Source organism: Rissa tridactyla, chromosome 12 (assembly GCF_028500815.1).
Source record: "Rissa tridactyla isolate bRisTri1 chromosome 12, bRisTri1.patW.cur.20221130, whole genome shotgun sequence".
Classification (NCBI taxonomy): domain Eukaryota; kingdom Metazoa; phylum Chordata; class Aves; order Charadriiformes; family Laridae; genus Rissa; species Rissa tridactyla.
In genome coordinates, this window is record NC_071477.1 from 2,873,438 (window position 1) to 2,978,032 (window position 104,595).

Consider the following 104,595-nt stretch of genomic DNA (forward strand, 5'->3'; position numbering starts at 1 on the left):
CGTTCCCAAAACGACCGATGAATGTGCACTTGTAATATTGACCAGGACCTTCCTGAAGGTGGGGGGGAGTGGATTTTGGGTGGGTGTATGTCTGGCTTCCCTCTCAGCCCAGCCCAGGCGAGGGTAGTGCTCAGTCTGTGTTTGCACAGCCGCCGATCCGGGTACAGCTCCGGGGCAGGGCTTGGCCGGCCCCTGGAGTCCTACACTGTAGAAACCGCGCTCACGGGGACGGGACCTACATTGCTGAGCTGCAAAACTGGTGCTTCTTTTGTGCCAGACGCTACTTAGGATTACTTTGTAGATGTTTTTTGTATATTTGGTGTATTTATGCTTCCATAAGCGGACGCGGGATGGGCATTGTTTCCTTCGTTAGCAAAGGACCAACTCCCAGAGCAGAGGCAAAGCCGTTCGGCGGCGCTGGGAGCGTGGTCGATCTTCAGGTCAATCTTCAGGTTGATGGTGGTCAAGAAAGCAGCTTCTTCCACTCGCAGATCCCCTTCCACCAAAGCCAGGTAGTGACGTTCCCACTTCCAAAGCCCTTGTTTTCCCAGCCACTGTTGAGTGCTGGGAGAGACTCAAGCATCTCCAGTAACTGCTGGAAAAACTAGAAGTGCTGAGGGTGAGATGGAGGATGGCTTTTGGCTGCTTGAACATGGGCAGCTGGTGCAGCTTCGCTTGGGCACAGCATGCAGGGGAGCCCTGTTTTCCCAGGGAGGCAGGATTAGACCCACGGATGCAGGAGTTAACCCCGTCACCACCCAAACCAAAGGTTTCTGCACAACCTCCACCTGGGTTTGGAGCCACCTGCAGACATGAGCCTGTCTCCAAGCCTTGCCCAGCGCTTGCCCTTCCCAACTTACAGACACTTGGGGTGCAAGCTGGGATCTTAGAAGGGGGGAAAATGCATGAATGTATTTTGGGAACATATTTTATGTATGATGTATTTATGAAAGGTAGAAGTTTTTCTTAATATATATATATATGGATATTGCGATGCAATTCTAGCGTTTATAAAATGAGCTTTATCTGAGTGAGCAAAAGAAAAGTTCATGGATTCTGGGCATTTTTTGTGTTGGTGTGGGGCTCGTAAGTCACGGATTGAAGTAAGCAGCAGCAAGGCATTCCTGTTCCATAAACAGGTTATGTAGGTGTACCGGCAACTTAAAAGATTTGAAAGTATGTTTCTCAGTCCCATATGAAGTATTATATTGCTATAAAAGCTTAGAAATATAATCAGTATTTCACAGGTACTTGTGTGCGTGTTTTTCATCGGTCGTCCCCCTTTCCCAGTGGCTGTCCCTGGCAGTGGTGGGCTGGATCCGTGCCGTGCGTCCTGCAGAGCCTCCTGCTGACAGGGTCAGGGCCACCCTGTGGGGGTCCAGGCTTCGCTGCAGGTCATCGTGGTGTCCTCAAGGGTCTGCGAATCCACCCAAGGTGAGAGTTTGGATTTAGGTTTGTGCTTAAATCATCGTGTTGATAAAGTCCCTCATGGGTACCCGAGCTGCAGGCAGCATCGTCTGACTGGTGGGACAGCAGGTGACATGGAGACCCTGCGGGTTGCTGTCTCCTACTGACTGACCCTCTCCTCCTGAGATAGGGGATAATTGCTTTTGAAGGCAAAATGAGGTTTTTATTTGCTGAGGAAGATGAATGAGGAAGGCAAGGTAGTACCTTCGCTGCCCTCCTTCATCCGCAGACCAACCCCGTTAAAGCCATAGAGCTGCTCCAGGCCTACACTACGTAAACGAGGTCAAAGTCCCGTGTCATCTGTGGTTTGCTTAAGGCGTGATTCCCGCTGTTAAAGAACACAAACAAACAGTGGTTGGTAGTGAGGAAAAGCCACAGGGAAGTGAAACAAATGAGCACCCAGAAGGGAGTCCAAGCAGGAAGAACTGAACGTTATTTACGGTAGACAAAAAACCCAGGCAGTCAATGAGCCGTTTTCAGTGAAGAGTTTGTTTGGAAGCTTCCTGGAGATTTTAAAATTACAGCAAATATAAGCTTTGAATGTGATACGCAGATGATTTTGTAGATGGATCTCTGCTCCACCCAGGCGTGCAGAAGAGCCCCAACGCCTCCCCGTCCCGGCTCCCGGGCTCCCTCCCCTGCAGCCCAGGAGTAAATACTGGTAACCCACTTTTTATACTTGGAATAATATAATTCAGGAAGAAAAAAAAAAAAACAAAAAAACCAAAACAACAACAACAACTGTTTGGCGTGTTTTGATTGCATCAAAAGAAGGAAAAAAAAAATCGTCTTTTTTTCAGGGCAGACCTTTTTCCTGAGCGCAGCCATCGCTGTGGGGCGCGGGTGGGGACGGTGGCCCCGGTGCCACTAGATGGCAATGGAGACGGCGGCGTTGGCGAGCGGGGCCGGGCCCAGCGTCTCCCTGCGCTGGGTGGGAGCGGGGGCTCCGCGCTTTACGGAACGGACGAAAGAGGACCCGTGCGCTGGTTCCGGATTTGCACCAGCAAAATTGCAAATATAATTTTATAATATCCGAATAAGGCCCAAGGGAATCTTTCAGCATCTAGAAACAGATCTTTCCAGGCCATTTGTAATCGGAAAGTGATGCAGCGGGTGAGGGTCCAAGCAGACCAGCTGCATTGTTTTTACAAAAGTTGATAAACTCTTATTTGAAGCCTTCCCTTCCCAAGCAGGGATGGAGAGCTCTGAGCTGTCACTCAAAAGACAGATTCTCTCTATATATTTGCCCTTCTTGGTTTTCTTCTTCCCCTAAATGTGATAGTTGCGATCACTATTAGCCTGAGCCTGTCGCGAGCCTTTCGCTCCGAGCGACGTGAAGATCCAGGGACCAGGGATGGCACCATCCCTGCTCTGTGCTGCCGTCCGGACTCGCCTTTGCATTTAACCCTAGAAGATTATCTACCCGTGTTTGGAGGGTAACCCACACTCAGCCCCCTTTACTCCCACGCCGCTGTTGCTGTGTTGTCACTAAGCTGGGGAGGGACGCTGGGTCAGGGAGGGGAGCCATGGGACGAGGGGGAATGGGTTTAAACTGAAAGAGGGGAGATTTAGATGAGATATCAGGAGGAAATTTTTCACTCTGAGGGTGGTGAGCCCCTGGCCCAGGTTGCCCAGAGAAGCTGGGGCTGCCCCATCCCTGGAGGGGTTCAAGGCCAGGTTGGACGGGGCTTGGAGCAACCTGGGCTGGTGGGAGGTGTCCCTGCCCAGGGCAGGGGGTGGGACTAGAAGGCCTTTAAGGTCCCTTCCAACCCCAACCATTCTATGATTCTATGAAACGTGAGGAGGGTTTGTGGGGTGCAGAGCTGGCTAAGGGGGTACCAGCCCCCCTGGCTCTCGGCCATGCCCTGGGTGTGGGGCTGGAGCTGTGCAGCTCCTTCTCTATCACTGGTAAAGCTTTGGGCACTGGAGCTGCTGGGTTTTTTGGAGAACACGACTTGTGAAGAGGTGATAGCTGAGCGTGAGGGGGAGCGGGGGCCGTGAGAGGGGAGCAGTGACGCTGCCTCTGCCTTGGCACAGCCTGGCAGGGGGCTGTGTGGCAGCACCAGCCCGATCTGAGCGATGCAAAGGGGGATTCACGGGGGATTCCCTGGCTGCTTCTCCCCGTAGCAGAATTTCCCCTTGGCTAGCCAAGACCAAGCGACGTTATTCTGTCCACACAGTATTAAACTTCTCGGGTCTGACTCTCCTTTTGCTTAGGACAGAAATTGAATCGACTGAAGTCGACTAAGCGACACAGAGTGAGGAACAGAAGTGAAAAAATAATTCCACTACAGGACGACGAAATCTTTACATCCCCACGGGAAATCCTTGTTTGTATTTGTTGCGCAGAAAAGCCTACCTGCCGTTTCCTGCGGATGCAAAGAACACTTTATTGGAGCACAGCAATAACCCCAGGGTGCTCTGGTCCAGCTGAACCCACTGGAACACCCTTTACTGAGCCCAGAGGGCTCTGGATCGGGTTCATGATTAATAACTTCTCTGGCTTGCTTTAAAACCAGAGTGTGATAAAGAAGGGTGGCAGGTTAGAGGAAATGTGTGTGTTTTACCAGCCTGGGCAGACTCAACCCAGCAAAGGCGGTGATGGCCAGGAGGTGTGGGGGGCGGCTGCGGCTCGGGTGGGGAACGCCACGGGATTTCTATCGGACAGTTCGAGGGGATTCGAGGAAGCAGAATGTGCTGGCCTTTTCTGTGGCCAAAATTATTTCCTCTGGAACAGAATAAATGCCAATTTTTTCTTATGTTCCCCGCAAGTTTTCATATTGACCTGCACAAAGCAATTTTAGGAGATGAACATGAGACCATTCTGCTCCTTCGAATGAGGCGCTGCATTTCTTCTCCAGCTGGAGACCCTCCGTCCAATTTCCTCGAGGCTCATAGAAGACTAAATCTCACATTAAATTAGAATTTTCAGTTGTGTTGCATCTTGCCTACTTCATTACCAAGTAACACTGTCACTTAATAGAGGGTCCTGAGAAACCTCCTAAAAAGTATATCCAATGGGATGGGTCCACCAAAAACTCTATTACAGACCTACCCTTCTAGTAGGGGGGAAGCAAAGCTACTATAAAATTAATATCGCAGTAGTTCAGTGAAACACTAATGCACTAGTGACTATAGAAACTGTAGCTCTAGACATGAATGTTCAACATACTAATGTCCCCTGGCTCAAACGAATAAGACATACGTGATCTCTTACTATTTTAGCTGTCTGGTTTAAAGATACAAAATATGTTCCAAGTGGAGCAACGCTTTGAAAGTTGATGAAATCACAGATAAAGCCTTCCACTCAGCAGGGGTAAGAATTAAAAATCATGAGCTATCCGAGCCTTTATGGCGTTACAGATAAAATCTGGCTGGTAGTTGTCACCTAAGCAATATCTATGAAAAATGCTTTTAACGGGAAAAGTAAGCTACCCAACATCCTTGCATGCCTTCATTCCCAAGGATGGATTGGCCGTGGATTTACCCGGGGAGACACAGACATTAAGTTTTGTTTTACTCCAGGGTAAAAAAAAGCAATAGGGTTGAGTTCCGTGCACCAAAAAAGGATGGATTTGTGCTGTTATCTTTGATACAGAGCCCCTGGCCCTCCGTTAATAGCAATTAAGTTCCTTCCTTGAGCAGCGAGCCCGCAGCCGCCTCCCCGCCTGCACCGCGGGCTGAGGGCAGCAGCCAACGAGTCCGGCAAACTCTGCCCTTGCATGGAAACGCGGCGAATTATGCTGAAACACTTCGACTCGGAGCAAAAGGTTGTTGGCAGCGCTAATTTTATGCTTTTTCTCCATCAGTCAGGATCATTAGGGGCTGCCCGTCTAACTCTCTTCTTAAAGACTCACTGCACTCCGTGCAGAAATGTGGCTTCTCCTAAAAACAGCCCAAGTTGCTGAAGAAACCCAATTTGGGGCTTTCTGATGTGTGGTTAATCTTTCTTTAATGATACGTTAAAACTTTATTTTCTTCCTTTTTTTTTTTTTTTTTTAAATTTAGACAATAATCTGCAATTCCCAACCAGCAAGCTGGGAAGGTTCTTTGGTTTCGTGCAATCCTTGTAACACTTCGTTTGGATCTGCTCTAAGAATATTCTCTCGCTAAACCCTTGCGGTGGATTTCTTTTGTTTTCTCTCCGTGCTGAGGCGCCGGGCGCTGAGCAGCGTGTTACCTGCACCTGCGTATATCAGAGAACCAGGAAGAAAATTGATGAAGAATTGGGAGGGTTTATCGGTGGTTTTCAGGGATGCCACACTTTGTAGGTCAGTATTATTCCCGACTTGTGAGCGTTTCTGGCACCTTATCTGCTTCTTGTCTCGCTCTGAGTCAAATGATGCTCTTCTCTTAGAGATAAGCTTCGTCTAGTTTTTTCATAGCCCTGTTGTTATCGTTATCGCAGAGATCCGGGTAGCTCTGCATGGGATGGCTCACGGGAATGCCCCATTGGGTTTGACATTCCGTGTGAATCCTGCGGATGCTGGAGAGGCCGGAGAGCATCTGGTCCTCCCCGAGATCCACCTACACAACGTGCTCCAGCTCTGTGGGTGCTGGGGCTCGGGGGGGTCCCTTCGGCAACCCAGAACAGCCCGGTGAGATGCTAAACCTCTGCTTTCAGCCTCAAAAATTTAAAAGCTGTAGGGAGAATGAGAAATCTTCCCACATCAGTCCCACAGTGCCATCCTGCCCGTCCCCAGGGTGGGCGCAGGGAGGGGTGTGGGTACAGGCACGACCCAGCTGCTCTCAGCCCTGGGGGTGCCTGGGGAAATACCTCCCTCCGGAGCATCCCGGAGCATCCAGATGGGGTAGCTCCTTGGGAGACACAAGCTGGAGAGCTGAAAGGATAAAAAAAAAAAACAAAACAACCAAAAAAAAAGTGGCTGTACTCATGTTTTGCTAATCTAATTAGGCAAAAGAAACATCATTAATGCTCTGCATGTCTAATTGATTAACATTCCCACTAAGCACAAGGTTGCTCTCATTAGCGGAGCTTCGGAGCTGCGAATGCCTCTTTGCCTGAAGTCGCAAATACGTTGTGTGTCTAGAAGGCGCATCTCATTTCTGTCTTTGTAAAATGCTTAGCATTTTTATATGATTATTAGCGATGAGGGCAACGGGAGGAGAGAAGAGAAAAACCCGAAGTACAGAATAAACAGAGTGTCTTGGAAAGTGAGGGTTTGTTATTTTTCCTGCCTCATTAGCAATAAAAGGGAACAAGATTTAATTTTTTTTCCTATCCTGTAACAATTGCAAATATTTTCCATTCTGCATGGGAAAAAAGTACTAATCTTTGGGGCTTCAGTGAGCCAAAAACCTGTAAACACACAACTCATTTTCATCAAAATGAGGTTTCTAAATTTGCATTTTGCTTTCTCTTTTTTCCAGTTTCATAAATATTTAAAAGAAAATTTGTTTAGTGCCTAGACCAGGAATTTGCAGCTCCTAGAGGGGTAAGTGTGAGGAGGTTTAAATCTCTTGCTGAAGCCCAAGACACAGGCGCCTGCCCTCCTCCCTGCTGGCAGAGCAGTGGCTATTCCCGGGACACGACTCGGCCAAAGCTCTGAGTCAAAGTGAATTTCTGCCGTAGGATGAGATGACCAGAATTCTAGGAATGCCCTTTTTTTTTTTTTTTTGCTGACTATGGAGATGACGATAGGACAGAGATAGAGATGAGATAGGACGAGAGGAAAAGGGTTCAAGTTATGTCAGGGGAGGTTTAGATTGGATATTAGGAAATATTTTTTCACTGAAAGGGTTATTAAACATTGGAATAGGCTGCCCAGGGAGGTGGTGGATTCACCATCCCTGGAGGTGTTTAAAAAAAGGGTAGATGGGGCACTTAGGGACATGGTTTAGAAGTGGCTTTTGTCAGGGTAGGTTAAAGGTTGGACTTGATGATCTTAAAGGTCCCTTCCAACCTCAGCAATTCTATGATTCTATGGTTCTATGACTGGTTCACATGCAGATTTTGACATCACAGAGATCGACTTTTGATCTGAAATAATTCCAGCCATTTCACGGTGTCATTGGGTGCCTTTTTCTGCCTTGGAATGGAGAGCACTGATCCTATACCATCCCATCCCATCCCATGGTTTATTCGGAGTCTGTGCCAGCAGACGGCAGAAGCAGCCGCAGCCATCCCTGTTTTGCACATCTCCTTGTCCCAGACAACAGCTGAGCCCTTCTAGCCGGGCACACTGTTACTAGACAGCAGATTAACCACTCCGACACCATCGCTGTTTGATAACAACCCCAGCTTTTCCTCCTCGATGTCTTTCCCACCGTCATTTCCATGGACACCAAATGCAGAGGCAATGAGGGAATTTGCAGGAGGTTTCCTGACGCTCCCCGTTACCACCAGCGGGCTCTGTCCCGCCTGTCCCGGGGCTGCATTATCCCGGGAAGCCGTTCCCGCAGCCCAGCTGCCCCTTGCAGGGACTGACAGGCACCGGCCAGAGCGGTTTCCCAGGCTTCAGCAGCTCCTCTTGGTGTCGGAATATAAATGTCATCAAATTATTCCTTTTACAAGTGACAAAATGCAAATTCTGGTCTCATGTTCCCTTTTTCTCATCCTACCAGCTGGATGAGAGAGGTTATTATAAAAATATTAAGAGCTGCAGACTTTCTTAGGGAACTTGCCTATAAATAAGTTTAATATTAGAAGGGTCTAAACTTGCAGGCAAGCAGCTTGAGAGGGTGTTGTTTTTTCTGCTTGCGTTGCCCTGTTCCCCAGAGCACTGTAGCTGCATCTGCCTGGTCCAGTTTGCCTCAGTAGCAGAAAACAGCCCACAAGCCACACATGGCCCATCTGAGCCCAGGCAGGGCTAATGAAAGCCCAGAGCAGGGCCGGCAACACAAAGCCCTCCGTAACCGTGGCCCGGGCATTGCCTTCCCTGCCCGCCCCTGGTCCCGTCCCCGGGAACGGTGACAGATCCCGTGTGACTCTGGGTCACGCAGGGACGGTGACAAATGAGCGGCACAGACTGGGTGTGCTTCAGCTTTCGCTCGCAGCCAGCCCCTCGCCCGGTTGTGGAAAATGGTTTTATTCTTTATTCGCCCGTTAAAAAACAATAACTTGCAAAGCAGAGTAATGCAACCGACTCAGTTTTATGCTCACTTCCTACAGGATCGTTGTTGCATTTCGTTTCTGTTTCTTTGACGGGGGGAAAAATAAAGTTACTTCTAAGAAGCATTTTCAAATAGTTGTATTTACAGAATTAGTGTTGCGTTCACGGGCTCTCAGGGGAAGCGGTGGGAAAGGCACCAGGGCTGGGTACGCTGTGATCTGACTCACAGATAAGCTGCTCAATGGATCCACTTCCCGGGCTGCTGCTATTCTAGTTTGCCATTTGTTTATTTATTTTTTTTCCTCCTTTCATTTCGCACGTTTCCCCTTCAACGCCCTCCTCCCCAGCATGGCCCCGTTTTTCATTTCTGCGGGACAGAGAAACCAAAGGCTCAAGGGGTTAAAGAAAGATCCCGCTGCAAACGCTGCCCCGTGCCGGGAGGCAGCTGCGTGATATTGAAGTTTATTCTTTCTTTTCTCTGGCTCCTCATTCCCAAAGTGATGGAACTCACCGCAGTGAAACCCAGAGCTGGGAAAACAGTTTTCCTACCCGGATGAGGAGTGTAGTCAGTGCATTAGGAGACGGGGACAGACGGGTTTCAAGCAGCAGCTTTGGGAGGTGCTTTATTAACCCTCCTCTTCCGAGCCGCTATTCCTGGGGGTCTCTCCCATCCCTGTCCCCTCCTGTCACCTCTCCACGGCCGCGAGGCTCAGCCTGCGACGGAGCAAACCCCGACGCTGTATTCAAACGGATAAATTCCCTTTATGTCTTTGCAACTCAGCAAAAAGCACCCATCCCAGATCTGGAATCCCAGGGTTTTTTAAAACACATCTTTTTGGGTAGTTTCAGCCTAAAAGAGAACTTCTGTGGATTTGGGGGTTCCCGCCTGCATCTACGCCAGCTTTGGGTTTTAAAGAAACACCGTCTTAGCTTATCCCGCCCAGGATCACAGCAAATCCTCTACCTCTTGAGAGCTTTAGTTACCAGCTTTCATGGAATTCTTATACAAATCCCGTCGGTAGATTAAATCCGGGTCTGAGCTGCTTATAACCCCCCCAACACAGGGCCAGCGTCCCTGGTCCCCGCGTGCAGAGCATCCCCCGTGCAGCCCGACGCAGGGACGACCCTCCCTGGTCATCTGCCCATCTGACACCCCAAAGGAGACCACTAGCTCTCACCTTCCCCTTCCCCAAATCCCTGAAAGAAAGAAGACAGACGGGAGGGTTTCGTCGTCCCCTGGATTTGCTCAACACGAGGAGTAATTGCCACGACAACGTGATTTTCCGTGTGCTCTATTAAGCCAGCCTTGGGGGCCACGGTTCCCACGAGGACTTGGGTGTCCCAAAGGTTTCTGTCACATCTTCCAGCCCTTCTGGGGATGCCTCACATACCCCTGGGGGGGTGAAAGCAGCACACGGTGTATGTTCAGGCACCTGAATCCTTCCTCAAATGTCAGCCTCCGCCAGAAATTCCACTGTGCAAAAATCCACCTCGCTTTCCCTCTGGCATTAGGTTTTTGCCTTATATTGTGTATTGCGAGAGCCGTGAGCAGGAATAAACATACGTACGACGTACAGAGGAAGAAAGGAACTCTTTAAATGAAAGATCAAGTTATGAATTAAAGATAAAGGAAATGTAATTACTGTAGAAACCAACTGAGAGCATGCAAATGCTGAAGTGGATTAAGGAGGAAGCACTCCCCTGGCATTGCCACATTTGCTTCCGTAATATCCTGTTGATGGAGATAAATCTAAACACAATACGTAGTTTCAAGGGAGCGACATTTAACCTCCCCCACGCCAGGCGTTTTGATTTAGGCTTCTCTGAATGTGCCAGGTGTAATTAAAACTCCTAAACAGCTGTTAGAAGTGGTGAAAACGAATCCTTCCCTACCTGCAGCCGATCGAAGGGTATAATTAAAAGCAGACAATTAGGAAGACAGTGGAGGGGGATCACTCATGTTAACCTTTTCTCTCTGCGCTGCTCTGACAACACTAGTTACGGGCTTTCCTCACCTTCGTCTGCTTTGCAGCGTTCCCCGTCTCGCTGCCTGAAGCTGTTTTCCTTTAACACCCACAATGGCACGAAATTCCGTCAGCGCCGGCGGGTGGCTCTGGGTGACGCCTCTGGGGCAGCCCCGTCGAAGCAGAGCCATTGGCAAGAGGAAGAGCCTGAAACTGCATCCTCCTGCTATCCCGCCGGCTAATTAGATGTCAAAAGCCTGGACCACGACATTAAATGGACCCAGACTGGAAGTCACCTTGGAAAAGATGGGAGTGAGATCAAGGCTGAGGTTTGTCGCGGTATGACATGAAGACCGGGTGGATTAAGTTAAAACTGTATCAGACCCAAACGCTGCCAAACCTTGACAGGTCCAGTTCTGAATTCAGATTAGATAATGCAAACATGCGTGCGTTTGCCTAATTTTAGGAGCGTTAGGTCTGACATAAAACACGAGGAGGGGTGGGTCTTACACCTCCGCGGGGTGTGGGTCTCAGTGCTCAGGCCACTTCTGACCACCCCCGATTTACAGCGTCTGCACAAATCTCCTGGGAAATGAAACATTTGCCGTGTGTTTTTAAAAGTTCACGTGAGAGAGACAGAGTTAACACAAGTCATTGTCCCCCAGGCCAATTGCATGTATTTGGAAAATGGGCTTCATTTCACTGCCTTGGGTTTTTTAAGCACTCCTCCTGCTGAGGAAGATGCCAGAAACCAGAAAACACGTGGTGAAACCAGTAGCTGAGAGAGAAATGCTCTTGTCTCATTCTTACTCATTCATACCCTTAAGTTCCTATTGATTCAATGCTCATCAGCTGCTTTTCGCCTAATTAATCCCCTTTGGTGAGTAAACCTTCCTCCCGCTGCCTTCCCTACGCGGGGTCCTCAGAGGTGCTCTGAATTCTAAGTTGTGTTTAGATAACGGTCCACAAAGAGTAAAGAAACAAAGAATAAAATACTTCGGGGATCCCGTAGCTGCAGGTAACAGAGGAGATTCCCCAAAATCCCACCTGTTTCGTCCTTCTGGCTGTGACAGCACTTTACCAGTTCTTGGTGGCACTTGTCTCACTGCCATCGCACCTGATCCTGCAAAGGTTTTCCCGTGTGTTTGCCTGCGGTGTTGTGAGCTTTCTCAGCGGCTAATTTGGGTGATATCATCACTGTAATTAGACAGGGGGAAAAAAAAACAAAACACAGAGAGAAAAGCAAGCCTGGGGTGTGCAGGGAAAATGATGAGGCTTGTTTGTGATTTCTCATTGTTTTCTTGATCCGATCGGTGGTTGCACTAAATAAACACACACGTACATAAACTCGCATAGTCTAGCTTTTCCCGAAGCACACTCTCCACAGACAGGATATAAAAGCCATCATCATTTGATACTATAAGTGGCATAAAACTACTTGACATTTTTCATTGTGAATATCAAGATTGTTTTCTTGTCACTGCAAATCCCCGAGGACACATCGTGCCTGGTTATCTCCATTCAACACATTTTACGGGGGGGCTTGTTATAAGAGAGGCAAGATTGACAAAATCAAAAATTCACTTGAATGTGGAAGGCAAATCTATTTCTTGTTTGGCAGGCGCTGGCGACTAGTACCTAAGCAGCTCTTCATGCGATTCAGAGACACACGCGGCGCGCAGGCTGAGGAAATCACCTCCTTCCAGGCTGGAGGGGAACCAGGTGCTTTGCGTTACCCGGCTGATGGTGGATCATCAGAGCTGAAGTTGCGCAAGAGCTGCTGGAGTGCATTTCAGTCCGGGGAATTCAGAGCTGCCGTTGTGAACCGGCTACACAGTTCGTATCGAAGCGAGTTGATTTAAATACCCCACCCTTGGTGGGCTCAAATACCCCGCTGCCCGGGTTGTAGGGGGAGTGAGATGTGGTGGAGTTCCCACTAGTTCAGCCAGGAAAAGCCAATGTATATTTTTGCACCATTTCTGGGCAGAATCACTGTCTTCTTCCACCACACATGGGAGCTGGGAGAGCTGAAACCTGCTGTAGGACTTAAAATATTTCAAATTATCTCACCCAGTGCTTCATTCTGGTGGAGTCGTGCCTTAAGCATAGAATCATAGAATCATAGAATTGTCAGGGTTGGAAGGGACCTTAAAGATCATCCAGTTCCAACCCCCCTGCCATGGGCAGGGACACCTCCCACTAGATCAGGTTGCTCAGAGCCCCGTCCAGCCTGGCCTTAAAAACTTCCAGGGATGGGGCTTCCACCACCTCTCTGGGCAACCTGTGCCAGTGTCTCACCACCCTCATGGTGAAGAACTTCCTCCTAACATCCAGTAGGAATTGATCCATCTCTAGTTTTAATCCACTCCCTCTAGTCCTACCATTACCCGACATCCTAAAAGCAGAAAAGGCAAAACTAATAAAAGCTGGGTAAGAGGAAATAGGCTGGATGCTTCCAGGGGGGCTGGTGGGCTTTCATCTTCATATTCTGCCTGGGGACTTCATCGGTCACTTCACCGCCTGAGCTGGCTGCGATGCTCGGCGCTGCGGGAGCCGGGGCGATGGTTGGGGTCCCCTCACCCATCAGCTCAAAGGCAGCGGAACGTCCCCGGCGGGGACAGCTACAGACACTCACCAAGCCACATCCAAACTTATGGAAAATGGGCAGCAGACCTGGCTGACTCCCCTGGGTCCCAACGCTTTGCACCGAGTGAATCACAGGAACGGAGCGCCCTTCATTAGAAGACCTCATAAGTTATTAATTATTATTTAGACTTAATACCAGACAGCAAAATTTAATCACCCGGCATTGTGAAATAGCAGTGAGGGAAAACTCCAGCGAGCAGCTACAAATTACCAGAGGCACTATGAAACTGTCCCTGTGGCTTTGACTACTCGCCTTGCCATGTTCGTTAGCAGTCCTGCTCTGCCTGTTTTGTTTCGGCCAAGGGGAGGCTGTAAACACCGCTCCTCCCCACCATCCCCCCGTGGCAGCGGGAAGGGCTCCTCACCGACCTGCTGTGCCTCTGGCCAGGACTTCGTGGCTGAGACCTCCTGGTTGGTGGCACGTAGGGAGGAGAAGAGAAACCGAGACTTTTTGGTGGAGGATGTATGGACCACATTGTGTTCACCCACAAAGCCAGCTTACCTGGTTCTTGGACGTTTAAAAAGAGAGTAACTTTCAACGTCACCTGCCCCAAAACACCATTACATGGATTGTAACACAAGAAGAATATTCCCAGTGCTTCCTCCTTTTGATCATCCCAGTTCAAACTGGCAGCAGAACGTGACCGCCATGAAGAAGGTGTAGTTTTCCCCTCTTTCCATTTTTATTCTGTTTGTGTTTCTAGTCTGTTAACCTGTTCTCAAGGCTTCGTTGACTTGACAATAACGTTGTTGGATTAAGATCGTCATTCACAGTTCCTCAGTTTTTTTCCTTTTCCTCGTGGCTGCTGTCATGGGTGAATGAGACAGTCCTTTAAAGTGAAATGGGGATAATTATCACCGGTGCTGAGAGATGCTGAATTTCCCAGCCGTAACTTCACGGCTAATTCGTTTTGTGAGAACGGCAGAAAGGACCACCGCGCTCCTCTCACTTGCGTTTGGAGGGTGACCTTTTAATTAAAGTTAAAGGCACTAAAAGAGGATTACCCCCCCGGAGACACCAGCTCTGAGGAGGGCGCGCAGCAGATGTACAGGCAGGGGGATAAAGAGAAGATCGCTGCTAAGCTGGCGGCAGAGAGCAGGGAGAACCGAGGGCTCTGCAGGGAGGGAGCACCCAACCTGCTTGGCCAGGGGAAGATCTCCAGCCAGACATTGCTTGCTGAAAACCTTACTCGAGCAAAACTAGGAGAAATCATGGGATAAACTCAGCTTCTGGATCTCCCATGGAGCTGATGGGGGCTGCAATAGCTTGGGAAAAGCTTGTCCTCTCCGACGCGTTCAGCCAAAGTGGAGCTCTGAGAGATGTGCTCGAACTTCCCGTGCTATTCATGCAAATGGAACTCGTCACTGGTGCTGCCCGGACTCATCTGAATCCCCACCGAGAAGGAAAAGGAAAATGTTCTACTAATTGCTTTTACTGCCTTGTGGCTATTCAGAGCACTCTCTGAGGCAGCACACGGTGTCTGGCAGCTTTGTGATCCTTTATCTGAGTCCTCTCCGGTTAAAATTGGAGATATTCCTTTCTCATTTGTCTGATCTCCTGGGCAGACTCAAACCCATATACTTTTTAATACCTGTTGGTAATCCTGATAACAAAAGTCCCAAGCCCCCCAAAAGTCTGTTATTTTCATTTGTCTTTTTAAAATGGAGGGACACATTAATTACTCCCAGGACTCAGGAGAAGCTTCTTGCACACAGTCGCAATATCCATGTCAAACCACGTTGGATCTCTGCGATATAAGGTAAAGGAGGGTAGTAAATCCCCCAGCGCCTGAAATGCTAATGCATTAGGCTTATTGCCTCCCCCACCCTCACTAACACCATAATCTGGTGGAATTAGGAGAGATGGCCCCAAAACCAGGAGAGTGGAATTTTTCCCTCCAAAGCCATAGGTACCTGTGAACCTCTACTGCACATCTCCACCTTTGCTGAGGATCTTGCGTGAGAACCGCTGCTACCATATCCGAGCAGATGTATAGGAGCAGAGCCATATGTTTTAATGGGTTATGCTTCCCAGGGGGGGCCACTGCAATCCCTGTCCTATAGACAGCAGCCCTTGCGAGGAACAATAACATGGAGGCAAAGCACGTGCCTCGACAGGCGATGATTTCGCAGTTGTCAGAACGGAGTGTTTAAGGTCTCTGTGACTGCCTGGAAGAGGTGCCAGGGTTTTCTCACCGGCTTGGCCCCCCTTCCTTTCTCCTTTCAGCACTTGGAGGGGCTCCATCCCGCAGCTTCATCTGCTTGGCTTCGTTCAGCGAGAGCTCGGCGCTCGTTCGCAGCCAGCCTTCTGCTCTGCTCGCTGCTAAGTCACACAGCTTCTCTGCCAGCCACCTGCTGCCTTTGATAAAAGAGGAGTAAACTTCGAACTCTTCTCGTTTCGTTTCTAAGGATAAAAATTGGCAACTTTTCTCATGTGTAGAGTCGTGAATACATAGGAAATTCAGAGACCCCATCAAATGCCTGATCCTAACTTAAACCTGACCCTCAAAGAAAGACATACCTGCTCAGAAATTATTTCTCCTGGGTCTTAACTATTGTGCAGTCCGCGCCCCCTCCTGTGATCTTTACCAAGTCCTTAAGTTCTCACTAAAAGGATTAAATCATACGTGTTAATGCAAGTTGGGTAGGGCACCCTGTACAAAATGGGGGAGAGATTTTGTGACTTTTGAGAATTTGGCCAAGGCCAAGCGGCGGAATAATGAAAAGTCACAAAGTCCATACTGTTTCAAGCAGGAGGTGATGGAAAGCAGGCGTGAGAGGCTCTGCTGGTCGCTGGGCTTGTGTTGCAGCGAGGGAGTGCTGGAGCTCTGCATACCTCGAGGGGCCATCTGCGATGGGACGGTCCTGGGGGGAAAGAAGTGATGGAGAAAGGAGCTGAATCACCCCGTCCACCAGCACGCAGAGGCAGTCTGTACGTACCACGGGTTCATGCATGTTCATGTTTAAATCCCATGCGTCTTGTGTTATTCATGGCTTGAAGTTACAGCCATTTGGCTGAAGAAAAGATTGTGGATGGATCCTGATTTGCTTCACACCCTGCTGATAGTGATGATGCTCCGTTGTCGTCACCTAAGTAAGAGAGATCTGAAAGTGGCCGATGTGTTTTGCACTGGAGCGACAATACGCATATGCTGATGGAGACTGTCAAAGGACACAGAGTGATGGAATTGGGAAATTATAAAGGCACTGGAGAAACATTAGATGATATTATGTCTCCAGGGCCATGGCGCTCTTACAGCACTATCCCAAGCCATGATAGTACTGATTGTGCTTTGTTATTCATTGGCTTTTGGGGAAAATATTATGCTTAAAAACCTGCAGGGCATCTTGAACCACAAGGGCTTGCATTAACATATGGAGGACTTCCAATATTGTCATAGCCTTTCTTCTTCCCCGTTTCAGGAGCTTCTTCAGAGTCTAAGATGGTATTTGTAAGTCTAGTTGGAATCCAGAAACTAATGAACAAAGAAGAAGAAACCAAAAGGAAATTAGCTGTGAACCTCATTACATGCACACACGTACTCAGGCCAGCCCTTTCAGCAAGCTGCGTGGAGAAAGCCGATGTGCACAGATTAATTAGACTTGATCTTCTGGTTGCCAAAGAAATATAAATTTGCCATGCCATAAATTTGCCACTCTTTCTTTCTTTTTTTTCTCTTGTTTTGTATTTCCATTTGCATTTAACAGAGTTTTAAATACTGATTCCAATGTAATGTGCTTCTTAAGTAGCATTAGTGCTGGGTCTAAACCAGACATTATCTGATTAAATCTTGACCCAAATGAGTTTGTCTACTTTCTGTGCTTCTAAATACATATTTACCATATGTTGCCTCATATGCTGCTTTTCTTTTTCACCGATACTTTGGTCCAAATGTTGTAGTAATCATATGTTGCTTTTAGTCATGAGTCAAAGTTTCAAGTTTGTAACCGCTTTTACAAGCCTGAAAATTAAATAGCATCAACATCGCCATCAATCCAGGTGTTGTCGCCTCTTCCCATCTCCAGAAAATGTGGACAAAGCTTTGGTGGACACGTGTCTTTCCCTGTGCCGAGTCTTCCCAAGAGCACAGCACCGCGCACCCGCCCCAGGACCCCTTTCATGCTGCAATGCCACAGATCCCTTAAATTCATCTAATTCTCAAATAAAAAGCAGTCTGTGGCTCCAAACAGTGCTTGCTGCCCTGCACAGGGTCTAGCTGAGCCGTTCATCCTTCGCAGAAGGTGAGTGTTCAGGTGGACCAGGTCCCTGAGCTGGGTGATGGAGCCGCCACCACGGCCACCAGAGGTGGGGAGCCGGAGTCACTGAAATCAGGGGACAAACACACCTTTGCTTTCTTGGAGTTATCGCACACACCTGCCCCAGGCTGGGCATGGCGCCTGCTCCTGCCCCGGCTCTCTCCTCCCGTGGTTTCATCTCCTTTCAGCCACGGGGAGGGCAGGGGGAAAGCCCAGCAGCTCCTGGGGGCTGCAGCCCACAGGTCAGGAGGCCCCCACGGGCTCCCAGCACCCTCCAGCTCGGCAGCCGCAGCAGCACAAGCCTTTTAGCAGCTGCCGTGCCTCCAGCCCTCGGTCACACTTGAATTCTCAAATGAATCAACAGAGAAACATGACGGATTGGAGCAAGGGCTTCGGTTAAACACGAACAGCCTGGCCGGTCCTGGGCTCATCTTCTCCAGCCTCCTGCAAGGAAAACGTGGCTCATCTGCTGGGGAAGGCTGTGTTCTCCCACCGCTGCTTCATCACAGGTTATGCCCCCTGCACCTCCCCATGCAGCTTCTCATCACCGGGCACCAAACTCAGCCTCTGCCTCAGAACCTGGCCGTTGTCCTCCTGCCCGTGTGCAGGAGGCGATGCCCAACAGCAAGGGGCAGCCGAGGTGGCAGTGGGCAGCCGGGAAAGCCTGGCCAGGTGCTGGAACGGGGCTGGAGAGGTCCCAAATGCGAAGCTGCAGTAGCTGCATTTCCACCGGTGCCCACCGATCCCAGCCATCCAGGCTACCGGGCAGATGGGCTGAAGCATCCCAGAGGCTCCATCAGCCCCCCGGAGCTGCAGAAGCAAGAAGACAACCCAGTGCCATTCTCCTGGGTGCTGGGACCGGCCCTGGCTGCGCGTCGGGCCCGGAGCAGGGCAGGAACGGGCACGGGGAGGTGTTTTGCAGGCAGTCGTCGAGCCGATCCCCTCACTTGCTCAGCCATTCCCTCTGTTCTCCTCTTCAAGGCTGGTTATAAAATCTTCACGTTAGCTTCGAATAAGTGTCAGTCGGCAGACACAGCAGCAAAGCAAGAGATTTTTTGAGCCTGGGGGTATTTTTATTCATTTACGAATGGCAAGCGGAGGGACACCATCTGTTATGCAGATTTATTTTTTTTCCCCTTCCTACCAATTGTTTCTGTGTTTGCAGCACAGACAGTCCCATGAGTCTGTCTTACTATTGTTCATCAATTTTATAAAAAAGCCTTATAACATCAGAAGGATGGAAGCAGTGGCCTTCACTGCGTTACCTGCGTCTTCCTGAGCAATAAGTCTCAGTGATCTGTGGGTCTGGATGTGGCACGTTTCTTCCCAACTTTGTCGTTATGTACCTGAGATGCACAGAAGGAGAGTTTATTTCATAGAATCACAGAATGGTTTGGGTTGGAAGGGACCTTAAAGACCACCTAGTTCCAACCCCCCCGCCATTTCAACGGTTCAGATGTTATTGGTGGTGTAATGAGAGTAAATCGACACACAGAGAAGTGGTGATGTTAGAGGTCAAGTTTCCAGGTTAAAGAAAAATACTTTGGGTTTCCAGCTCTGTTTTAATTTACACCAGATCTGCGCGTCTGTGGCTGAGGCTGTATCTCCTCATTTTAAGCCGTCTGTGCTCCTACATAAAGATTTTCAGGTTCTTTTTAATTCCCAAAGCAAAATCTCTGTCCCACAGCCAAATTCTTGGCATGGGCATGGAGTTGTCACAGCCCGCGCATCGGTCAGCTCAAGTCCTTCCTGAGGGTCTGGGGAACCTCTGCTTTGTTCAAATTTCCAGAGCAAACATGAGAAGGTTGTGTGGATCCTCTTTGCAGTCTGCTGCTTAAAAATGTCTTGCTTTTTAGGTTGGGCACAAGGCTTACTAAGATGCACGTGCATACATAACACGCAAACCTGTTCATCACCTTCAATCAAATTTGGCAGTGCCTACAAAACCTTTGAGCATCTAGAAAATCTAAATCTTTCTTAATGTGCTTAAGTATTTGGCCTGCCGAAGTGAAAGTGAACATAAATGCAAATTTAATATTTATCCTGGTTTGTTCATGGATTTTGTCTTCAGGATTCTCTGTTCTGTGAGGGTAACATAAATGTAAGTTGATGGTGATAAATATTCACACTTAATTCCTCTCTCCTGGCCCCCTTTATGCTCACACTAGTTGCTTTTGCTTGAGCTTTTCCTTTTTTTCCCCTATTTCCCAGCAAATTGTAGTTACAGGTGAAGTATTTTCTAGTTCAAGCCTATTTCTAGAATTATTCAAGCATTTCATTTAACAGGAAGCCTGTAATTAGAGCAAAGTACTTTGGAAAATTGTAATCCCTCTACCATGAAGCTGCCTTGGAGTTTCTGGGAATGGATGCACGTCCCCTCACCGCAGGCTGAGCTGGGACCCCGGCACGAGACCAGGGGGCTCACAGGCTTCGGCTTCAGCTCCGCGGTCGTGTCGTAGCAGACTCAGCATCGCTTTTGGCTCCTACGAGGATGATCCCAACACACACACCTACGAAAGAGCATCCCCAGGGAGCGGGTTCCTGTCCGAACAGCAGAAGTTGCTGCGTTTAGCTTCAACGTTTAACATTTAACATCCACTCACCCCACGCTCAGAGCTTATTATAAATGTAGGGATTTATATCTTCTTTCTGCAGAAGAAAATCTTCAGCGGGCAGAGATGGGGAGGGAAAATAAAGGCTACAGCTCCTCTCATGGACCCAAATTCACATGTGCTGGCCAAACCATGTTATGCATAGTATTTACATATAATTTGCATATAATCTAGAATTATATGCCTTATTGCACTGCTGGTGCTGAGCCTGCCTCCGGTAACAGCGGCTCTGAGCAGTGATAGCAGGTTACCTGTGGTTTTACTGCAAGCTGAGCTGCCAGCTCGCTCCTTCCTTTATTCCAAGGCAAGGGCATTTCTTTGCATACGGTCACACAAAATTCACTTGTGTGTGCCAGGGTAGAAATTGCACTCTGGAATGGGGGTTGCTCTTGGAGCCACAGGAAAGCCGGGATAAATCACTTCACGCCATTTAAATCATATAGGACCCAAGACGATGACAGCAAACCCAAGGGCTGCAGGAACCCGACCATTTCACGGGTGGTTGTGTTTGAGGTGGTTGCTCAAAGCCAAAACCAAGTGTGAGGATTCGCAGCTATTTTCTAGTTTGGCAAAAAACACATAAACACAAGCTGTAATCATTAGCTGGAGACAGTAAGATCTAAGTACATTGAGTTAGAGGAAGGGGATGGCTTTCGGCCCTGCTATTTCTCCGCTCATGTTGATTTAGGTGGTAACATGGGAAGGTTGAAACGCATTGGTGGTGATATGCGAACACAGCCTGTTAGTTAGCTCCCGGAGTCAGCTGGGAGGTGGCAAAAACCAGAAATTCCTCATTTCTGGAGGAGGTCTGGGCAGTCGGAGGCAGCATGGGGCTCACCTGTGGAGCCCGCCCACCGACCCTGGGTACATCAGAGACAAATCACTCAATGAGGCTGTCTCCATCCCCTCTCCACGAACTGGCAATATTTGAACCTAATTTGCCTTGTGATGAGTTTCATGCAATCTCTTTCGGGAACAACAGCAAAACTTGTGATTTCCCGAAGAGAAAATCAAAGATGCTCGCAGGGGGTTCCTGTCATTGCTGCGTTTGGGGGCTCTGTCTGCATTATAAGGAGAATGATGACGATTATTGTCGTCATTAGCAGTTCCTCTCCAGCACAATCTAATGAGGATCAATAGCAGTGTTTCTGGACACCTGGTGAGCCCAGTCCAGCCCATCCACTGGGATGGAAGGACAAGTCGTTGCAGCAGGTCTGGATCTGCTCCTCCCTTCTCCTCCCGGTGAGACGCAGCAGGGGCGAAACACTGCACATGGCTGTGCATTGATTTTGCGTTGTTGTGCATTGATTTTGGCAGAGAGAGGAGGACAGGAGTGCTGTATACACCAGATGCTGGAAGGAAGTCCTCATTTTGGGCGAATGCCCTCCTGATCCAGCTGGAGCTGGCTAAGGCAAGGGGGGACACTTCTGCTCAAGTGGAAAACTTCATCTCCATAACCCAGAACCACCAGTTCACATCACCCTGCATGTCCTAGACAGTGGATCTCCAGGAATTTAGGGGCGCATTTCTTTGTTTCCAGCTTTATGAGCTCCTCGGAGCCAGCAGGAACATTCCCCAGGACTCTCTGGTGTGGAAGCAGGTGAAGCCCCATCCGTGAGGATACCCTGGAAGCACCAAGGGCCGGAGGGGACATCTCCATCAGCAACCGCTGCTTGCTATGGAGCTGAGCAGACCAGCTCCCTACTAGGCAGGAGAAGAAAAAAAAGACTGTCTCTGTGAAATAGGTGGTCCCCAGAGGAGTTATAATTATAGGCTATCACACGGTGAGGCTGGTGGGAAGGTGGGCAGAGGCTTGTCAGTGAAGAGTGATTCACTGGATAACTGTTTTACAGGAGAACTCGCAGCACTAATCACAACTTCTCAGTTGCTAATGGCTTAAAAAAGTTAAATGAAGAGTGAAAATAGCTTCTTGCCTTCCGAGTCCTCCATGAGCATCACAGTTGCGAGGAAGTTGGCAATTAGGCAAATTAAGAATCTATAGAGGAATCTTCCTTCAACCTCCCCAGTTGACTTTCAGTGCTAGAAGAAAATCAACCTGCCAGTGACTGAACATGAGACTACAGCCCCTCTCCTGGATTAGGAACATCACTGTCTCCCAAATCCTTTCTGATTAAATTCAGAAGCCACAGAACAGGATTAGGATTCATCCCTCAGGTGAAAGTGGCCACCTGGACTCCCCATCTTTAGCTCTTCTTCTTGTACCATTCTTCACGGTGTGACAAAGCCAAGATAAAGCTGCAGGAGCTAAAGCAGAGTTATGTGCTAAACGTCTTGGATGAGTTCTCATCCTGGGCAGCAGGAGGGAAGGGACCAGCTGTGACAGGACCCCTGCAGCTGGGTTTGTGGAGGGATGATTGGTTGGTGAGGGTGGGATTTGCACACCTGCTGTCTCTATCTGCCGTCCAAAATCTGTTCTGAATCTGAAATATGCAAAATTGTCTCTTAACATAATCCCTTTTAAATCTTGAAGTAAGCATGCATTTGATCAAAATGTTTCTTTTCATACCACTTAGAGCTCAGCCCGAGACACGTCACGCGGCTAACTCAATACCTACAAATGCCCTTTTATTCCAATAAAAGATGAATGGATAAAGAGGTCTGCTCATATTGCGACAGGATGTGTATTTTATTTCTCATAAGTCTGCCCTTTTTCAAGCGTATTCTCAAATCTCTTTATATGGTGAACTATCAATTTCTTATTCTACCTGGTCTATTAGGCTCGTAAGCAAATGGGTTCGCATTCTTATCAAGGAAAGCAGACAGCCTGGCAGAGGGCAGGGGCATATTTCTAAGCTCTTTGGAGGGGCTTCTGGAAAGTGAAGGTCTCCATTAAGGTGTAGACATGAGCAAGTGGGAAGCACAGAGCTTCCTAATGCTTTGGAATGTAAGTCCTCACAAAGATGCCTTTAGGACTCGCTGCTTGCTCAGCTCATTTGCCAGTTGTTCCAGAGGCTCACGAAATGCTGATAGTTCAAGTTGTTTTCTCAGTTGTGATCCACCATTGAAACACCTCAGGGGCCTCTCTTTCTCCAGCGAGACACCCAAATGAGACAAGCTGTTTGGAGACAGCAAATGAAGAACTCCTAAAAATCTTTATTAGTAGCTCCTGACATTTATGGTTAGGTGCCGCACATTATTATACGCCCCAGACACTGGAGAAGCATTTCCAAGCATTTCCAAATTAAACTGTAGAGGTGAAAGAAGGTGTTGTATGGGTACTTCTGGCCTCCAAAATTATAACTTGCACAAACAAAATGGGCACGGATTCTGCCACTGTGACTTCAGAATGGGTTTTGGATTTTAATTCTTGAATTTCATAGGTTCTGTTTCTCCTCGTTCCTCGCCGGCAGAGGAACATTGATCCTTGCACTGAGGTCAAGCCAGTCGTCTTGTCGGCGTAGCTCCAGGAGAGGCAAAGACTGTAAGAGTTTCTCCGCACCGTCTCCTTACACAACGTCTGTGCCAAGCTGACTGGCGGCTGCAAAATTTGCTGAAGGATTGGCTGAAGAACCTGAGCAAATTCTGGAGAATCAAATCATTTAGGGAAGTCTTTTTGCTAATTGAGCTCTGTTCAGCTCTCTGCCAGTTCGTCTCGCAGCTGCTTGTGTGGCAGCTATCATCGTGGTTCCTTCTGCGTTTGCCACGTGGTGAAATATGACCTTCTTTGGTGAAATGATCATTACTGAGCAAGAAGGACTCCACCTAATTTTTCTAACCTATTTTGCTTCCCTGTCATCAGTGTGGCCTTGCTGCCATTTAGCAATTTCTTGTATGAATGCACGCTTCCGCCCAAATCATTTTCTAGACTTTCTCCTCCAGTATTCAGCCCTGGTTCAAGGCTGGGTGGGCAGCTTTTTCTGTTTTGCTGTGAAGTCGTGTACTGCCCTAAAAGAGAAGTGATTTTGGTTTCAATACCCATATACAGGCTTTTCAGTGGTACTAGGCTACGTGAAACCACGGGTTGGATAAGGCTCCTCATGAAGACTCCTTAAATGCTGTAAAATCTAAGCTAGAAGCAAATTGTTATTTTAAATGTCCTTTGCACCAGTAAAGGACTCCTTATTTCAAGCCAAGAGGTGGACTGTCTTCTTTAGAAGGTATTCTAGAAGAGCCTGAGATGAAGCTTGTACCATGGTTTCTTCGCACCGTTTGCTACAGGCTTCCACCAGAGAAGCTTCTCCTCATCTCACAGCTACAGCCACGTCCCCTGAGGAGCAAGTGATCAGTTGTAGCAAAGACACTGTGGGACCATCCCTTTGCTTTGCCATTGGGTTTTGAAAAGATAATTGCAGTTTAGATAGGACAAGCAAAAGGGGGAACTCTCCAGAAGCAAAAAGGAGCACACGCCGCAAGAGCAGACATTGTTTTCTGTAAGAGGCAAAATTCATTTCTTTTTTAACAATGAAACAGTTGGAAATACTTGTCCTTGGAGTGAGAACAGTTTGTGATTTATGAGAAAGTTTAGAAAGATAGTTATTGTCCAGAGAGTTCCCCTTCTCGGTAAACATTTTTCCACAAAATCAACCAAAGATTTATTTCACGCAAGCTGGGCTTTTCTTTCCCCAAAATTTCTTTAGTATCTGCAGTTCCCCAAACAGCTCTGATCAGGCTTACAAAAAAATCTCAGCCACTGAATGCAACTACAATGCAGCCCCAGTATCACGCCGAAAAGCAGGGAATGAGCTCCCTCTCTAATGCAGGCTGAACTGAATTATCCTCCCTGACCATTTCTTACAGATATTTTTTTACTTTTTTCATCTCCTGCCTCCTCCGGCTGTTTTCTTACGACTTAATTTAGAGCAGCCCCAGGGCATTGCAGCCTGGGACAGGGGCTGTTCCCCGGGCGTGGGAGCCGTTTCCCTTGGGGTGGCTGCAACAACCACTGAGCCACAACACAAGAAGGAAGAGAAAATCCCCCTCCGGGGACCCTCTGCCCACTCTAAGAGGGTTAAAACTATTTTTGTCATCTCTGGGCCAAGATGCTCCAACTGAGAAAGCATCTGGGTAAGTCTGGCCAAGACGGAGGAAGAAAATTGGCAGCGTTTGAGGTGTGAGGTTGTGTTTTGGGGATGTTAGGCTGGGCCGGCGTGCATGGGGCTGGGAGCCGTGCTGGGGTCTGTGGGACAACCCGGGGAGTGCCTTAGGAAAGGAATGGCCCCAGGAGAGTCCATGGAGAAGCATTCCCGCCAGTTCCCTGGCCACAGGGGTGTGAATAAACCCTTCCTCGCAAGCTCACGTTCTCCATCGGAGCAGCAGGTCCTGCAGAAACATTGCAGAGGGAGCAGCAGGACAGAAATGGGACTTTTCCTGTCTGTGCCCAGGCGTCTGCGCGGTGCCTTTGCCTGTACGGGCAGGGATGGAGCTCAGGAGCCTCTGCAGCCTCTCGTTCCTCCTCCTGGTGATGGTCTGGAGGAACCTTCTCATCACTCGCCGAGGCTGCAGACCAGTGTTAGCACCCTCTCCTCGCACAGCCAGAGGGGTGCCAGCGTGGGGTCAGGAGGAGGCAAATCCAGGGTGCTGGGGCTGCGAAAAATGGGAGGATGTGGGCTCTTAAAGGGAAGAATAGCAGGAACGAGCCAGATTGCAGAGTACAAATAATATGTGTTTACAGCAGGTCACAGTGTGCTTTGGAAGACACGAAGTGCCAAGTTTTTAAGTTTGCTGAAGTGGCCCAGAGTGACTGTAAGCCAGTCTAGGGCATCCCAGGAAAATTTCCACTGGGAACCTCTCTGGGGCTGACCCTGCTGCCTCCTGCAGCCCCGCTCTCCCCAGAGTAAGGAAAGGGCTTTCCTGGGTGTAAGGGACCAAGGCAGAGAGGGGTGTCTGAACAAATGTCATGTTGTTGGGTGACATATGCCCAAAGACAAAGCCCTACCAGCCCGTGGTATTTCCAGCATCTGATAAAAAGTCTCACCCTAGGAAAGAGCCAGAAGCACATCCTGTGCTTCACGTGTTTCCTGAAATCCAAGGCATTTAATAAGGACTTGGGAGCATTTCAAAAGTATGGGAAGGCCACTGAGAAAAAAGACAGTAAAGCGTGTTTGGCTGCGGGGCTTTTTACTGTGCTGCGTTTTCATTTGCATTTTAAAATTGCCGGGCACGCTGAAACCTCGAAAAACAACAGGAATTATTTGGGGGCGGCGGGAGGCGGGGGGGGGGAAGGGAGAGAAAAGGGGATTAATCCGTGCCTCCTGAGATTTCCTGAAGAATGTCGGTGGGGTGCAGGGGAGAAGGGCCGGTGCCGAGCCGGGAGCCGGGGCCGGAGCGGGACGGTGCCCCGGCAGCGCGGGCTGTGCTCCGAGCCGGCACCGCTGAGCGGAGCTCTTGGAAGAGCCGCTGGCAAAAGCCGCTGAGGCTCTGGAGAGCCAGGGCTGCAAAAGCAGATTAAATCCTTCGGGAATCGAGGAAGGGCCCGTCTGCGGGGGCGCTCGGGGGGGTGCGGCAGCGTGGGGCTGCGGGGGAGGCTCCCGGCTGCAGCAAATGCAAGATCTCCCCCTGGACACCCCTGTCCCTTTTCTTTGTATTTGTTCCTGGAATAAAACGGAGGGTTTCCAAAGGGAAACCCTGTGCACAGTGTGTGAGCACGACTGCCTATGTGTTGAACGCTTATATTGCACATATTGAACACTTACAGGGCACATATGAAGACAAAATGCATTTATCGCCACGAGGAATCTGATTTGGGCTTGTTGCAGTAACAGCTCAGGGGACCCAAAAACTACTTTATCTCTAAACCAAAGCAGCTGCTATCTCCCGTGTGTGTCCAGTTAATCTACCAGCCTCTGTCTGTTTGAGACAAATATTCCAGGCTCTGTCAGCCAGTACATCCGTTAACTTTAACGGAGTTTTGTCAAAGCAAAGGACTGGATTTGACCACGCAGCACACAGAACCAGTGAAAGGTGACCGAACGCCTCATTTCCCAGCTGTCTCCTCTCAGAGACTCATCCTTCTTCAGAGTAACTCCCTTACCGATATCATCATACACATCCTGGTGTGTTTGGCTTTTTGGGTTGCCTTTTTTTTTTATTTATTTTTAAACCCGCCCAGGGACACGGGTGCTGGAGTGTGTGATCATTCCCTGCCTTGGGCATGGTCTGGCCACTTTGCCAGCCCACACGGCAAGTGCTCTGCTGTGAAAACCAGAGGCAAGAAATATCCCGTGCATCAGCTGTTTTGATTTAAAACACTCTCTTGAAATCAGTTCAGCTAAAGGCAGTAAATAACATGCAGCCGTTGGGAATTTTTATTGCTCATCCAAACCAGCAATACTTTATTTTGCAATATGTTGAGTGTAAGAAGGGATGCATCTCCATGCCTGCAAGTAATGATACAGTCAATATTGTCGTCAACAAAGCCGATAAATGTCCCTTTCTCCCTCACTTACTTGTTTTTCAAGCTCAGCGTCTTTAAAAAAGCCCTGTATATCCCAGGATTTTACCTTCCTAACCCACCTGAGGCACTCCTTACTTTTAGGGAGACCCTGTCTATAGTGAGTCCACTGGGAATTGATTTTAAAGGCTTGAATCAGCCCAGTGTTACCTGACTTGGGAACATCCTCTAACAGGTATTTGGGGCTGGGTGCTCAGACTTCAATGGGATAAAGGCTGATGGTGTCTCTTGGCACCCAGCTCTTGCAGAGCTTTCTCTCTGCTGCTTTCCGTGCCCTTCAGAAAAATCCCACGCGGCGAAATCAGATGGGAACCGGATTAATAGGAAAAATTCCTAGTGGTCCCTGGTTGCACCTGGAAAAAGCAAAGATGAAAAACACTTGGGTCAACATAGAAGGGGGTGAGGAAACCTGTGGGCCTCGCACCTCGGGCACTGTGGGACCCTCAGCTCAAAGTCCAGGCAGTTTTAATAGAGGAGGTCTTTGGGTGACATTTTCCTGCAAGATTTTAAGTAAATGCCTCGCTGTAACATTTGAGACCAGGCGCCTCTCGGTTTCCATGATTCTTTTCCTTTTTAAGCCACAGACACACACATACAAAATACATTAAAACGAGCCCAGCTTAGCTAAAAGGTCGGCTCGTTCAGAGACAAACAGCAGGGATTTAGGTCGGAGACTTCGGCACGCAAGAAGAGAGCGGTGCATCTCCGGCTCTGCTTTTGCTGGAAGGGGAATATGGATTAAAACCTTGCAGGGAGCAGAAGCGAAGGCGAGAAGAGATACTTTTGTCATTCATTTCATTACCTCACACCAGGAAAGGGAGTTCACACATCCCCCAGGCCACGCAGTAGCAATGGGGAGAGTAAAGGGGTGCTGGGCAGCGAGGCAGGAATGGGGTCCACGTCCTCCTCTGGCAGCACAGAACCTCCTCCTGCTCCCAGGGTTTGCAGGGGGTGGGCTCTGGACCAGCAGCGGGTGTCCAGCTCTGTAAAAGAGATGTCGGGACAGAAGGTGGAACCTGCCCGGACAAAAAGCTTTCTAAAAAGAGAGGGGAGAGGTTGACCCCTTCCCATCTGGAGAGAGACGAGACTTTCTTTTATTTTCTCCCTTACAAGAAGTGAGGGGGAATGGGGTCTGCATGGGGAATGGCTCGTCCCGGAAGATGAGCTCTTTGCTCAAACCCAGGTCTATGAGAAAAAGAACAGAGCAGAGCGAGAATGCTTCACGCGCGGCTGAGACAAGCTTGCCAAGGAATTAATGGAATTTATTAAATTAGCACACAGAAATATGCTGCTGAAGCCTTTAATGATGGGAGCACCCAGCCCATTCGTTGGGCGGCCGGTACCCGCCTAATGCACTGTTATGGAAGGAGACACTTGGCTGGTACAAGGTGCGCCAGCCTGGTAAAGGTGTGGATTGTAAATCAACAGCCGCATTGATCCCGGGTAGCTGCTATTTCAGGGTGTAAATAGAATTATTTTTTAACTCTGTCTCCTGATATTCCCTGCCAGTACTTGGCAGGGAGGGAAAGCGGAGGAGGCGGCACACGGAGGCCTCGGGAACAGCTGCTGGGACGGAGCAGGGAGGTGCGATACCCTCCCTGTTAGCAGCCGTGCTCGCGCGTTGCCTGTGTGCAGAAACACGCGGCAACAGCAGCCAAAACAGAGCGCTTCTAGAGACAGCTATTGATACAAACGCGCACACCCACACTGCAGAATTAGACCAGCAGATGGGTATCTTGTTTGTGGGATAGCAATTGCTTTCTACAAGGCGAAAATGAAGTTACAGGACCAGGAAGGGACAATAACTCTTCATTATAGACAAGGATCCCAATGGAACTCACTTGCTGCCTCTGTGGGGCAAGTGCTTTAGTCCAGGAGCATGGGTCTGTGCTTGGACCATGGGGCCATAAGCTCCCCCCAACTTGGGGGCTGCAGAATAGGGACACCAGGCACCCCAGAGAATGCTTCACCCCACCTGCTGCTCTCCTTCAGTAAGTACGACTCACCATTTGTTCCACATTCCACTTCCCTTCTTCAGGATAAATATTCTGGATCCATCCCAAGAACCCGTCCAAGGACCGGGAACCACAGGTGAGACCAGGCTGGGAACATCAACCCTGACCAATTCCTCTCGGCTAATAGAAATTTCCTCACAGAAGCTTTTAAAGGCAAGGAACATTGGTGTTAAGAGATTATTAGTCATTCTTTAAACTAGTGTGGGCTGAGTGCTGGAAAACATTTCTCTCCAAATTTGCATGAATAATATGACTAAATAAATCTGATTTTGGTTAGTCTTCCATGGAGATCCTATTGGATGGACTTAAGAGGAGGAAAGCCTGGGGGAATATTGGCTCTTGGTGAATGGCTTGGTGGAAAGTTCACTGTTTGCACGCAGAGATGATTTGATCAACGTGTTCTTGCATCAAATAGATAAGCAGTTTGCGGGGGCCTCAGCACACACAGAGCCCACTGGCTGTTGGCAACCAGGTACCCAACACCCGCTAATGAATAAATGGGATAAACCATGGCTGTCTTTGGGCAAATCAGTGATTTCCTGAATGAGATTTTCCTAGATCTCCTCTATGCATTTGTAAAGAGGTTTATCATGAAGACAACGGAGTGGACCAACAGCCTGCTGGAGTTTCACAGGGCAGCTCAGCGCCCCGGGGCTGAGAGGGTAACCCCGCCACAGAACGCTCATCCCCAGGGGGGCCTTTCATGTGGGCCATCCCCTTGTCACCCTCAGCATCACTGTGCCACCCCCACAGCCCCCGCAACAGGACAGCTGAGAGAGGACCCCAAATCTGAGGCTATGTGCGTAAGAGAAAAGTCACTGGTGGGGACCAAAGCAAAGCAGGTCGCTGCTGTCACTGCTGTGCCATGGTGCCGAGGGGGTCCCAGGCACACCAGGGCGGGGGTAGATGTTTTTAAGTGTTTTTTTTTCCCCTCCTTTAAATGCATTTCTCCTGGCAGCAGCAGGTGGGTGGGTATTTGGGGACCAGCAGGACATACGGACGTCCAAGGGTAATGGAGCATCCCTGGTGCCACTCCTCTCCCCAGGGCAGACCCCCTGCCAGCCCTCTGCGTCTCACTTTGCAAGGGATGGAGACGGGGGGGAGTCCTAACAGGGAAGCGGGGGGGCTGCAGCCCAGCCGGGGCCGTGCTCCCGCCCTCCACACACCCCCCGGCTCCGCCTTGGGGATCGAGCTGGGGTTGCAACAGCCACCTGGGCGGCGGGGAGTGGGGAGGGGGCCCGAGCCGAGGGGCCGTCCCCGTCCCCCCACCCCGCGGTGCGCAGAGCCGGCGGGGGGTGCGCGGTGGCCGGCGGTGCGGCGTCTGCCGGCGCGGGGGTGCGGGGCGGGTGTGTGTGTGTGTGTGTGTGTGTGTGTCTGCGTGCGGGTGCGGCGGTGCGTGCGGGTGCGTGTGTGCAGGTCTCTGTGTGTGTGCGGGTGTGTGTGTGTGTGTGTGGCGGGGGGTGCGGGTCTGTGTCCGAGTGTCTGTGTGCGAGCGGCTGCGTGTGTGCAGGTCTGTGTGTGTGGGGGGGTGCGGATCGGTGTGCAGGGGGGTGTGTGTGTGTGCGGGTGCGTGTGTGCAGGTCCGTGTGTGTGTGGGGGTGCGGATCGGTGTGCAGGGGGGGGTGTGTGTGCGGGTGCGTGTGTGCAGGTCTGTGTGTGTGTGTGCGTGTGTGCGGGGGGCTGTGTCTGTGTGCGGAGGGGGGGTGCAGGGAGCCTCCTGCCCCGCCAGGGCACATCTGGGCGCCGGGGAGCTGCAGGGAGGAGAGAGCCGGCGCTGCGGGCTGACAGCCCCGGCTGCTCTCGGGGGTGGGTGTGTGTGTGTGTGTGTGTGTGTGTGTGTGTGTCTCGCACACGCTCGGCAGCGGCAGGCGCCTCCTCCCCGCCGCATTAAAACCAGCCAAGTTTCGCGGCCGGCGGCAGCGGCACGTCGGGGCGCGGCGGGGGGTGCTGCGGCCCCGGGATGCACCCCAACGCCACGGCCCCGGCCCTGCCGGGCGGCCCCCTCCACCCCAACGCCTCCAACCGCTCCGACCTGCTCCCCAAAGGGCCCGACGAGGAGGACCTGGACGTCAACACCGACATCTACTCCAAAGTGATGGTGACCGTCATCTACCTGGCTCTTTTCTTGGTGGGCACCGTGGGTAACTCCATCACGGCGTACACGCTGGTGCGCAAGAAGTCGCTGCAGAACCTGCAGAGCACCGTGCACTACCACCTGGCCAGCCTCGCCTTCTCCGACCTCCTCATCTTCCTCCTCTGCATGCCCATCGAGCTCTACAACTTCATCTGGGTCCATCACCCCTGGGCTTTCGGGGGGGCCGTCTGCAAGGGCTACTACTTCCTCCGGGACGCCTGCACCTACGCCACGGCTCTCAACATCGCCAGCCTCAGCGTGGAGCGCTACATGGCCATCTGCCACCCCTTCAAAGCCAAGAGCATCATGTCCCGCAGCCGCACCAAGAAGTTCATCAGCTGCATCTGGATCGCCTCCTTCCTCCTCGCCATCCCCATGATCTTCACCATGGGGGAGATCTACGTCAAGGACCAGGATCCCGACTCCCTCATCTGCACCACCATCGTGGACGCCTCCACCCTGAAGACGGTCATCCAGGTGAGGATCCCGGTGACCGGGACGCCCCGAGCCGCCGGGGCCGGGCAGCCGCCTCCCACCCCGGGCTCGGATGCCCGAACTTTGCGGAGACGGGCGGGGCCGGAGGGGGGGACCGGCTGCGGCAGGGGGGTGTCCCGGGCAGCCCTGACGGGGCGGACGGGCCGGGGTGCGGGCAGGCGGGGTTTGAGGGGGGAGCTCTCGGCTCACGCACCCCCTCCTGCCCCGCAGCGCCGGGCTGAGACCCTGCACCGCGGTTAATCCGGCTCCGGGCCGGTGCAAGCCCCCCCCGCCTCCCCGGAGCTCCCCTCCCGGTGCCCGCAGCCCACGCTGTGGCACCGGGACCCCCATGTGCCGCAGAGCGGGGCCGGGGATGCTCGGATTCTCCCCAAACGCGGCACTTCATCGCCAGAAAACCCACAAACCTCCACCCTATCTCTGCATCTTCTGCATCTCTTTCCCTTCTGCCGGAAAGCGGCCAGCAAGATCGCGGGAAATAAAACGTCTCTCCTCCTCTCCTGGGTTGATCCAGAGCCCGTTTCCTCTGCGTGGTGACAGGTCCTAATTTCAGAAAGTTTTGGGAACAAGGTGCAGCACAGGCATCCCGAAAAGGAATCGCATCTTCAGAGCCAGAGGCTGGTGTTTTTGCCGGTTTGGGGGGGGAAATGCATAGCTGCTTTAACTAGCAGACCCCTCCTGGCTTCAGAAAGGCTTTGCTGGTCTCCACACACCGCTTCATCTAGCGCCCATGCGCGGAAAGGGTTTCGGCAGCAACACTTGCTGCGCTCCAGCGCTCTGAGGGGTTGAGGCGTTTGTTTACTGGAGCATTAGGCTTGAAAAATGTAAGAGTCATGGAAGGAGAGCCAGAAAGAGCAAGACACCAGTCTCCACAGTCCCTTTGCTGCCAGGCTCGCGTGTGATAGCTTCTCAATCTTTTATTGTGAGCACGCATTTCAGGTGGGTTTAATCAGCGGCCAATTAGAATTTAAAAAGGCATGTGTACTGAAGCCTTTGAGATGTTCCCACAGTTAGAGAGAGGGAAATTAAGCGGAAACAAATCAGAATCGTGTCTTGATACCTAACTTTCATCTTGAGGTGGTGGGGGCTGTATTTCTTCTGTAAGTGCGTGGCAGATTTTGTCAGCGGTAGCCCACTGTACTTAACCCCGATTCTCTACTCTCTGAGGAGACGTGAGCCATCTGATTTGAGAACAATGTGGCTGAAATGCATTATTTCCAGTCATCTTCCTTTTAGGATTAAACTGATGCTCAGTGTTACCATGATAGGGCTAAAAAGAGAGGATTATTTCTTAGCTATGCCTTGGGAGATTACAGTTTAAACACTCTCAACCTATTTTACGGTCTTGCTATTATTCAGGCTATACTTTATCCCGTTAGCCAAGTAAGAAGTAGGCAGGCGTGAATGCACAGTATGTGAAGTCCACCTGCGGGCTCTTCCTCATGTATTTTTTTTTTTATTATTATTTCACTTGTGAATTAATTTAAAAGTAAAAAAGAAAGAGGCAGTTGCTGGGGGGGGGGGGGGGGGAAGCCAAACCCCTACCATACTGTTCCTTCTCAGGGGATGTGGCTACAAAAGTAGATTTTCTAGGAGGGGAAGGTGTTTTTAATGGCTTGGCTGCGTTGCTCCGAGCCCAGGGAAGCAGCGCACAACGTGATGCAGGGCCCTGGACCCGGCAAGGCTCCGGAGTGAATAAGCAAAGCAGCTGCAAGTCAGGTTTGAAGTGCATTAATGGAAAGCATCGCACAGCGTGTGAGCGGGCATTCTCACGTCGTAAGCTGCGCGGGGGTTTAAAGAAAAAAGACAAATAATGGAAGACCTGTGAAAGAAAGGGCAATGGTAATGTGGGAGAGTGACGCGCGGAGGTCTGGCTGGTCGGAAATCTGGAGCCCTCGTCTGCCGCAGCGGATTCGAGCGGCTTTAGAGCAGGTCTTTGCATCTCTTTGCCTTCATTTTCTGTCTTTAAATTAATCAGAGCGATGATGCACTTGCTGGAGCTGGCAAATCACTTGTAATAAATCACTGAACATATTTCACTCCTCTTCCTGTTTGGCAAACTGTCTAAAGCAAACCGGGGTTTTTTTTGGAAGCCATTAGTTCTCCAAGAGGTTTTATTTGTTGACTGATTGAAAGCCAGTCCCAGAACTGAGCAATTGTAACCATTTATAGACGCCGAGCCCAGCGTGAGCTACGGTTCTGCTGGGACCGTTGCGGGAGAACGCTCTTCCCTGGGCTGGCACAAGCTTCCCAGGATGAATATTTGAGTGTATTAATTTAGCATCTCTCTTTTTGCAAAAGTCCCTCGCTATTTGCTTTGAATATTTAAGTTTTAGTGGGCATTTCCGAGTGAAACTAGGCTGTGTGTGAACAGTCACGTTTCCTTAGGGAAAAAAAAAAGTATTCAAACAACACTCGGCGTATTCGCTTCTTGCTCATATTACTTACCTTGGGCCACTTCAGCTCCACAACAACTGTAAGAAGTAATTACTGATATTCTTCTAGTAATTACAGATTGCTCAGCGCGGCAAATACTGATAAGCGGGAAGAGCAGTAAGGGAGACGCTCTGCAGGGTGTCCCCAGGTGCCACCGCCATCAGCGCGGCCGGGCACTGCGCGTCTCACCTCCTGCCGTCCAGGCGTGGGCTCTGTGTGGCCGCTGATACTTAATTCTTTAGAACAGTGCAATTTCCCAGCTTTATCACTATCCTCGCAGCTGCTTAAATCCACCTGTGACTCTGGTTTATTACATATTCTTCCTCGCCTGTTGCCTCTGTCAGTCAGGGACGTCTGCTTTGAATATTGGCATCAGCGTGGGATCTGGTAGCAGGAGTAAGACCGTTATAGCCACGTTATTTAGGTCTAGTTAACACTTTAGCTGGCAGACATCCTCTAAAACACCCTGCAGCCAATTTTATGGGTTTTTTTCACATATATGAAACATCTCTTAAAGCCATCCCCACATGAGTAAATTCACGTTTTCGTGCCACTTCAGCTGGAGGAGGCTTTAAAAGCTGCTCGTCGTGGCAGCAGCAGAAAAGAGAGCTCCGAGGCGGAGTGAGATGTTTCCCCTGTTCACTTGCAGGTTGGTACCTGTGGCTTTGGTGCCTTCACAGCCTTGGTGCCGGCTCTGGGACCAGCTTCCCCGGTCAGTAGCCCCTGAGTGTCCCGTCCCACCTGCGTGCCGTTAGCATCATATACTCTCAGCCCTGATTTTCACAAAGCTCTGGATTTTAATGGCCAGATGCCTGTGCAAAGTGATTTTCCTTTATTGCTTCTTACTTTCTTCCCTTCGTACCTCTTTTCTGGAGAGGTTCCTTAGCGGACTTGGGGAAAGAGGGGAAGTTGAAAGAAATACCTACAATCCTGGTGCACCGTCAGTCCCAGCACACAGAGTCAGGCAACTCCTCAACCTAAAATCCCAGGATTTTAACTGAGCCTGGATGGGGCACACATGCGATGGGAGCCTGGGTGGGGGTATCTCTCTGGCACCCCGTAATTCATGGGAAAGGAGTGTGTTTTCCCGCTGGCGTGGCACAGTCTGCGCTTGGAGGGCTCTGCCGCAAAATGTCCCCAAAGTTACGGCAAGTGCCTGGGTAGACAGAGTCTGACACATGCCAATGTTTTGTTTGCACGGACAGCTGGTGTGAACCCGTTTATTAAAACACATGGCAGCAGGCCCTGCGCCTCCATAAACTGCCACAGCTCCATCAGCTCCCAGTTGCTCATTTGGTAGAGCAACTCCTTGGGAAGCACACTGGGAAGTTCTCTGGACCTCTGGGTTTGCGTGGCAGCAGTTTGGCCGCAGGTCTGCCCTGCACCAGCCCACCCTCGCGCGGCTGCAGCTCGCCTCTCCCTCCACGTCCTTTCTTTAGTGTGTTTTATCAAGGCCGCCCATAGTTCAGATGATTCGTAAATAACTCTGCTCATGAAACAACGGCTCGCCCACGGAGGTCCTCTGCTTTATTTCTTCTGACATTTCTTCTTGCGATGCCTTCAGAGGAGCGTGCCAAAGAGCCGGGGATGGGAAGGAAGGACCAGGACTTGGAGCTGGGAGATGCAAGGTACAGCCTGGCCTCTCAGCATCCATTACCACGCTCCCTTCCACACACTCTTCCGAGGACATCTGTTCAATTCCCATTTGGCTGAGAGGCCCATAAAGTCCTTCATTCCATGCACGATGTTGCAAACACTCCCTTACACTTTCCTCCGGTGAGGAGCACTTCGGTGGGGTGGTGTGAGGAGCTTTTTCTGCGATGACACGTGGTTGGTGCTGTGGATGGCAGGGCTTTGCCCATCAGCAGGTCCGCAGTGCCATGTTAAACGTCACAAGCATCTCTTCGTAGTACGTGAAAATAGCAACCCATAAAACCAAACTGCTGAATTGTCTCCAGGTTTGCTGGCAAATCGTACCCAGGATTAGTCAGTGGCTTTGGTTCAGGAATCAGGCATTTATAGTGATGTTGACTGGAGGAATTGAAGTTGGTTTCTTTTCCTTAGGTCACAGCCAAATTCCTACTATGGCTTTTCATAACAGCACTGTTTTAAATCGCTGCCTACAGCGATAATCCCACCCATTGGGCCTGGCTGAGAAAACTATTTTGGCTACGCACGCAGGATCTCTGCCCACCGGAGAAGCCCGTGCCTGGGTGCCGCTAACCCTTCCAGCAGCACAGCAAATCCGCACCTTTGTGGCAGGGCTGTGTCCCACGGAAGGCGTCCCACCAGGTCACGGTGCTGCCAGCCCCTGGCAGCCCCCAGGTAGACAAGAAAATGAAGACATTGGTGTTTAAATGTGTCTGGATCCGTCCCCGCAGGGATGGGGAGAGACACCCGCCCCGGTGGGGATGCCCATCTGTGGCGGTGGGAGCATCCCTAAAAAGCTGGTTTTTTTCCACGGACTATGCAGGGAACCCAGGGCTTTAATTCAGCGTACGCACAACGGCAGCCCCGCCTGCCCAACCCCAGCCCGTTTACACCGCGGTCCATCTTGCAGCTTGATTTAAATTAAATAAGCTCTTGTGTTCATTGCTTTATATAACCACTTGGCCTGCTGTGTTTTGCCAGTTCTTACATAATTTCTTCTTCCTCCCCCCCCCAATTGATTTTAATTCACTTGATTTCTTTTTCCCTCCCCCTTCCCGAGATGTCAGCTGCAGAATGAGGAAATGTGGCCCATCAATTTAGCTCTTAACGTTTTCCTCTTAGCGGTTTGTAAAGGCAGAAGAGACAAAGGTAATCTCTACCCAGAGGAAAAAAAAAAAGGCAAAAAAAACCGAACCACAAAAACCCAAAACCCGCAGCTGCCTTTAATCTTCTTCCAGATCCTTTAAAACAGCTATTTAATTGTCTTCTCCCTACCTCCCCCGTCCTTCCCCTCAAAGGCTTTTGCTATCGTCTCTGTGCAGCATCTGCTTGAGACTCGCAGATGGCACTTTCGCTTCCTGATGTTTAGAAACGCTTCTGTGTCCTGCCCGAGGCACGCGTGATGGGCAGCATCCCACCGCGGGACGCCTGGGGGCCTGGCACAGAGCGGGCTTTGGGCTTCCACGGTGGCACCGTCGCGTTTTCCTTACTGTGAAGCTACCCCTCGCCAAGGGACATGGGCTGGGGGGTGAGCAAAGGTTTCTGGAGAGGCTGGGGAGCGTGGTGGGGTCTGGGGCTGACAAGGTGGGGAAGTCTGAGGGTTGTGGCCATCTCGCCCTAATAGCATTAGATGCCAGAAGTCCCAGTGCTGGCATCCCCCCTTTCCCTCGCGTTCGGTGGATGAGGCTGGGTTGTTACATCCCCAGTCTGTCTGGTTGCTCTCCAGTACAAACCACTGGCACTGCGTGAACCTGGAGATGCTTCCGAAGCCCATCCTCCCTGTATCTCCATTCCCCACGTCCCTCTCACAGGTGTCAGCACCTTCAGTCTGGCACGGGACAGAAAAGCGGATTATAAATTCTGAGCTTTCCCTGCCTTTTCCCTACTTCTGTGCACACACGAACACCCTGAAGTTGCTCGTCTGGTGTGACCACCTGAGACCAGCCCGGTCCCAGCTGCTGGCCCCCATCACCCCCTGTAAGGACACGTCTGAGCAGGAGACTTGGCCAAGCCAGCCTCCTGGATTCGTGAAGCGCTGCCTTTCTCCAAGTGATAAAATATGCTGCCTTTATTGTGGAATTTGAATTGATATTTTTAAAAGTCCCTTACAAAATGGCAAGTGTCCTGGCTAGTCCCAGACCTCTTTGAAATGCACGTGGCATCACAATTAATGCTGGTCTGGTACGGTGATAGCTGGTGCCCCGGCAGCTCCCCTCCCCACGAGCCGGGCTGGGCATCGCTCCCACCTCGCGTCCCAGGCTGGGCATAGCTCCCACCTCGCTTCCCGGGCTGCGGATGGCACCGAGCGCCGGGGCTGCTCTTGGGCAGTGAATGAAGAGTGAGTGCCACAGGGCTGCAGCCGGGAGGTCGGCAGGACGGGCCATGGAGGGCGAGGGACAGAACAACCGCGCTTGCACGAGCCCTGCCGTGGAAAGGGACCCAAGCGAGACACGGGGCCACACGCTGCTCCACCGCCTGGCTGCGGGCACCGAGCCCCCGTGCCGTCCCCTGCCCAGGCTGGGCTGAATAGCTCCATTCTGTAATTTTGTGTGAAGGTGTGATCCCTTGGAAAGCTTTAGGTTTTTTTTTCCCTTAAATGAAACTCTCGGGGGAGAGGGGCAACTAACTCGTCATGCTCTGGTAACATCAGCCCCCACGTTTTGCCTCCCATGGATGCCATTTCTTCTATCCAATTTCAAAACATCTTAGGTGTGGGATTAAAGAAAAACCAAAAAAGCTGGTGATAAATCAGTTGAGCTGATGAGTTATTCGGGAAACAAGTGCTGGTTTAGAAGAAGTGGTGGTGATGGAGTACTAACCCTGACAGGGCAGCAGAAATTTCTGAGCTGCCGGTTCATTCCCGGTGTTTTCCTGCATGCAAAGTATCGGCCGTTAAGTTTTCCATGGATGGGAGGGAAATAGCAGTGAGACCATTTTATATCCCCGTACCCTGGGGCAGTGGCTTCCTGGTGCATCTGTGCATGGAGATCCATCCTCCTCCTCCCTCCCCGGGGTACCAGAAGCCTGTCACCACCCCAGCTGCTGCCGGGAGGGAGGATGCTGTGGGACAGGGCTGTACCTCGCCGGGGGGGTACGGAGATGAGAGAAGATGCGTCTGACGGGCTGGAGGAGCTGGACACCCGCAGGTGGTTGGAGCTTGTGAGATTTGCTTCTCATCTCCTGTGGCTTTTTCACTTCTATAATTCTCAGCGCGGAGAGTGCGCTGCCGGGCACGGCTTCATGGTGGCTTTTTTTCTCTCACGGAAAAAAAAAAGTAACAGTATGAGCAAGGTCTTTTTAACTGAACTTTTTTTTCCGAGAGAGAAAGTTCAATGAGGTTTCTTTGAAGCTTTTAGGTTCTCGGGGACTAGAGACAATTGTCAGTTGAAGACAGAAATCAAAGAGATGAGATTTTCCTAGTGTAAATGAAAGAAGAAAAAAAAAAAAAGGGAAAAAATATAAACTTTCACAAAGTCTTCACTATTTGAAAGGGGTGAAAACACACCTCTCTTATGCACAGTGCTCATGAAAAATCTGGGAGTCCCGCTAAACTGTAAAGCCACACACGAAGCGAAAAGCATATTCAGTATCAGTAAATCAGAGAGGCAGCGGAGTGACAGGGGAGCCGGAGGACGTGCCCAGGGTTTGGTGGCATTGCTCCTGGCCCCCCGCAGGTCCTGCCTGCCCGCCGGCTCCCGCCGTGACTTACACCCAGCCTGCGGATCGACGTCTCCCCAGATGCTGAACCCTCCGCCATGAATATCCCTTTATAAAACCTTCCAGGTGTCTCTTTCCCAAGCGAATTCCTAAATATATAAAAAAAGAACACTCAGCCTGGACAGGACTGTGTATATAGCCTGATTTCAGCACTTTCCCTTCTCTTTGAATATACCTGCTGGTACTTTCCTGCCAATTATTACTCCCTCTAGGTAATAAAGAATAAGTTTAGGGCCACTGCTGTTACAGACACCTTGCACTCCTGAGGCGGGTGGTTTACCTTGCTTCAAGAGATTAGTTCCTCCTCCAGAGGAAACGAAGATTAGCAAACACTCCCTTCGCATGTGTTTTGCCCATCAAGAGACTCCTGGGATCCTGGAAGCTGTCTGAGGACCTGCATTTCAGGCACTCAGGGTGGATCTGGTTTAATCTTTCCATGCCTTCCCACTTGCTGAATGACCCCAGGAGAGATCACACTACAGTGCGACGCTTCGGATGTGCCAGCAAGCCCTGCCTCCCGCCACCACCAGGTGCGTTTGGAACGCTCAGATGGTAAAATATCACAAGTTGTCCAGGTTCTGTTTCTTTGGGGCCAGTGAAAACCTGCTGTCCCTTCGCCTGGAGCACTTGCCTGACCTTTGGAGCCTGCAGGATGGTTTCCATTGCAAGAGAAAGGGCTAACACAAGGGTGGCTTCTCTGGTAGACCCTGGCTCACAGAGCCAGCGCACGGACCTCTGTTTTCCAAGCAGGTAGTGGGACTCCAGGAGAAAGTTACATCCCTTTTACCCAGCTTTCTGCCATGCAGTGGATGTGCTGGTTGTCTTCTCTTCCAGGGCAGCTCAGCCCTGCTGGTGGGTCCTCTCCTGCCCTCACAGGCTCCTGACCAACGTTCACCTTGCCTCTGCTGCTCAAGGCTTTGCGTGGTGTTCAGAGCAGCAGAAGGAGCAATCTCATCCCCTGACCCTCTCATTTTCTTCCTCCTTTAAGCTTTAAGAAAGGGATCTACCAACTCATCAGCTTCACCCGGACAGGCAGAGCAAAGTCGGGCTGTGTATCAGCTACGAACGCTTTGAGGCAGGGTGGCATTTAGCTCAGCAGACCCCTATTTTTGATCAGGACTCCAAGCAGCTAATTAATACAGTCATTGCAATGGCACATCTTATTAACTGTAATTAAGGACAGTGCAGGTCTGCAGTGCTGAAACAAATAAATGTGGTCTCAGTACTTGGTAGGATTGTCATTTCACCTTGTCTCCTCAGAGAACTTGTTGAATAAGCCCATAACTATTTGAGTATATTCAATAGCAAATTAACCTGCTTTTCCTTGCTATTCTGTGATTTTTTAAAAACCATCTTATAAAAATGCAACTCACAGCCACTGGGAAAGTTTAGCTCACTGCTCGCATCACTCTATTGATTCCTTCTGCAAAGAACTTACATTTTATCCCCACGGGGACAATTTATACGTTTTAATATACTAATTTCATTCAAAAGAGAAACTCAGAGGATTGAGTTTCCCTCCCCAAAGCCCACGTTTCGCTTTTTAAATCACTGTCAGTCATGGGCTTATGACACTGTCGTACTTACTTGTTCCTTAACTGCACGTGTGTGAAGTGTGATAAAGCACTGCGGGAGGAAGGGGAAATATAGGTTCAGGCTAATAAATAGGTATTTTGCCTGAAGATAGCGTGATGGAGTGGTGTGTATGCCCCAAACACTTAACACACTGCAGTCACTGACCCAAGGGACAAACTCTGCCCTGAGCTTGGTCACCTTCACATCGCTTTGGTGCTTCCCAGCCAGGGCAGGAGAGCTCAGGGTTGGAAAATCCATCAAAAGGGTAAAAAAAGGTATGCAGGAATATGGTGGGGAAGCATATCACAGTGCAGCAGCCCAGCGGAGCAGGGCACACGTCCAGGCTGGCAGCCCTGGTCCAGCCCAGAGACCGAGCTGTGCCGGGAAACAAATCCTGTAATACCCGCGGCTCCGAGAGCAGAGAGGAGCTGCAGCAGGGAAAGACACTGGGAAAAAGCAGCAGTGGAGACAGTAACCAATAAGTTCACTGCCCCTTTGGGACGTGCTTTCTTGTCTCCCCTGAAAGCCCAGTTGAATTCCCTTTGCCCCGTCCCCAGCCGTACAGAGGCGGTACAGGCACAGCCTCCTGCCTGCGGGGTCGTCGGGAAGGGAATCCACAAGTAGAGCCCGGGGAGGGGGAGAGGAAAGCAAAGGGATGGGGGGTTGTGTTTTTGTAGCAGGTTGGCCAAGAATAAGGCCCTGGAAGCTGCGCAGGGGTTTAGAGATGGGTTAGTGGGCAGGGACGCGCCAGGAGAGCACAGAAGCGTGGTGTGACGGTGCATTGATGGTGTGCCTTCCTACAAACGTCTGCGGTCTAACGCCCTGGGGCGGAGGAGGAGGTGGCAGAAGCCGAGCCCCTGTGTCCCCCTGCTTGTGTCCTCCTGCTCCTCGGAGCCCAGCCACAGGCGAGGTGTCCCGGGGAGAGAGCGAGGAGCTCGGCCCCAGAGCTCTTCCCCAAAGGGCTTGTGCGGGAGGACTCACCGTCCCTCCACCGGAACACCCTGTGGCTGCTCCAGGGATTTTAACTGTCATAACCAAAAGCTTCAGCTCTTCGGCTTCCATCCAGCTGAACCCCTCTATCACTTCAGACACTCCGAAGAAGCAGTTTTCTTCAGTTATTTGCGTAAAATACGTGATGAATTAATCTCAGTTTAACACAAACTTTTTTTTTCCTTACTGCCAGAAGAGCAAGGCCGACTCTGTTGCTATAAATAAGATGTTTATATATCGGATGAAACGAACAATGCACTTGATGTATTTTGCTGAATATCAGCTCCAGCAAACCTGTACTCGTTTCTGCCCAAGTGTCCCCAGTACAGCCAGCACTGCTGGAGTTGGGGCCGACGCCACAAACCCACTGAGGGGTTTAATTGCTCCACAAAATGAGTTTCTCAGGGCACCAGGGATGGAACTTGCCACCGCCATTCCCTCCAGCAAGTCAGGCAGCCGACCAAATCTGTGCCCTCCGCTGCGAACCGCTCTCACGCTTGAGCCTGCAGTCAACAGTGCGACAGTGTTTGACTTAAGTATAACCTTTAATTTATTTATAACTGCACATCCAGCACTCAGTATCATATTTAATGCAAATAACATTCAAGTGAAATCCCCACTGAGAGGCACATTATGAAGATTAACAGCCTGGCTTTTCCATTGCTCCAGTTTATGCGGTGCTGATTTGTGCTTGGTGCTTTATAGGCAAGTGTTACGAATATTTAAATCAAAAAATCTATATCTAAGGCTGCCATATTGCAAAAATCAGTGCCTGAAAGCCCGCTTGTGGCTCTACAGCCAAAGGAAAGGGCTGGAGGCATAAAAAAATCTGGGAAATGCTGACATCCAGGTAGGCAAGAGCCTCAAAAGGTAATCGCTGGTCTCCCCATAGGCCATCTGCGAGGGTTTTGTTTCTTTTAATTATATAGTCCTCTTTCCTTTTAAACAAGCTGTCGGGAAAATTAATCTCACTAAGTTTAAGATGACAGTGAACGTATTCTCATGCCGTGCAATTATTTGGAGCTGGTTTATTCCTTTTTGTCTTCGCGTGATGAATTTGTCAGGTGCAATGCCATGGGCCCCGCACCTCATTATGGACTTTATTAATAGGTTTGGGTCTGATCTTCTGTCTGGGTCCTTCTCCATCCTTCCCGCCCTCTGGAAAACGGAATGCCCTGCCCAGGTCACTGCCCGAGTTCAATTTTCATGGAGAAGGTGCAGTTCTTCTCTAGGGGGCTCCCCACTGCGTGAGGGGAAGGCTGGGGGCAAAGGAGTGGCTGGAGGCAAGAGGGGTGTTTTGGGTCACAGGCGTTAATAGGGCTTTAGGACGGAGTGGCCGAGCTGCGTCAGAGGGAGCTACTCCGCTCCTATGTAGGAAGGAACAGGCATCTGTTTCACTGGTGACATTAATGCTGGGGGCTCTCTCGGGGAGGAGAAGGAAGATGAAGCATGGCAGGAGCTATTTATTTTGAGAATGAGATGCCAGGTGCATCCAGTGTAGGGCAACAAAGACGATTGAGGGATTGGAGCATCTCCCTTATGAGGAAAGGCTGAGAGAGCTGGGACTCTCTAGCCTGGAGAAGAGAACACATTTACAAGTATCTAAAGGGTGGGTTTAAGGAGGATGGAGCCAGACTCTTTTCAGTGGTTCCCAGTAACAGGACGAGGGGTAACGGGCACAAGCTGGAACATAGGAAGCTCCGATCAAATATGAGAAAAAAACTTCTTTAGGGTGAGGGTGACAGAGCCCCGGAACAGGCTGCCCAGGGAGGGTGTGGAGTCCCCTTCTCTGGAGACTTTCAAGCCCCGCCTGGATGCAGCCCTGAGTGATGTGCTCTGGGCAATCCTGCTCTACAGGGGAGTTGGACTAGATGATCTCTAGAGGTCCCTTCCAACTCTGAAATTCCGTGATTCCGTGATTACTGCTCGCCAGCTCCATCTCTTCCATCAAATGAGGTCTCCCACCCCTGTCACTCCCCGCCTGAGCTCCTCCAAAAAGGGCCAGAGAGACGTGGTCTGCAGGGAATGGCGGCGGCGCAGGGAGACGATGCAGAAGGTCTTCCACTTTCATGGATGCCTCTCTTTTCCCTCTTCCCACCTGCCCGTTTATCAAAGGAGATGTTTCAGGAAAGACTACCACATATATAGTGATGTTACAGCCAGAAATACAGCTGGCTGGTGTCTTCATTCCTTTGTTTGGGAAAGGGAAAATTGCAGGGCATACTCCAGGGGCTTTCTTATATCGTGTGGTGCTGTGCTAAATTCCATCCCTTATTATTGCCCGGGCAAAAGTTGCTTTTAAGGTCCCTCGGGGGCTGCCCCCCTCATTGGGAGGTTGTGTCTCCTTGCTCTTGCACAAAGCAAGTTCAAATAGTGTTTCGGTTTTCTGCTCTGAAGGTTGCTGGTTTCTTCCCCGTGAAATAATGAAAAACTTCACTAAGTTTTAGGGAGAAACATAATTTACTCAGTTTCAATTAAAACAAAAAAACCCAAAGCGATAAAAAACCCACTGGCAGCCTGCAAAAAGTAGAAGCAAAGAGACAAGGGCAGAAACAGGGCAAGAAATGACAGTTTTATAAACCTCCTGCTGGGTAGTGATAGAAGAGGCCTTTGTGCCTGCAAAACAAAACTGCTTTTCTGCTAAAGCAACTATTGACTCAGACCCTCCGATTGCAGCTGTGGCTTTGCACAGGAGCCGCCCGCCAGCGAACAGACCGACTTCCTCGCATCTGCTGGCCCCCGCTCAGCCGGTGCCCCCCGCACAAAAAAAAATAAAAAAATAATAAAAAAAAAATCAGGTGATTTTTCAGGGGAAGGAGCTGGTTTGGGTGGTTTGCATGACTTTTCTTCCGTTTCCCAGTTTTACGGGGCTGTGGGTGCACTGTGGGTGAGTCCTTCCTGAGCAACCCTCAGGAGGGCAGAGGGTTTTTAAGGTCACGGGTTTCCATACGGCTGTAGGGGTTATTTTGTCCTGCGCCCGGTGGGTACTGCTGATACAAAACTGAAGCACGGTTGAAAAATCTTATGGTTGGACTCGATGACCTGCAAGGTCCCTTCCAACCTAGGCGATTCTATGATTCGATGATCTTTTGGGCGTTAATTCCTTTTCAGCAGTGGGCTTGCGTTCCTCTCTGGGAGGGCGGTCCACACCCCAGTGCCGTACACTAAAGGAAAACAATATTTAGCAGATTCCCCTCTATTTCTGTCCTACAAATCTTGTTTGCTAAACCTGCTTGCGCCGCGTGGACACATTGCATCGACCAACTGGCTACTCCTCTTCGGAGCCGGCGTCCCCCAAGGATCGGTACTGCTCTTCTGCCAAGAGCCAGCTCGTGTCTGGGGCCTTTCAGGTCAGTGTCTCGGCGGTGGGCAACCACTCAGGTGGAGAATGGGTCCTTCTGCCTGGCTGCCTCCACTTATAAACAGGCACCGGTCCCCAACGCAGGGTTGGTGTTGCAGCAGGGGGAAGCTGGTTTCCATCCTCGGAGCTGGGTGAGCCCAGTGCTCCCAGCGCCAACCCTGTATCAGCCTGCCGAGCTGCTTTTATGGTGCACGTGTGTTAGACCAACATATCTATTGGCATAAATCACGGTGAATCGACGGGGAGATTCCTGGGAATCCCCCAGGAACGGGGTTGGCAATCAAAGACCTCTCCAGTGGTGGTGGGGGACAGTGCCCGGTGTCCCGGGAGGCTGATGGGGAGAAATTCCCCCACCCTTTCTGTGAATGCACCTGATGAAAATTATTACCAGCAAACACCAAGGAAGAAGCCATGAAAAATGAAAAATGACTTTCCAGGCTGGGACAGTGGTTGTTTTGACAGAGTTTTCATACCTTCGTTCGATATTCCATTGAAGCTTTGCTGGAGATAAGTGATCTCATAGAAAACAGGGCTTTTGTGTCCAGTCACAAAGAAAGAATTGCAAAGACTGCTGAGGAAAGCAGAGTTATTATCCAGGGAGACAAGAAATTTAGCTGAAAATAAGCGTGGCTTTTTCATTTCCCATTCTAGCTGCAACTTGTCAGAAATCTGGCTCCGGCCAAGGTGATTGGGCTGGACACGGGGCAAAAATCAGCGATGAAATGTGCATTGGTCACCCCTAAGAAACCAGCTTGTTCCAAGACTTACTCGCAGAAGGCTTCCAGCTTCTCCTCCTGCTCACAATGTAGCATTCAACAAAAACGGGATGGTTTTGAGGAGCACATGTTGAAGGCAGTAACGTAGATGTGCCCTGCCAGCCTCTCCCAGCTGCTGGGTGAAGTTCTGGGTTTTCATTGTTTTAAGGTGGATGAGACGAGCTTGCCTGGAGCACCAGCATCAATCCCATAGCAAAAACGGCCTGGTTAAATACAGAGATTTCCCTGTTATTAGTGCTGTTTAGATAACTTTGAAATGCTTATTATTCAAAGTAAATGGATCGCATAGCCTTTTTCCCTATTTTTGGCTCAAGGAAGAGTCAGTGAATTTCCTTTTGCAGAGTAGAACATTTGTGCTTTTTACCGTGATTCAGGGAGCGGTTTTGTACTCTGAAACCGGTGAGCGCGTGATTCACGGTGACATATTTTTGTGTTGGCAACGGGCCTCATCTCGAAAGCCTCGATGCTCTGGGCTGGGCCTCTCCAAAATTTGGGCTTGTGGCTGCCTGGGCAAACCGGCCACGAAGGGCTTGATCCCTGGATGACACCAGAGTGCAAGTTAACATCAGAGCTGACTAGAGCAGTCTTTCCTTACCTTTTTTAGTTAGACTACATCCTTGTATTTGTGCAAACTTTCATGGGTCACGTCACTTCCAGTTTTTCCCTTCTTTTTCTCATTTTTTTTTCCAGCTTCATACATGCAGTAACTTGTTTGCGTAGCCCTGGGCAGTGATGAGGGCGACCGTCTCCGAGCCGTGGGTCCCCACTGCTGCTCTCTCTCCTCTTCCCCATTCCCTGGCCAGGGACACGAGCCACATTGGCAAAGTGACCCGGCTCCTCTTCTCATCACCGTTGGCTCCGTGTCAGGCCGCGTCCCTGCAGATTGGCATCACGGTTTACGTCCTGTAACGCTTTGGGGGCATCCTCTGGTTTGGAGCTGTGGGGCTTTTTTTTTTTTTTTTTTTCTTCTTTTTTAATGCAAGACGGGTAATGTGTCAGGTAGGGTCGGGGTGTGGGCTGGGCCCGCTCCCCGGAAGGCTGCACTGGAAGGAAAGTCATTTCCCATCCCAGTTGTTCCTGGTTTCTGTCACTCTAGGTGAGAAGAAACAGAGATGTGTTGTGGAAACTGTGCTGTTTAACTCTCCTTTCAGTGCGTTATCTATCAAAGTAATTACACGTGGCTCGGGAACCTGAGACTGCTGCAACAATATCATTCTCCTGTACCTTCTCTATTTCCATCTAATTAAAACGTTATTGTTTCATTCACGTTAGTTTGCATTTTAAAGAAGGAGATAGGGGCAGAGTGTCTGATTGGTAACTTATTCTCTGCGTGGGTAAAGATAAGCATTAATCACCCTGTCATACTCATGCTTTCTCTTTCCTTATGCATCTCAGACATCAAATTGCAAATAAAGGGGAGAGCGAGCCTGGGTCTCGATGACACTGGGTATGTGTCCTGCGTTGGGTCTCAGGGAGGGCTGGGAACGTGGCCGCTGGGGCAGTCGCTGCCTGCACGTGAGCTTCATTTTAAGGAACGAGGGAATTTTCATCCCAAAGTGAAGCTCTGCTTTGTAATTTGATGTGCTTCCATCTCCCGTTCCCTTTAATTTTCGTGACATGTTGTATCACTGCCGTGCACCTGCCTCTTTGGTGTGTCAAGGCAGGGGCGGGAGACTGGGCACGTATGCAAACATCCCTATTGGAAACATAACCTGACATAATCTCCATAAACACTGTGCCTTTCTCCCCTCCTGTGCCACGATTTGCTCCCGACAGGGCAGCAGCACACATCCGCACGACCCTTGGGAGGCTCGGCAGCCTTCCCCGCTCCCTGGAGGCAAAGCACATCAGCCGCGGTGCAGGCGATGGATGGAGATCTGGGCACGTTAAAGGGGAGCAGAGGCGCAGTGCTCAACGCGGCTGGGTTTTGGGGTGGGGAGCTGGAATCTGAACATTTAAAATCTCCCCTGCGCCAGGTGTTTCTGTAGCCCTGAAGCACGTGTGCTTTTGTAGGGTATTTTTAGCAAACTTAAGTTTACCGAAGGTCGCAGAGAAGTAGAGCATCAGCATCTGGAAGAGCTGTCATCCCACTTCCAGTCTAGCAGGAGTAACACATTGACTTATTTATGAGAGCAGTCAGCTCCCTTCTCTCTGTGTGTAACAATCTGCTTTACTTCTCCCAGCACAGAGAAATAATTTTATTGTCAACATTTCTGTGCCCTTAATAAAATCTTAAAGCAAGTTAAGCAAGATTTGAGGGAAATGGAAATGTTCCCGGATTTTTTTTTTTTTTTTTCATTCTTTCCAAAATATCCCGCTCTTTCACTGTCTAAACCAACGAACAGCAATCACTACTCTGGCCCGAAGGAGAGGGAGGAAATTATTTTTCAAGGCGTGAAGACTGCGGAATAAACCCTCGTCCCCAGCAATTCCCAGTGGCTGTGCAAGCCTTTGGGTGTTAATTCCACACTCACGTTTGCAGATTTTTTCCTGTTTTGGATCTAGCTCCATCTTCCTCCTCGGGAGAGGGACTGTCAGGAGGGCCACCAACACCAGCAATTCCCAGTTAGCTTTCCTTCCACCTCTCCTGAGCTGCACCAACAGCAAACTTCAAGCAATTCATTAAATCTTGCAAGACAACATCCATACACTTTGCATCTAGTAGGAGAAGCTTAATTTGTTAGCTGGAAGATGCCCGTGTCAAGAATGACGAATCTCAGGCCAGATGATACCTGGAAAACGAAGATATTTGATGGTCCCTGCGGGGAAGGATCCATCAAAATGGCAAGAGTCATTTTATGTTGGGAGCTACAGGGGCTGCCCATCCAGCTGCAGCACAGACCAGTCCTGACAGCTGGTTTGAGCCTGGTTGGGTGTAGGTGTCCCGCTCTCACCCACTCATTTCTCATGTCCACCAAATCAGATGAAATTCCCCAATAAATTATAATGTAGAAAAGGTTTTGTAATGATCTGTAAAATGTTAATACATCACTGGGAAATGCTAAAGTAACATGATATGAGATCGTTTAAAGTAACACATAGCTGACGTGGCGGCATAATGATCCTTAGTTTTATTCTGTATAAACTGTGAGGCTTAATACAGTCCAGGATCTTCAGGGCCCCTCTCCAAGACAGACTGTTTCCTCCTCCTTTGTTTCAGTCCAGAGGAACTTTCTTCCTTTCTTGATCTTCCGTATGATGTTAGGAGCCTGGTGAGATGTTGGATAAGCTCTAGATGTTGGCTCTAGGTGGTTCTAGAATGAGATCAGAGTAGATGGAAGACTCTCAATGGCACGTTGCATAGAAAGAAGGCACGAGAAGCTGGAGGGGAGTGAATGTATGGGCCCGTGAAGACCTGCAACATCCACCCGTAAAGTCCAATGAAGTTCTGAAGTCTGATGGTGGGGTTTCTGCCTGACGTGGGCACTGTGTTTGTGTTTATGGGGATGCCAGCCTGATTTCATTGATTAGATTTTGATGGTACATCAAACAACTCTTGCCATGAGTATGAACGGTCCAGAGCTGATTAGTCAGGGTAATGTAGTTAGGACTGTCAACATCAAAACGGGTTTGGCTGAAAGCCTGGAGACTCTGAGATACGATGTCCTTGTGCTTCATCGATATAATTATTTTCATGAAAAATGCCAGTTCTTATTAAACAATTGCCTGTCATAATTGTCTCTAAAGCTGTCATTACCAAGGAGTCAGCTGTCACTTGTGTAGATGTGCTCCTGGAGATGTTTCTCTCCAATTCTAATGAAGTTGCCCAGCAGAGCATTGCTACAGACACAGAGATAGCCCTGGGGCACAGAGGAGGGTGATATGTCTCTGCCCTGGCTCTCCCCAGACGCTGGTGTGGTCTCTGCGGGATGCTGCGGCAGAAGAAGCTGATCCTCCCTGCTGTTCTTATCGATTCTTTAGTGCTTGTCACAGGAAAACTGAGGTGGAAGATCGTGGAGATACATCTGCCCGTGGCAAGAGCTGCATTCCTGCTTCCAGTGCTCATGGGCTGGAGACACTCTTTCTTCTTCATCCTCTCTTTTCACTGGAGACGTTCCTCCTGCGCTTGGGAGAACACCGGGGCTTGCGTTTTCGTAGTGAAATAATTAATTTTCAAAGAAAAAAGTATGATGGGGTCAAAACAAGAGGAACGAATTAAGAAATTTACCAGGGATGAGGTAAACAAAGCAACTAATTTGGGGCTGACCTACAGCACTTTGTTTGCAAATGAAACGTAGTCTGAGGTGAGGTAAATCACCGTGCTTCACTTTTGGCTTATAAACCATCTTTTTCTTCCTTCTTTTTTAGCTTAGGACAATTCTGAAATAAAACAGAAGTTCCGCATGTTTTTTTTATTTAATAGTTAGAAATGAAATGTGTTGGTGTTTCCAAAGAGAAGACGAGTGTTTATTTGAAAACACTGAAATAGTTCAACATTTCCCGCCCCCCCCCCTTTTTTTTTTGTTGATACTGTTTATTGAATTTAACAGGAACCCTCAAGTAGCTTTTGATTTCCTTCCAAAAATTCGTTTTTCATCAAACCCACCATTCTCAGAAGAAGATCAGCTGTCTATAACTGCTGTGGACTTAAGCAGGGGCAGGATCCTGTACCTCCGGGCTTGTACCTCCCCGTCCTTTCGTGTCATCCCTTTGCGTTGGTCACAACCTGGGTGGCTTGTGTGAACCAGGGACCTCCAGAAGCAAGAGCAGAGCGTGATACCACTTGCATTAGCGGCTTCATTGTGTGGCAGGGGGCCTTTTGCAGCAAGGCAGCTCCTCCCAGGTAACAACACAGGTAGCGCAGCCCTCAAGGGGCACGAGATTTGCTCTTTCACTTCGCCATGGCAATTAGGACTATTTCATTTATTAGAAACTCCTTACAGGACAAAGACATTTTTTCGATTGTTTTTGTAACTTGTGTTCCTGCATCTCCTCAGTCCCTGTACTTTTCATTACCTTACGTGTGGGTGTAATATATCCTTAAATGCACAAAGCTTTCAGGTTCTCCTAACACATCTTTCAGGTTCTATTTTTCCTACAGCTTTCACAGTCTCTGTGTGATGAGCCAAAGCATGCCTGATTTAGCGTTATCAACGCTGACCCAGGTTCCACTTCTTTTAAGCATTTTAATTAATGCACAATAAATAAGTAAACACAGACATGAATTGTCCCCTAAAAGTTAGGCGCAGGCTTCTTGGCATTCTTTCTAGATTCATTTTGTTTAAAATATCTGTCTTCCAGTGTGTCTTTTTTTTTCAGTCTGCTCATGTTCCTTCACTGCTAAAGATCAAATGTTTTTCCGCGCCTGTGGCAAGTATATGCCAGGGAGATGCTGGAGGAAGAGTATTTAACAAGGTCTCTAATAGGCTCTAAATACAATAATCCAAACAGCACTCAAACGGCTGGTGCCTCTCCCTCTTTGTGTTTGGTTCAGGCTCTTAATTTTTGTTCTGAGCTTGTGAGGCTGACTGTATCATTAAAGATCAGACAAATCCCCTTTTTTCATCTACATGATCCCGGCGTTACCAGCGGCTGTGCAGCAGAGCAGAACTTCTGAATGCCTTTTCGACAAGCCCCAGACAGGTCCTCGCCCGTGAAGCGTTTTGACGCACTCGAATTAGGTTTGAACTCGACCTTTAGAATTAAAGCCGGTGCTGGTATCACATGCGTTTATACAAAAAGCCGTTTCTCCGTGCAAAAGGAGAAAAGATCAGGGAAGGTGGTTTCACCATTACCCTGGAAGAAGCTTTTGCGGAGCCGCCGGCCTCGGCTGCTTGTGGCAACTGCAGCCGCGGGGACCTGGGTGCTCTGCCCAGGGTTTGGGGTGAGGGAGGGGAGACCTGCGCGTCTCAGCTCCCTCCTATGAGCCGCGAACCTGACAAAGCGGTCAAAGTTGGCATAACCCTGTCGTGGTAGCTATGCTTTTCCAAATTAAGTAGTGCAGGAAATGGAACGGTTGTTGATTGTAAACAACAGCCCAGCAGGGAATTGAGTCTTGAGAATGTTTAATTTCTGTCTTAAACAAAATCAAGTGATGCCTCCCTGAGCTGGTAATTCAACACAAGCTAAATGGAGGGAATGACTCACGTTGGTGCTTCCCATTCCCCCCAGCTTTACCTGCAGTGCTTTTCCTTTACCAGCTCCATTTAACTGCAGCAGACACGAAGGAAGCGTTTACATCGTTGCTTACACCTATTTTTGAAGCCATTTAAGAGAGGAGAGAAAAACAAAAGGAAAACGTGCTACCGTGCTTCTTGCTTTGCCCACGATGCCGCCCTTGCTGAGCTCCACTCACCCAAGACATCATGACCCATCGCTTCTCGAGAGAGATCAGAGTTCGGTGTAAAACAAGCCCTCGCTTTCCTTCTTGCACACCCTGCTTTGATATCTCTCCTCCTCCTCCAGCACTTTCAGTGCCAGTGGAATAATTGAGGACATGGATGTTTTAATTTCCAAGACTTGGTTTCAGGGTTAGCAACGTACGGCGATTAAAAGAGTCACTTCTCCAAGGTACCGCAAATTCCTTTAACCAACCATGAACACCATTAGCGGGCCAAATTCTCTCCGCATTGCTGAAGTGGCATGCTTTTTTTCATGAAATCTAAATTTTGCTTTATTCATTTATAATATCCATGCACTCAGTCTGCCAGCCTGGTATTTCAGCTCCCCTGTGGATGTTTTTATTGCCTTTAGTCAAAGCAATATTACACGGGAGTTAGATTGAGGTATGGAAAGTCGGACTTCCCGGGGTCACTTGAAAGCTTCGTTTAAAAATAAACCTTGCTAGGAAACAGAAAGTAATTGTGAAAATGCTTGTGAAAAAGAGGTTTAGATCATATCTAGTTTTTTTCTGCCTCCATTTATTTACCTGAAAAACAGGAATAATAATTTTCTTGTACCCAGAAGGGAATGGACAGTTTTGCTTAATGTCTTTGTCTATAAAATGCTGAATAAATTCAATGTATTTCTACCATTTCAGCGCGATGTATGCTGTCCTCTCTCCCTGAAAAGTCATTGCAGTACCTGAATACTGAGCGCTAATGAGAATTCTCTGCACTTAAAAGGCTGAAATTAAAATATCGCAATTACCCAAGTATCTTCCATTAGGTGGAATTATTTATGAGAACTTGTCACTTAAAAGACTCTCAGTTTTTACTGAATCAGAAATCAAGACGTTTCAGGCTGTTGTCATTTTTTTTTTCTGCCAGAGTGACACAGGAGCATCTCTTCCTACATTGCAATGAGCAATCTGGGAGAACAGAGTCCGAGATTTCTTACGTGTCTTCTCTAACCATTGTGACTCAAGTGGAGTCTCAAAATAATTCAGAGCTGAAGAGCTTCCTCTTCACCAATTTTGACGCTCATCCTTCTCATGACTGGTCCTCCATGGAAAGTGGGTCTGGAAGGATTATCAATTTGTTGTCCTGGCATTCAATTTAGTCCTAGGTGTTGACCATAGAGAACATCACCCCACCAGAATATTACATTTTTAAGTCTTTTTGGCAGAGTAGGGGCTTATGCTTAAAATACATTCCTTGGTTTAAGGGTAGGAGGGGTCACTGTGAATCTTGGGGTTTTATTAGCCTTTTGAAAATAGAAATGTTTTGAGAAGTGAATAGTAATACAGGTGGTTTTCCTTCCATGCCTTATTGCTGAAGGGAGAAAAAAAGCTGGAGAAATTAATTGCATTTGAAAGGTGTCCGACGTAAAAAAAATGAAGAAGTCATCAGTCACTGAAATGAGGAGACCGTTCCACTAGAAAGCCGGTTTGCCCTTTATTGAGACTGACGTGGGCAGGTACTTGCCTGGCAGGATCCATCGGCGTCGGGCGGCGAGGCTCTGAGCAGAGCCAGCCCTCTGCTCGGTATATGGGCTGGTCCTGTCCCTCTTCCCACCCCGCATCCACCCACGTTGTCAGGAGATCCTGGAGGAAAAATGGAGTATCTTTAAAACATTTTGAGATGGAAATCGGCTGCCAGGGAGACCCACGCCAACAAGGGCTGGAGCATCTCACCTCTCCTCCTTCCCACCTGGGCTTCTGCCAGCAGCCGAACCTCTGTGCAGGGAGGATGGATGGGGTTTGGCACATCACCCCTGGGAGGCTGCCAGGCCCACTGTGAACCAACACGGCTTTCCCCTTGGTCACGGAAATGGTGCCAGAGAGACCGAGTGAATGGGGTGGCTGGAGAAGAACGGCAAGAGCACACCTCGCTGTGACTGCCGGGCGGTAGGGGGCTCCTTCCTTACCCCCCAGCCTGAACGGTTTAACTGGGATATCTGTGGGCAACACACTTTGGCTGACAGATTGTCACCCCAGGCACAAGCTCGGGGTGGGGAAGGGTCGGTACATACAAGTGAGCTCACAGGCTCACCGAAAACACCACCAAAACTGGAAAAAAACCAAACAAAACCAAACAGAAAGGAGAGCTCAAAAAAAAAAACCAAACAAACCCAACCCCAAACATGATTGGAAAATCCTTGGAAGAACCATTGCATTTTGTTGGAGAGAGGTCAAGAAAAAAAAATGGAGGGGGTGAAGGGGTGGAGTAAAAAAAAATTAAAAAATCAAGAGGCCTTTCTTTCCTTATGTGGCGACAAGCAAGTGCGAGAAAGCGTTCGTTGGGGTTTTGTTCAGTTTTTGGTCTTTTGCACATCTGCGTCTGGCCAAGACAAGGGGCTTTGAGGTTTTTCTGCAGCACGTGAGCATCTGCGGGCTCTATCCTCTTGTAGTAGCTTTTCTTCATCTCACTGATCTCTCCATGCACAGGCTAAAAGCCAGAAAGTACCAAAAAGGCATTTTTTCCCAAATCCCCGGGCATCTTTTTCCAGCAGGCATCTCGCCCGTGCCCAGCTGGGGTTTGTGTGCACAGGGACGGCAGCCGGGGCACGTCAAGCATCTCCTGTTTGTGTAACTGCGGAAGCCTAAATGCTCTGCCCGCCCCAGAGGAGAGACCAGGCACGGCGATGCCCGGAGATCTGCTCTCCCGGTTTGCGCTGACCTTGCCTCGTTTCATGCAGTAACAGACATGACATACGCAAAAACAACGGCACGCTCTCCAGTAACTTCTACGTAAAAGTAGCTTTTCGCAAATAGAAGTAAAGAAAACGGTCAAAGGATGATGTCACCCTCGCATTTTTTGGTGTATGGGATGTTCAACAGCAGCGTCAAACAGGAACGTAATGTGTCGGTTGAGTGTTGGGGTAGCAAAGCCAGACGCTCCCAGGGCTCCATATAAAAGGTGCTTCATTTCTCTGCGCCTGTTCTGAAGCCAGCTTTCAGTAGTGAATTAAAAATTAAAAAAATTAAAGACTAAATACTCAATTCTTGGCCATGAATATTTATGACAATATTGGACTTGCAAATCTAAGGTAATTTAAATGTCAAAACTGGTGTAAAGTCTTTCCTTTAGAGGATAAGTCAGAGAAAATTAATCTCGATTACAAGTCATAACATTGGGAAATTAGCATCTTAGGGCATCAGTGATAAACACTTCTGTACTATCCCCTTTTTAAGCCATGTATTTTACAAGATGAGAATTAATTTTAATAAAAAAATGGCCCCTTAATTAACCAGTGAGGTAATTAACAGGGAAATCCTGGTTGCATTCGTGACACTGTGATTATTTCATCTTGCTAAATCACCTCCTCTTCTGCAAGGACTCTGCCTCCATAACTGTTTGGAGAGGAATGGTTTCCGTCTGAGACTGACTCTTGTGTCCGGGAAGCCTGCCTTAGGCATCAAAGCAGTGATTTTTGCACTGAAATTCTCGTGCTTGAGAAGGAAATTATTTTAGTTAACGCATGGCAAAGGCCAGCGTAAGCAAGTGCCGGCAACATCAGCTGCAACTTCTCTGTGAGCAGAGGATGATGTTGTCAGCAACCACGCTCAGATCCTTGAGCAGGACCAAGAGTTGCTGGGTATCTGCAGAGATTTAGCTCCCGATGCTTGCATTGCAGAAGCCAGGACACTGGAAGCCGATTTCTGCTCCAGCTTCTAGGTCAATGTTTTCAGCCATTCTTCCACAGACCCTTGTGGTTTTGAGAAAGGTAAATCTGAAAAACAACCATACTGTTAACAGGCTGCAGATTGCTATACAGGAGTGTGAACTGCCATGAGGAAATAGCTAGAGATTTTTCTAAACCTGCAATCAGAATCTTAATTTAAGGAACAGCCATTTATATCTTTGCAGGCAGCCCTGGCTCCATATGGTATCCAAGGAGTTAATTAACCCAGCACCTCAGACTTGCTTCATCCATCGGAGTTTTAGCCGATCTCAAGTGCTGGCTACAGCCAGATGCTTTGGGGAAAGGTCCAAAGAAATTTATAACAGAAAAGAAACCAACTCACAGGCAAAGCATCTTCCTCGTGCCAGTCTTCTGGTTGCTGCATTATGCCTTAAAACTGTGTGGGTTGCATAAAGACTGTACTCAGTAATGGCTCCTCAGCAGCTACACCAGAAACAAATCTGACGCTTGGCCTATCAGTCTCATTTGCAGTCTTATCCCATAGCGTTTGGCCCCACATGTTCACTTTGCACTTTACTTTCAAAAAAAAAGAAAATCCATTTTGAGAAACGGAAATGCAGTCAAGACTTGTCTTTGGTATGGTTTGCAGTAGAGACCCATAACCTTCTTGATATGTTTTACCTTGGGATCATTTTCTAAAAGACTGTGCAGGTTTGGGGTTACAGTGGCCCTCCAGCTGTCCAATTAGGCTTTGGACCTGCAGCTCATTGGGACCTGACCTGTTCAATGTGGTGGGTTTTAATTAGCCAACAGAGACGTTGTCACCAGGAAAGGGCAGCTCTCATACCGTCTTTCCTCTCTAGCTACGCTAGATTTAGGATTTCTCTCTCTGCTACCACCTTTCCTTGCTCACCACTTGAGCCGACACACACTTCCATACTCTCCCTCCCGTATGTGCATTTACCTGCTCATTTACCTTCATGGTTTTGTGAGGCGGCAGGTCAGCGCTCTGAAACCTGTAGCTCCTCTGTGCTCCTTGGAGAGGCCAGGTCTCTCTGCAGACCCTCTGTTTGTCTCATCTCCCTGGCAAAATGACTTTTCTCCAAAAACATGCTCCCCCCCTACACCTCCTCAGGTTGACACCTGTAATTCTACAGTAAGAGCAGCAGAGTGCATAGTATTACTGTAAAAATAATAAATAGGCCCTTTTAAGTAGTCTGGAAGTCTGTGCATGAGTAACCACCCCGGTTTCTCTTAGGGAGCTCATGGTTTCCCATGCAATAATGTTTGGAGACCCAAGGTGATGTCTCCACAGCATCCCGGAGCACCCATCACAGCACGGGTAGACCCATCTCAGCCAGCTTTAATAGCCCTACTTGTGAAAGCTGGTGTTGGCTGTGGATGGAGATGTCCAGGATGACCGTGTCCACCTGGGAACCTCTTGCAGCAGATGCTGTTTTCCCGAGAGCCCCACTATTGCAGCGCTGAGCCAGCCAAGCCAACGCTCACCGTTGTCTTTCATGCCCCACTACAGCTCCAGTTCCCGGCTGGTTCAACCCTTGCATCCACCTGGCACGGAGAGCAGCCTATCTCAAAGCTCTAGGCATGGAAATTGCTCACTCAAAAGTAAATGCACAATCGCACCCAGCTCTCGAGCTTCCTTTGAAAAAAAAATAGCTCCGAGCATCTCCAGCTACCATGCTTTCATTTTTGTCCCTTTCTGCATTTATCCGAGCCATTTGTATTTCATCCTTACAACAGAGAAAAGAAAAAAAAAAAGTGATAGACATATCGACTGAGCGTGAATGGGCTTTTTTTTCCACCCTCTGGACACATTTCTTCCCTTTCCTCCTCCAGCACTTCACATCCTCAGCTCTCTGTCTCTCTCTTGCTGTAAATATCCTTAGCAATGCATGGGCTCAGCAAATGTACTGGGGAACACACGGAGCTGCAGAGAAACCAACAGCCACAGTCAGGTTGCGCAGGCTGGGCTGAGAAAGCACCGAAAAATTATGCAGATTATTAAAGGGCCTTTCCAAAATGAGAAGCTGTGGAGGATGGAGGCTGGTTTGCATGCGGTGACGATGTCCTTTGCCGCTGATGCTGGGGCAGGAGGAGGAGGAAGCAGCAGCCACCGTCCTGGGTAGGAGCTGTGGGAGGCGAAGGGGACACGGCTTCCTTCTGACCTCCCAGCTCTCCCCCAGGAACCGCCCCTGGGTTTGAAGACGGTGACTACGATGTGACTACGATTCAATAACCCTAGAGGAAAAGGACCTTATTTCAGCTGCTCCCAAAGTCGGCAGGGACAGACCTGAAAAACTGGACTGTAACATAACAATATAACGACACGTCTGGCAATTAAAGCTGCCCAACAAAGGCAGACGTACCAACGCGCTCCCATTCACGCCAGGAGCGCGGGAGGCCCAAGTCGCTCCCAATCGACACTGTATTCCTATTTTTGTCCCGCTGGCATTCAGATTATGAATCGGGGGATGAAATGTAATTAATGGAGGACACGCAGCTAGTGTGTGATAAAGGGAGAAAGACAAATCTGGTTTTGTGTTAGATTTATGCCTTGCCCACAGCAAGAGTGAAAAAAAACCAAAAGGATTTGGCCAGCATAAAAGAGGTGCTCTGTGAAATACAAATGCGCTTTCCTCCTTCGAAAATAGAAGACTGCAGGGAAGTGACTGAAATTTTCTCGGGTTTAGTAAGATCATAAAGAACCCGAGACCTTCACGAAGAGTCCCATGATGATAAATCAGTGAAACAAGTCCATAAACAAAAATGTGCTTCTTGGTTTGCCTTGGTCTCTTGGAGATAATTTTAGTCTTCCTCAAGACACTCCCTGGTCGAGACTTCTCCTTGGTAGCTCATCCAGTCACCCTGATGAAGAGATGCGTAGCCGGGTCTCTCAGAGCAGCAGGAGGGGGGTGTAGGGGAGCGGAGCGCACGCTCAGCCCTACTTGACCTTGCTTGTTGTCAAGAGGTCAGCTCCATTTCCGAAGCAGGAGAACATCTTGAAGGAGAGATGGAGATCTCTCCAGCCCACTTCAAAGCCTGATGAGAAGAGGGACAGGTACCGCCTCCTGGGAAGGACCGTCATGGAAATAGGGACTTCAAGAGGGTCTTTCAGCATTAACTCACTCGAGAGAAAGCTAAAACCTCACGCCGCTAAATGTCCGAGGTTTTTGTGTCGATCAGATGTTAGACCGGGATGGGTGCTGGTGGCCGCCCCTGGCCATGAGGCACTGCTCTAGGCTCCAATGGATTTGGGGAAACTGGAAAAAAAAATAAAGACAAAAGATCCGCACTGCCACAGCTTAATAATGCAACTCGGGGAGGAACTGTAGCGTTTTCTCTGTCAATTGAGGAGTGTTCCAAACTTCAGCTTTAAAGTTCAGACCCCCAGAGAGATTGTTAGATTTTAATTGCTACCTTAATCAACATTTATTAGTGCTAACCAAAGCTCCTCATGGATTTAAAATTCAGCCCGTTTGTCAACTACTAATTATTTTAAGCAGACAAGCTGTTATTTTACCAGTTATATTAATGTGACTTTTCAGCATATGTGAAATATTACAAATAGCTTCAGAAAATTTGATCCTGAAACATAATTTGGCAGATAAATCATTCTTTGCCGTGATCTCACTTGTCTCTCGGACACCTGTAGCACCTCTTACCCTGATCCACCTCCACCTCTCCACCTGGAGAACGTGCAAAACCGGGTCCAGGACCAATGTGGTTTTCAGTAGGAGAATGATTTGTTCTTTCCCTTTGTTGTTTTTTTTTTTTTTTTTCTAAATTAACTCTCCTCTAAATACTTCTGTAGTGTGAGTGCTGCGTGCATCAGGCTGAAAGCTTCGGTGGCTGGCTTGGTTTATAGCGAAGTCTCTAAAATGTTCAGTATCGTCCTGGGGGTTGGAGCTGATTTATTAATTAGCCTGCGCCCTCGCTCTAATGAGTGTGTGCTTGCCTGTCATCCAGCTGCTGGCTGCATCCCGCTTTGTCCCCCACGGAGGGCAGGAGAGGGGGGTCAGGGCTGCCCTGCACACCCAGGCTCTGGCCCCGACGTGGGACCCCCTGCCCGACCCAGAGGGGACCCCGTCACCCGGCTCCTCGCGGCTGCGGAGCTGCCACGAGCCGAGCATAAAGCTGAATTTTAACAGTCGCTGTGTGAGCAGAGCAGACCCACATCTTTCTCTGTCATGAGCCGTCTACCAAGGGAGTGTGGGAAGAAAGAAAGCAAACACCGCTGGATTTAACTCTTTACTGCTCTTCGCAGTTAGAAATCTTTGCTTATTAGACTTCCATGCTTACACCTTTCGCTTTATTTTACTCACAAAACACCGAGTAGAAATCCCCAGGCTGCCCTGCTCCCTGCAAGTGACTTCATGCCGATGTAGGCGCAAGCCGTCCGTTTTGATTATCAGGCCTGAAATGACTCAATATTCCCAGAACAAGAAAAGCTGAGGGAATAATTGACTGTCTCCGTGGTTTGATTCTTTTTTTGAGATGCTCTGTGAGAGAACATCCATGCAGAATAGAATCACAGAATCACAGAATCACAGAATGGTTCGGGCTGGAAGGGACCTTAAAGATCATCTAGTCCACCCCCTGCCCTGGGCAGGGACACCTCCCACCAGCTCAGGAATAGTCTCAGTCGTATGAGGAGAGACTGAGGGAGCTGGGCATGTTTAGCTTGGAGAAGAGGAGGCTGAGGGGAGACCTCATTGCCCTCTACAACTCCCTGAAAGGAGGGTGTAGAGCGGTGGGTGTTGGCCTCTTCTCCCAGGTGAATAATGACAGGACCAGAGGAAATGGTCTGAAGCTGCGGCGGGGGAGGTTTAGGTTAGATATTAGGAAGAATTACTTTACTGAAAGAGTGGTCAGGCACTGAACAGCCTGCCCAGGGAGGGGGTTGAGTCACCATCCCTAGAGGTGTTTAAGAAACGTCTAGATTTGGCACTTCAGGCCATGCACTAGTGGTAGAGATTGTAGGTTGGTTGTGTTTGTTTGGGGTTTTTGGTTGTTTTTTTTTTGTTTTTTTGTTTTGGTTTGGGTTTGGGGTTTTTTTTGGTATGTGTATGGTTGGACTCGATGATCTCAAAGGTCCCTTCCAACCCTGAAGACTCTATGATTCTATGACAACAACTACCCCAAGCATGAACTGACGAAGTATGGAATAACAAGCAGATGTTAGAGACGCGAGGATCCGGGTATCGGCTCGTGAAATCAGCTGCTGTGATGTGTTTGCACATGGGGATACAGCCCTAAGACACACGTGTAGTCTTGCCCTCTCGTTAAGGCTGCAGTGGCTGCCACCCCTCACCCGTCCCAGGCTGCAGAACCCACCCATCAGGAGCATCGATGTGCTGAGCGCTTGCAGTTGTGGCTAACGGGATAGGAAAGAGGATGATTTTCTTGGTTTTAACAAGGACGGCATTAGCTACCCCCAACAGACAGCATCGGCCCGCACCAGGGGAAGCACCAAGCCATGGAGGCACTTTCTTTGGATGAACATCCACCACGTGAGCCCCCACGGCTTGTGCAGTGCCCTGTGGAAAAGGAGATAGACACAAAATAACTGCGAAATCTGGATTAGGATTACTCAGACGTCAGGAGCTTTAGGCACTGTATGAGCATTTATTAAATTATTTAGAGGGCTGACAAGCAGCAGAACTGGAGAAAAATGAAATATTTTGTGATAGGCGATGGGCAATATCCCTTTGGCAAAAACAAGTAGGAACCAAAATACCAGCAGATAGCGAGAAATGAAATCCAACTGCACTGGTAAATTATTTAAAGCATATTTCCAACCTGTCATTTGAAGCTGAAATATTATTTCCCCTTCAGTAGAATATAGCTGCTGGGGAGGGTGAGGGTGAAATGGTAACAAAGACCTGCCTGTTCAAAAGGGAAAATCAGGAATATTATTCAGTGAGTTTTTGTTCAGCCAAAAATATTGCCCTAAATAGTGTTATGGATAACTAGGTCTGAGGAACAAAGCTCAGGCCAGTCAACTGACAGCACATAAATTGACTTTATTCTTTTTTGCAAGCAAAATTGGGTAAATTTAATTAATTTACCTTGTAGTTCAATGTACCCAGTCTCAGGAAATTAAGAAGGAGGATTTCCTAAAGGAGGAAGGAGGGAAGAGTTGAAGCTTTCAGGTTAATGATGACATGATGGAGGACCATCACTGTTACTCTGTCACTTCTTCCTCCCTCCCTCACCAGGTATGGGGACTCAACAGCCATCCTGGGCCAGAACCCTTCCATTTAACCTTCCAGATATCCCTCTTAAATCAGTGGGAGGAGGCCTAGATTAACTGAAGTGAGATGTACAAGTCCCCCAAACCCATCTTCACCATCTTCATGAAGCGTAATCCTAGTGAGGATTTGGGGTTTTCTTGTTTGGGGTTGGGATTTTTATTTTTTTTACATTTTGTTTTACATTTTTCTAAATAAACATTCTTTTATCCTTTAGTTTTATCGAGTGATAAAGCTGGATATCCATGATGTACAACAAGGCATTCTGCAACACACAGTGGCAAGCCTTAAAACCTTCCTATTTGCCCATTCTCCAGTCCATTATTTCCAGGATTTCCTGAATTTCACAGCTTTTCTCTCTCTTTGGGAGCTGGAACCAGAAGAACCATTCAGGTTTGAGACCGGTGTCCCAAAGACCGGGAGAGGAGGATGTTTTCTCTTATGAATAGTTATAATGAAGGTGGTTTTCTGGCATTTAGCAAGGTAATGAAGAGCTCTGGGATCCCCAGGGAGTTTGATACTTAGGTATTACCCTTGTGTACAATTAGGAATGATAAGCTTTATATCAAACGCTTATATATGAATCATACCTTTTTGCTATTACTTATGAGAAATCTGGAAATACTTTAGGGCAGAGGATTGTAACTATGCATAGAAATGAGGTTAAATGATCTCTTCGGGTACCCAGTCGGGCTCAGGAATGCCACCATCACTCAGTGCTCTGACATCTTTGCCAACCCATCAAGAGCAAGAGACCCATTTAAGTTGTTCTGCATCAGATATTGTTTTTTATGAACAAATGATTTCTCCATGGAGGGAGATTTATGAATGGGAATGCTGGTGGAATGTTTTTGCCATAGAGATATGATGGATTTTTTTTGTCAGTATGCAATTTATTTCCATCTGTTCTGTATCTGATTAACTCCTGCAGAGTATGTGATTAACTTAACTTCTCAAGATCATTAGCGGCTCTGCATATCCATTATAGTTCATCAGTGTGGGACCGCACACAGGATTGAAAATGCTGCACGTTGGTTATTCTTAATATCTTAATCCCTGCTGACTGGTCAGTCTCTCGTGATGGCCATGGATCTAAAGAGAGAAAGCATGTTACCAGGAGAACATCGCAACTCTGGAGCAAACACAAAACACTAATGAAAACGGTTTTTAAGCAGATCCTCCTCCTAATCGCAATGCTAGAGCTAAATTAAGCCCTTTGGAAGGGTTCGTGTCTGGTGCCAGCCAGTTGGAGACAACACGGGAGGCATCCAGCCAGCACGGAGAGAGGAGGACCGTTAGCCTGCCAGTGGTTCCTGTGCATCACCATGTTGTACCAAACAAGTCCTGTTTTGCAGTAGGTTGCAGGTACTTGCACCTTGCAGATCCCAAAGCACAGCGCAGACTGCAAGCAGTGCGTGTTGTCACCGTAAGCCTTGTAGCAACACGCATTTTCTTCTGATATAAATGTCTACCGAATACAAAACCTGAAATGTCTTAATAGAAGCAAGCAGCCAGGGCTCACGCACAGGTCTTTTGCGTTGTCCTCTGAGTTGTCTTTCCATGGGTTTTCCTGTAGTGAGTAAGGATAAATGTAAACGGATGTGTCAGCAGCAGAGACTCACATGTCCTTGCTATGCAATTAATTATCAGTCTTATTAACTCTAATGGGGGCAGGGCAGTAGCATCATGGGGACAGGACCTGGTCCGGTGTCTTGGGACCATCCATCAGATCCATCTGATAGTTTATCTTCAGACCTGTGTGCTCTCTTTCTTCACCTGAGCAACAGCACTGCAGTCCCCTATTCCCAGACCCCGTCCAAAACACGTAGAAAATTCCTGTCGGGCTCTAAAATACAGGGTTTGGCCAATTCAAGCTCCTGTGGGTGATGCCGCTGTCACAGCTGAGTTATTGAATCAGAGGTGGATTGGGCAAGATGCGCCTGTGTTTGAGGCTCTTCTTTTTTTTCTTTTTCCCCAAATGACACGCCTTTGATGTCCCGCTCCTCTCTGTGTTTAGGTGGGGCTCACACCCGCGTCACTGCCCCGACTCCCAGAGGTTTAGCTGCTTGTGACTGCCGTCCGTCGTCCCCTGTGTCCTAGCTTCAAGGTTTGCTTCTGTAATTCGTAGCTGATCGTAACATTTTGACATCAGACACCTGTGCCTGTGAGCGATGTTCCACATCACCGTAACCTTTATGTGAAATGTCTGGGTTTGATATTTAACGCTTTTGAGAAGGCCTGGCTGGGGCAGGGGCAAGGTGCTCCTCAATCTCTGCTCTGCACTTCCCGCTCCCGGGGACGGACAGGGGAGCTCCTGGGGAGGAGGTGAGAGCAATTCACGCCACCACCCTCGGTTACCTTGGATAAGATGTATGGCATCCATACTCACCTATAGCTGGGTAGAAGAGGTACAGGGTTTATGGTATGATAACAACCAGAGGCTTTTGTGGCCATTTCTCAGCATGTTTTACAAAGAAAATAGTAGTTGGATTTTGATATCTTGTCTTTGGCCATTCAAGTTAATGATGGGATATAATGTCCCATCCCCTGGATCTCTATCAGATATTCACATGTTGTTCCTGGTGACAAGGCAAGAGGAGGGACATTTCTCCCAAGGCAGCGTGGTTTGTGTCGCGCTGTCGGGCGGTTGCGAGGGGACCTGGCAGGGATGCAGGATCCGACCATACGCGCGTGCAGCCACCAAGCGAGCCTGCCCAGGGCGCCCAGCGCTACCCGTCCGGGTCACCGGACAGCCTCCGCCCGAGGGTGACGGCCACGTCACACCGCGTCGCGCTGTCAGGGCTGCTTGGGACAGCAGCCACAGAAATAAAACGTGACAGGCAAACCTGCCGGAGTTAAAACCGGCAACGTGTAAAGACCGAGCTGCTGCTCAAGTACGCTGTTAGAGCTCCAGCTCGACGCACAGGCTTCAGCGCCTGGCCCTATTCCTACTTATCCAGGATTTGTGTTCCCACACCAGGTTGCCCTCACCCGAGATAAGGCCTGGCACCCCTATCCTGCAGTACAGGTGCCCCGTAGTGCTGGATACCCACTCCAGCATTTCACATTCCTCAGTTTATTCTCTCACTTACATACTCTTTTTAAGCCTCCTCCTTGAATCTGCAAATTTAGATATTTACTAAATAAATGATCAGAGAGGGGAAAGATTAGACAGATTTTCTTCTAAAATCTAATTCTAATACACTCTGAAATTAATAAAATTCCTCAAAAATTTCCACAAGAGCTGAATTTCCTTCCTAGGCTGCAGTTTTTTGGCTTCCACATTCCTCCCCGTACCAGATACTGGCTACAAAGGCCATTGTTGTTTTCTTCCATCGCTCACAAACGCAGACCTCTCCTGCCCTGTTGCATCTCAGGAATGGCATTCAGCGGATAACCGCGAGATACTTGGCATGGAAATTTGGAAAGCTATGCAAAGATGGGGTTTAATTAGATGGTAAATTTTTTTTTTACGGGGGAAAAAAACCTTTGGATTTTTCGTCAGATGCATCCTGTGAACATCAAACACGAGTGCCATTGCCAAATGCTCCTTTTGGCATGCCAACGCCATGTGCCTTTCCCCTTGCTGCTTTGTCTTCCACAGGTTGCCGTGTCCAGGAATGCGGCACTGTGCATATTAAAGGCTGAAATTATCCACTGGGTGGTTAAAAAAAAGCTAATTCCGGCCACTGAGTGAGATAACTGGTAATTTTGTAAAGTACATTTAGTCAAATAAGATTTTTTGGCAGCCGAATGTTGATGTAGCAGAATGTGCTTTTCTGATTGACATATGCTAACAATACTGCCTCCACAGTCAGGGGGAGGATAATTTACTTTTCATTTCCATTGGAAATGAGGTGAAGCAGAATGTGGTAGATTGTTAAATCCCAGCTATGTGGTTTAATTGATTTGCTCAAAGCCACGAATCAAACGATACCCTGCATCCCCGGTCCTCTCCATCATCGCTTCCAGGGAACCAGCAGAGACAAATCTCCTCCTGAGATAGTTTACAGCCCCTTTTGGGTTTCTCAGCCATCTCCCCAGGCATGCCCTCAAGGGGTGGCTGGACCGGAGGAGGGTCTCTGCGGTGAGAAATCCTCCCCAGCAGCAAACGGGGAGGCTGACAGCCGTTTCATAGCATCTCCCAGCCGGCAGGCAGGCGTGCCGCGGGGAAATGAAGTATGAGAGAAGCTTAGTCACTCCAGGTGAGGATTTACCAGCTCACCATCATCCACATTTCTCCTCTCCATTTTAATTGTCCTTCTCACATCCCCAAGGCGGAAGGGGGGAGAATGGCTCTGAGCATCCCAGCCCACTGCTGGAAGGGGCCGTGACTCCAGAGACGTGGCACTGACAGAGACCAAGAACTTGGCTCTGCTGTCACCTCATTTATCAGGCAACGAAGGGACATCTCTGGTCTCTGCCACAAAACCGATGTCATAACCCAGAGCTAAAACTGTCCCTAAATCTCAGCTGCCCCCCACCTCCGCCCCGGGGGTCTTGCTCCTGCTGGTGGGGGATCCCGGCTGCTGCTGCGCGGGATGAACCACGCCGTGCTGCCGCGGCCACCGGCTCCTCACCCGCCGTTGGCTTCATGGGACTTTATTTACTTACTTAGAAAAAAGGCTGGCTTGTGGGAAAACACAAGGCAGAAATTCAAAAAGCTTGTACAATGTCAGTAAAGAAACGCTTTCTCATCAAAACTCTGTCAATGAAAGTATTACGAATAGTTCTGGTTCTCGGCTTTTTTTATGATAAATAACTTTCAGTGGAGGTGTTTAACTTGCTACTGTATCTCCAGGAAGAGCCTTTAGCCTGTTTTTTTACTTTTAACCACTTAGGTGCTCCAAGACCTTGTAAAGCATCTACAAGCACTTATTAGCAGGCCCCTCCAAAGCCACGCGCTGACGGACCGTGGGAGCAGTCAGCTGTAGGTGGCTCAGGTAATTGGTTTTACTGGGAGCGAAGGTGACCTGTAAATGCCTGTAACATGTAATATTTCCCCTCCTCCCCTTCAGATACATGCAAGACAAAAGTCTGGGCTTGTAGGAGGGACGGAAAAATCATCTTCTTCCAAAGTGGCCTCTGAGTCCCTGTTCCTCCAGAAGTCACTTTAGAGGACAAAAGAATAAACCTTTGCAAAACTTCTGATTTACGGGACTCGTTTAAGCCCTCTGGGGATTCCCTCCACGAAGTTACACGCTCATCTTCTCCATCACCATTGCGAGCGAGCTGATGTCTGCTTTTAGTGGTAACCCAGGGAAACCACAGCAGCCAAATAATTTGCCGTACGACTTGGCAAAAGGAAATCACGTCAGCATGGAGCTCAGCAGAGCCGGGGGAGCAGTTTTCCATACAAAAGATTCAGGAAGAGTCACAAACCCAAGAACAGGCTTCTGCTTTTGTGCCACTTGATTTTTCTGGTCCCTTCCCCTGTGTCTCTCCCACACTCCTGTTTGGAAGGAAGAAGAAAACTCACGTCATGCTGAATTCTCCAGTGTCACGCAAAGACTGATTTTTGTTGAGCTGACCGAGAGAGGCTGATAACTGCATTTTTTGCCTTCCAGAAGTGTGACTTAATTTCCGTAAATTTCCACTTGTCTTCTCATGAGCTTATGAAGCCTCACCCCCAGATTTGCTCTGTCTCTGTGTCCAGCAAAACCCTGCGTAATTCTAATGCTTCATGTTTCAGCTGGAATTAAAATCACCTTTGGCAACAGAGGGCTAAGAAAATCATAGAGAATCGGAGAATCATAGAACGGTTTAGATTGGAAAGGACCTTGAAGATCATCCAGTTCCAGCCCCCCTGCCCTGGGCAGGGACACCTCCCACCAGCCCAGGTTGCTCCAAGCCCCGTCCAACCTGGCCTTGAACCCCTCCAGGGATGGGGCAGCCACAGCTTCTCTGGGCAACCTGGGCCAGGGGCTCACCCCCCTCACAGCAAAGAATTTCTTCCTGAGATCTCATCTAAATCTCCCCTCTTTCAGGTTAAAACTGTTCCCCCTCATTCTATCGCTCCACTCCCTGATAAAAGATTCCCTCCCCAGCTTTCCTGGAGCCCCGTGAGGGACTGGAAGGGGCTGGAAGGTCTCCCCGGAGCCTTCTCTTCTCCAGGCTGAACCCCCCCAGCTCTCCCAGCCTGTCCCCACAGCAGAGGGGCTCCAGCCCTCCCAGCATCTCCGGGGCCTCCTCTGGCCCCGCTCCGACAGCTCCGTGTCCTTCTTGTGCTGAGGACTCCAGAGCTGGACGCAGTACCCGGAAAGCTGGGATGAAAAGCGCGTCATTGTTAGAGAGTCAGGAAGGCTCGGCACCCGGGCAGGGCAGGACCCCCGCGGCCACCAAGATGGGGCTGGGAAGGTCAGCGTCACTGCCGTGGGGGACGTGCAGGTGTTCCACCTCTGGGGACAGTCTGAGTCAGAGCGGGTGTCACCACCATGCCTTCGCATCCCCCGAGCGATCAGGTGTCTCAGGCGTGCCTTCCTGGGGACAGGGACTCAGCAGGGACTGCTGCTGGGAGCTCACCTCATCCACATCGTCACTGTCCCGACGAGACAGACGATGAGTGATTCGGGTCTCCGGGTGTCACTGCTCAGGCGGCGCTGGAAGGGAAGGGTGCTCTTCTCTACGAGACAAAACACGATTTGGTCCCGAGGACTAATCCCATCCCACGGATGCTGCGCCAGCCTGGTGTCTGATGGCTTTCAGGGCTGCGCTGATTACAGGAGCGACAGCAGCACGGAAGTGGGTTAGTGTTTCGTTCTCTCCTGCCAGTGGCAAACATTGTAGTATTGGATTTTCTTTTTTTTTTTTTTTTTTTTTTTTAACTAAGGATTTAGCACACGGTCACAGGGCTTGTGGTGTTGGGTTTTTTACGCTAGAAAGCAGGCAGTGCTAAGCCTTTCCATGCACAGCTTTGTGCTTCTGCACTGCGCTCATGCTGCCCGTCACGGCGCTGAGCAGAAACCTCGGATCTGGTGGATTTGCACTGATGCAAACACATCCGTTTTAATGGCGAGGAGAATCAGACTGAACCACACTTGGTGACAGCAGAGATACGGCCGGACCATTCTGCCTGTGCATCCAAACAAGCCTGAATACAGAATTCATTTAGAGCCGGCATCACATAAGCTGTCCTTTCCATGGTAAGCCAACATAAAGCCTGAGACTTTCAGGTCAAAAATGAACCTGGACACGGTCTAGATCCTCCTTCCTGGAGCAAGAGTGATCTGTAAAGATATATTAGGACTCAAAGCCTCCCATGAGTGTTCACCGATGGCCATAGCCACTTTATTCCCACTGATGTTAGGAGTTTCAGTGCTGTAAGAAATCCCATTAAACACCTCTACGAGTTGCCCTCCCCCTGAAGACCTTTGAATGTGTAGCCCTGGGATCCTCCTGGAGCAGGTGGGAAACGTTCCACTGGCTTTGAAGAGGCGTTGGAGGCACCAGCTCCAGCAGCATGCAGAGTCACCTGGGAATGAAGTGTCACAGCACTGACGCGCACGGTGCGCCAGGGTCCGGACTGGCGCAACCCAGCACGCAGCTCGCCACAAAAAAAACCCCACTGAATGCAGAGGGTTTGCAGGAGGGGAAACCGCTTTTCTAGCCGTTACTGTCCTCGGGAGTTCGTGTTTGCAAATAATTCTTTCCAGAAATGAAACCCTTCTGCCTCAGGGAAAATATTGATTATTTTTTTTTACCTGTATGAGAGTTTTGGTAGAAATCAAGACACGGAAAAAATTCTTCAAATATAGCCTTTCATAGAAAGCATGCAGTTTTCACACTTTTACCATAACAATTCACAAAAGGGAAAGTCAGTGCTATTCTAGACAATTTCCCAAGGTCTTTAAAGACTTCACAATACAATTATGGAATGAATCAAGCCTTTGAAGAAAGCTCAGAAAAGACTTTTTGAGTTCCGCGTAATACTATTAGGCAAGACTATTTTATAGCTGGGGCAAAGTTATATGTAGGAACTTTCTCAGTCCGCAGAGGAGCTCTATGGTTATCACCCAGCATAAACGAGCGATGATGTTCTCCCCATGTGGGGTGCGAGAGACGAAACCCAGCTGGTCCTTCTGCGAAACGCATTGAGCTCTGGAGCTCAAAGCTGTATGGAGACTCCATCCATCTGAAGAAAACTTTGGCAACAGCAACACCGCCTGTCTCCACCAAAAGAGGAGTTGCATCTTTCCCAAATTTAGGAACAAAGAAACTTAAGTGCTTCTGATTGCCAGTGCACCTGCTCCCCATATGCTTATGTTCTTTCTTTTATGGATGCCCTGTAGCATCCTGGGGGTGTGGTTGGATTCTTTCTCCAGCTTTGCGTTCATCTCCGGCACCTTTTGAACCCCTCCAGAGCAAAGAGCCCACACATCTACGCTGGGCACTGGGTGTACGGCGAATGCTTGTGTGCTGCGGTGGTGGTGCTGTGGGCGGGCGGAGAAGAGACATCTCCACCCGAGCAGATGGAGCACCCCTTTGTAGATGAGGCTTTCCGGGTTTTTCGGGCTGCAGAGGGACGTGGCGTTGGCTTGGAGAGCAGGATTGCTCCTGTGTTTTAGAGCACCGATGTGCAAGATATGCGGCCGGCTCTCTGGGGAAGAAGTTAGCGCGCCTTGTAACCCTGCCAGGGGGCAAAGTGCCCTACTGGTTTTAGGAGTTTTATCTTCTTGTCATTTTATCACTTTTTATAAAATTGCTTCCGCAGCAATTTGCAGCACACAGCTTAATTCTTGTTAATATTTTGATGTTTTCAAGAATTGAGGGGGTTTTGTTTTGTCCCGCTCTCATCTCAGTGATGCGCTGAGCCCCGTCCTGAGCCGGGGAGCGGAGAGGAGGAGCCCCGTGGGCCCCCGGCCCCTCCATGCAGCGGGGGGTGAGCAGGGCACCCCACCGTCCCACCGTGCCGTAGGCAAACCCTGCGCCTCCCCGGGCTGCCGTTCCCTAAGCTCAGCTCCAGCCGGGTTCCTCGACAGCCCACAAGGCCCTCACAAAGCCTTCCTGCTTTTATTTGACACGAACAGTGACTTCCACTTGATTCAATCGCTGCTTAATTTGATCCTCCATTTAATTTTATCAAAACTGTAGTAATCAAATAATTTGTACTAAAAACATTACAACTTCCGCTTGTTTATTCCGATCAATTTTAATCCCTTCGGGCACAAAGTTTATTGGATAATTTAATTACGAGATAACAAAATGCTGTCATTAAATGTACAAGGAAAGGACAGAACACAAAAAAAGAAAGTTAAAAAGATCTCAAGGAGCGCTCATAATAAAAAAAAAAATATTCAACATACCGTTATTTAGAAGTCATGCTACGCACAATGAAAGCTAAGCGGCATCCTGCTGTTCACAAGATGAAAAGATCAGTGGCGTGTTTCGGTCGAGACATTTCTGGCAATGAACTGCAGTGGGAAGGGGAAAACAACATAACTGGATGCGAATGAATTTGCCTGTTTTGAGTGTTGACCCACGTGAATGAATGGATGTCAGTGGCGGTTGAGTTTTCCCTCTGTGCAATAAGCCTTCAAAAGCCAAAGGCAGCACAATAAGAGGAGGGAAGAGATTTCCACTGCAGGCTGTTTCTCTGTCGCTGTGAGAAATGAAACACAATCTCCTGCCTCACCGATCCTTCTCATCCCTTGACCGCGCCACATCTTTTCCCCACAGGTCAACACTTTCGTCTCCTTCGTGTTCCCCATGGTCGTCATTTCTGTGCTCAACACCATCATCGCCAACCAGCTCATGGTCATGTTCAAACAGGCGGCCCAGGAGAACCAGGTCTGCACCATCGGCGGGCAGCAGACGATGCTCAGCATGTCCATGGAGCCCAGCCGCGTCCAAGCCTTGAAGCATGGCGTGAGGGTCCTACGTAAGTATTCACATATTTTGGCACGTAACTGGATAGAGGTGTCTAAGTAAATATGATTTGAAGTGTAATAGGTTGAAATTGGTAAATGCTTTCACCCCAAACCTATTTTAAATGAAAATTTGCTCTTTTTGGAAATCCAAATTGCCTCCAAATGCTTTGACATTTGCCAAAATTGTCCAATTCTTGCCTCAAAGCCCCAGACTTTGGAAAATAGCCAAGAACCAAGAGTTCTCTAGGGAGTTTTACCATCCATTTTCCACTATTTTCTTTTTCTCCCAGAGACATTTTTCTGAGTCCTAATCTTACCTTAAAGGATTAAAAAAAAAAACATACAGAGAAAGGAATCTAAAGAGATATTTGAGTATTATTTAATTGTGCTCAGCGGGGGAGAAGCTGATAAATGAAAAATTCAAATTTAAGCAAAAAAATATATTTCAAGTTCTGCGAAATAGAAACAACTTGATAATACCAAGCTTTCCTGTTTCTATTTCTGGCCAGCTCCAGCCTGAGCACCTCTCTTTCGGCGGGTGCTGGTTTTAGGCTCTGATTGTGACCCGGGGACTGATGTAGTTTTAAACCCCAACTTGTTTTGTGGGACTGGGTTTGAGCAGATCAGCTGGGGTGGGCACAGCACAGGGTACGCAGCCCCACTGGCATTGCCCATGGTAAATTAGATCTGCAAATTCCTCTCAGCTGTTAGAAGCAGAGACGTTGGAAACCCGGTGTTGGTGGTTTTCACTCCCCTCCTCCCAAGGGAAAAGCAGAAGCTGCGCTGAAGGTGTCTTTTGCTTCATTAGAGGTGTGTGGAAAATCATTTTCCCCCTGAAGATACACACACGGGAGAAAAGAGTTTCTCGCAATCAATCACAGCTTTAATTCAGATTTCAATTTTCCTCTCTCTGTTAGAAAAAAAAAAATGGCCCAATGACTCAGATTAAAAAAATATATATTTTTGATCAAATCAGACTCTTCCTAGTATTTCTCCTCTTCAAAACTCTGATGAGAGCAACACTAATTCGATAGCAAAACATTGCTCGTGTAATCCCTTACACCTGATTTTTTATAACCCAGAAATAACTCCACTGCGCACTTGCAAACCTGAGGCCAGACAGTGGCAGGGGAGATCGCGGTGTTGTCTGAGGTGACAGAATTCCCCTGTTCCTGTCCTGCACGTGACGCCTGCCCAGGCCAAGCGTTGGGCTCTGGGTTAAGGTGACTCTGATCTATTTCCTTCCCTGGGGGCCAAATCTCTCACTGTGACCTCAGCAGAGTTCCCAAGGGACCCGTGTGCAGCTTTCTGTGAGTTGCACTTCACCTTCTCCCACCAGATATTGCACCCAATATTTTACAGACTCTGACCCAGCTGATCACCATATATTTAAAAAAGACATTTTTTGCCCCAAGCCAAATTAGTATGCAGTACAATTTTATTTTATTTTTTAAGGCTGCTGTTTATATGATTTAACTAAATTTTGCGGCCCTTTGGGGGCCGGCAAATACCGTCATCCATATTTCACGTGCAATAAAGGGTTCCCGTTGGCACACGCGACGTCTCAAACAGCACCGACAGCTGTGAGCAGAAGTGCCCATTTCTGAACTGCTCGGGCGGGCGTTCATAACTTCATGGAGAAACTAGACAGAACTCTGATCTCCATGGATGAAGACAGAAAGAGATTCAATTTTTTTTTTTTTATTCTTCCAAACGACCACATTTAGGGTAATCACACATCGTCCTTTTCTTTTGCCTTTGCTTGGTGCTATGTAAAGCTAAAGAATAGACCTGCTCACACACAGAGACTCTGAAAAAGCAAAACTAGCCCAGCATTCTAACGATTAAGTCAACGGCAACTTAAACCTTGCATATACCGCTTTATTCCCTTTCTTTTTCTGCAAAACCTTGGTTCAGACAAAGGTTAAATAAAATATCCTGCACCCAGAAAACTCAGCTGTACTGCAAAATTCTGGATGGCTTAATTAAATAAGCTGAGGAAAAGAACAAAGAATCTGGTGGCTTAAACTGACAAATAGTAAAGCAAAAGCTGGTCAAAAATAGTACCCAAAAAAATCTAATAAAGTATGCCGGTGTGGTGATAAAGAGTGTGAGAGTCCTCGTGCACATTAGATGGGGAGGGGTCGACAGCAGAAAGCTTTCATGGCAAAGCTCTTGGTAACTCAAGCGCTTTGGCCAAGGCCACATTTTCAACAAGGAAAGAAATCCCTCGAGAAGGCACCAAGAACCTCCAGGAGCTTTTCCCAGCGGTTTTTCACGCGGGATGCTTCCTACGCAGCGCGCTGTGGCCGTGCCGTAGGTGACCCACCGAGTGCACCCCATCTCCGAACACCGCGCTGGGAAATGCCCCTGAGGAAAAGGAGAGAAAAACCCAGAAGACATTAAATTCCCCGTAATTATCTTGTTGGGCTGTGGTTATTTACTCTCCCTGTGTCCCGGTTAACTGTCACCCACCCAGGGATAAGACAGGAGCCCCACTTCGGCTCCAAGCCTGCCAGGACGGGGCCGTGCAAGCCCCTGGGCTCCCTGCTATCTTTTTCTGTTTCTTATCGCTTCTGCCTTCTGCCATTAAGTGAGAAGCTGCCTTTTCTCGCTTGTGCTACAACATCTCACACCTCCCTCTCTCCTTTTCGCATTGTATACTCTTTTAACATCACAAGGAGAGAGCTCTTCATGAATAATAGCAGAGAGACCTAAATCTGCACCCGCCGCTCCGTGGGCATTGCTGGGAGGTGGTGGAAGAGCATCCCTCACCAACAGGTCCACGTTTCCTCCGAGGCACTGAAAAACAGCCCTTTTCTCTCTGAACAATAAGCTTAATTTTTATCTTCTTCTTCTCCAGGCAAATTTTTGCTTTTGTTATGTACTTCAAAAGCTGAGAAAAGTTAGCAAAAGCAAGAGGCTGGAGGCTGAAATGGTGCAGAAGCGGGTCAGACGCGGCCCCCGGGTACCACGTGCATCTCCCCACTGTCACCCCCAGCAGGACCGAGCTCCTGCCCTGCCGGGGAAGGCAATGAGAGAGCGGCCGCTTGCTCCTTGTCTGGGCTGAGGACGATCCAGCAAATAAAAAACCCACCATCAGTTTTGTCTGTGAGTCACCATGGCAGGCAGAAAAGGCTTTTTTTGTCGAGCAAGTGTGAGTGAAATCCTGCTTCATTTCATTTTTCAGATGATTAGTGGAGGTGCTTGATTCACATTTACTTTTGTCACCTGTTCCTCTCAACTTTTTTTTTTTCCTTAATAAACCGGGCCTCTGAGCTGCCTGAAAAGCAGGAAAAAAAAAACAAGGATGCGCATGATTTATCCTGGGATCCACGGCAGCCAAAACCATGTACACAGTCTCGGCTGGTTTATGGAAGAGGATGGGAAAAGTGAAAGGACGCTTGTCTACACTAATAAAACTGTTGGCACAAAATCAGAGCTTCATGGGGGTCAAAGTATTTTCCATTTCCAAAAGAGAACTTTGGCCTGAAGTACAAGAGAGCTTGATTTTGTTTTAAGGGTGAAGTGTCTCAGAACCTGTAAAACTAGTGCGCAGAAAAGAGTTTTTTGCGGTTCCTGGTGTGCAGAGCTGTTGGATGAGACCAGAGCAGCAAACACCTTCCTTCCTTCCTCCGGATCTACTGAGATTATGTATTTCTTTACACTGAAATAGGAGCTAAAAGTGGTCGGGCTAAGAGCTTCATTCAGAACATCCACAACACCGTTTTCCTCCTCTTTGACAGCATTTATGTGGTTTCTTGGCTCTGTCTGACTTTGGTCATGTACAAAATAATTAGGGAGATCAGGATCAAGGGACGTGTCAGCCCTGCTGCCTGGGAGCCAGCTCGTTAATTCATTAAGCGTGTGATTTCTGATTCTAATTCCCTCCCTGCTGTCGGCGTTCACCAGGTGTGAGGATCCGGATTCCGAGAGCTCAAGGCGCTGGCAGCTTCCCAGCTCTTTTGCGAGGATCACAGGGCAATGTCTGCACCACTGCTGCCGCTCAAAGTACCTCCCTCCTCCATCCATCCCATATTCCTGCCATTTCTCCGGTTATAAACCACCGCCAATTTACTGTTATTATTCCTTGGCTGTATTTAGTGCTGGGAAGCTGAGTCTCTTGGGCGCTATGTGATGCTTCATGGAAGGGTGAAGCTTCTCTGATGGCATCGCCTGATACGTCAACCATCCGATCACATCCTAAAAAAATCTGAAACACACACATGCACACACGCACCGTCCAGGATAAGCCTTCAGCGGGTAAAACATCGCATACGCTGCCCAGACCGTGGCAGACTGTATCCAGACAGAGAGGCAATATAAATCTTCCCCGTCTCAGTCCCACATTTCCAAACACCTGCTCAAAAATCGGGGCTTGGTTCAAGCCGAAAGCACTGTGGCCAACATATCTTCTTGAAAGGGGACGGTTTTGTGATGTGGGCTAATTGTCCCCATCAGTACACCGGCCTGCAGCCCGTTCTCCTCCCAGTGGCCTCCAGCACCTCCCCGACCGCCTGTCGGGTGGTTCCCGCCGTGGATGGAAGGAAGGAGTTGTTGAACGGCGTAGCTGAGCTCTGATAACCGTGTTGAGACGAGTTGATGGCCATCAGGGGGAGGCTTTGCGCATCCCTGGGTGGACATTGGCTAAGCCTATTAAGATGCGATCAGCTCCAGGTAGCGTTTGCTCCGTTACAGAAGCCGCTTAGTGAAAGCAATTATAAAGCACTTGGAGAGGTTTAACCAATTAAAAGAATATCCTTCAGTCTCCCACAGCGGGCTGGGTGATGCCTCCGTAAGGTGGTTTTTAGGACATGAAGTCAAACCACCTTTCTTTCTGAGTGTCTAAGAATTTTAAAATGATGATTTTGAGGTCTCCGCATTTCTTTGGTACTCAACAAATGCCAAGTATTAATGAAGTATCCATGCAGCCTACATCAATTTCTGCATTAATAAGTTCCCTTCAGAACAAATGTTTTGAAGAGTTCATCCATTTCTCTGCAGTGATGTTCCAAATCGTAGCCGTTTGAGGAGGAGAATATTGCTGTGAGATTTAGTGTAACAACCCCGTTAACAAGAATAACAAATAGCAAATACTTTGCCGCCACAAAACACAAAAGAGCACCAGTCTGAAAATCTCCTCCTTAAACAGCTGTATTTTTAAATTCCTATATTCTAAGGAAATCAGATTTGTCCATGAATCATTTCTTTTGCAAGAAAGGAGCTAAATTCGTGGCAGTTTGTATCCATAATACGAAGTCTGGGCAACTCCAAGTGGAGTTCAGCAAAACCCCTGTGACATTACGCGTGAGTAGAAGCCGAGTTTAACAGCTGAAGTGTCACACTGAAATTCGGGAGGATAAATTAGCTATACAACAGTTGTATATATTTCCCGGAGACGTTTGTACGCGTGGGTTTACTTTACAGCCTGCCAAGACACACGAAGAGAGCGGTGTCGGAGCGCTCTATAAACACCCGCCGAGGGGCCGAGGGGGACCATGGCCGCACCTCTCGGGACGGGGAGATTCTTTTCTCTCCTCTCCCAAGACGTGTCCCTTGGCTGGCGCCGGGCGTTTCGACCGGGATTCAGGCTCTTGTGGCGGCACCTCTGATGACAACGCGAGGGCCGGTCACGCCCCACAAGCAGATTTTCCAGGTGTTAAACCCTGGCCACATGAGTGTTTAAAAAGCTAACTGATGTGTTTTTAAACATAAAGGCTGGCCAGGGTCTTAGTCACCGCAGAAGCATGCGGTAAATACAGCCCAGGGTCCCTCTGCAGCAGAAACCGTTCGGGGAGGAACAAAGGACACGTGAAACTCAGAACTGGAGAGGAAAGAAGAAAGGAGCCGCAGAGGATGCCCGGGGTATACCCCGTCTGACCGAATAAAAAGAGCCTTGAACCCGGTGAGGAGCAGACGGGAGCCCTTTTCTGTCCTTCAAAGCTTAAATTTTCTTTCTCCTTCCTTCTCCAAACACCCGGACATCCCTTGGGGGGAATGGCACAAATGAAGTTTAAATGTAATCGAGCAACTTCTTTCTCTTCCCAAAAATTAATAATCTTGGAAGGAAACTGGAGAAGACACCCCCATTTGCACTCTGTCATCAGGGACGCGCTGCTTGGACCCTGTTCGTGGAATAGCTTTTATCCTTCATTTTCTGCCCTGTTCCTTATGGATGAAACCAGTGCCAGTGGACGATTTAATCACCAGCATGAGCAGGGGCAGGAATTCTCATCCATTTTCAAATCTGTCAGCTGAAGCCATTGAAAATCAGGACTGGAAAATATAATCTGAGCAAAATACATTGGGTTTGCATGCCAATTTTTTTTCTATTCACTCTGCTGTCTCGTTGCCATTAACAAAGAAGTATTTAGGGGAACATGGCTCCTTTCAAGGAAGATAGCATCTTCTAGCCCTTAATCCAAAAAAGAGACTGCAGCAGGAAAAAAAGAAGGAAAATGGTACAGAAAGATAAAAAGCAGATTGCTGGCTGCTGGGAATGGAAATTGAGGAGTCAAATCTAATGTTTACACAGCTCAGTAGCACGTGTGAGAGCGCAGGGGAATTGTATCCAGCAAATGCTGTGTGTTTTCAGTGGTGTCTGAAGGAGCTGGGGGCTCTCCAGGCCCATTGCTATTCCCAGTTTCTCCTTCTTCGCTCTCAGACTGGTGGCCCCAGTCTCTGCTGGTTGTTATCGACTTTTATGGAAATCCTTTCTTCTGCAGCCTTGTGACCCAAATACCAGCATAAGCAGTTTTAATTTTACTAGGCTCATACCCACCCTTGCAGCTCCCATAATCACTAGTTTGGGGCTCGCTGGTATAAATATTGCCTACGACCTGTCAGGTGATGCATCGTGTTAATATAAACAGCTCCTCGAGGTTTAACTAGGCAGAGCCAGCTACAGCTACACTTGGCCCAGCTCTTACCATCTCTCACATCGAACGGCACGGTGACACTTGCTCCCCTTTGTGAGACTCTCTTGTAATGGCATCAACTAAATAAGTGTATAAAACCCAGGAGCTTTGAATACAGACGGTCTGTTTCTCCAGAAATCAGCATTAATGCAAATCCCTGACATGAGCCCCATAACAGTGTCAGATGTGTTATTCTGCCCCATCCCTGGAGGGGTTCAAGGCCAGGTTGGACGGGGCTTGGAGCAACCTGGGCTGGTGGGAGGTGTCCCTGCCCAGGGCAGTGGGGTGGAACTAGATGATCTTTAAGATCCCTTCCAAACCCAACCATTCTATGAATGTATGGAGCGTGCATTCCTTGGGCAGTGTTGGAGACACACGGCGCTGATGAGCTGAAATGCAAGAAAAGGCTGAGAGCTGATGTTCAGATGGGTCGGTACTTACCCAAAGAGCTCCTGCCTTTGCTTAGAAATCACAGCGCGCTGTTCCCCAGCTGTATGAGTTTCAGCTCCCCTTGAAATGCAGAGAAAAAGAAAGAAATTGGCCAAAATGATCTGAGCAAAACTATCAAGGAAGGATGGTTCTGAGCTTCTCTGGACGTCTAAGCAACAGCCGAGGTGGTTAAAAGAGGGAGCAGCATCTCTTCTCTCCCTCTCCTGGAGTGAAAGGAGGAGAGGATGGAGGGATGCCCTCGCCGAGGGCTACTCCAGAGCCACAGGGCTGTGACTCAGCACAATTCCAGAGAGGACAGAGGAGTTGAATTGAGGGGGAAAACACCAGCCAAGTGCTTTGCACTGCAGCAGATCCCTGGGGTCCTGCGTGAGTCGGCAGTGGTGGCACGTTACCCATCGCCATCCCGGTGCTCCAAGTCACGCTGAGCCTCAGATGGTCCCAAATAGGGATGGGGGGCTTAAAACCCCTCCCAAGCATGGCTCCCGTGCTCAGTCAATCCACCCACCGAGCAGCCGCCGTGGTCTTTTTACACACATGGATCTGTTGCTCCGTGCTCACGCTAACCCAACGTGAGTTTTTCGAGACGTTGGCCCTGGAGAAGGGCTGTCTCCCAGCCTCAGCCACAGGATACGCACAAGGTAAAATAAAATACACAGTGCAATCTAATATAATTTAACTTCCAGGATTGCTTCCACATCCAGTTTAGTTTGAAAATCAAGACTGGCACAGTTTAAATCTTCTTTTGCACAATGAAAAAGCTGTCATTCAAAATTCATGTTTCCCTCTGCAGGATTTCCCGTGCGATAAACAAACAAGGGCTCGTCCTGCACCGCTCCTCCTTCCTCTCTCCCCTTCTCCCTTGGGATGCGCTTCAAACAGGCAGAGAATACAGCCATTGTATAGAAATACAAATAGAAAGGCACAGGATGGAATAATTCAGGTTTTAATACACATTTAAATTTGGAGTTTGATTTAGAAGGGAAAAGAAGATGCAGCCCGGTGGAAGGACCATTCCCCAGCACACGAGGGTCGGGGTCCCCTCTCCGCTCCCCAGCCCTGGGCTGATCCGCAGGTTTGATGCCTTATTTGCTCGAATGGGGGAAATATGAGAATTTCGTGGAGCGGCCCTGCTGCTATTAAAACTGCCTTGAATTAATTAGAAGTGAGGGATGGGTCTGGTTTGTTTATAGTTCAAAAAATAGAGGCGGGAAATCTCCAACCTCACAAACACCATCCTGGACAGTTGCCCCCATCACACGTTGGGTCGAATCCTTCCTCTGCGGTGCTCAGCTCCAACAGGCCGACCTTGACCCACCAAAGAAACCCCTGCGTCAAGCCTTTGATAATGGAGAACACCTCCTAGGAGCTGATAAAAATTGTAAAAACTCATTGCAGCAGCCACTTTTCCCAGCATTTGTTTGACAGCTCATCCCTTTTGATAAGCATGTGCTCGGGGAGGCACAAGACAGCAGCTAACGGCACCAGGTGTCTTGGCAAAAAGGACGCTTTTTGTTCTGTATTAGGCGAAAGTTAACACGTTCCCGCGGTTCATATTAATCCCTGGGGAGGGGACCCAACAGGGCAGGATGGCCACCCTAAATCTGCTTGATCCCTTGCATGATAAAATTGAAACATACGGATTAAGGGTGACAAATGCAGGTCAGGGTCTCCTAATCTGCGTGGCAGAGGCTGGTGGCACAGACCCGCACAGCGTGGTACCCAGCTGGGACTTCCAAATCAGACCGTCAGTGTCTCCAGTGCACTCAGCTATGTGTTTAATAGAGTTTTAATTGCAGAGTGATTGCGTGTGATATGGCAGAATTACCACAGATTACTTAATTGACTGTTCGTTTGCTGAAGTCAAGCAGATTCTTCTCTCAATATGTGTTTTTGCTGCTCTAGATCCCTGCCTCCGTGGTATTTGGCATGGCATTGTCTGAGCAACAGAAGCAGAGATCCTTTACAGGGAGAAAACCACTTCCATTTAACGTGTTGGTAAATTTAACAGGCAGATGTGCGGGACTCCTGCAATTGGCTGTAGAAAGAATCCCGATCCTGCTGTTCTTAAAGAGCGGCATGCAGGGTAACAGCTGGGAAGTGCCAGTGCACGGACCGTTTCCGCAAAAATTATGATGTGCACAAATGAAGTTGTGTTGGGAGCCATTTGAGAAGCTGCTTTCACAGCCTGAAAATCCAGCGAATCCTGTACAGGCACTGGGAAAGCAGATGGAGTGGAGCTGTGATCTTGGCCTGTTCCCTCTGGCCCGATGCTGATGGATGGAGGGGGAGAGGCTGGAGAGCATCGCTTCTCCTCCGGCCCCTGGGAGGGATCTGCTGGGGAGCCGCGGGTGGAGGGCTCCATGCCGGGCAAACCAAAGGTCCATCTGACAGACAAATTCATTTCTGGAGGTGGCCAAAAGCAGGTGCCCAGGAATGTGAACGAGCAAGGCAGGCATCCAGCGCTCCCGCCGGGCTTCCCGGTGGACCTCCCCACTTCTCCTGTGCCACGTGTCATTCAGGGGCTGTCCCCACCGACGTCCCAGCAAAGCTCCTCGGGGCAGGATCAGACACAGGTCAAACTCATTCACTTGATGGCGCCTGAAGAGCTGCAGGCCGTCGAGTGATGTATTACCTCTGCAATTACAATGGCCATATAGCAGCCAAAAATATTCAGATTGAAATAATGAATTCGCTTGGACAAGAGAATAAAAACAGAGCCTCCAGCCTTCTTTCCAAAACACGTCCCTTCAGTTGCCTAAAACTTTATTGAATAAATGGCATTTGCAGCATTCCTGGAAGACGCTCTCATACACCGTGCAGGCTGATGCAAAAAGAATATAACCGTTTCCCTCGTTAGTTATGTGTTTAATAAGAGAGATCGCACATGGAGTTGAAGTAAGGCAGTATGGAGCTGGACACCAGGAATTATTTAATTTCTGTACAAATCAGGCAGTGACGCTGCTAGTGATGACACCCACAAAAATAGGGCACACTTCACTCGCCACTCGGCTGCTGAAGCCTCCTCCGTGCCTCTTGGCTGAGTAACGGTGATGGGGAGATGCCACCACAGCCAGACTTGCTCCTGCTGGACCGCGTTTTTCAAGGGAAACACATCTCCTGCATATCTCCTCCATGAGCTACGGCATAGTCCCCATGGGATGACAGCATCTGGGTTTGGGTCATATCCACTTAAATATTCCCAGGCCCAAGGCAGAAGGAAAAGCAGCCTTCGCCTCCACGTGCCGAATCCGCATTGCACTGGCCGCGCGTGGCTCCGTAAGAGAGCTTTGCTGCTTCCGAGCCCTTTGCAGGTCACATAAAGGACAAGAGTGATGCGGCCCTTATTCTCTGTAGAGCGAATTTGGGATAAAAAATTAACATAATTATTTTATTTAGCCTTGATTTTCTTTTTGTCTTTTATTGTGTTATGTTTTAACTGAGATTTCTTTATTTCCTGCTAGGATTCTGCCAGAATCCCATCATTTCATACAGAGGTTGAAATGCATATCACAAAAGGAAACAAATCTTTCCCTCGATTGCCTGATATATCTACTTTTTAATCAAGATTGACAAAAGTACTCTACCAGCAGCATTTCTATCCTTCAGAGTTGTTGCATTTTATTTTCCATTGTTTGACGTCCCTGGGCTAGAATCTGGAAAGGAAAAAAAAAACCATATCGTCTTTCTCTCCTTACCCTTTAATTAGTCGTTTTTGTTATGGCAATGTCCGGACCCAAACCTCCTGTAATCACTGTCTCAGGTATTGCACAAGCGCCGAACCAAAGGCCAAGCCCGGCTCCTGGGGCTGTTTAATGACCCCAGCTCCGTGGGGACTGCGGCCAGTGGCTCCGCGTAACAAACTAATGGGATTAGCGTGTTCCTGGCTCCCTGTCTACCTGGATGAAAAACACACGCTGACCGTCTCTGCCAGTGCTTCGGACAAAACACCCGGTGCCACAAGGGCATGAAACACAAGGACAGATGCCAATACAGTTTTATTTAAGCCAGCGTCTGAACGAGGCACCAGCGCTCCTTCATCCGTGTCGTACCGTCTCTTGTTTGTGTCTCCCTGCCCCCCTGCTTATTGCTATTTTCCATTACTTCTGTTATGCTTGTTTTTACCGACATTTGCAGGCTGGTAGTCCCTCAGGGTTATTAATTTTGCACAACGGCAATAAAAGAACAAAGTGGGGCGTTCGGAAAAGAGTTTGTAGCCATAAACACTGCACAGACAGGTGCCTTTTTCACCCCCGATGAAGGATTGCTCACGAAAATAACGGGCTTTTTTCATGCCTTGCAGGTGCTGTGGTGATTGCCTTCGTGGTCTGCTGGCTCCCTTATCACATTCGGCGTCTCATGTTCTGCTATGTCCCCTCCAGTCACTGGACAGAGTGAGTCACAAGGCGGGGGACGAGGTCCCCCCCTGCCAGGACGGGGCTGTCAGGGCATCCACTGGGGGATGGAGGTGGGGATCTGGGCAGGGATCTGGGAGCAAAGGTGTTCTCCACGCGAGGGGTTAAAGCCTCAGCCTCCTAATTGTTGTTTTGATCTTTTCTTTTGGATTTGTTACCGTGTTTGCCAGACAAATTAAGAATCCTAGTTGTATCATCTTGTTATGGTTTGAGGAACCCACAACAACTTATTGGCGTTTAGACAATTACTCTGTCGCCTGATGACCACTCCCAGCACAGGAAGGGGAATCAGGAAAAAACAAGGAAACGCAGGGGTTGGAATATAAATAGATTTAGTAGATTAAGACTAAATAATTAATATTAATAGTACTAAAGAACGAGTATGTAAGATATACAAGGACTATCCCCAGCCCATTCCCCAGCAGAAGCCGTGCACTCCCCGCAGGGACAGCCAACGTGGGACCCTGCGAGCGCTGCGGCTGCGGGAGGGAGGGAAGGGCCTCAGGGCTCCAGCACCGGGGCGAGGAGCGCTCTGGACCGCAGCTGTCATAGGGTAGGGAGAAATCCTCATCAAACCTTCTAATTTACATTGAATGTGACGTTCACGGTATGAAACGATCCTGTTGGCATTTTGGGTCAAGTGCCCGGGTCTCGCTCCTCCTCATCCCCACACCCGGTGAGCTCCAACACCGAGACCTTGAAACCCACATCCCATAGCTGGCCATAAAGTAAATATTTTCACAAATTCAGACACTAGAGTCTTCTAAAAATGCACTTTTCCCTAGCATTAGAAGAGACCTTATTGAAAAGCGAAAGTACTGAAAGAGGAATGAATCCTGTGTTGCCCAAACTCCCGAGGACACGCCGAACTCCCCCAGATGTGGGTGGAGGCAGCATTAGCTTGAGCCGAGACGCAGCAGCGTGGCCTTCCTTCTCCTGTGGCTGCCACCACAGCCTCCCCCCCGTTAACAGCGGCGATGGATATTCGCCCCTGACAGTCCTTGATGAAATGGCGTTGGGACAGGGGGGTTTGGTACCTCCGAAGTGGATTGCTGTCTCCGTGGCGGAGATATCGATCACCGGCCCAAAGACGGAGCAGCTCCCGTCAACACACAACTTAGCTCCCCGATGGCACGTTTCCTTAGTGACAGCAGAGATTACACAGGTGGGGAAATAGCTGTGCTGCCTACTGAGTCTGGGGCAGGTTATTTACTGGGGTTTGCAGGGAGTGGATCAACATTAAATACCAGCAGTTGCCGCTGATGAGAAAAACGTCCAGATTCTCAGAGAATGCAGGGATAATTGCACGCCGACGCTGAACGCACGTGCGCTGTTCACAGATGTGCAAGGGCACACAAAATGCTCCGTGCAGCCTTTCTGCCGCGTCGGGCCAGGTTGCTCTGCAGAGCAGCCACAGAACTCATTATTCATTTTAAACAGGAGGCAATTAAGCATTAATGCTGTCTGGGGATATACACCCAGGTAGCCTGAGACGCCGGGAGATGTTCTCAGTGAAAAACAGGTCTTTCCTCCCCATAGTGTTCCATCCCTCTTCTCTCTGGGACCGGCTGTTTTTCCTGCAATGAACAGGAAAAGAAAAAATCTACAATACCAGAGCAACTATGAGACATTAAAATTTCATAACCTCCAAGCACAAAAAGAAATAGTAATTTACAATATAGCAGTCTACTGAATGGAATTGTACATCCATCCGTAGTAAAACCCAAAACCTCTCTTCAATCGGGAAAACAGAGCTCTAGGCGCACGCTGGGACAAACTGTTGTTTGCTTTCCTGTATGAAAAGCACTTAAAGCAGCAATCATTTATGTAACGACTGCGTTTGCTTTGAGCAAGAGGGGTAGAGAAGTCTGTCTGCAGTTAGTGTGAATTTATGCATGATGGTTGCATTCACATTTAATTTTTTTTTTTCTTCTTTTAAAAGCCATGAGCGATTTTAGGAAAACACTGAGTTCACAGGCATATTGTGAATGGTGAGCTATCAGTATGGTAGCTAATCAAGAGCTCGCAGCACCTTGACGTGTTCATTTATAAATGCATGTGCCTGCCCCTGAAGAAGAGAAATTTTTGCTATATTAATTCCTCACAACTCTATAGAGAAACTCTCTTTGTAAGAGCTGGATGGGCCATGCGGTACTTGGCAGTGCGGAGGGGCTGTGGAGGGATTGGTGATGTACTCCAGCACACGTCTATTCATCTTCTGCTAGACAGTGCTCAGACTAACGAAAAGGTCTGCAATTTCCACTGAGATAAATAATCCTGGGGAACATCTTCCTGAAAATGAGACCCGTGTTGTTTATAAACCCTTTATCAGCTCGGAGCTGTTGATCTCTGTTGTCCCAAGGAAAGATACTTCCATAAGAAAAAAAAAAATGAAAAAAATTAATAAGGATTTTCAACAAATTCTAGTTGAAAACATCACATTGTGATGGTCGGGATATGTTTCGAATGCATGCTATCACCAACTTGCCGCAGAATAGCGAGTGCTATCCCAGATTACAGACAAATCCCAAGGCAGGGACCCACTGAATGAGCTGATGCAGCCCTCGCTGCCGGGGGCAGGAGGGACCTGCATCTGTTACCGGATCTTGGCTCTTCTGCAGGCTTTGTAGACCAGAACTGCAGCCAGAAAAGTCAAGCTAATGTATATGCATGACACGGAAACAAATTTCCATCTGGCTTCTCATTTTCAAGCATGTCTATTTTCAAAAGATAAAATGAATGTACGAGGTAAATATCACATCCAGACCCAGGGCATAAATAAGTTTTTAACTGTTAGTGATTGGGGTAGACCTTTGTAGAGACACTTGACCTGCTCTTGGCCAGTCCCAGTTGAAAACAGAGATGTTTTCTGGTGGCTCACGCACCATTGGTCAGCTCATGTCCCGAGAAAGGTTAGCTCATGTTTTTCTCACCCTTGTGGCTTTGAATTATTTCAGCTCTCCACACTCTATTTAGATTTTTATCTTTCATCTGTCCTTGCAGTTTCCTTTTCAACTTCTACCACTACTTCTACATGCTGACAAACGTCCTCTTCTACGTCAGTTCGGCAATCAACCCCATCCTCTACAACCTGGTGTCTGCAAACTTCCGTCAGATCTTCCTCTCCACACTCACACTCCTGTGCCTGCCATGGAGGAAGAAGAAGAAGCGACTGGCCTTCACCAGGAAATCCAACAGCATCTCCAGCAACCACACATTTTCCAGCCAGGTCACAAGGGAAACTACATACTGAAGCCAAAGGAGGAAGGGAAGCGCGTTTCATGGTGGAGTCAAAACTTGAGAGAGGCCTCTGTGACTTTCGTGCATGGTCTCCAAACTCACGTAACACAAGTGTGTTTAGCAAAGTCATTTTTGTTGGAAAAATAGGCTTTGTGTTGCCAGTAACTTTGAGGTTATTTTAAAGCATTGGCCTTGCCTCTTGTGAGTAATGTCTACACGTTTTGTAACTTCAGTCTGGCATAAATCCAGCTGCGGTGTTAACTGGGAAGCCAAAATATGTTAAACTTAGGCAAAACCATACTGCATTTCATCCTTTTCTCAGTGCAGAGATGCCATGTTCCCATCCAGGGGTTCGAGATCACGTCTCTTGGTGGCACCGAGCAGAGAGTCTGATGGGGAGAAAGCAGTTTTGAACAGAAAGGGATGTTTTTGGAGAATGGACATGCTCATCTATGGGATGTTCAATGAGTGAAAACTCAGGGAGCCAGATGGTTGTTTTAGAAATATGTCTGAATCATGATTAATGTGACCTAGGTGCTCAAGAGAGCCACTCTGGCTCCTTGAAATTAAATAACAACAGATGATGCCTTACCTAGATAGGGGTGGCTGTGGCCTGGGAAATGGGAGTCATCTTTTACCTTAGGGCATGTCTAGTGCCTGGCACAGCGAAGCCCCTCTCTCGCTGGTATTGGTACTGCAACACCAATACATTATAAAGTCTCTAGCAAAGAATGCAGAAACTGTGCCCAGCTGGAGCGCTGAAAATGAACAGAAACGGAAAATCTTACTGTTGCCGTACAGCCAAATGCTATTTTTTACCAGGGAGAACAGTTAGCTGCCCTGCATTGAGGTGAGAAAACTCCAGGCTGATGAGGGCTCCGGGCTGCTGAGATAAGAGCAACCTGCCCCAATTCTGTGGGACCTTCAGATTTTTCCCATTCTTATTCCCGTTTTACTTGTTTCCTCACCATTTTCACAAGGCTGACGTCTCATAGGTTATATAAGTTGCAGGCAGCAGGGCCTCTCGTTTTACCTTTTGTTTTATTTCTTTTTGCTACCAGACCTGTTGTCACACTGATCTGCACACACAAATCTTCAGATAGTGTGGATGAAGAACACAAGAAGGTTTAAACTGGGGAGCCTTAGCTCTTAAACACCTCTTTTAAGGAGGCAGAGGAACAGAAACAAGACCTGAAAATTCTCTTTGAAATTTCTCAGCTGGCCAGGACAGGTAGCGCGAACTTTTCTCCCATATAGTTCCACCTCTTACAGCCCGCTATACGATGCAGCAAATTGCTCTAGAGCCTTTAGCACCAGAAATCACAGGCCTCTGGGACAAGCTAAAGGGCTTTCCCTGCTGTCACATCACCAGGTGGTGACCTGCATGGAGCTGGAACCAACCAATCATCCTGTGCAACCTCTGCTGTGGTTTTGCTGGTGGTGACCTTGCGTCCCCTTTCCCACCACGCTTGACTGGGAGAGCAGGGCTTGCCTCTTTATGATGACAAACTAGAAGAGTCACTTGGCTCAATTCAGCTTTCTGGGCTTTGCCCATACCCTCTCACTCTTAAGCTGACGAGCACACTTGGTACGTAACAGAAGTCTTGATGCTGGAGATGTGGATCTGGCCCCAGTCAACCCTCACACAATGATGGAGACCCGTTACTGACCCACTGGGTACCACTGACTTCTGCTAGAGGTGTGGTATCCCATGGGTTAGGCCCTATGGGGCTCAGGGCGTAGAGAAAACACTTGTGGGGCGTTTGCTGTGAGTTTTGAGTTCTACTTCCAAGGTACTTGGAAAGTACTTGGAAAGTATCAAAAGTAGATACTTTTGAGTATCTACTTCCAAGGCACTTATAACCTGGCAGTTGTACAGAGCTAGGTACCATGCTAGAGCGGGCTACCATCAGCCATGACCTCCAACCGCATCTACCAGGGATGGGAGATTATTTTAATGCCTAGTACAGAACCACTCCAAAAGAAAGGGCTCAAAATATTAGTGGGGGCTTTAGCTTCTTCTGATTCCGCCAAACTGCAAGCTCTGTCCTGTCATGCCTTCTTTTAATTTCTTGCCCTGGTTGTATCAAACAGAGGGCAGAGATTGTATTTGACAAAGCGCTTTTGTCGCTCATGCACAGTTGACTCCTCTTTGGCAAGAAAAACAGGTAATGGCACACACACCAACAAAAAAAATATCAAAAAGGAGACTGGTCTCTTTGGAAGGAAATCTGTGAGGAAGCAGCGATTGTTATCTATGTGCATGTTAGAAATGGCTTGGGCAGGTTGGAAGAAGAAGGTCTAGAAGACTTGTACATACTGCCCTGTTGAAAAGTCCAGGTATGATGAGCAGAGGAAGAGGAGTCTTAATGTCACACACTTAACATTGGCCTTCCAGGCAAGGGACTCTCAACGTTTCTGGAGAGGACCCAAATTTTTTAACTTAGCCTCTAAATCGAGTTAACAGCTGGGAGGCGGTTCCTGAAACCTCCCACGGAAGCTGTAACTGTGCGTTGCTTTGACTTTCAGTAGGATTCAACATCCTGAGTGTCTCAGTTGCTTTGGAAATGTTAAACATTATTAATATACTTGTTCAACACCAACCTGCTGAAATGTGCTTGATTATCTTAGAAAACACTGTACAAAAACTGTTGTTTCACGTAAAATGCTTGGCTTAGATTTTCCTTACTGAGATACACTGGCAGCTTGCAGAATATTTGATCGCAGCTCAGAGAAAGCGGTCGGTTTGGTTTTGATTTGACATGAAAATGGGAACAAGCTGGAGTAAAAATGAACTTATCATAAGCTCTTTCTGCAATGTTTATTGGGTCGAGTCCTGAAGAGCTGACTACGTGGGGGGATTTATCCACGCGGTTTGCTGGCTTCTACACCTCCGTCCCTGCAGTTTCGCGCAGGAGCAGACCTGAGTCTATGGCCTTAATCTGAGATTGCAGCTCAAAGCTACCTCTTCCACGGGCCAAATCTGACTACGTTGAGCTGAAAAGTGTAGGTCACAGCTGATTTCATCCTCTTTCCCCTCCTCGCCTAGTTTTGCTATATTTGACCCAGAAATTTAGTTCCCTTGAGCACAAAGAATTGCGGATAACTCACTGCAAGACCCCATGGTTTTGCAAAGGAAAGCATGATCCCGTAGAGAAGAAAAAGGTACAAACTGCCCAGTCTATACCAGAAAAATGGTTCTTTCCATGCCTTTTAATGACTACTAACCCAACAAGGTTTAGCTTTAAACCTAATCAAGTGAAAGTGGCTTCTGCCATTAGAAAAAACGCGTACTCCCATCCTTTGTATTCCTGTCTTGTCTGAACTCCCCGCTGGGGCAGAGAGGTGAGCGTTGGTGCGGCACGATGTTAATCTATGCAAATTTCCAGTAAGTGTTCTGAACTGTTTTGTTTTAACTAAAAAAAAAATCTGTTGAACCCACGGAGGTGAAGTGCTGCCGGAAGGATCCTGGGAAATTCCCATCCGAAGAGAGTCTATCTAGTGACCTCTTCAAATATCATTTTGAGGTTTCGTTTCTCTTCAAAGCATTCTCGTCAGGGCCGTCCATTTGGCAGCGCGTGCAATCAGATTTACACGGTCTATTTGGAAATTTCCCCCCAGACAGGACTTCCTCACTTTTCTCTTTTTTTGCAAAGCGCGCGAGACCTCGCTTCAAAAACTGAATGGCGGAGTGGTGTGAGGAGGGTTAGCGGGACACGTGCCGTACGCGTGACGATAGCAGGACCTTTTGCATTTATAGCATCGAACGTTTAGCGAAAGGCAGCCCCCAGGTGCGCTGTTGCTGCCGGCAGCTCCTGCTGCAGGTTTGAGCCCATCCTCTGCGCGGCTCCGTCGGTACCTGCCCTCGGGGAGGGCACGAGAGCCCTGGACCTTTCCCGTGCAACGCCGCGAGTCTCAGTCCGGTACCTACCTGGTGGTGACGTTTGGTGGCTGCTTTAAACAACGCTGTATCTGCTTGAGCTCCGTCCGGTTGTTGACATTACAGCTCAACGAGTCCTTCTGCTCACAGTCTGGATTCGTTTCGTAGGAAAACAGAAATCGCTAACCCAAAATTTCATGATGCTGTGTCCTGGCTGTGTGATCAAGAGCCCTTCCCCAGCCGTGCCACCTGATAGTCCCGCACATATTGTATTTATGGCAGATATTTTTTTAAAGCGCACCTTTTTTTTTTTTTTTTTTTTTTCTCGGAAATACAAAACGTTGATGTGCTTTATTTTCTGTGGCCTGTTGCGCAATGGGGAAAAAAAAAATGAATGTTAAAAATGTGTCAGCGTCTCCTTTGTAATATTTTCTGTGACAAAGGGAAGGAAGAGGGTGTGAAATCCTTTTGTGTAGCAATGGGAAACTCTCTTTCAATGTAACGTGCTATTATTGATACTGTATTTACTGAACAAACTGTCATGAAATGGTTACTTCCCATTATAGCCTTTGTACTGTATGGTATTTTATTTTATTTTATTTTGACATTTATGGATCCTAAGAAATAAATATCCGAATTTAAGGCTTGGGCTGGTTATGCTTGAAATGGCAGCACAGGCTCTCTGGTTGTGGTCTGAACTGGTGAAATCCCATTGACCCCCTGAAAGGGGGTTGTAGCAGGGCGGGGGTTGGTCTCCTCTCCCAAGGAACAAGCAACAGTTTTCACAAATTCAGACACTAGAGCCCTCTAAAAACGCAGTTTTCCCTAGAATTGGAAGAGACTTTACTGAAAAGAAAATCACTGAAAGAGAAATGAATCCTGTGTCGCTCAAACCAGGACACTTGTCTTGCCTGCCTGCTTTCCCCCTGTTTCCGGCCAAATGATAAAGACGACGTATCTTGGCCATTATTCCTGCAGTGGCTTTGCCCAGAAAACTGAGCAGATCAGGGCTTTATTGCACTGGGAGCTGTAGGGCCAGAGCGAAGGAGACGGCCCTCGCCCCGGAGAATTTGCTGCTCAAAACAAAGCAGGTTTACTGCGCCTTAACGGGGAGATTTCCCTCCCCACCTTCCCCTCTTCTACGTGACCCGCTTCCTCCCCGGCATCCGTTTTTCTAACACAGATGTAATTTTCTGGGAACAGAACACTTGGGTATCACCCACTACATTAAAGTGTCTTTACACTTAATGAGCCAAAATCAGTCACCTCCATAGTCCCTGCTGCTCCCCGTTAAAGTTCTGTTGTGAAACAGCTCAGCCGAGTGCTAGGAAAATACGCAAAATCTTCCTAGTTTGTAGCCATTCAATTGTTTTGATGTCTGGCGGAGAGAAAGGTTGCTCGGAAAGCAGCAACAAAATAAAATTTAAATATTTGGAATCATTCATGCCTGGAAAATTAATCTTCTAAAACCTAGCTGAAATGCACCGCCTCTCCAAAAGCATGTCGGTGCTGCTTCCAGATGAGCAGAGCAGGAGCCTCTATTGTCCCTACACCATCTATTATTAAAGAATCAAATCATTTATTTTACTTTTTATTTGGTATTCAGCCCTGCTCTGTGAAAAGGTGTCTTTTCAGTCCACTGCCAAAGGAGCTGCAGCAGCTCGTCTCTTCAGCAGTGAAAACCCACAACATGCGGCCATGCCCTTGTTTTCTGGCTGCAGGAGGGTTTTGTGCAGGGCAGGATGCTCCCAGCAGAGCCGCCACTGACGGTGCAGAAACCCGAACCGCGTTCAAGCTGGGGTGAAAAACGTTGCCCTCTGCTCGTGGCTTCTCTAGCTCCAGGCTGACTCCTTGAAAACGCAAAACTCCCGGGATCCAGGAGCTCCTCGCTCCTCCCATCCCGTGTCACGCAGTCGGGCACCGCATCCCGCCCCACCATTGCGAAGGAAAACAAAAAGGCTGCGGAGAATCAAGGAATTTCTTTTTTCTTCTAGAAAGGCACAAGGGCTGCGCCTCGAGCAATGAGGAATGCTTTCAATTTGGCCCGTATTTCTCATTTCAATTATAAAAGTAATTTCCATAGTTCACAGGAGGAAAATTTCAGGCGCCTTTTGAAACAAACGTTACATTTTAGTAAATGGCTTCATAAAACTTAATAAACATCCATCCAGAAGTTAATTTATTTAAAATGTCTTTAAATCCTCCGCTGCCTTATTGAATTTGTTCGAACTGTAGATCGGGTTGGAGTATATTCATGAGGGTGTTTAAGCAATAAGGCGGCGCATCCTGGTTATTGTTACGGGTCTCTGGTGGGCTGTGAGGCACGAAGCAGAGCGTGAAGCGACTTTGGGCACTCAAGTGCAAAACCCCTCCAGAAGTACAGGAGCACGGAGACAGCCCCGAGGACAGGTCAACTGAGCCCACCAGGGACCATGGCTACTAGAGAGAGAGAAAACACAATTGGTTCGCTCTTGAAGACAGACTTACTGAGAGCAAATTAAGTGGGAAGAGTCAAAAAAACTTAAATGAAAATTAAACATCTCAGACATGGCCAGAGTATGATAGAATCATAGAATGGTTCGGGTTGGAAGGGACCATAAAGATCATCTAGTTCCACCCCCCTGCCCTGGGCAGGGACACCTCCCACCAGCCCAGGTTGCTCCAAGCCCCGTCCAACCTGGCCTTGAACCCCTCCAGGGATGGGGCAGCCACAGCTTCTCTGGGCAACCTGGGCCAGGGGCTCACCACCCTCAGAGTGAAAAATTTCTCCCTAATATCCAATCTAAATCTCTTTCAGTTTAAAACCGTTCCCCCTCGTCCTATCGCTCTACTCCCTGATAAAAGATTCCCTCCCCAGCTTTCCTGGAGCCCCTTTAGGGACTGGAAGGGGCTGGAAGGTCTCCCCGGAGCCTTCTCTTCTCCAGGCTGAACCCCCTAGCTCTCTCAGCCTGTCCTCACAGCAGAGGGGCTCCAGCCCTCCCAGCATCTCCATGGTCTCCGCGGGACCCATTCCAACAGCTCCGTGTCCTTCTTGTGCTGAGGACTCCAGAGCGGGACGCAGTACTGCAGGTGGGTGAGCACAACAGCCACGCACTTACCCATCCACTCCCTCACTATAGATTTTTGGTCTTTCCAGTGGGGACCTCTTCCTTTTGCTTGAAAGTACTGGCTTGGCTGGTTTGTACCACCAGTGACATGACATTTGATTACACTTGGCTCCTTCTCTATGAAATCCTGAAGAAACGGGAAGCAAAATCCTTTACCCTTTTAACACAAAAATGTAAAGTCATCTTGTAAAGCACGAACAGTCCGCTCTGCATCCACACTGCTGCTGCTCCGCTGTGCACTGCTGAGATGTCTCGGCTTCGCTGTAAACTGAAGGTACATGAAGGAGCGACTATGGACGCACAGCCTGGAAGATCTGCTTCGAGATCTGCAAAGGTACAGAGAGAGTAAAGAACTCCTCTCTTGGGAGTAACATTAATATCTTGGATGGACCATTTCATTCTCCCTCGTCTTGATGAAATGCAGCATGAAGAGGAAAGGACAGACACACCATATTTCGCCATTGCATCAGTTTCAGTCGCATTAAGGGCTGAACCAGTTAGCCCGGCATTTCTTTGTTCCTTTCTTCTGCTTCTCCTTTCTCCTGTCTTTGGAAGCTGCTCAGGAGGAAGGGTATGTCCAACACTTCTGCAATGCAGCTTTCAGCCTCGGGCACCACTAAAACACATCATAATTAATCAGGATGTCTGATTGCTCTGCATCTCATCACTACTCCTTAACTGTGTCATCTCCAGTGAAAACTTTCACGCACCATTTTTTCTTTACAAATGTCTCGGGGCTGAGCAGGTGTCAGCCTGGGTCACACAGGCCTGTGGTTCATCTCCTGCCGAAGCCAAGCGTGCAAGGGAAGGGGTCAGGGGCCAGAGCTCTTCGTAACTGGAGTGTGGGTTGCACAATGTGATACTCGCTCTTCTGAAATCCCATTTGTTGTGGAATAACCCCTCTGGGCTCACCCTGAGAGCAGATACTCGGCCACTTCTGCCATCCTGTGCCTACGTGCTGGACACAGTCACTTGCAGATTCCAACATCCCAACGTTGGGACCAGCACCCCAACATTTCATGAACGTAATCGAGATGTAATAGCCATCATTAATGAGATGTAATAGTATTAGTGCACCGCTAACAACCCAGCACACTCCATACCTTTGTCGCTGCAAGGGTGCTCATGTTTTCTGGTGTGGTTTTCAGGCACGGAGAACATAAGGGATTCATTCAAGATCTCTAATGAAATCTTCTTGTAGACCAGAGATTCAAACCCCAGTGTTTCCGGCACAGTCAGCTCTGATTCATCTTTCCCTTCATTCAGCATAAGCAGGTAGTCCAGGAGCTATTTTAAGCCTCCATTCCAAGACGTGTATTAGCAAAACACGCCACCATTCAAAAGTTTAAAAGCAACTTCTCGCTGGTTGTCAGCAACGGCAACAACCTTGGCGTAGCACTTGGCACCTTTCAAAGTGTTCTTGACGGTGCTGTTACCCTTGGTGTCTGCTTCCGTTTGGAAACATACAGCTTGCAGGAGGTGAAGCATTCTGTTCTGAATTGAAAAAATATCCAAACAGGAACAAACTCCATTAAATGGGAGTGACCTTGGTGGTGCCATGGAGAACTATAACGGAATCTGTGACACCTGACATTCTCAGTGTTCTAGTTCTTCTGTCCACTTGAAAAGCAGCTATGGCTGTCAACAGCGTTTTCAGTACAGCTCCCACACAGAGTGTGCGTTCTCACAAAGTTCCACGTTACTGCGGTAAATCCTTTTTTGTCTTCCCTCAGACTGGCAAATGGGATAAGATTCACTGCTCTTTACCATCATCACAAGCATGAAACTAGATTTTTCGTGACCATCCCAGAATACCGCCTTATGCAGCCAGTAGTGCTTCCTGACTCAGAACTTGAGACTTACCCCTCTCCCTCCTCTGGCCTTCATCTGGACTAGGACAAGGAAAAGATACAGGGCTTTTCAGGCTGGTCGCCAATGACACCACAGCCAGGCACACGGACTGGGGAATTTTCTTGCCCAGGGACGTGAGCATCCTTCCTGGGGAGGCTGGTTTAGCAAGAGAGGTAAACACAAGCCTATAGGCTTTAGAAATGAAAGGAAACCCAGATTTGTGGAACGTTTGTGATCCTAGGTGTAGACCCACATGCACAGCTGGTATAAATCAGTTTGCATCTGCTCAGAAACCCAGTCTGTGTTTTTAAATGGCCCAGTCTAGATTTGTTTGTTTCTCTTTTCTGAGGCTTTTTTTTTATTTTTTTTAAATATCATTTAGCAGGGGAAAAATGAAGCAGTTCATTAGGTGAGCAGCGCCACAACCAATCATAAATGCCAGAGGCGCTGATCAGATTAAAACAGAACTCACGGTTTGTAGCTTGTGTCTGGAAGGAACAAAGACGCTGGCGCTGATTTTGATTGAATGCAGGATGGTATCTCTCGCTTACTGTATGTATTACAGCGGCAAGGAGGGAGAGTGTTTATCACAGCTTGCCTCAGTGCTTTTTAATACACTGTTTGTCATACGGGGCTCACTGGCATTCACAAAACACCTTTGCAGATTTCACGTTGTGTCTTAATAAGTTTTCATGGACTTCGGGAGACAGAGAAAAATACATACTCCCATGCTGCCACTCTCATTCCATTCATACACCCATAAAACCAGCTCCGCGTCGAAGAGCGACGTCCTTGGTTTAGCACGGCTAATTGGGTGGTATGGCCCCTGCCAGATCAGCCACGCTGTTATAAACCGATTCCTGCGGAAGAAGCGGTGGGAAAACCTTTCCTCAATAAGCTTGAGGAAGAACAGGAGTAAATGTGCGTGGCAGCTTTGTACCTGCGGTGAACAGGAAAAGCCAAGGCCACCCACAGATGAACACCTCAACAGAAATCGGGGGGGGGCTATCTCTGCTCCACTCGTCAGTCTGGAAGGCAAATGCAAAATTAATGAACCTCTGTACAGTGAGATAAAGGCAGAAAAGGTTTCTGCGGGGAGGAGATCTCGCTTTTTTTTGGCCCCCCGTTGAAACGCGTGCCAACCCAAAAGCTACTGACTTTTCAGTGCTCAGCGTTGAGGAGGATTGTTCCACATCAGCTTAAGCTTTAGGTACAAAGGACTCCAAGTATGTCCAGAAAGTGTGGGAGAAATAAGTGCACAATGATAATTCTATTTGCTTTCTGTCTTTCTATATACACCATGGCATCAAAAGGATTTGCAGGCTTTTTGCAGAGAGAAGACAGTTGTGTTAGCAACATCAGCATGTAACAAAAAACACTGGAAAAAGAAAAAAAAAGAAAACCTTCTGCTCCTGTCTGATTTTCGCATCTTCACAAATCAGTCAAAAGCTTTTCTCTTCAACCAAAATCTCCCTTCCACTTGTTTACGGCAATTCATCCCCCTGTGCTATTCATTTTCCATGCAGAGTGCCTCCGGGGCTCAGGGTCTGCCTATTTTTCAAATCCGTCTCTCCAGGAGGCACCATAGGGTTTGAAGATTGGTTGTCTTGATCAACGTGAAAAGGCTGTTTTATGTAAGAAGGGGCTGTGAGTCACAGCAAGACTTTGACGAGCCCAATAGACTTCCTTAGCGGTTGGCACCGGAGAAATGGAGAATTAAGAGCTATAGGACTGAAATGAGATAGTGAATCAGATGACAGGATGGGAAAGATGTTTTGTTGGGGCGACAATTGATAAAGCTGAGGATATTGCATATTTATTTGACATTGAGCCTACTTCTTGTGAGGCAGCAAATGGAGTTTCCCAGGAAGCTGTTTAATTGTGCAGAAACAGAGAACAGGACCACGGTCGAAATGAACTGGAGGGGAAAGAGTGCTGGTCAGACACTGCACCCGAGGCGGTGGGATGAAGGAAGGGCTTGGGCACAACCCCACTAACCTGCTCGGCAGCGCATCCCCTCGCCGAGCATCACAGTAAAGCAGAGAAGCGAAGAGTTAAGTTCGCTCACGTCTCCCAGCAAATGCCTGTTCCCACAGTTGCTGTCTCTTTTTGGCCAGAGTTCTGTATTTTTCAACTGTTCTCAACTCTCTCTTACAGCAATTATTCCAAAGTGCAACTGAGGACATTTTCCCTTCTGCTGAGATGAAATTCACGTCTATTCAGTTTGGTAATAGCTCCTCGGACCACCTAAAGGCATCTCCTTTCTTTAGTTTCTAATCTGTACATACCCAAATACAGGGAGAGCTGCTAAAACACGTGGACAGTCGGTGGGAGAAGAGAAGCTGAAGGGGAAAAAGAGGATCTGAGCTGATGCTGCAAAGGCTGAGGAATGGGGCACTCACCCAGCTTACAGGAGAAAGAGAGGGGGACAGCAAGGAAGGAGCTAAACATTCAAATCTGGGCAGGTTTGCAGGATTATCTGCTGCCAAATACACCTCCAGAGCGCGTCAAGCTGCAGCTTCGCCAGCACCCCTCTTCCCACATCCACCTTTTCGATCACGGATGTTTTCACAGCCATCCCTATCCTCCACATTTGGAAAAAATGGTCATCCCCAGACCCTTAAAACGAGTGTGTGTTTGGCTTGATTTGTTTCATCTCCACCGCAAATGCTCACATCTTTCCAACCAGCTCCTTTTATTTAGGATTAATGAGTAGAAGTTTCGTTTGAGCAGTTGTGAATGTTTAAGGACGTTTCAGGATAATTTGCGTTTCTGTTCGTATCAAATTATCTGGTCTATAAAATGGTTTGAGTCAATTCTACATTTTTACTGTTTGTGAGCAGAAATATTTCTGGCTTATTGGCATCGTGGACAGATTTATTCCTAGCTTTGTTTTCTTTAATAAGACTGTTACTTTAATAAGATTTAAATACTGAGACTTACAGTATACAAATTTCAGATAAATTTGCTCCCTGGTCAAGGCACAAAAGAGAAAATATTTCAATTAAATTGAATGTTAGCTTCTATCCACTATTCTACCAGCAATAATGAATTGCAATATAAAATACAATTCAACTCTAACCATAAATATTGGTAGTTAAAAGTCCTTATTTTTCCTTAAACTGTTCTGTGCTACTAGAAAATGTAGTGTTTCAAAAGTCAAACACTGAGACCTCATCATAACCAGATGTACCCAGAAAAGCTGCGATGCAGAGAAGTGGATTTCATCTCGAATAAATCATGAAGTGTGGTGGGAGCAATGCTATACGCTGAGAGTGACATTTGCATAGATACACAGAAAGCAAGTCCAAGACCGGCAAAACTGGGGTTGCACAACCAGGATGAGGTGAAGACACCGAGATATTGCAGGCACATATTCCAGCCCCATCAGGGGGATCATGAGCAGCCACGTGGTGCGGATCTCACTTTGGCAGCTCATCTGAAGGACCGCACTTCTGTAGGTAGAGATCAGTTTCTTTTTAAGCATTATTTCGAAAGAGGAGCTCACGTTTCAGGTGAAAAGGTTGCCGTCTCGAACATCCTCAACGGCCTCTAATCCTGGTTTCTCGGCCAAGAGCTGACTCTGGCAGACCCCACTTAGTTTCAGAAATGTCACAACCTCCTCCTCAAAGATAATGGTAACAGAGAACGTAACACCCATAAAAAGCAAGGGAAGACGCATCAGACATTTCTGATAAGCAAAAGAGAAGCTGAAAGTTAATGTTCGCACACCTCTATGTCAGCAGTCCAGATGTACTGTGCCAAAAGAGTTTCAGCACTGTCGACAAACGTACACCTCCTCAAGGGCCAACCTTGCAAACACTATGTTTACCACCAGCTCCTTTGCAGAAAAGGGGATTAAGTTGCCAACAGCCAGGTTCTTCAGCTGAACCAGACCTCCATCACTAGAAACCGTAGAACTGGAGAATCACAGAACGGTTTGGGTGGGAAGGGACCCTTAAAGGCCATCTAGTTCAACCCCCCTGCCATCGGCAGGGACATCTTCACCTAGACCAGGTCACTCAGAGCCCCGTCCAACCTGACCTTGAATGTTTCCAGGGATGGGGCAGCCACCACCTCTCTGGGCAACCTGGGCCAGGGTCTCACCACCCTCAGCATAAAAAATTTCCTCCTTATATCTAGTCTAAATCTTCCCTCTTTAGTTTAAAGCCATTACCCCTTGTCCTATCACAACAGGCCCTGCTAAAAAGTTTGTCCCCATCTTTCTTATAATCCCCCTTTAAGTACTGAAAGGCCACAATAAGGTCTCCCCGGAGCCTTCTCTTCTCCAAGAGCTGTTACTGCCTGTGTTGAACATCCGTGGCCGAGGGCAGCACGGTGGCATCCCTGGGCCATCCGTGCTCACTTAACACTGTCTGAGGGTGGTGCCAAGCAGGAGTGCCACCCCTGACTGTGTGGGGCACGAGTGATGGAAAAACAACTGACGGGGCCAAGTCCAGCTCTGCGTCTCAGTCTCATCAAACTTCAAGAGGTGACCTAGGACCCTGGCGCAGCAACCTTGTACTTTCTCCTCTCTGCTCGCATCCCCTTGGCTGGCAGCTCACTGTCCCTTTACAACCGCAGGAGGAGTTCGCAGTTTGGCATCCCCAGGAGGCAGGCAGCTGGGGACCGAGACGTCTCCAACCAACGCTCCCGTCCTTAGAAGCAGAGACAGAGGCACATTAGGCTGTTTGCTAAGAGTGTTCGTGCGCACAACGGGGAGGGGGGAAAGGAAGAAAGGGTGTCTTATAAAACCCCACGACAAATGGCAAGACAAAGGTAATTCAATTACTCCGCACAACGATGTTACGAAAAAGGATGAAGAACTTAAGTAGATAATTGTTTATCCTTTGTTTTCATTGCCGATTCAAAACTAATACAATTATTTGTGCAGGTGATGTCTCCGTTCTGATTCACATGGGGGAACAGTACTTCTTGTGCCTTATCAATTGTTAATTCAACATGACAGGTTTGACCTGAGAACACTAATAACATTGTCATCTCAGTTGTCTGTTGGCACGGTGCTGGACCGATACATTCTGTCTCACTAGTTCAGGCAATTTTGTGAATTTTGTGGAAGCAGAGATCTCAGATCTCTTGGGTGACAGGTGTGTACAAGGGGACAAGGGGAATTTCTTTCCTTTTTCTTTTTCTTTTTTTTTTTTTTTTTTTTTTTTTTTTACAAAATCACTTTCCCCGTCACTTATAGTTGTGGTCCTCTTTCACTTTGGTTTCACTACCTAAGTCTTTCTTATAGAATAGCTCCAGTAAGGGAAGAAATATGAGCGGGGAAGTCATCTGCAGAGTGGACTTCTGAGTACGGTTAGACAACGTGGCTGTGGCTGGGTTGTTCACTCCTCTGCCTCTCTCTTCTGCTGTCAGCAGGAGAGAATTCTTTCCTTTCTCCCCTAATTAGCCCTGACACTTAAATGGCAAAATCCCCAAATCCCCACTCACACATGTTTTCCATTTGTGCCTTCCCATGAGAAGATGCAAGGCTTGTGCCAGGAACCCTCTTCTTTGAGCAGTCCCGGTTTAAGTTTCCAAATACTCCCACACAGCCCCTGCCAGGTGGTCCCCTTGTACGTAAGCTGCAGTCCAACCACAGCCACCTGTGCTCCATGCTTTTGTGGTCCAGAAAGTAAAAGAAGAACTTTCCTGGAGCCTGCATGACCTTGAAGATATGATCCCTCAGGGAGAGGGAGGCTCAGCTCCTCCTTTCCTGTGTCCTCCTGTGATTTGATTTGATTTTACCCTGCCATGAAAAGTTTCCCTCTTGTCTGCTATATCCTTCCACCAGAGAGAGATCTGCAGTGAAAAGAGATGATTGTTAACACAGCTGCTGCAGGATGCAGTGTTGAACTCGCTGAGATTCTCATGGTGTCACCTTCGGCCTCCTCCAGAAACGCAGCATTGCTCTAGGGGCCTCGTTCAAACACTTGGAGCTGACAAGATAGGTCTCTGAGGGAAGGCTGGAGGTCATAGAATCATAGAGTCATAGAATGGTTTGGGTGGGAAGGGACTTTTAAAGGCCACCTAGCCACACCCCTGCCATCAGCAGGGACATCTTCACCTAGACCAGGTTGCTCAGAGCCCCGTCCAGCCTGGCCTGGAATGTTTCCAGGGATGGGGCAGCCACCACCTCTCTGGGCAACCTGGGCCAGGGGCTCACCACCCTCAGGGTAAAAAATTTCTTCCCTATATCTAGTCTAAATCTTCCCACTTTAGTTTAAAGCCATTACCCCTTGTCCTATCGCAAAAGGCCCTGCTAAAAAGTTTGTCCGCATCTCTCTTATAATTCCCCTTTAAGTACTGAAAGGCCACAATAAGGTCTTCTCCTCTTCTCCAGGCTGAATGAGGTAACAAATGCTGCGTCTTATCAATCGCTGGGTGTCTTCAGAAAACAACACCTTTGCCTTATTCATCTTTATGGATCCATCTCAGTATCTTCTCTTTTCTTTTTGGGCTGAACAGACCCATTAGCGCTACAGGCTTTTTTAAACGCATATTCCTTTCAATGAAGGAAAACAGATAGGCAAGAGAGAATCCTTTTTACTTTCACACCTTTGTCTTGAAACCTTTGCTTGGTAATCCTACTCACAAGTAGAGATGAGCATACACTCTCTTCTGGGGTCCCGAGGAGAGGGCAAACGCTGTGTGCTACAACTTCTGCCTCATGATCTTCACTGCTGGGAGCAGCTTCGGTTATTGCATCAGATTTCTCATTTCCCCTTGTTGCCCCTAGCTGAATTCATTATCATGTCATTGGATGAAATGGATAAAAAGCAAAAAATATGTATACACACAATGGGTATTCATTATTGCAGGAAGCACCTTGGCTGGTCCTCATTTCTAGCTGATGACTATCCCTCACAGACCAATATCGTGGTACCTGGGACTTTCTGAAGATGGACAGATCATCCCCATCACCTCACCCTGCCCGTGCAGACCCGTTGTTAACGCACTGGCACATCTCAGAAGCTCCTTGAGCCGAGAGGCTGGGGCACGGATCACAACAGGTTCTCAACAGCGCCCAAAGGAAATGATTCCCAAACGCCGATCAGACACAAAATATCCGCTAAGGACCAGAGCCGTGGGATGCCTCTTCTCACAAACTCCTCCACTCCCGCTGACGGCGGATGCCGAAATAAACTTGCTCAGATGTCACAGCGGAGCCCGGCGAGGGGCCAGCGGGAAGGGAGGAGGTGTGGGGGTGGGTGAGGGGGAAGGATTTTGTTCTCTGTGCAAACAGCCAGTTTCACCACTGACAAGTCTGACAGGTGGAATCCAATTAAAAAAAAAGAAAATCCAATTAAAAAAAAAAAACTCACGGGTGCCCAGCTTCTTTGGAGAAGCTCCTCCGTTCTCCCCGCTCCTTTGTAGCAGCCGTTGGGTGCTGACTCGGGGCAAGCGAGCCCAGGCGGCCCTGTCCCCTGGCGTCAGGGCTCTCTTAAACAGGGACTGTGCTGGGGGCTTTGTCAGCTGACGGGGTAACGTGGCCACAGACCCTCCGTTTGCACCTCGTGGGACAAAGCATCAACCACTCTGCTGCCCGCACCGTTGGGAACACCGCTGCAGAAAGGTCGGTTGGAGTCTTTTGCTCCCGTTTTTCCCATGGGATGCCAACAAAGTGTCTCAGAGACACATAAGCTGTTTCGGTTTGATGATTAGCAGAGCAAGGACAAGGACCAGCCTATTAAGATGGGTCATTTGGTTTCAAAATTTCATTTTCTATCACATAACAAAAAGGATCTCCGTGAAAATATCTAAGTCAGAAAGGCAGGTCCTGCCAATTCATCATCAGACAGGCTTGAAACAGGAGCAGAAGATGGGTTTTTCCTCTCACAGGGTCAAGTTTGAATTTAAACACACATTCCTGGGAATCTGCATCAAAGATCCTAAACAGCTCATAACACAAAGAGCAAGATGGGCAAACGATGTTATTATTCAGCTACATTTACAAAATCCCCGTGCAAAATAAACGTGCATTAAACTACTGCTGCAGCGTCTATGAATGACAGGGACCTTAATGTTTTAAAATTCCCTGATGAGCTTTGC

At 48.5% G+C, this 104,595-nt stretch overlaps 1 protein-coding gene across 1 annotated transcript; it reads left to right on the forward strand.

The window, feature by feature from the left end:
* Positions 1–31,172: 31,172 nt before the first annotated feature.
* NTSR1 (neurotensin receptor 1) lies at positions 31,173–92,208 on the forward strand. The gene is made up of 4 exons (XM_054218416.1): positions 31,173–32,056; positions 72,490–72,691; positions 84,348–84,438; positions 87,463–92,208. The coding sequence occupies exons 1-4, from the start codon at positions 31,406–31,408 to the stop codon at positions 87,710–87,712; spliced, it is 1,194 nt and encodes a 397-aa protein (XP_054074391.1). The 5' UTR covers positions 31,173–31,405; the 3' UTR covers positions 87,713–92,208.
* Positions 92,209–104,595: the final 12,387 nt, after the last annotated feature.

Coding starts and splice junctions, on each gene's coding strand:
- NTSR1 (XM_054218416.1), top strand. CDS start 31,406: ATGCACCCCAACGCCACGGCCCCGGCCCTGCCGGGCGGCCCCCTCCAC. Junction 32,057..72,489: donor CCCTGAAGACGGTCATCCAG/GTGAGGATCCCG, acceptor TTTTCCCCACAG/GTCAACACTTTCGTCTCCTT. Junction 72,692..84,347: donor GCATGGCGTGAGGGTCCTAC/GTAAGTATTCAC, acceptor CATGCCTTGCAG/GTGCTGTGGTGATTGCCTTC.